The 144,179-nt window shown below is 36.9% G+C and overlaps 5 protein-coding genes and 1 long non-coding RNA gene across 9 annotated transcripts; 2 read left to right on the forward strand and 4 right to left on the reverse strand.

Annotated features, from left to right (window-relative positions):
* Positions 1–36,399: 36,399 nt before the first annotated feature.
* Positions 36,400–58,670, reverse strand: LOC136229187 (phosphoglycolate phosphatase 1A, chloroplastic-like). Of its 4 annotated transcripts, XR_010689002.1 has the most exons (12): positions 58,336–58,669; positions 58,188–58,255; positions 57,607–57,699; positions 56,449–56,520; positions 55,412–55,483; positions 54,417–54,476; positions 53,650–53,702; positions 53,474–53,571; positions 52,707–52,806; positions 51,118–51,221; positions 42,149–42,228; positions 36,400–36,605 (listed from the first exon to the last, which is right to left on the reverse strand). XR_010689002.1 is itself a non-coding variant. In XM_066017787.1 (11 exons), exons 1-11 carry the CDS (start codon positions 58,643–58,645, stop codon positions 36,499–36,501), a joined length of 1,137 nt encoding a protein of 378 aa, XP_065873859.1. In that variant the 5' UTR covers positions 58,646–58,667; the 3' UTR covers positions 36,400–36,498. The 4 variants fall into 4 exon arrangements, 3 of the variants coding, with proteins under 3 accessions (XP_065873859.1, XP_065873862.1, XP_065873861.1); XM_066017787.1 differs by lacking the exon at positions 42,149–42,228 and having other exon boundaries at positions 58,336–58,667; XM_066017789.1 differs by lacking the exons at positions 36,400–36,605; positions 42,149–42,228 and adding an exon at positions 48,012–48,070 and having other exon boundaries at positions 58,336–58,670.
* Positions 58,671–61,048: 2,378 nt separating this feature from the next.
* LOC136230723 (probable ubiquitin-like-specific protease 2A) lies at positions 61,049–71,867 on the reverse strand. Its single transcript, XM_066019889.1, has 7 exons — positions 71,724–71,867; positions 63,220–63,451; positions 62,957–63,124; positions 62,245–62,373; positions 62,089–62,170; positions 61,902–62,012; positions 61,049–61,333 (listed from the first exon to the last, which is right to left on the reverse strand). The coding sequence occupies exons 1-7, from the start codon at positions 71,773–71,775 to the stop codon at positions 61,259–61,261; spliced, it is 849 nt and encodes a 282-aa protein (XP_065875961.1). The 5' UTR covers positions 71,776–71,867; the 3' UTR covers positions 61,049–61,258.
* A 31,740-nt stretch (positions 71,868–103,607) lies between these two features.
* On the forward strand, positions 103,608–110,696 carry LOC136229362 (uncharacterized). Its single transcript, XM_066018091.1, has 3 exons — positions 103,608–104,147; positions 107,476–107,883; positions 110,390–110,696. Exons 1-2 carry the CDS (start codon positions 103,678–103,680, stop codon positions 107,738–107,740), a joined length of 735 nt encoding a protein of 244 aa, XP_065874163.1. The 5' UTR covers positions 103,608–103,677; the 3' UTR covers positions 107,741–107,883; positions 110,390–110,696.
* Positions 110,697–112,846: 2,150 nt separating this feature from the next.
* Positions 112,847–115,159, reverse strand: LOC136229160 (stearoyl-[acyl-carrier-protein] 9-desaturase 5, chloroplastic-like). Its single transcript, XM_066017747.1, has 3 exons — positions 115,113–115,159; positions 114,983–115,013; positions 112,847–113,516 (listed from the first exon to the last, which is right to left on the reverse strand). Exons 1-3 carry the CDS (start codon positions 115,157–115,159, stop codon positions 112,950–112,952), a joined length of 645 nt encoding a protein of 214 aa, XP_065873819.1. The 3' UTR covers positions 112,847–112,949.
* LOC136229361 (protein MAINTENANCE OF MERISTEMS-like) lies at positions 114,893–116,072 on the reverse strand. Its single transcript, XM_066018090.1, has 3 exons — positions 115,601–116,072; positions 115,113–115,520; positions 114,893–115,013 (listed from the first exon to the last, which is right to left on the reverse strand). Exons 1-2 carry the CDS (start codon positions 116,021–116,023, stop codon positions 115,206–115,208), a joined length of 738 nt encoding a protein of 245 aa, XP_065874162.1. The 5' UTR covers positions 116,024–116,072; the 3' UTR covers positions 114,893–115,013; positions 115,113–115,205.
* Positions 116,073–134,469: 18,397 nt separating this feature from the next.
* Positions 134,470–135,344, forward strand: LOC136228665 (uncharacterized). The gene is made up of 2 exons (XR_010688803.1): positions 134,470–134,526; positions 135,129–135,344. It is a non-coding gene; the product is annotated as an uncharacterized lncRNA (long non-coding RNA).
* Positions 135,345–144,179: the final 8,835 nt, after the last annotated feature.

A 144,179-nucleotide genomic window follows, 5' to 3' on the forward strand; every position in this document is an offset into this window, starting at 1 on the left:
TATCTTTTGCTGTACACGCTGACTACTTCTAGTTTATAATACTTGCATCCTTTATCCAAATCTGAGTTATTTAATTTGATGTTGTGTATTATGTTATTATATGCTAAGCTGTTTAAATGTTTGACTTTAACTTGCATACTTATTAAACACTGTCTTAAGACCCATTGAACAAAAAAAAAAAGATTACTCAGCGCCCTCTGAATGATAATACCTTCCGCTTAATACTGAGTAAAGTAGAATATATTTCATGAAGCTGACCTATGTTTGAAAACTGACCTTAGACTCACTCAATTAAATCAAAGTCAGTAACTCAACCTTTACGGGGGAGTTTGCTAAGTTATATTAGGTCAACTATCATGGGGGAGCTCAATACTGAGTTATTCGCTGAATGGTTTTGCCAACATCAAAATGGGGGAGTTTGTTGAAACACCTTTCCACATGATTTTGATTTGACAAAATTGTTTAAGTAAAATTAAATATATTCTAAACACACTAAGTTTAAATGCTTTGATTTATTCTACTAATGTGTTTGTTTAATGTTGAGTTAAATTGTTTATAAGACACAAAGATTAAAAGGCCTAATACGAAAGTGAAAAGCCCAAGTCAAACAGTTCAAAGATCACTCGGCCCGCGTATGTCAAAACGCTGTCGTTCTGTACAAAACACAGCTCAACGAAAGAAGGATCTAGAAGACCTTCGTGGAACAACTTCGGGACGAAGCTGCTGAGTTGATTCGACAAAGAGTACAAGACAGCAACTGAGCAAGAACAACTTCCAGACAAAGTGTTTCCACTTTGGGTAAAGTTCAGAAGACACAGAATGCTGTCTAGTTGACCTTACCATAAATGGAGAGACATTCTGCCGAGCTGACCAAAAGCTGACCGAGGACAGAAGATACTCAAATCTGATTGGCCGAGAGCTCTGAGCAAGACAGGATGACAACGATAGGAAGCCGTTTCCCTCCAACGGTTATTTTGAAATTCGAAATGACCGATGCCTCAGACGTCTCTATAAATAGAGCCCTTTAGTTACTTCATTCAATAACAGAACTTGATCAAGCCATTACGATGACCAAAATTCTACGCAAAGTTCTGCAAGAAACGCAAAGCAAATTCTTACACTAAATTTCATATCTTTTGTGTAAAAGTCTAGAGTGATTATTCAATCGTCTAAAGTGTCTTAGCAATTATTGTTTAGGACAAACACTTATCATTTCTAGAGATTAGAAAGGAGAGGCTGAGTACTCGGTTATAGTACTCAGCGTGAGATTAGGATTGAGTAGAGGTATAGAGGAAGGTACTCTTGTCATACTCAGTTTCTAAGTTGTAAAAGGTTTGAGGCTCTACCTTTAAAGAGCTCAGTAGAGGATTCGAAAGCTCGGAACGTGTTCCGGGGACAGGACGTAGGCTTAGAGGCTGAACCTGGATAAATCTGTTGAGTAACATCTTTCTAACCTTAAACTCCTTAATATATAAATTGCTTGCTTAAAACAAAACTGATCTAGTAAAGAGGTCACGCTGAGTTGTGCATACTGAGTATCTGAGTTCAGGAATAGACTCTAAGTGCTATCTCCGGACTCAACTAAAGAAGCTGACTTAGTCACCAGTTGACTAAGCTAGTGTCTTAATTCACTCAGCGTGCTGTCCAAATCCTTTCATACAAAAAGAAGTCAGACTTAACGGCAAAAAGTTTAAATAGTTCCTAACCCCCCCTTGGAACTATACTTGTAACGTTATAAGGGACCAACAGACTGGACGTAGGCGGTGAGGCCGAACCAGGATAAATATGTTGAGTAATTTCTAACCCTTTCTCTCAATATATATGTATGTACCGTTTGCTTAAATTACTCAGGATATAAATTGTATAAGCTGACACTGAGTAATCAGAGTGCTGAGTTGGAAGATGACCTTAAGTATTAATTCCCAACTCATAAGTAAAACAGATCTAGTCAGTCTTTGACTAAAGCTGTCTTACATTTCTCGACCGTGCTGACCAAAACTAAGTTAAATAATTCAAAGAATTGATTAAGTCAGCATCATTAAACAAAAAAGTTATATTAGTTCCTAACCCCCCCCCCCCCCTTGGAACTAATCACACGGGACCAACAAGTGGTATCAGAGCTAGTAGCTCACTACTCAAAGATATAACTATCTTGACCTGATCCCTATACATGGCTGAGAACAGCACTCGTTTCCTTCCTGGAAATCAAACAACACAGATTATCCCTGAGGGATTATCAATTAGTCGGTCTCCCTTGTTTTTCGGATCAAACTATACATTTTGAAAAAACAGGATGGAAAACTTTATTCAAGCTACAAACATGAGTGCGTGGCTTGCAATAGTTCAAGGCCCATATGTGCCTTACAAAATTGTAGACAACGAAAAAGTTGTTAAGAGTGAAACTGAGTGGTCAGAGGATGACCTTAGAAAATTGCAAAATAATGCTTCGGCTATCAATATTCTTCACTGTGCGTTAGATGCTGCAGAGTACAACAAAATTTCAGGTTGTGAGTCAGCACAGGAAATATGGAAGAAGCTGGAAGTGACCTATGGAGGTACCAGCAAGGTCAAGGAGTCAAAAGTGAACCAACACATGCGATTATACGAGCTGTTCGAGATGAATGAGAATGAAGACATCTCGGAGATGAACTCAAGGTTCACAAATATCATAAATGAGCTTAAACGACTCGGCAAGATCTTCACAGAAGAAGAGCAGGTGAAGAGAATCTTGAGAAGTCTACCCAAGAGCTGGCAAGCTAAAAAGACAGCTGTGGAAGAAGCTCGAGACTTGACCACATACAAATATGATGAGCTGATCGGATCTCTGCTGACCCATGAGATCTCCATGAAAAACTTTGAAGCTAAAGAGAAGTCAGAAGACAAGAAACAAAAATCACTTGTCATGAAAGCTGACTCAACAGAAGCTGACTCATCAGATGATGAGGAGATGGCCATGTTCACAAGAAAGATGAATAAGTTGTTCAGAAAGAACGACAAGAACAGCAAGAGGTCTTTCAGAAGAAACGATAAATACAAAGTTGAGCCCAACGACAGCAAATACAAGAAGGACAGCGCAAAGCCTGTCACATGCTTTGAATGTCATCAAACTAGGCATATTAAATCAAGCTGCCCCACACTGAAGAAAGATAAGAAAGGTAGCAGAAAAGCTATGGTGGCAACGTGGAGCGATAGTGATGAGTCAACCTCATCAGAAGCTGATGCCACTGAGTCGGCGAACATATGTTTCATGGCTGACGAAGCTGCTGACCTATGCCAATCTGAGCAAGCTGACCTCTCAGATGACACTGACCAATAGGACCACTCCAATGAGGTAACATCTCTTCTTTTGCTTAGAAATGAAATGGTCAACGCCCTGAGTGATTTATATACACTAACCAAAAAGTGTAATAAGAAAATAAAGGCACTCAGCAGGCAATGTGATGAGATTGAGGAGGTCAAACTGAGTGATCTTCGACATCTACTTCAGGACAACACTAGACAGGATGAAAATTTGAAAATAATGCATAAATTTGTCTCTGAAGTCCAATCAGACTCTAAGAATCTGAGAAAGGACATCACAACCATACAGAACCAGCTGAGTACATCGGCTAAGAAAAGGTTCTATCCCAATGCTGAGTTTCAAGGTACTGGTCAGCATAGACAGTACACTCAGCAGAACAGTCAGTGTGACTGTTGTGGGAAAAGAGGGCACACCATTGATGTGTGTTGGTATACTCGGTAGAATGTCCAATGCGACTTTTGAGGAAAGAAAGGCCATACTACTAAGGTATGTTGGCATGCTCAGCACAATCGTGCTGACCAGAAACAAAATTACCCTCAAAGGGTAACCTATTGTGACTTATGTGGTAAAGCTGGCCACACCATAAACATATGTCGTCACACATTAAAATATGATGCTTCACCTGTTTATGCTAACAAACGAGGACCCAAAAAGAATTGGGTAGCTAAAGATGAATAGTTCAAAATGCAGGTGAGCCTGAGGTGCGTGGAGAAGTCAAAGCTTTGATATATTGACAGCGCATGCTCGAGGCATATGACCGGTGATGAAACTCAATTCATCACACTTGAGCGTAAACGAGGTGGAAGTGTAAGCTTTGGAGACAATAAGAAGGGTAAGATAGTAGGTTCAGGTACTATCGGAGGTAACCCTACTATTGAGTCAGTCTCCTTAGTTAGCGGCCTCAAATATAACCTATTGAGCGTGGCTCCGCTGTGTGACAGTGGTAGAAAGGTTGTATTTGATGCCACTGAGTGTCGGATACTCGAGGGAAAAACAAACGATTTGATTTTAACTGCCCCTCATGTTGACAACGTTTACATGTTGAGTTTAGAAAAGAATTTTTCGAAAAACATATGCTTAGTGTCAAATGAGGATAACTCCTGGCTATGGCATAGGAGACTTGGTCATGTAAGCATGGACCTCCTTGCCAAATTAGCAAGAAAGCAATTAGTTGATGGATTGCCCAAACTTAGATTTGAGAAAGATCAATTATGTAATGCTTGTCAGCAAGGTAAACAAACCAAAAAGTCTTTTCAAAGTAAAAATATTGTCTCAACCAAGCATCCATTGGAATTACTACATTTGGATCTTTTCGGACCTATCCAGCCACACAGCTTGGGTGGTAAGAAATTTTCCTTAGTCATTGTAGATGATTTCTCTCGGTATACACGGGTTCTTTTACTGAGTATCAAGGATGAAGCCTTTGAGATGTTTTCAACATTGATAAGAAAACTTGAAAATGACAGAGATTTAAAACTAGCTCACATCCGCAGTGATAATGGCGGAGAATTCAAAAACCAACAGTTTGATGAATTATGTGAAGTCAGCGGCATTGACCATAATTTTTCTGCTCCTAGAACTCCTCAACAAAATGGGGTTGTTGAAAGGAAGAACAGAACTCTAATTGAAATAGCTATGACAATGCTGAGCGAGAATAAGCTTCCAAAGTATTTCTAGGGTGAAGCTATCAACACAGCATGCTATATACTTAATAGAGCTTTAGTTAGACCTATTCTTAAGAAAAACCCCTACGAACTTTGGAAAGGACGAAAGCCCAATATTGGATACTTTCGTGCTTTTGGTTGTAAATGTTTTATACTCAATACGAAAGACAACCTAGCCAAATTTGATTCTAAAGCTGACGAAGCGATCTTTCTATGGTACTCAACTAACAGTAAAGCATATAGGGTGTTCAATAAACGAACTCAAGTTGTAGAAGAGTCTGTCCATATAGAGTTCGATGAAACTGACCCTGCAGGAAAATCAAGTTAGTCTGCCGAAGATGACCCAAGCTCAGCTTTCGCTGACCAAAATAGAGCCACTGAGTCATTACCGCACGGGCTGACTAAAGGTAAAAGTGAACCCGAAATTACCTTTGCTGACCAATCTAAAACTGCAGAGATTGTTGAAACACCAGCTGCTGACAACTCAACATTACCCAAAGAAATCAAAATTCCAAGAGGACATTCAGAGAAGTCCATTCTTGATGCTGCTGAGAACAACCTGATGACAAGAAATCAACTCAGGAGATATCTTAGCAATGTTGCGTTCGTCTCAGTTCATGAACCGAAGAATTTCACCGATGTTGAGCATGACGAATTCTGGATCAATGCTATGCAAGAAGAGCTTGATCAATTCAAGAGAAATGAGGTATGGGATTTAGTACCAAAACCCAGGAATAAAAAGACCATAGGAACTAAGTGGGTCTTTAGAAATAAACTAGATGAGCAAGGCAATGTAGTTAGGAACAAAGCCCGACTTGTAGCTCAAGGCTATAGTCAGCAAGAAGGCATTGACTATGGTGAGACCTTTGCTCCCGTTGCTAGGTTAGAGGCTATACGAATATTATGTGCATATGCTAGTTTCATGAATTTCAAACTATATCAAATGGATGTTAAAAGTGCATTTCTTAATGGATTTATAAACGAAGAGGTATATGTTAGTCAGCCTCCAGGGTTTGAAGATCCAAAATTTGCAAACCATGTTTACAAACTCAAGAAGGCCCTGTACGGCCTGAAACAAGCACCACGTGCTTAGTACGAGAGGTTGACCAGTTTCATGCTGACCAGGAACTATGTCAGAGGCAAAGCTGACACAACCTTATTCATTAAGAAAAAGGGTAAAGATACCCTGCTGACACAAATATACGTAGATGATATTATCTTTGGTGCTACTAATGAATCTATATGCAAGGAATTTAGTAAACAGATGCAAACTGAGTTCGAGATGTCTATGATGGGCGAACTCAACTTCTTCCTTGGATTACAAATTAAGTAAGGGAAGAACGACATCTTCATTAGTCAGTCTAAGTATGCCAAAGAAATGTTAAAGAAATTCGATATGGAAGAATGTAAGCCCATATCTACCCCAATGGGTACTGACATTGTCCTTTGTGCTGACGAGAAAGGTAGGTCTGTAGACAATAAGTTATATCGAGGTATGATTGGCTCTCTACTTTATCTTACTGCTAGTAGGCCTGACATTCAGTACTCAGTATGTTATTGCGCAAGATATCAAGCTGACCCAAGGAAATCTCACCTTATAGCTGTAAAAAGAATTTTCAGATATTTGCAGAGCTCAATTAATGCAGCTTTATGGTATCCAAATACAAATGACTTCACACTCATTGGATATACTGACGCTGACTATGGACGAGATAAGCTAGAGCGTAAGAGTACTTCAGGAGGATATCAATTCCTTAGAAGCTGTCTAGTATCTTGGTTCAGTAAGAAGCAATCGTCAATGGCCCTGTCAACAACTGAAGCTGAGTACAGTGCTGTTGGAAGCTGTGTGGCCCAGGTCCTATGGATTAAGCAATAGCTGGAGGATTATGGAGTACAAACTGATACAATTGAAGTCAAATGCGACAATAAGAGTGCCATTGACTTATCCAATAATCCAATCCAACACAGCAGGATGAAGCATGTCAGCATTCGGCATCACTTCATTAGAGATCATGTACTCAAAGGGGAGATCAAGCTGACCTACGTACCAACAGATGAACAGCTTGTGGATATCTTTACGAAGCCTTTGGCTCGTGAGCAATTTAACATACTAAGGGAAGCTATCGGTATGTCCAATCCTCTTTAATAAAATTCTATGCTTAAATTGAATGTTGAGTGATTACCATGCTGAGTGAGTTGTGCTAAATTAGTAACCATTGCATGCTGAGCTAAATATGAATTATATCACCCTATGCTGAGTAGACATACATATTGAGTGATTATCTTAAGCTGAGTTACTAAGCACACAAATATTTCTTCTACGTAAAACTGGGCACTCAGAATGACAAAAACGTTTAGTATTCTAGATACTGAGTAAAGCCAATAAAACCAATAAATGCTAGCACGCGCATTGAATAAGCCACCTAGGATGATGTAAGCGCAATAATGAGAAAACACATGCGCCGAATGTGTCATAAATGCCAGGATTCCTGTCGATTGATCATCTCGATGCCAAACCGCCATTCCGACCTATCAGATCAACTCGGCATTCCTATAAATAGTGGACGAATTCCCACTCATACCTCTTTACATTCGAAATTTCTGGCATTCAATCTCTCTCTCTCTCTCTTAAATCCCAAAACCTCTCGAAATTTCTCAAGGAATCATGTCTGACGATTCACAAAATATCTCTGGTGCCGATTACGATAACAATCGCTCCGATGAAAATCCTCCTTCTCCTGCTCAGCAAGACTACGAAGAGACATCAAATGAGTCTCAAGGACATGGTCAGCATGACCAAACTAAGGGTTCCACTCTAAGCAAAAACCCTAATGCTGACCAAGCAACTCCTTCGAAAAGGAAGAAGGAAAAGACGAACAAGCCACCCAAGGAGAACGTATTCCTTCCGGTATACAACAGCATTAAGGGTTGTGAGGTACTCCGCTGTAGGTGGTTCTCTAAGGGGTTTGTAGAAGCTGAACAACCCTTCTGTGAGTGGATCTCCAAAAACGGCTGGACCCAACTCTTTTCTCTCCCCGGTAACACCTATCCATGAAGGAAATTAAGGCTAAGGTATAGCAACGGAAATATAAAATTTTAGCCTACTTCCTTTTAACCATAGGATCCGTTAATCGTTATTTCATATAAAGAGAGATAAGAAGAAATACCTTTCGATGATCAATCTACCGTTGCAAACGAAGTGCCCACAACTTCAACGGAGATGTAAACTATTTATCAATCTGCCCCTATCCGAAACAGACCTTCCAGACCTCCTAACGACAATCCCTTCGGTGGAAACGTGGAAGAATATGTCTAGAAGCTACCGTCCAAAAATCGCGACGATCCGACGGTTCAATCTCCGGAAATCCTTGAAATAGTGAACTGACCTGATGTAGGCGAAGAAAAACGAATTTCTCCCTTTTGATTGTTTTTCCTTCTTTCGTGAACACGGTGAGATTAAGTTAGAATCAACCCTTATGAGATGCAACCAAAATAGATTGCCTCTAATAAACCAACACAAGATCAAAGAGAAAGAGGGATGAATAAGATTAATCAATCGATGGAATGCCGAATTAATTCTTGTCCACGAACTTGGGGAATAGAATTCTTTTCTCTCTCTCTCTAAAGGAGTATTTCGAAAATCACCAAGAGGGGAGGGTATAGGCTTAGTCGAAATTCATTAAGGGAAGGGGTATATATATTAGCTTGTATCTAAACCCTAGTTAGATATGAATAGGTTACTTAATAGGAATTCCATTCGGAATAGGATTCCTAATTATTATCTTATAATATATCAAATACATTTAGGATAATAATAAATAACCTAATTGGATAATAATAGGAGTATATTAATCTAATTAAAACTCCTAACTTAATTATCTCTTAATTAATTTAATTCATAATCCTAATCTAATTAGGATTAATGGAATAAAATTAATTCCTTACTAACATATATAAATTTCGGCCCCCTCCTAGTATTTGGGCCTTACTGGGCTTAATTGGGCTTCCATCTATTAATCATATCCATCTCTCTTTTGGTTCCAAGTCTTATGTGTGATCCATTAGGTCCTTACTACTTCTGGCCGTATGCAACCTATTAAATTAATTTCTTCAAGAATTATATTTAATCCCTTGCATAACGGAATGATGTACAGAGTATGTTATTGGCAAGTCCGTAATCATTCCCCCAGAGTCCGTTAAGAAGACAGGTTGATTCTGTCGTTAACCCTTCCGTATTAGTTACGGTATAATACGATCCTTTATCAACTACATCCTTGAACTGAATCTTATGACTATGGGTAATGTCAAGTCACATATAGCGAGACGTTCGTTTTACTTGTTATTGGCCGAGTCAACTCAAAAAGATAGGTTAAGTGAAATCCGAATTTCTACTCTTAAGCTATCACCTTGCAAGGGTTTAGAGTCGAGTCTTCCACAAGCGATCCTTGGATGTATCTCCCATTAATCGGGAGTGATAAATGCTCAATCTAATGTATAACTACCCTAAAATTACTTCCTGTGACACCTAACCTTTGCAGTTCACACCCCAGAGTCATCTCTGTTAAGGATCGTGGGACCACAGGATCAAAGTCTCACATTCAGTAATTCAGGATGACCAATTAACATTCCTTTGAGTCTGAGGATTAGTTATACCTATTAATACCAATGAGATGAACAGTTGACAAGGATGAATCTACCCATCCTGTTATCTCAAGTCGGATCCCCAATCCTAATGAACAACGTTTCACAGGATCTATGTAACTGTCCAGATATCTATATATGTGAAGCTTGTGAGATCAGCTTTCTGTCGAACAGAAGACATTGTTACATACAAGTCTCAACTGTGATATATCAATCCTAAATATATCACTTGACTTGGGGTGGTTTTAAGTTTATTAGTTTATTATAAAGTTTTGTCTCACTTCATGCTTGTATGAACACTTTATAATCACTTTAAACAAACTTACGGATTTCCTTTTATTAGACTTTATTTAGTGCTTAAAAGGGATTGCCTTTATATAGTTATAAAACATATATCTCATTAAAACAAATGATATAAAGAACAATTCATTTACAATAAGTTTGTATCCTGCAACAATTGACTATAGGACACAAAACCCCAACATACTCCCACTTGGACTAAAGCCAATTGTTTCTAAAACTTATCCCAGTAGAAGTTAAATGACGATCATGTACTTTCTGGGCTAAAGGATTTGTCAACGGATCTACAACGTTGTCCTCTGTAGGTACTCTTTCTATTCTCACATCTCCTCTAGCCACAATCTCTCTAAAGATGTGGTATCGCTTTAGGTAGTGCTTGGATGCATTATGAGACCGTGGTTCCTTTGCTTGCGCAATGGCTCCATTGTTATCACAGTACAGAGTAATGGGATTGACAATGTCAGGCACCACACCTAGTTCTGTAATGAACTTTCTAATCCAAACTACTTCCTTTGCTGCTTCCGCAGCAGCGATGTACTCTGACTCGGTCGTAGAGAAAGCTACGCTTCCCTGCTTGGAACTTTTCCAACTGACCGCGCCCCCATTTAGGATAAACAGGTATCCTGATTGGGATTTAAAATCATTCTCATCTGTGAGATGACTAGCGTCTGAAAATCCTTGTATTTTCAGATCTCCTTCTCCGTACACTAGAAACATATCTTTAGTTCTTCTCAAGTACTTAAGAATGTTCTTGACGGCAATCCAGTGCTCGTCTCCCGGATTCCCTTGGTAACGACTCGTTACAGATAACGCGAACGCTACGTCAGGTCTAGTGCATAGCATAACATACATAATCGAACCGATCGCGCTGCCGTACGGGACTACAGCCATGCGTCGTTTGTCATCATCAGTTTTAGGACATTGATGATTGTTTAACTTTACTCCATGTAGCATGGGTAAGTTACCTCGTTTCGATTCAAGCATGCTAAACCGATTTAGCACCTTTTCAATGTATGTAGCCTGTGAAAGACCAAGCAGTCTACGCGATCTATCCCTGTAGATCTTTATACCAAGTATATAGGCTGCTTCACCAAGGTCTTTCATTGAGAAGTTACCGGATAACCATACTTTCACCGATTGTAATAGAGCAATGTCATTTCCCATTAACAGTATATCGTCCACATATAGTATGAGAAATGCTATAGAGCTCCCACTTGCTTTCTTGTAAATGCAAGCTTCTTCGCAATTTTGTTCGAAACCAAATTGTTTTATGGTTTCGTCAAAACGCTTGTTCCAGCTTCTAGATGCTTGCTTGAGTCCATAAATGGATCTCTGAAGTTTGAAAACTTTATTTGCATCCTTTGATATGAAACCTTCAGGCTGCATCATGTATACATCCTCAAGCAGGTTTCCATTTAGGAAAGTTGTTTTCATATCCATTTGTCAAATCTCATAATCAAAATGAGCGGCAATTGCAAGCATGATTCTGATTGATTTGGACATAGCCACAGGAGAGGAAGTTTCGTCATAATCAATTCCTTGCTTCTGACGATATCCTTTCGCTACTAACCTAGCTTTGTAGGTGTTAACCTTTCCATCCATGTCAGTCTTCTTTTTGAAGATCCACCTGCACCCAATGGGAATTATCCCTTCGGGTGGATCAACCAAAGTCCACACTTGGTTAGTATACATGGAATCCATTTCAGAATCCATGGCCTCAAGCCATGCTTTAGAATCTGGACTAGTAAGAGCCTCTTCGTAGTTTTCGGGTTCGTCGTCTAACACGGGAACCTCGATATCATCTCCCACTAGAAAACCATATCTAACTGGGAGTTCACGAACTCTTCGTGATCTACGAATAGGTGCCACTGGAGTCTCATCTAATGGGACTTCTTCGGGTACCTCAACCGCTTCTGTTGTTTCAGTCATTGTTTCTTCCTCTTGAACTTCGTCGAGTTCAATCACGCTTCCCTTTTGTGTTTCTTCGAGAAACTCTTTCTCTAAGAAGGTTGCGTGTTTGGATACTATTACTTTCTGATCATCTGGATGATAGAAGTAATACCCTATGGTTTCCCTGGGATATCCAATGAAGAAACATTTATCAGATTTAGAATCTAATTTGTCGGATGCAACGCGTTTGACATATGCTGAACAACCCCATACTCTCATGAACGAGAACACAAGTTTCTTACCAACGAACAATTCATATGGTGTGGAACTAGCGGATTTAGTTGGTACTCGATTCAGGGTGAAGAGGGCAGTTTCTAAGGCATAGCCCCAGAACGACTTTGGAAGTAAGGCCATGCTCATCATGGATCGTACCATATCTAATAGGGTACGGTTTCTCCTCTCGAATACACCATTGTGTTGTGGTGTATAGGGAGGTGTCCATTGTGAGCATATCCCACATTCAGTTAGATAATTCAGAAAATCATCAGAAAGATATTCGCCACCTCGATCAGATCGAAGCGTCTTTATTTTCTTTCCTAATTGTTTTTCCACTTCATTCTTGAAGCATTTGAACTTGTCAAAGGCTTCTGATTTGTGCCTCATCAAGTAGATATAACCATATCGAGTATGGTCATCTATGAAGCTTATGAAGTATCTGAATCCTCCTCTTGCTTGGACTGACATAGGACCGCATACATCTGAATGAATGAGTCCTAGAGTGTCTGATACATGCTCACCTTTATTGCTAAAGGATGTCTTTGTCATTTTACCTTTTAAACATGATTCGCATGTTTCCAATGATTCAGGATCAATTGGATCTATAAGCCCATCTAAATGTAGCTTTAGCATGCGTCTCTTGTTTATATGATAATGCCACAAGTAAGTTGAATTATCTAGCTTATGTCTTTTGGTATCAATTGCGAAAACAGAAATCAACAAATAAATCCCATTTTGTGATATTCCTGAGAAATAGAAAATCGAATCTCTATAAAAATTGCAATGTTTGTTCTTTATAGAACATACCAGACGTTGGAGTACCGGCTTTTCCCTTCTGGAGGGTAGCTCGGTACAAAGAACAATTTCTCTTCTAATGCCCCACGTCACCACACTAGTGGCACTTTCTTTTAGGCTTCTTCACTTCCTTTCCCTTAACTTTAGTGGGCATGGCTTTCTTACCTTTCTTAGGATGTTTAGGATTGGGAGAATTCCCTTTCCACTTCTTTGATCCCTCTATGACAATAGCCGGTATTGCCTTGTCTTTCTTCATATTGGGCTCAACTGACTTGAGCATATTTGCAAGCTCTTCAAAAGAGGTTTGCAAGTCATTCATCTGATAGTTCATGATGAACTATGAATAACTCTTTGGGAGGGATTGAAGAATTAAGTCTACGCTTAGTTCGTTATCCATCGCGAATCCAATACTAGAAAGTTTGGTAATGTAGCCAATCATCTTGACACAATGTGTCATTACAGATGTGCCCTCTTGCATCTTGCAACGATATAGCAACTTGGATATCTCGTAGCATTCGCACCTGGTCTGTTTCCCAAACAGTTCCTTTAGGTGCATGATGATGGAACAGGCATAGTTGCCTTTGTAATTCCGATGTCATCGATGCAGGTATGATGCATCCGGCATGATCGTCATCAGCCTTGTGCTTCTGATAAGCATTGATTGGGAGCATCATCCTCAGGGATAGGGGGTATCGATGTATCAAATACATACCCTATTTTATAAAACAATTTTGAGGTTGCGATACCAGTCGGTGAAGTTTGAACTGTTCAACTTGTTATCGGTAAATGTATTTTGCAGATTGGTGTTAGTCATGATTTTAAGAGTGTTTAATTAAACTTGAGAGTGAGAAAGAGTAGGCGTATGTTATTCATTTGCTTTAAAGTATAACAATCTAAAATTATAGGCCTTTTAATTTATTTCAGATTGCTCCCACTGTTTTGCCAAATTAATATCCCTCCATATTAATTCGAAGAATTTCACAAATCCTTTAGTGAGCTAGGATCCTAACTCCTGAGATTTCACCTTGAGTTTGCTCAACAAGCTAGTCCCATTTGTTAGGTAGATTCATGTAATCAATCACATCTTGAATGTGACTCCTAGGTTATTGGGTTACTAACCACATTAGTAACTAATATGTTACTCATATTAATCCCAACCATATTGCCCATTAGTTTATGACAACATGAGTTTGCTCATCCAATTATCATAATCTAATTTAAGTATTACCCCATATTCATGAAAGAATAACTTTCGATATTTCAGGTGTTACCATAAGACCCCGAGCTTGACTTTAGCCAACAACCCAAAGGCCCCTAGTACTGCCGGCTGAATTATAATATTAGGGAGGGGCAACCGATTTTAATAACTTACTTATTTACTTAACTTTCAATGAGAGATTTTATTTAAGTCTCATAATCTAACTTAGTCTTGATTTGCTTTAGCATACATCAGACATACATACATTCACATACATTGGCGTTATGGACATATCATCTAAATTATTCCGTTGAGCCAGAGACGGAATAAAAGGCCAAACCTAAGGAAATACTAGCTATTACATATTTCTCTTTAGGTCCTCCGTCTTCTCCTTGGCGCCTTGAAATTACATATTAATTTCTATACTACTATAAGAAAACTTCAATTGAATTGAAGAGAATCAGATGAGAGGAGAAATTACAATAGATAGTAGAAAGGCAGGACGCGCAGGCCCTATTTCAAAAATACCAAAAGACTAAAAGAGGGTCCAAATATGTCCATAACTCCAAACATGCATAGACTCAATTAAATAAATTTAATTGGTTGATTACATAACCGGCTTATGTAATATTTAGGTTAATCACATTAACTCGTCAAATTAACTTTCATCCAATTTTACTTCTAATCGTTTTGTATCTTTATATTAATCCTTAGATTAATATAACCATATAAAACGTTGATTATGCTCGTCCCATTTATTTTGATTTTAATTCATTTAACACTTTGATTTACATATTGGTAAAAACAAACATTTAAACGAATTATTCATTCGATAATCAAAACAGAAAACTATTAATTTCTGAAAACATTCTAAAACAATTTTAAAACGGTTTTCAGAAATAGGATAATCTACAATAGATTTCCGTTTTATCATTTAGAATTAATAAAACTAATTTTATCAACCTAACTATAAAACTAATAGATTTTGTTATAATGATTATCAACCGAAATAATTAGGAACATAAGCATAATCAGTTTTAATTAACAATTAATCAAAACTTTATTTATCTTTAGAATTAATCAATCAATACTATTTGTCAATTAATCCTAACCATAAATATTCATTCAATCCTATTGAAAACTTTTATATTTTCATATATGAAATAACGGATTTAACGATGGCTCTGATACCACTGAAGGAAATTAAGGCTATGGTATAGCAGCAGAAATATAAAATTTTAGCCTACTTCCTTTTAACCATAGGATCCATTAATCGTTATTTCATATAAAGAGGGATAAGAAGAAATACATTTCGATGATCAAGCTACCGTTGCAAACGAAGTGCCCACAACTTCAAAGGAGATGTAAACTGTTTACTAATCTGCCCCTATCCGAAACAGACCTTCCAGACCTCCGAACGACAATCCCTTCGGTGGAAACGTGGAAGAATATGTCTAGAAGCTACCGTCCAAAAATCGCGACGATCCGACGGTTCAATCTCCGGGAATCCTTGAAATAGTGAACTGACCTGATGTAGGCGAAGAAAAACGAATTTCTCCCTTTTGATTGTTTTTCCTTCTTTCGTGAACACGGTGAGATTAAGTTAGAATCAACCCTTATGAGATGCAACCAAAATAGATTGCCTCTAATAAACCAACACAAGATCAAAAAGAAAGAGGGATGAATAAGATTAATCAATCGATGGAATGCCGAATTAATTCTTGTCCACGAACTTGGGGAATAGAATTCTTTTCTCTCTCTCTCTCTCTAAAGGAGTATTTCGAAAATCACCAAGAGGGGAGGGTATAGGCTTAGTCGAAATTCATTAAGGGAAGGGGTATATATATTAGCTTGTATCTAAACCCTAGTTAGATATGAATAGGTTACTTAATAGGAATTCCATTCGGAATAGGATTCCTAATTATTATCTTATAATATATCAAATACATTTAGGATAATAATAAATAACCTAATTGGATAATAATAGGAGTATATTAATCTAATTAAAACTCCTAACTTAATTATCTCTTAATTAATTTAATTCATAATCCTAATCTAATTAGGATTAATGGAATAAAATTAATTCCTTACTAACATATATAAATTTCGGCCCCCTCCTAGTATTTGGGCCTTACTGGGCTTAATTGGGCTTCCATCTATTAATCATATCCATCTCTCTTTTGGTTCCAAGTCTTATGTGTGATCCATTAGGTCCTTACTACTTCTGGCCGTATGCAACCTATTAAATTAATTTCTTCAAGAATTATATTTAATCCCTTGCATAACGGAATGATGTACAGAGTATGTTATTGGCAAGTCCGTATTCATTCCCCCAGAGTCCGTTAAGAAGACAGGTTGATTCTGTCGTTAACCCTTCCGTATTAGTTACGGTATAATACGATCCTTTATCAACTACATCCTTGAACTGAATCTTATGACTATGGGTAATGTCAAGTCACATATAGCGAGACGTTCGTTTTACTTGTTATTGGCCGAGTCAACTCAAAAAGATAGGTTAAGTGAAATCCGAATTTCTACTCTTAAGCTATCACCTTGCAAGGGTTTAGAGTCGAGTCTTCCATAAGCGATCCTTGGATGTATCTCCCATTAATCGGGAGTGATAAATGCTCAATCCAATGTATAACTACCCTGAAATTACTTCCTGTGACACCCAACCTTTGCAGTTCACACCCCAGAGTCATCTCTGTTAAGGATCGTGGGACCACAGGATCAAAGTCTCACATTCAGTAATTCAGGATGACCAATTAACATTCCTTTGAGTCTGAGGATTAGTTATACCTATTAATACCAATGAGATGAACAGTTGACAAGGATGAATCTACCCATCCTGTTATCTCAAGTCGGATCCTCAATCCTAATGAACAACGTTTCACCGGATCTATGTAACTGTCCAGATATCTATATATGTGAAGCTTGTGAGATCAGCTTTCTGTCGGACAGAAGACATTGTTACATACAAGTCTCAACTGTGATATATCAATCCTAAATATATCACTTGACTTGGGGTGGTTTTAAGTTTATTAGTTTATTATAAAGTTTTGTCTCACTTCATGCTTGTATGAACACTTTATAATCACTTTAAACAAACTTACGGATTTCCTTTTATTAGACTTTATTTAGTGCTTAAAAGGGATTGCCTTTATATAGTTATAAAACATATATCTCATTAAAACAAATGATATAAAGAACAATTCATTTACAATAAGTTTGTATCCTGCAACAATTGACTATAGGACACAAAACCCCAACAATCCACACCTGGTAAGGGAATTTTACACAAACCTCAGAGTTAACAGGGACAATATTGACCACTTAGTGACCAGGGTCAAAGGCAAGAACATTACAATCACTCCATCCTATCTAGCAACCCTGCTAAAGCTGCCGGCTAAAGGTACAGAATTCAGGACCACGAACGACCACGCCAAACTTGACTACCCTGTTGAGTTCTGTAAGCCGAAGGACCAAAAAGGAGAAATAGCCAGCACGTGTATGGGTCAGCCTCAGAAAATGGCTCACTACATCCTGACCAACTTCTTATTCCCAAAGGTCAACTCCTCCTCATCGGCCTCAAACTTTGAGTAATGCTTCATTTGGCATATGCTGACCTACCAACCACTCAATATGCCCGTCTTTCTTGTCGGCGCATTCCAACGGAGTACTGGGACACTCAGGATGGGCTCCCTAATCACGAAAATTCTTAAGGACCACCAAGTAAGCACGGTCCAAGAAGTTGAGACTTGGGGTACTGAAATCACAACGGCACTGTTGTTTGGGCTAGCTTATAACCAGCCGATTAAGTCCAAGAAAGGAAAGGGGGCTGTGGTTGAAGAGGAACCCGAAGAAGGGGATAATATGGTTGAAGCGGCACAGGATGCGCTGACCACAAAGGGGAAGAAAGTTGCTAAAGAGCCCGCTGACCGAACAAGACAAGGTAAGAAGCGGAAAGCTGACCAATCCGCAAGGGATGTCAACACAGCTCCGAGGAAGCTGATAATAATATCCAGTGTGAAGAAAGCTGATGCTGAGCAAGAAAAAGGGGAACCCAAGTCAGCGGAGAAAAGGCAAGTTGAGCCTGAGGAAGAAAGTGAGGAAACCCCTGAGCTACCTTTGAAAAAGAAGAAGAAGATTTCTGGGTTAAAGCCAATTGATACACCTCCTCTTGACTTCGTAATCTCTGAAGACTCACACTTTATGAGAAGTCAAGAAATTGATCTTGAGAAAACTCCTACTGACCAAGAAGAAGAACTGGGTGATATTAGAGGTCAGTTTCATGCTGATCAGACAGGCTCTGCTGAGCGAAGTGAGACAGTTGCTGTTAAGCAACATAAAACAGTTGATGCTGAGCAGACTGAGAATCACACTGAGCAACAAGTACAGGACAAGGTTGTAGAAGGCCTTGATGCTGACCTTGGTCCTATCTCTGCCTTTGAGTCACCTGACTCCATTGCTGCTGATCCCCCTTCTCAAAACAAAAAGGACAGCACAGGCAAACGACTTAAACGAAAGGCTCAGAAATCTCCAGTCATCGACCTTCTAGACGACTCTCCACTACGGGAACCAATAACTGACCTCACCAAACTCCAGTTTCAATTCTTCTCCACCGTCATTGAGCCAACCCCAGATCAACTTAAGGAAAAGCAAGCCTCTGTTTCTCAAGCTGAGGAACAAGCCGACCCCAAAGCTCCTCAAGGTCCTGTTTCTGCCGAGCAAGTGCTTGAAGTTCCTGCTACTCAAGACAAAGAGTTAGCAAAGGAAAATCCTGCTCAGGTCAGCACTGAACTACCGCAACCTTCTAAAACTAATCAGCTTCAGACTGACTCCGAGCAGGTCAATATCTCTACCGATCCACCTCTTCCTACTCCTTTATCACAGAATGATAACCAGTCAGTTCCTTCTGGTGATCTGAATAAAAGCCCAGCTACTGACCAAGCTGGCACATCTGCTTCTGGACAACACCAAACTCCTCCTCCATTCGGTGCTATTCCAATTCCGGCCTCTGAACCATAAAATGATGAATCCTATGCTTACTTGCATGCTACTGAGTCTGGACGACGAATCATTGACTCAGCTCAAGCCTTACTTCAGGATATTTATCAAACCAATGTCGATGCTGCTGGGTCTGCCCATGTTGAGCCAACACAACTTTCCTCTGTCACTCAACTTTTAACTGAAGTCAAGGGTCTCAAGGACTTGATGAGTGTCATGACATCCTTCGTATCTCAACAACCCAAGCAAGAATCAATAGTGAACCTGGCTGAACTCCAGTTGACAATGGTCAATCATATGAACTCCATCCAGGGCCAACTCAATACTTTGTCAGTTGCGAACTCAATCTATGCAACCTCTGCTGAGGTCAATCAACTTTTTACCCAGCTAACCTCTGAGCTGACCGGGGCTCGAGAACTAATCTCCTCCTTCCCCCAGTGTTCCATTGAGCAAATTAGTGAAGCCGTTCGCCTACTCAACCTAAGTAAAGAGGAAATGGACACTGACCAAGTGAAGACTAATGAGATTCTGAAGTACAGTCAGTCTACATTTGCGCAAGTTCGACATACCAATGCTCAACATCAGTTCTATGATGTTGCATTGCTCAAAATGTACCATCAATCTTATGCTAAGCTGGCAGACTCTATCACTTGGATCAGGAAATCACAGGAGTATCTCTTAAGTATACTCAGTGCCACCATTAGGATCCCCGCTTCCATTCTGGACGATGGCATGGCAGTCTTCGATGGTCTTCGGGAGAGTACGAGTCAACTCCAAATGTACTCATCAAAACTGACTCGTGCTGTTCTTCACGGGACATTTACTCCTCCTTCATCGGATGCTGGCAAAACGGGGGAGAAAGAACGCACTGATGGAACTCAGCAGAAGCATGGTTCATCTTCTGCCGACCCAAGAAATCCAAGTCAGCAACCAAGTACTGCCAAAGGCAAAGGCAAACTTCAAGTCAACATACGAAGATAGATTAGGAATAGTCCTAGACTTGTAACCTTTGACATGTTCTATTTTTGTTGTTGCTGACTATCTATATAAGCATTGTTTCTTTTCCAAACTAACTTATCTATATGCAATGCTTACCTATTATAATTCTATGCTGATCTGTCATACTTAAACATTGAACAAAGTAAAAATCTTGTGAACATAAGGAAAGTATGAGTAAAATATACTCAGCACATATCAATCTAATACCCATACAATAACTCTGATACCTATGTGCCACACTGAGTAACGACAATATGTTCCAAGCATTAAACGCTTCTGAAAACTGACCTAGGCTCATCTGAATCAGATCTTGGAAGGTCTAGAATTGAACTAAGTCAGTATAAGCATGTCTTATACTCGATTAAATCTTAGAAGGTTTAGAGTTAATTTAAGTCAACAGATGCAACCCTAACGGGGGAGAAATTTCAGAAGTATGAAAGGTGATTCAATCATGGGGAATCTCGATGCTGAGTTCCATAATTAAATATTTTTGCCAACATTAAAATGGGGGAGTTTGTTGAAACACCTTTCCACATGATTTTGATTTGACAAAATTATTTAAAGTTAATCCATGATTAAGGGGCAATTAAATTCAAGTGCTTTAATTTAATTGTACTAATGTGTTTGTTCAATGTTGAGTATAATTTTAAGTGAATAGAAATAAAAAGTACGACAGAATGAAGTCAGCATGAGCCACAGAAGCTGAGTATAACTCGACTCAGTATAATAGAAGAAAAGTCCTCTTCAGAACAAATGATTAAAGATGAAGCTGGCCAAGGAAGCTGAGTAGAACACAACTCAGTATCAAAGAAGAGAAGTCTTCCTCTAAACTAAAGCTTGCAGACGAAGCTGACCACGGAAGTTGAGTAGAATGCAAGTCAGTGTCGTCAGAAACTAAGTTCAAAGACAACGGCTATTAAAGTCAAGCTGAGTGTTCTTCAGGACAACGTGAATGATCCGTTTGCTAAAAGACAAGATCCGACAACTGTCTGCACCAATAACAGAAGCTTTGGAATTACGCACAGAGTCAATTTCGAGACGCATGGGTCAACTGGCATTTGGCTAAAAGACGAAACTGGCACTAGAAGACAAACCTATAGGAAGAAGACAAGCCTGGCGCCTACTAATTTCAGACGATAGGATTGGCCTGCGCATTCTGAATGCTGACCAAGCGTGTGATGCAAGAGAGCCGTTTGAATCCAACGGATACTTCCAGATTCAAATGATTAGAGCTTCAGAATCAACTATAAAAGGACAAGACCATCTCTTGGATCTTTTACCGAAATACAAAGAGAAAAAGACCATACATACAAAGCACATTCAAACAAGAAAGAAGATCTTACACCAAATTTCTATCTCTGTGTAAAAGCTAGATTGAATTTGTATTCGTCTAAAGTGTTCTTCATCTAGAAAGAACAGATTTGTATCAATTGTAAAAGATTGAGAGAGTGGTGTTGAGTACTCGGTTTTAGTACTCAGCGGTAGAGAAAAATCTGAGTGTTTGGTTATAGCGCTCAGTAGGAGTTGAGTAGACGAATAGAGGAAGGTACTCTTACATATTCAACTGCCTTGTAAACGGTTTGTGCTCTACCTTTAAAGAGCTCAGTATTGGATTGAAAAAGCCCCGAAGGACTCTGGGGACTGGACGTAGGCGGTGAGGCCGAACCAGGATAAATCTGCTGAGTAATTTCTGACCCTTTCTCTCAATATATATGTATGTGCTGTTTGCTTAAATTACTCAGGATATAAATTGTATAAGCTAACACTGAGTAATCAGAGTACTGAGTTGGAAGCTGACCTTAAGTGTTAATTCTCAACTCACAAGTAAAACAGTTCTAGTTAGTCTCTGACTAAAGCTGTCTTACATTTCTCGGCCGTGCTGACCAAAACTAAGTTAAATAATTCAAAGAATTGATTAAGTCAGCATCATTAAACGAAAAAGTTATATTAGTTCCTAACCCCCCCTTGGAACTAATCACACGGGACCAACACTGCCCACACGCACGGCGCGTGTGGCATCTCCCGACATCTTCTTAGCATCGAATTTTTACACTCTGCTCGTATTAATTTTAGGGATTTTTCTGTAATTTTTAATTTATTTTTTGGTGTACAGAATAATTGATATTGAATTAATTAGGATTATGTAATTATTTTTAATATGTGAAAACTATTTATAAATGCCAAGAAAATTATTTAAGTTAAAATTAAATTACAATAATAGAAAACTTTTTTAGAGACCCGGTTCTGATTAAAAGTATTTTTAATAAAAGATAATTATATTTTCTTAATTTTTAGATATTCAAAATGTGTTTTTACTATATTTTGAATGTGCGTGTGACTGAAAATAATTATTAGTGATATGGAACTTCTTGTAAACTCCACTTCCGACTGCACTTCAGTGACCTGAGATCACAAAGAACGTCAGAAAAGGGGGGCGGAGTTCCGGCGAACCCTCTCCGATGCTAAAATCAAAAGATATCAAAGAGAATATCAAGCAAACTTAGAACAAGGAAAGGAGTCATGAAAATAGTTGAAGTAAGGTACCTCTGAACGTGGGCTTCCAAGCTATTTATAAGTAAAAATGAAGTGTACTTGGACACGTGACAGTACTTGATTGGTCTTCAGACCCTATCTTTCTGTGTTGTGATATATATGAGTTTGGGGAGCGTGTTGTTGGAATCCAGCGTGTTCATTGGTCCACATGTCTCTGATAGGGATAAAATATACCTATTTTATCAAGCAGTAAATGTTCCGAAGAACAATATCGATCGCACAGAGACTAGTATCTAATGCCCTATTCGTACTCGAATTCTATATTATCTAAGGATTGATTTAAACATAAAAAGTCTGTAACCTTAACTACTAATAAAGCAATTAAATCAGCAAAGCGATTGAACAATTAATATATTTAAATGAATGAATGGAAGACTAGGATTTAGGATCCCTGTGCTAACTCCTATGAATCAAAGTGTATTGTGTGAATTCAAAGGCTAACCCGATACGATGATTTTCCATTAGAAAATAGTAATTCTGGTTAAGAACTTACTAAATCTACTTCAAACATTGTTAGGTCGATGTTTGATTAGGAAAAAATCCTAGTAGTGCTTGAAGGCATTAGACGATATGAAAGTCAATGCTAAGCCATAACCTAGACCACGAAGTCGTACTATCCGATTAAGGTATAAGATTAACTAATATTCTAAATTGACTCGTTTACTTGATTAGGTTTCACAATTCAACTTCTCTATCCAATTACTTGGTTAGGTTTCTTAGGTAGAGGTAAGCACTACTTCTAGTTAATTCTATATTAATCCTACAACGGTTCATTGCCATCCTAGCATATAGTGTTTTAGCTCATGTCTGGGCTAAGACACGGAGGCATGATAAGATGGGTAGAATATGAACTCTTATTCATCAAGTTGAGTTTATTAACTCAAGAATAAAAGGCGAAGGAAGATGAAACTTGAAATTAGATAAACTGAACTCGAGAATAAAATGTGAGAAATAATTGATTGTCAAAGCTTGCTTAACTATAATAATTGAATGAAAAACAATACTAAATTGAAATATAAAGACGGAAAGTAAAACTAAATTATGACTAAGATAAACTAAAGATAAGTCGCTAATGACTCAATCGTGACTGAATAATAATATACATAACTTGAGCCTCTTATTTATAATTATTGAGGTCGCCTTTCCTAGTCTATTTGGGTCTTTTTGCCTTTTTAAAGTCGGGTCATGAAGTCTGAGGTTGATTCCAAACATATCTCTCGAAATAAAAGCCTTGTAGGAAACTGATTTGCATAATCAATTCGTTGCTCGTTGAGCATCTTTGCTTCTGCTCGTCGAGCAACAACGTCTTTCGTGTGTGACTTTTTGTGGATGTGGTTACTTCGACGAGTAGATGGCAGCTCATCGAGCACTCTCTGTGCTACTCGCCAAGCAGTGCTGCCATTTTGGCCTCTTTGCTTTGTTTTTCTCCGTTTCACGCATGTTTGTTCCTGAAACAACTCAAAACACTCATTAGACGAATAGTAGGCAGAAGACACTGCAAACTAAGGTATTAAGGCTAGAAAACCATATAAAACGGGGCCTAAACTATACTCTAGACTCTATATAATATGGCGATAACAATCTCCTCACACTTTGAACCTTGCTTATCCTCAAGCAAGTCTCTGGATCAAGACAAAATCAAATCTCATACATTTAAGCTACTGCAATTAGATAACATGACCGATTTCACTCGACATTCTACCATCCTTACTCATGCAAAGCAAAAAATGATAAAAGACTTAGGACATGGTTGAACTTGATCTAAAGGTTTTGATTTTCTCAAAAGCATTACACTATACAATAAATCCCAATATTGAAAGCGCAAACCACTATAGAACCTCACAAAGTGATCTTTCAAGGCTGAGTATTTTTTGTTTTTGCACAGCCTTTATCTTTTTCACCCAGGGTTGAAGTGTTTGCACACAATTTCAATACAAACATTGCAATAAAGTGACAACGTCTTTTAGTTCCTTAATCTCCACCACTTGCTAATCTAATTGAGGACATAATAAAAAAGGTATTTTACAAGGGTTGTAATGTGGGTTTAGGTAAGGTATGGATGAGGGAATAATGAAGTAAAATGGAATTAACTAAAATCATATGCGCAATTTAAAGCAAAATAGTGTGTTTTGAGAATATGGAATGAAGAGTTTGATTTTTGAGGTTTTTCTTTGGATTTTTCTATCTCTTATGCCCTTTTAGCAACATCTTTTTGATTTTCTATTTCATCTATTAGCTCGTCAAGCTTAGATGGGTTTCTCGGCGAGCTGTATAAAGTTAAGGCATGATTTCTGTGAATGAATGATGGTGCTCGGGGAGTTTGGATGGGTTGCTCACCGAGCTGCTGTAAAACATAAGTTTTGTTGTCATTTTTTACAGTTTGAAGCTATTTATTTTTGGTATTTCGATTACACACTAAAATAAATTTATGCACATAAGATAAAGTAATTCCATGGGTGTCAAGGGTATTTACGAAGGTTTGGGGTTTGTAAATGATATATATGAAAGAAATGGATGAACGATTGGTTTTAAAGGGGCTACACTAAACATAATGTAAAAGGGTTTTTGGCCGACAAAGAAATGGTTACTGTAACATAAGGGGCTAAACCTAGATGCCTTTTATCATTTTATCTCCTAATTAGACGCATGTGGTTTTGATCCAAGTGTGGAATGAGACATTAATATCGTAATGCAAGTATGACTCTCAGAAATAGCATTTTTGAGCAAATATTTTCAATTTTATTGTTCTTGTGAAAAGCTCAAAATCTATCAGAATGTGGCTTTTTGTTCAATGAATGGTTTTCAACAATCAAATTGATCAATATTGACAATGCAGACAATTATACTTCTCAAAGCCCAAAAGTCCCTATTCAAAGTTCCTAAGCATTCGACCTTTTATTCGCTAAGCACTTGTTCGAATAATAGACTGTTGATGCGTATAAAATGTATACGTGCTTTTTAGAGCAAGTGCACTTTATTGTACCAAGTAATACAATATACTTATGTATAAAGATCGATCCCACAGGGATTCTACACAATCATTAACTATCCATAGGTTTTTTAAGTCTAAACGATTGGATTAAAGAGGTTTTGATTGTTTATATTGATGAAAACTTTCGTTGTTAAAACAATGGAGTAAAACACTAGGGAGTCGGGTTCACTTCCTAAGTTTGAGTCACTGAAATCTATTGAAATGAGAAACCGAAGAGAAATTCGTGATTTTAAAGGTGGTGATTTCTAAAAGAAACTCGGTGCTAAGACCTTAGACCACCTCATTCTTATTCTTCACTCTTATTTACTTAATCGGGCCAATGGTTACTTAAATACAACAAGAAAGCTTTAAGCTCAATGAGAAATCCTTGCAATGTAGTGCTAGAAACCACATCAATTTGCTATCGATCTAAGAATGTAGTTTTCCGTTAACCTCTTGTTACTATGGTGAGTAAAAAGCGATTAACTAAAATATGGATTAAGCTTACGTTCTTAGTTCTTTTAAATCGAATTCCTTCCGGGTGTTTATCTAATAGACTTCTAACTTGACTCAAAACATTAGTAAGATTCCCCTCATCCCTAGTAGGGAAGAATTAGTCCATGGTCATTAAGGAAATAAAACTTGAAATAAAATGAAATAAAGTGAAACTCATTGAAAGTAGAAGATGAAGAAATGAAAGATGAACAAACTTTTGATTAAATATGAAATCAACTTACAAAACTAAAAGGAACTGACTTTGAAACAAGAAATTGTACTTAAGAACTACAAAAATCAACTAAAACAAGAGTTTAGACAATTGCCCAAAGCTTGACTACAACAACAATGGAGATTCTATGTAAAAAGATGTAAAAGGTGTATATTCTCTTCCAAAATATCATCTATTTATAGGCTAAATCTTGCTCCAATCAAGATGATAATCTGAAATTGATGATTAGTAGCCTCCAAAATACTGAATTTGTGCATTAAATGTCCTTGAGAAGTTCAATTGAAAAGAGGCATGGGCTTGTATAGAGAAGAGGAGCCGCCCGGTGCAAGTTGTTGGAGACAGCAGGTCTCGTTGAGACCTATATAGGTCTCACCGAGACCTGCCCCTGAAATTGGCCTTTTTGGGCCAATTTTGGGAGGTCTCGTCGAGACCTGCTCCCGGAACAATCCCAGCTCTACTTCCAGCCTATTGCAACGCTTTTGTACGAATCTGTTGCAATAGGCTTAGCCACTTACAACACTTTGTGCGAATCTGTTGCAATTGGCTCAAATTGTCCAAGAATTGCCGTTTTGCCGTCTTTTCACGGAATGCATCCTCGTTCTTGCCCTGTAACTCACTCGGATAAATTGTCAATCTTGTGAGGGTGTGTGAGAGTATAAAAATAAACTAAAATCTTGTGAATTAAATTAAAATTATGTGACGGTGTGTGAAATTGTGAATTGAAGTGAACTTTAACAAAAATTAATACTAAAGTAATAAAAAGACACATAAATAGAAGAAATTATGACTCGATTTTACTGTGAAATTGTGAATTGAAGTGAACTTTAACAAATATTAATACTAAAGTAATAAAAAGACACATAAATATACGAAATTATGACTCAATTTTACTGTGGAAATGGATGGCAACAATTGTCAATTGATGAAATTTCATCCTATTAACTATTACATGCAACTCAAAGCATCGATTCAAAGTCAATTAAATCTTTTGACAATTTTAAAGACGAAAACAAAAGTTCGAAAGCATGGGCATTTTATCACGACTTGACAACTAAGCTAAATAAAGAAAACAGTAAATAAATTAAACTAGAAAGCATAAAACTAAACTAGAAAATAGTAAAAGATCCTAAGTTAGAAAGCGATAAATAAAAGCAGGATTAAAAAGATAGCTTCTATCTGCACCACTCCTCACACTTTAAGCATGTATTTACTCCCCAAAATGCATGAAAGTGAAAAGAGATAAGGATAGAAGTACTCCCTCACTCATGTCAATCCCACCCGTAGTGTTGGACCGAATAGTCGATGAAACGGTCCAATCTTTGTCTCTGCTGAAGTGCCTCCATCTGCATACCTTGCAAGTCATGGGAAAGACTTACAATCCGATCACTATTGCGCTGGTGGAGGGAGGTGGAATGGGTGAGACCAATCTCGATCCTAGTGTTTTGTTCCGTTAGCCGTGCATTCTGCTTTTCAATCCGGGCTTTTAATGCCTCAATTCAGGCATTAGAAGCCTCTAACCCCTCAAAGCGAGCCATGAATTTATCCATCTTGGGGAATCCCTGGGGCATAACTGAGGTTGAGGGATCGGCAAATGATTCTCCTCCTCTTTCTGCGGATCTTTGATGGCTCATTTTCGGAGGATCATTCTTTCAATGTATAACACCCACTGCTTGATCAGAATGTTAACTTTCTGCATAAAATCAAAATCCATTGTTATAGACTCAATACGTACAAGGATGTTTAGTCTATCTTTGTAGCCAAAATGTTGGGCAAATCGAGTCACAAAGTGACGAATCCCAATCCGGATCGTTGTTTTACCATCACCTCATTCATAGTGGAAAACACCAATGTTATCAGAACCAGACCAAACATCAAACCAGATTGATAACTGGGTCATGAGTCACTTGGTCGGATCGGATGGCTCGGATTGATCGGACCGGATAACGTAATAAATAAATATTATTTATATATATATATATATAACTAATTTAAAATTATTTTTATAAAGTATATATAACCCAATTATATATAAACCCAATATATTAACATGGCATTGACATAATATAATATAAAATTATAGAGAAGTGTATATACTTATATACATATAATAAGTAATAATAATATAATAATAATAATAATATAATATACTTATATAATATAATATACTTATATAAATATAATAATAATAATATAATTATAATAAGTAATATAAGATTTTATCATAACTAAGTATATAAGTATAAGTATAATAATAATATTTTGGAGAATGGTTAAAAAAACCATATATAAACAATATATTAGAGAAAAGTGTATGCAATAGTGTATGCAGTATTTTTTTTTTAAGAGGAAAGTGTATGCACTGTTGATTTGTAATAAAAAAACAATATATTAGAGAAAAGTGTATGTAGTGTCGATTGGTCCCATTTTTATCTGCGTCATTGTTAGGATTTCTCAAATGAGACCTTGTCCCACATCGAAAATAAAGAAGTACCTCACAACAAAGTGGGTATTATAAATGAAGTTTCAACACAAGGGAAAAATTGTATTTAACCAGTAAAAAAAACCATGTGAGTGGAGGAAGCTCTTTTGTACAAAAAGATCTTCAACAGTTAATTTTTTTTAAATGGTCAGAGACTCGGGGTCACACCGATTCCTGGTCGGACCGTCGGATTTCGGTTCAACCCCGGGTCTCTTCGAGTTTTTAAGCAGTTATATAATCGGATAGGTTCAAACCGGTTGTCTGGCCGGTTTACAGTTCAACCGGTTGGACCGATCGGTCCAGTCCGAGTCTAATAACATTAGAAAACACGATTCTAGGCAAATTTACTATTTGTCATGCTTGTAAACAATAAAGCAATAAAAGCTCAGTATTTGCTATTTTGACATTTCATACCAAAAGGATTTCTCATAAATTCATTTTAACCAGTCAATAAGTCCATCAGTGGGAAGACTAAACAACTCACATAATATTTCTTCAGTAACAGTGTGTGAGTTGTTGAAGATACAAAACTTAATAGAGCTAACCCCTCTCTCAACAATGTAAGTAAAAGTGGTGAAGAGCTCTAAAACTAGATACATGTAAGTTTCTAGTTCTAAATTCAGTAAATCAAACCACCCAACATCATAAGCAATTTGTTGAATTGAAAATACCTGGTAGTAGATATCGTCTTAGTATTGAGTAATTGGAACCTCTTACCTTCTTCCGTCGACTCCAAAAGAAAGGGGCAGTGATGCTCAACCGATAAGGCACACACATGTGTGGTCTGGAACACGTGTTGGGGGAGGGAAAAAATGCCATCTTCCCCATCCCAACACCTGAAAGGGCATTTTCGTCCTTTCTGGTTGCAAAGGGTGTGAAAGGGTGGCTAAGTATAACATCACCCTTTTTTATATTTAGGATAGTTCGACTATATTGTCTAATATATGTTGATGGCTTATTACTCACTGGAAATACTCCATCTTGATAGTAATGTTAAATCCCTATTATTTCATACGTGTTCTTTTTGGGTATTTTAGCTTACTTTAAACTATTTTTCTTATTAATTTTGAGTCAAATGCATGTGAAGAATTTGCATAAACGGATTCAATCACAAATATAACAGATTCGAGTTACTAGTTACCTCTTGAAGTGCAGATATCCGTTGATGTGATTGAGCAACAGAAGACAGGATCACCATAATCTTGTATTAATGGTGACGTTCAACTATATTGATGAATGGGAGAAGAAACGATTGATCCATGAGCTAGATGCATCGAACAAAGGGAGAAGGGGGCGATAGAACGATGAGAGGGAGAGGGAGGCTAGGTTAATTCCTTAACCGCTCATCATAAGCTCTTAAGCTTATCCTTATATATATGTGGTAATTAGGGTGAAACCCTAATCACTTCTTATAAGGAGCTAACCTAGTCCATTAACGGGAAAACCTTAATATTTGGCCCATTATCGAATATAATTCTAACATCTCACACTCGCATGCAATGAAACTCATTCCTTGTTTGCCAATGGAGCTCACTACTATCCCCTTTCGACTCTCATTCCCATTCTCTTTCTCGATCCTTTTCATACTCGCAAATAGCTCGTGTGACCGGCATACACTTGAGAGGTCTAGTGTTATATATTCATTGGAGATATATAACAACTTGACAAACATGTGTCAAACTCTCAATTATACACTCGTTGGAGATATATAGCGTTCATGTTTGAACATGTGCAGCTTCAGATGTGATGTCTTATCCTAGAATCCATCTCACATCCACATGTATTTATAATGATCTCATTTACCATTTTCTATTTTAATAAATATGCACACATGCATAAGTGTCCTGATAATGACAAATAGAAACTCTTAGATGTTATCAAATGGAGTTCTTTCCCTCATACTCAGATCTTTCCATCATAATCTAATTCACTTAAATGGTCGGGGTCTTTTTACAGTCTGAATTATCTAATGGCCTTCAGGTGTTTCCTTCCAAGATAAGCAAGACCATATCATACTTTTAGAACGAGTTCCGGGTCCTAAGGATAAATAAAAAGCAAGAACCATGGTCTCACGCCCTGAGTCTCACACTAGGAAAAGTCGAGATCCACAATGTATAATATGTTTCCATCTCTTGGTTCCTAAGCACACATGGTATGAAATTCATGTGTCATGGTGTTCAATCCTTTTGTTGCAAAAGGACATAATGTATTTATGAAAAACACCATGCAAAAGTTTCAGTTCAGATGTGCATAAACATCTAACCTCAGTCTACACCGCATATAAATTACTTTTTACTCCAAGGACATAATATTTCAAATTACTTCTAACTTGTTATGATATATTGGCCTGAGATAGTACGATTTAAAGTACATACATAATCAACCCGCCCTTTAAATGAAACACATGACATCCTTTATGTAGGGCGACTATGGTTTATTAAGCTAGCTCTTAAATCATTCAATAATCAGCCCTCATCCTTACTCATATTATCACTAAATGACAAGATAAGGGTAAACACTCATGTGACTGAGCCAGTTCTTGATGCGCCTCGAGCTACACTCAAAAGACTCACTAAGGGATAATTGTACCTCATTGTTATCAAGTAATAATCTGGAAATTCCAGGTATCGAATCATAAGGATTTATACTGCAAGTACCGATTTATTCAATTCCTAATTGTTATTTAAGCAGTGAGAAATTGGATTTGGGTTGTTTATAATTCTATGACCTAACTGTTAATTCTAGCATCTCCTTCATCAATACGAAGAACTTGGCTTTCTGCAATGCCAAAGTAGTGGTTGTTTCGACAAAAAGTCATCAGTTATGGGCTATGTGCTTTTCGATGCCGTTGTTAATGCATCTGCCTCCCTATTTTTATCGAGGTACCAAAATGATGGAGTATTAGATTTCCTTACCTTACAGTTGCCGGAGAAAAAGTCTTGACTTTTCCTATGTATTTGGTCATCACATCATCCTTAGCTTGGTAGGACCCATCGATAAGGCTGACTACCAGTTTGGTGGTGACCTTTCTAGAGGCCAACATGTTTGTTAATTGTAGCCTACGATTAGAGTCTCGTACTCCGATTGGTTATTAGTGGTTGTGAATGTTAGTCAGATGGCGTAGTTGATATGGAGCTGATTTAGGCCTTGGATGGATATGCCGACGCCTGTCCAATTGTTCCTATAATAACCATCTACATTGATGCACCATTCAGGTTCTTGCTTTAGTTGAAAGATGGGGAAGTCCGAGTTTCCTTTGCGTGGGCCTGTGAATTTAATGAGGAAATCAGATAGAACATGTGCATTGATGGAGGTGTATGGATTGAAGAGGATGTCAAATTGAGAGAGGTAGACCGACCAGTTTATGACCTAATACTTCTAGGCGTTGGATTATCTTTTTGATGGGAAAGTTGGTTTTTACTATTACAATGTGGGCTTGGAAGTACGATCAAAGTCAGCCTGTTGCATGTACGATGGAAAACAGAGCTTTTTCAACTGTGGAGTACTTTAGCTTTGCACCTTTGATGACTTTACTTAGGCACTACACTAGTAGGATTTTTGTACCTTTGATCCGAGTTATTATGATGGCCATAAATTCCTCTATAATTATGAAATAAAGATCGAGTTTTCTCCTCCCTTGGGGGTTGATAATAGGGGAGGGGAAGTCAATAAGGTCTTGGTAGCAAAGAAAACGTCCTGGCAGTTTGTGTCCCATTTGAAGGGGTGGTCTTTCTTGAGGAGTTTGTAGAAGGATAAGCATCGTTGCACAAAGCAAGAAATGAACTGTCCCAGGGTGATAAGCTTCTTGTTTAATCTTTGAACCCCTTATAAGTTCTAGGGTGGTACTATATTGAGCATCGTATTAAGTTTATCTGGGTCGAGTTCAATGCCTTTTTCTGACGTGACGTGCCCTAAAAACTTGCCTGATCTATTGTCAAAAATGCACTTCTCAAGGTTCAACTTTAGCTCGTACTACTCAAATATTTTGAAGGCATCAAAGAGGTCATTGGAGTGGTTCTCTTCCCTTTTGTTGATAATGATCATATCATCTACATAGACCTGCATGGTATAGTCTATATATCCAACGAACATTTTGTTAATCAGACGTTGATATGTGGCTCATGTATTCTTTAGCATGAAAGTCGTGATAGTGTAACAAAATATGCCCTCATGGATGGTGAAACTTATTTTTCCAGTGTCTTTCAGATTCATAGAAATCTATTAGTAGCCTGTGATTTCATTGAAGATAGATAAGATTTTGCGACCATCTATCTAGTCGACTTGTTGCGAGAGTGGAGGCATTTTTGGGCACAATTTATTCACGTCGATGAAATCTACACACATGTGGTACTTCCTACTAACTTTCTTTACAATGACTATATTAGAAATCCAGAGGAGGTAGTAAACCGGCTTAATGAAGCCTACTACTTTTAGTTTGTCTATCTCGGTACTGATGGCTTCCTATTTGTTGCGAGAGTGGAGGCATTTTTTTCTTACGAGATAGGTGTTATGTCCGGGTCAGTGTTGAGGAAGTGGGCATCGTGATGTTAGACGTGGTCCATAAGAACACTCTAACATGCTCTGTTAGCGTGTTTTTAAAGTTGTAGGCTTAATGTTGTGAATATATGGGTGCCTAGCTTCAGAGTGTGGTCTGCCCCCATGTTGAAATCTTCTAAAAGTTTTAAGGGCTATGGGGTATATCTTCTCATGTCATCCGGTTTTCCTAGGGTGTCGATGACCGGTGCGGTCTTGGTGGACTAAGTCGACAACCGGTGTATTTCCTTGGCCAAATGCATATTTCCCTTTATAGTTAAATGTCCCAAGGTGTTGGAGATGATGAATGTTAGGTCACATATGTTGATGGTAGCATTGATACTCGAAAGCTTAGGTCGACTGATGATGGCATTGTACGTTAATGGAATGTCTACCACGATCCAGTTGGCTAATTTCTCCTCCTTCTTGAAGATGACTAGGAGCGAGATCGTACCTAGTACTGGCACCTCTATGTCTGACAGTCCCACGAGTGGGAAAGTCCATTCTCGCAGTCTCTTCTTATTTACGACCATTTTCATGAGTGATGTCCAAGAGGTTCACCGAGCTTTCGATGTTTACTAGGATGCGGTGCACCTTGAAAGTGTTAATTAGGAGGGAAACCACGAGAGGTTCATTATGGGATGTTCACAACAGGGGGTTTACTAAGAAGGATTCCCCTGCCACACCCTTTAACCTCTTTCTAGCTATTGAGCTTTCACTATGAGCTGAAGCCCCTTCTCGTATCTCTATAGGGGCTCATTTAGTCGCTGTTTCGCATCATTCAGGTCTGAACTTATTCTTTTGGCCTTTACTGCCCCTATGAACCGGGCAACGAACAAGTCTTTTAACAGGTCAAACTAGTCCACAGACCCATGTACCATTCTTGAGCTACTTCAACTAGGGTTATGGGGAAGACCTTACACATGACATGATCCTCCCTATAGTAGAGATGACCATGCTCATGAAAGTGGCATAATGTTCATTTGGGTCCTCAATGCCCGTATAAGCTGGTAGCCATGAAGTTCTTCATTTTTTTGGGAAAACTAGCAACGATAATGTGCTGGACCAAAGGGGTTCTGTTGGATGTGACATTTCCTCCGATGGCTCCTCTTAGTGCTTTTTTTGTCTAGGAACCTCTGAAATTTGGCTTCCAATCTTCCATTTGCTCAGTTGGGGCCTTCTTTATTGTCCTGGACACCGTAAAGTGTCTGTTCTGCCATTCTCGGTTGAGAGTTATCCTCCCGTAAAGGGCACATCGCTACCTTTAGATGTTCTGCCCATTTCGCGGGGCAGCCTCATGTATAAGAGGGTTTTTAGCTCGTAAGAGTTTCTATAGTTTTCTATTGTCCTCTTGCATGGCTTTTTGAGTTTCCACATTTGTCATTGTGTTTCCGCATGTCAAGTTTGAGCGACTTGAAAATCCAAGAGGGTTTTCATCAACCTTGTGGTAGAGTCCAAAGGCTCATCCTCAGAATTCGTTTCTACTGTTACTCTGTCCTCAAAGTTGATGTTGACAACCGTTGCGTCAATCACTTTCAGCTTGGCATGTTGGGTATTTTCGTCGACTTCTTTTGTTGGGGTAGGGCCCGCTGGCAGAAAGGTTTCTACCATTTTGGATATTGCTTCAGATGAAATGGAGGACTTGTAGTGTCAGTCGTTCCATGCTCACCGCACCAAATAATGAGGTATAAATGTTGAACAATGATGAATCCACCAGAGTCCAATGTCCTGTGTCGGAAACTGTCCATGTGTAATTTCCGACGATCAAGTTAGTGGTGATAATCAAAGAAAGATAATGTGTATATATATAGAGAGAGAATGATCCCTTTCACCAGTTACCTATTGCCTTTATATAGGTTTTAGTCCTTTTGCCTAAAGTCTATAATTCCCTTGGGTTTTGATTAGCCTATCAATCGAGTCCCAAAGGACGACCCGACTTGGTCTCGTGGGTTGGATCTTACCTGATTCTTAGCCCTGGATAGCTTAATCTTACGGAGTGAGACCCAAAGCCCAAATATCTTATCGCCTATTATTTGGTTGCATTTGCCACTTGACCTATTCAAAATTGGCGAATTCTCAATCATCTATGCTAGTTGAGCTTTCACAAATTTTAGATAAATCAGAGAGCAAATATTACCAAATAATAGGTTAGAGATGAAAATAAATATTTTGAATAGGTCAGCGGAGAATGTTATCAAATAACAAATTAGGAGACAAAAATAAACATTTTGAATAGATGAAGTCAAATAATGTTTTAAGCCAATAAACTTACAAAAAAAAAAAAACCAAGACATGTATAAAGAAAGAAAACAGTAAATGTTAAAATATACATATTGAGAAAATAATTTTTCCCATTTGCTTAATACTATTAATTATTACAAAATTATATACTTAGGACCCGTTTGGTACGTTGTAATGGGTGTTGTAATGGAATGCCCATTACAATGGAGGCTTATTATCATGTTTGGTTAGTTCTATCATTTTTATCGTAATGGAATCACTTAATTTTTCTTTGCAAATTTATGTAATGAGCATTACAAACAAAATAGACATGAACCCTCGTTACGATTAACCCTTGTATTTTTATTACTAATGGCGAAATAAAAAAAACATGAAAATAGAAAAAATGCGAAAAAGAGAAAAACGTGAAAACCCCAAAAATGAGAAAAAAATGCAAAAAAAAAAAAAAAGAAAACGAGAAAAACATAAAAACGAGAAAAAACACGAAAAATGAACAAAAACGGAAAAGGGCAAAAACGAAAAAAACAACAGGAAAAAAACAAAAAACGAAAAATGAAAAAAAATGGAAAAATGAAAAAAAGAGAGAAAAACGCAAAAAAAAAAAAGAAAAAAAAAAGAAAAATACATTTAACTTATAGAACATACGTATTGCAATGATAATTGCACTTTATCAATTTTATTAAATTTATCAACTAAACATGATAATGGAATTATTATTCCATTCCATTACACATTTGATTACATTACCATTTTTATTACATTACACGTACTAAATGGAACCTTAATTTTTTAAATATATTTTAAATTATGATCAATTTGGTTGATTTGAAAATAGAATTTAGCAATTTATTTTCCTTTTATCTACCAAAAATAGCATCAAATTTCTTGGAATAGAACAATTATACAAAAATGAGAAATCTTTCTCATACATTTGCAGCTTTGAGAGAAAGAAAATCAGAGATTTTGTTTGTATAGTAATCTGGTTGAATAGAGTTCTTGGGGCTCTCAAGCATTGACAATGAAGTCACACCTATATATACATTCACAATAAAATTCCAAGTTAGATTTACAAAAGAAAAAAAAAATCTTATTTTTTTTATAGGTCTCGAGCTTCAAAACCGAACATAAAAGTACTTAAATTCTTTACTTATATTAACTTAAAAGCTATGTTGCACGGAAACGAAAACGTACATCAGGAAACATTATTTCTAAGAAAATGGTAATGGAAACGGAAAAGAAATAGAAACGAACATGAAACGCGAAAATGCTAATGAAGAAGAGTTTCCGTGCAACATAGCTTAAAAATCTTTTAACCTTTGACCGTTTCAGTAACGGTAACCCTCCATTTTAAAGCTAATGAAATGATATTCTAAGAAACTTAATACATCATATGCCCCTAAACTTGTTCAAAAAGTTTGATTGTTACCCTGAACTTTTAAAGTGTCCTAATAGCACCCAACTTGCTGAAAATGTAGCATCTTAATCACTCGGTTGCAAAAAAAGTAATCTGCATCTGAAAAGTGTGTTGTACGCGCCTTGAAAAGGTCAAACAACCAAGATCGGGGTATATATGTTTCTAATATCAGAGAGGACGTGTTTTACAATTGAGCAAGTAAGAACTTCTTTTTTAATATATTTTAATTTATTATGTGAATTAAGTAACAATATTTCAAGGCACGTGCAACACATCTTCCGCATGCAGTTTACTTCTTTACAACCGAGTGATCAATTGACTACATTTTAAGCAATTTGAGATGTTACTGAAACACTTTAAAAATCAAGAGGGCCAATCAAGTTTTTCTCGAACATAAAAGTCCTTGAACTTTGACTTGTCCTTTAGTAGGTAACCCTCCATTTTAAAGTTGGTGCAACTTAATTCATGAAGTTTTTGGTTTTGAGTTTATTTAAGTGTTGTTTAGTTAGGGGAGAAATTACTCTAAAAATAGTAATTTAGAAAACAAAAGACGTAGTTCCAAAGGAAACGTGGTTTTAAACAACTCTAATTCTTGAACTTTTCCATTTTGAGATCGTCAATGGTCATTTACTTTCATAAGGGATTTTTATGTGTAGAAAATAATAATAATAAATAGGGTTAATTTCAAATAAATGACTTGTGGTTTCACGTTTTTGCAGATCGGTTCTTATGGGTCTTTGTTACAAACCGAACCCTATGGTTTGTAAATTTTTTATTGACTTTGCCAAATTTGTCCAATAACGATCTCAAAACGAAAATTTTCAAGAATTAAAGTTGTTTAATATCATATTTACTATGGAACCACAGTTTTTATCTTTTAAAATCATTATTTTTGGAGTTTTTTCTCTCTAAACATTAATTTTCTCTCTCATAAAAAAATATCTAAATAACCTCAAATCTGAAAAGTTGAAGAATTAAAATTATTTAAAATATTATTTAATTATTAAAAAAGTTCATCTTGAGATCGTTAACGGCCAAATTTGACAAAGTCAAATAAAAATTGTGCAAACCACATGGTTCGGTTTGTAACAAAGAAAAAACCACAGGTACCGATTGGTTCGTTAAAAAGACTGTAAAAACCACAGGGCATTTATTTGAAATTAACCCTAAAAAATATTCTTAGACTTTAACTATCAGCTTAAAACTTTTGGCTCAATTGATTCGTTAAAAAGACTTTATAATGGGGGTTAATTGCACCAATGATCACTGAAGTTAGTTTAATAAAAATCATCTGGATAGCAACATGACAGCCTTATTGAAAATTATTAATATTTAGGCTTAATACCCTCCCAGCCCCCTCAAGTTGGCTCAATACTACAACTGACTCCCGTACTTACACTTTTAACAAGTAACCCCCTCAACTTGCTTATTTGGAACAAATAACCCCTCCAATTGCTCAATTGGAATAAATAACTCCTCAAGTTAGCTTATTTAGAACAAATAACCCCTAAACCCAAAAAAACATTCAACATAATATTACATCAGAAATAAAAGATTTCAAATCATCGTTTGCTACATCTAACTAATCTAGTGATACATTAAGTAAAAGGCAAAAAAAAAACTCCTGAAATAACCTATTTGAGTGATATCACTAGAATTTCTGATAATAAGAATCTAAGAAAGAAGAGAAGATTTCTGGTATTTTCATTCATGAAATCACAAATGACGATTACAACCTAGATATAGAAAAAGCAAAACAGCAAGGATGGTGCTGCCTAACACGTGGCAACAGGAACTCTCTCTATAACTAACTTTTTAACAGCTAGGAAAGCAAAACGCAAACAAGGAACCCAAAACGACAATGAACTAAATTTTACTCATAACAATTTCTCCCGCTTAAGAACCTTGACCTCAAGGTTCAAAATTCATTGTTGGAAAGCGTTTCTGGATGTCAAAGGCAAACTCCCATATGGTATCCTCAGGAGCTCTATCAGACCACTGCACCAAAAGCTTTGTAGCTGCCTGATTTCCTCTTTTCACCATTTTCCTTCCCAGTATAGCAATTGGAATCGCTGCTTGAGCTTGACTTCCTGGCAACTGAGTTGAAATTGTAGCCTGGTCTGTTACTTTCTTTTTAAGCTGTGAGACATGGAAAACAGGATGGACAGTTGAGCTAGGGGGTAAGATTAATTTGTAAGCAACCTTGCCAATTCGGTCTTCCACTTGGTAAGGTCCATAATAGATAGGAGAAAGCTTGTAGTTCGAACGTCGCACTACACTCTGTTGCCTGTAAGGTTGGAGCTTCACATACACCCAGTCACCAATTAAAAACTCCCTATCTGTCCTGTGAGCGTCAGAATGTTGTTTCATCCTGTGTTGTGCACGTTGCAGGTGATATTTCATAACCTGGAGTGCCAATTCTCGATCCTTCAGTAATTGATCCACCGATTCAATTTGAGAATCCCCTGGGAAATAAGGGATGTGCAGTGGTGGAGGAAATCCATACACAGCTTCAAAAGGAGTTAATTGCAAAGCAGTATGAAAGTTTGTATTATACCACCACTCTGCCATTGGAAGCCACTTTTCCCATTCCCGAGGCTGCCCATTAGTCATGCATCTCAAATATGTTTCCAAGCACCTATTCACCACCTCAGTCTGTCCATCAGTTTGAGGGTGATAAGCAGAAGATTTCAGCAAAGCTACTCCCTGCAGCTTAAAGACTTCTGTCGAAAAGGAGCTGATAAAGATGGGGTCTCTATCACTGACTATAGAAGCTGGCATACCATGTAATTTAACAATGTTGTTGAAAAAGAGAGAAGCTACGGTTGTGGCAGTGTAAGGATGGTTTAAACTCAGGAAATGAGCATATTTGCTCAGTCTATCAACAACTACCAATATGACCTCCTTACCATTGGATTTTGGCAAGCCCTCAATAAAGTCCATGCTCACTTCAGCCCATATATTCTCTGGTAGTGGCAAAGGTTGCAACAGTCCTGGTGTGCCAGTAGTATCATACTTGCAGACTTGGCAGATAGGGCAGTTTCTTACATAATTGCGAACATCTCTCTCTAACCCCTTCCAATAAAACAGGAGTTGCATTCTCCTTGAGGTAGCCTGTATACCAGAGTGTCCACCTAGCGCTGAGTCATGAAATAATTGCAAAAGTTTCAGCCTGGTAGCTTCATTGTCTCCCACTACCAGTTTTCCTTTTCTCCTTAACAGCCCACCTTGCCATGTATAAGGGCTATTCAACAAGGTATCATCTTGCAACCCCTTGATAATTCCTTGCAAATGAGCATCTCCACCCCAACTGGCTTCAATCTCAGAAAGTAAGCTGCTCTCAGGTGTGGAAATTGTTAATGCTACAAGTTCAGCAACAGGTAACCTCGATAATGCATCCGCAACCGTGTTTTCTTTACCCTTCTTATAGGTAATTTCAAAGTCATAACCAAATAACTTGGCTATGTATTTCTGTTGATGAGATGTAGTGATCCGTTGCTCCAACAGGAATTTCAAGCTTTTATGATCAGTTTTTATGAGAAACTTCCTGTGGCCCACATAATGATCCCATTTCCTAACTGTATATACCACAGCAAGGAGTTCCTTCTCGTAGACAGAGAGGGCTTGATGTCTTTGGGCTAGTGCTTTGCTGATGTATGCAATGGGATGAGATTCCTGCATCAAAACTGCTCCTATCCCTGTGTCACAAGCATCGGTTTCTATGACGAATTGCTTATCGGGAGATGGCAATGCAAGCACTGGGGCAGTAGTGAGTGCTAACTTGAGCTTCTGAAAAGCATCAGTGGCTTTGCTGGTCCATAGAAACCCATCTTTCCTCAGGAGATCAGTAAGAGCCTTGCTGATAGCTCCACATCCCTGAATGAACCTCCTATAGTAGCCTGCCAGACCAAGGAACCCTCTGAGCTGTCTGATATTAGTAGGAACTGGCCAGGTAGCCACTGCATCAATTTTCTTTGGATCAGTAGACACTCCTCCTCGGTGAATGATATGGCCCAAGTACTCCACAGAGTCACTTCCAAAAGTGCATTTGCTTCTCTTAGCTAAGAGTTGGTTCTCCTGTAATTTCTGGAAAACAAGCTCCAAGTGCTGCAAGTGAGAATTCATGTCCTGGCTGTACACAAGAATGTCATCAAAAAAGACAAGTACAAATTTGCGCAAGTAAGGTTTGAAGACCTCATTCATCAAACTCTGGAATGTAGAAGGGGCATTGGTAAGGCCAAATGGCATTACAACAAATTCATAATGCCCTTCATGTGTCCTGGAAGCAGTTTTATGCACATCTGCAGGGGACATTCTAATTTGATAATAACCAGAGGTAAGATCTATCTTACTGAAAATAGTAGCAGCATGTAATTCATCAAGGAGTTCTTCAATTACTGGTATAGGAAACCTATCTTTCACAGTCTTGTTGTTGAGCTCCCTATAGTCAATGCACATCCTCCACGAGTTGTCTTTCTTTTTTACTAGGACCACTGGTGAAGAGTAAGGACTGACACTGTGTTGTATAGTGCCCCCATCCAATAGCTCTTGAACCATTTTTTCGATTATATCCTTCTGCATAGGAGAATGTCTATAGGGTCGAATATTAACTGGCGAGGATCCCTCAATTAAAGGAATGTGGTGGTCGTGTGACCTATGTGGGGGAAGTGAGGTGATTTTGTTAAAGAGGAAATGGTATTGTTCAAGTAGAGGTTGTAGTTCTGCAGGAGGTACATCTGCTTCAGTTACAGAAGGTGGGACTTGTTGAATTTGAGCTAGGAAGATTGGATAGCCATGGTGAATCATTCTGAGCATATTTCCTTCAGTAATGACTTTCACCAAAGTGTTTGATAGTCCCTGTAATTTGTAATGAACCCCTCCTAACTGGAATGACATACTAAGTGAATTGAAATTCCATTTTATATCTCCCAATGTTGCCAGCCATTGTATTCCTAACACCATTTCGCATCCTCCCAAAGATATAACTAAGAAATCTGCTACAAACTTCTGGCCCTGCACCTCCCATTCAAACAGCTCACAAACATAGGTACAAGTAATCTCCTGACCATTAGCTACAATTATCTTAATTGGTTCAACCAATTTCAATACACATCCCAGTCCTTTAGCTATAGTTAAGTCAAGGACATTAAAGGTACTACCTGAATCCACTAGGATGTGGAGTGCCTTTCTCTTATGACTTCCAACTAGCCTCATAGTCTGTGGTGATTGCTCCAGAATGCTGCCCAATGCACAAAGAGATATGGTAGGAATAGTGATGTGATATCAAAAGCACAAGAGCATGGAACAAAGGAGCTTGGAGTTAAGGAGCCTAGTAGAAGCATGAGGGATCCATTGGAGCTGTCAATTGGACCTATGACGAAGAATCGTGCAAAGAAAGACCAACAAATGCTTAATGGACTCATCTTGAGCTTCTTTAAACAAGGAATGAATTCTAGCGAAGTCATTAAAGATGGTGTGTTTTTGTGTTGTATCCAAGCCCAAGCCCATAATAGTGATATGTAAAAAGGTTGATCATATTTTAAGAGAAGTTTTGGACTTGCATGTGTTTGGCATGTGCAAAACCCATTGGGACTCATTAAAATTAATGCTATAACCTTATAGGTTTGATTGGGCTTATTTCTAGCTAATTAAAAGGCCCAAATAATGTTAATTAATGGGCTGAAATTGGGCTCTAAAGGACAAAAACGAATTTAATGTTTTTCCTTGTCTAATTAGGATTTCTTTTACCTTGATGCACTAGGATTCAACTTTCTTTTTAGTTTAGGTTTAGGTTTATTTTGTAGCCTATATAAAGGCTTGTATTCTTCATTATTTTCATCAATCAGAATCAATATTTTTATGAACAAAAGTTCTTCTTTTCCTTTGGGAATTATTTTCAATCCGGGATTGAATTCTTTATTGTGAGCTTGAGAGACCGGGTCATCATTCTTGCAATATTATCTTGATCGTGAACAAGTATTTTGGTAAGGTACTTGTGAATCGCCAAACACTCAGGTTCCAATTTAATTATTCGAAGGTGTAAGGTCAGATCTCCTTTCATTGTCTTTAATTCTTTGGGATTGGTTTGTTATCACCAATTTATGTTTGTTATTTGATTCTATTAATTCCTTAAGATAGATCGGGAAAACTTGTTGATTTGGTTATTATCTCTTTTTCATAACCAATATCACATCAATTGGTATCAGAGCTTTGGCTCTTAAGGAATTTGTTGTTTTTGTTTTGTTTGTCGAAATTAAAAAAAAAAAAAAAAAAATTACCCCAATCTAGAGTCTTTAATTATTGATCGAGTTCCTCATATCTTTGCATCTAGTTATTTAGGTTCTTAGTTGTAGCGAACTGATTATTTTTGGATTCTATTCTTACTAGCCAAACCCATTTATGTGTGTGAATTTCTTCAATTTTTTTTTGCATGCTAAATCATTAGTGCAAGTTTAATTTGTTAATCAATTCCAATCTAGTTTAAAAAAAAAAGGGAAAAAAAAAAGAAAAAAAAAGGAAAAAAAAAGGAAAAAAAAAAGGAAAAAAAAAAAAAAAAAATCGGCTCATTGTTTGTACTAAAGTTACAAGTTTTCTAGAATTTGCATGCTAAACACACATTCTTAAAATTTCTTTCAAACATTTGTCTCTTCTTCGAAAATCGTCTTTTATTCTATTCTTAGTGTGCTAAACTTTGGTTATCGTTACAATATTAGTCTTCTTTGCTTCTAGTTTCTGCTCTACTTTATTTTGTCATTCTTTTGCTTCATTGGCATTTATATTACCCGAGATAATCCTTGTGATCTATCAAGATAATATAAAAGAGTGATTGAACCGGTTGTGAGGTACTTCTTTTACTTTCTTTTTCTTCTTTTCTTGCTTTAGACTAGATTTCACTTTTCTTTCATTCTTTATATATTTTGTCATGTCTAACGAACCTAAAAAGGACAACGTTAACGATGTTGATTCTAAAGAATGGCAACAAGCTATTGTAGGTGAGATGAAGAGGTTAGGGGCTATTGTGGCTGATTTGGTTTCAAACCAAAAGAAATCAAGCCAAAAGAAAGGAGGACGCGGGAGATTGAATTTTGATGATGAACTATCCGAGTCTGAAGAGGAGGAGCAGTTTGGATACCGAAAAAGGGGTAACGATCGAAAAGATAGTAATCTTAATGCTATCAAACTTAAAATGCCTACTTTTCGAGGAGCTAGTGACCCAGAGGCGTATCTTGATTGGGTACGAAAGGTTGAAACAATCTTTGACATACATGAGTATTCCGAGGAGAAGAAGGTGAAACTTGTAGTATCCGAACTAACTGAATATGCGGCTGTTTGGTGGGACCAATTAAAGCGCACAAGAAAAAGAGATGGTGATGAACCCATAAGAACATGGGGTGAATTGAAGAAGGTCATGAAAAAGAGATTTGTGCCGGCTCACTATTATAAGGAGTTGTTGAAAGAACTCCAATCCATGTCTCAAGGTAACCAATCTGTTGAAGATTATCACAAACAATTGGAGATGGCACTAATCCGAGCTGATATACAAGAAGATGAGGAAGCTACCATGGTTAGATTTCTCATGGGAATGAAGAGGGAGATTCGCAACCCTCTTGAGCTACAAACTTATTTCCACATGGACGAGATGCTCCATAAAGCGATAAAAATTGAGAGACAACTTCAAGAGGTTGAGAAAGGGAGATCAAAGTTCAAAGGCACTACTTCCACTCCATGGAAGTCAGATCCAAGAGGTAATTTCAAAACTAAATCTGAATTTAGCTCTAAAAGTGACCAAACGCCTCAGGTTGATTCAAAAGCATTTGGGAAGTTGCAAATTGGTGGAACTACTCCAAAATACAAAACTACTGAAAAACCCACAAGAACTCGTGAAATTGTGTGTTTTAAGTGCCAAGGGAGAGGGCACTATGCAAGAGAGTGTTCGAATCAAAAGGCGATGGTTATGAAGCATGGTGAGTTAATATCCGAAAGTGAGTCCGAACATGAATCAGATGATATGCCCACCTTAGAAGATTGTAGTGATATAGAAGAGGTGGATAGTAAAGGAGGACATGGAGTTAACTTAGTCACTCGTAGAACATTGAAGATGGGAGTGAGTGGTGACATTGAGCAACGAGAGCACATCTTTCATGCTCATTGCAACATACTTGGAAAAACATGCTTACTAATTATTGATGGAGGAAGTTGTTGCAACGTGGTAAGCAATGTGTTAGCAAGCCGATTAGGGATATCAACAATTCCACATCCCAATCCTTATCGGTTACAATGGTTGAATGATAGTAACGAACTCAAAGTTACTAAACAGGTGCTTCTGAACTTTTCTATTGGTTCTTTTTCTGATGAGGTATTATGTGATGTAGTACCTATGCAAGCATGTCATGTGTTATTGGGGAGGCCTTGGCAATTCGATCGATCAGCACTACATCATGGTCGAACAAATAAATTTACTATTGCTAAGGATGGGAAGAAGTATATTTTGCCACCTTTATCACCTGCTGAAGTGTTTGAAGATCAGCTCTACATGCAAAGAATGTTACAAGAACAATCTGTGAGAAGGGAAAAGGTTAAGGCGAGAGAAAATAAGAGTGATAAAATCAGTGAGGGTGTGAAGAGAGAAGAGGTGAGTGAAAAGGCATTAGTGAGGTCGAGAAATGAGGGTGAGAGGAGAGAAAAAGAGAGGAGCATTAACAAAAGCCAAAATCTATCTTTATATGCTAAATTGAGGGATGTAAAGCAAGCTGATTTTGAAAACAAAAATTTATTATTATTTTATTGTAAGAGTTTTTGTTTATCTTCTGTAAGTCAGTCTAACCTTCCTTCTAGTATTTCCCCTCTTTTGCAGGAATTCAAGGATTTATTCCCCGAAGAGATGCCTAATAAGTTACCCCCGATTCGAGGAATTGAGCATCAAATTGACTTTGTTCCCGGAGCACAAATTCCAAATCGACCAGCCTATAGAAGTAACCCTGAGGAGACAAAAGAACTACAAAGGCAAGTCGAGGAACTAATGGCAAAAGGGTTGATTCGTGAATCTATGAGTCCGTGTGCTGTACCAGTCATCCTAGTACCAAAGAAAGATGGAACTTGGCGGATGTGCATCGATTGTAGAGCCGTCAATAAAATCACGGTAAAGTATCGTCATCCTATCCCTAGGTTAGATGATATGTTGGATGAATTAAATGGGGCTGTTATTTTCACTAAAATAGATCTTAAGAGTGGGTACCATCAGATTCGCATGTCATTAGGAGATGAATGGAAAACGGCTTTTAAGACTAAGCATGGTTTATATGAGTGGTTAGTTATGCCTTTCGGTTTAACAAATGCACCTAGTACTTTCATGAGATTAATGAATCATGTTTTGAGAGAGTTTATAGGTAAATTTGTTGTTGTTTATTTTGATGACATTCTTATCTATTCTAAATCTGAGGCAGAACACATAGAACATGTTAAGGTTGTATTAGATGTTTTGAGAGAACAGAAATTATACGCTAACCTTTCTAAGTGCTCATTTTGCATGGAGAAAGTTGTGTTTTTGGGTTTTATTGTTTCAGCACAAGGAGTTTCTGTTGATATTGAAAAGGTGAAAGCCATTCAAGAGTGGCCAACGCCAAATTCAGTTACCGAGGTGAGGAGCTTTCATGGCTTGGCGAGTTTCTATAGGAGGTTTGTGAAGAACTTCAGTACCATTGCCGCACCACTAACCGAGGTAATAAAAAAGAATGTTGGCTTTAAGTGGGGCAAAGCACAAGAGGATGCTTTTGAGATGCTTAAGGCAAGACTAACTTCTGCCCCCGTTTTAGCACTTCCAAACTTTGATAAATCGTTTGAAATTGAGTGTGATGCGTCGGGAGTAGGGATTGGTGCTGTTTTAATGCAAGAGGGTCGACCTATAGCCTTCTTTAGTGAAAAACTTAGTGGTGCAACCTTAAACTATCCCACTTATGATAAAGAACTCTATGCATTAGTTAGGGCTTTGCAAATGTGGCAACATTATTTATGGCCTAAAGAGTTTGTGATCCACACCGATCATGAATCCTTGAAACATCTTAAGGGTCAACAAAAATTGAACCGAAGACATGCCAAGTGGGTGGAATTTATAGAGACGTTTCCTTATGTGATTAAGTATAAGCAAGGGAAGGAAAACGTAGTTGCTGATGCATTAAGTAGGAGAGTTAGCTTATTGAATGTGATGCATGCTAAGTGTTTAGGATTTGAGTATATCAAAGAATTATATGTTGATGATCTAGACTTTGCATCTATTTATAAAGCTTGTGAACTTACTGCTTTTGGAAAATTTTATAGACATGAGGGCTACTTATTTAGAGATAATCGATTATGCATGCCTAAATGTTCACATAGAGAATTTCTTGTGAGGGAAGCCCACGGTGGAGGCTTGATGGGGCATTTTGGGGTTGCTAAGACTTTGGACATGATTTCTGAACATTTCTTTTGGCCTCATATGAAACGTGATGTGGAAAGAATATGTGCTAGTTGTATTAATTGTAAGAAAGCTAAGTCTAGAGTTATGCCTCATGGTTTATACACTCCATTACCTGTGCCGAATGAACCTTGGACTGCTATATCCATGGATTTTGTGATGGCTTTACCTAGGTCTAAGAGAGGTAATGATTCCATATTTGTGGTTGTAGATCGCTTTTCTAAGATGGCACATTTCATACCATGCCATAAAACTGATGATGCTATTAATATTGCTAACTTGTTCTTTAGAGAGGTTGTTCGTCTGCATGGGATGCCAAAGAGTATAGTTAGTGATAGAGATCCTAAGTTTTTAAGCTATTTTTGGAAGACTTTGTGGAATAAATTGGGGACTAAACTGTTGTTTTCTACTTCTTGTCACCCTCAAACTGATGGTCAAACCGAAGTAGTAAATAGAACTTTAGGACAACTTCTTAGGGCAGTTATTCAAAAGAATCTTAAGTCATGGGAAGAATGCCTACCATTTATTGAGTTCGCTTATAATAGGGCTATACATTCATCTACTAACTTCTCACCATTTGAAATTGTTTATGGTTTTAATCCTTTGACACCATTAGACTTGATCCCTTTGCCTGTTGATGAAAGGAAAAGTTTAGATGGAAAGAAAAAGGCAGAAATGGTGCTTAAGTTACATGAACAAGTGAAACAACAACTGGAGAAGAAGAATGAGCATTATGCAAAGCAAGCTAACAAGGGTCGACAATGTGTTCTATTTGAACCCGGTGATTGGGTGTGGTTGCATATGCGCAAGGAAAGGTTCCCCGCTCAGAGAAAATCAAAGCTACATCCTAGAGGCGATGGTCCATTTCAAGTAGTCGCACGAATTGGGGATAATGCCTACAAGCTCGACTTGCCAGGTGAGTATAGTGTGCATGCAACTTTTAATGTGGCTGATTTATCTTTGTTTGATGTAGGAGATGAAGATTTGAGGACAAATCCTTTTCAAGAGAGAGGGAATGATGTGATATCAAAAGCACAAGAGCATGGAACAAAGGAGCTTGGAGTTAAGGAGCCTAGTAGAAGCATGAGGGATCCATTGGAGCTGTCAATTGGACCTATGACGAAGAATCGTGCAAAGAAAGACCAACAAATGCTTAATGGACTCATCTTGAGCTTCTTTAAACAAGGAATGAATTCTAGCGAAGTCATTAAAGATGGTGTGTTTTTGTGTTGTATCCAAGCCCAAGCCCATAATAGTGATATGTAAAAAGGTTGATCATATTTTAAGAGAAGTTTTGGACTTGCATGTGTTTGGCATGTGCAAAACCCATTGGGACTCATTAAAATTAATGCTATAACCTTATAGGTTTGATTGGGCTTATTTCTAGCTAATTAAAAGGCCCAAATAATGTTAATTAATGGGCTGAAATTGGGCTCTAAAGGACAAAAACGAATTTAATGTTTTTCCTTGTCTAATTAGGATTTCTTTTACCTTGATGCACTAGGATTCAACTTTCTTTTTAGTTTAGGTTTAGGTTTATTTTGTAGCCTATATAAAGGCTTGTATTCTTCATTATTTTCATCAATCAGAAATCAATATTTTTATGAACAAAAGTTCTTCTTTTCCTTTGGGAATTATTTTCAATCCGGGATTGAATTCTTTATTGTGAGCTTGAGAGACCGGGTCATCATTCTTGCAATATTATCTTGATCGTGAACAAGTATTTTGGTAAGGTACTTGTGAATCGCCAAACACTCAGGTTCCAATTTAATTATTCGAAGGTGTAAGGTCAGATCTCCTTTCATTGTCTTTAATTCTTTGGGATTGGTTTGTTATCACCAATTTATGTTTGTTATTTGATTCTATTAATTCCTTAAGATAGATCGGGAAAACTTGTTGATTTGGTTATTATCTCTTTTTCATAACCAATATCACATCAGTGGACTGCTCTGCTTCAATATCTTGGATCTCTTCCCCCTCCTCTCCTTCAGGACATTCCTGCACCATGATCATGTGCAGGTACTTCTTCTTGCATTGATGTCCTGGGGTGAATCTCTCATCACACCAAAAACAAAGGTTTTTGGCTCTTTTCTCTGCCAATTCTGCTTCTGTCAATCTTCTGGTCTTAGGTTGAACATTTGGTTTATTATTTGGGAATAAGGGAGCCTTGGTAACTGGTTGGGTAGGATTTGTAAGTAATTTTGGGACATTTGGTGTGGGAAGCAATGGTGGTTTATAGGTATTGGATGTGGATGCTGGCTGTGAGTAAGGGGTCAGGGCCTTGCTGGTGCTCATAGCTCTGCCTGGTCTAGTGGCATTGAGTGAAGCATCCTGCAATCGAGCTAATGCATAGGCTTGCTGTAACGATTTGATGCTAAACATTTGTAAGGGATAACTCAGTTCATCCTTGAGTCCACTAAGGAAGCAGCTCAACACATTCTCCTCAGAGAGGGTGACTTTATGTGCACAAATATCAAAAGCTTCAATGTATTCTATTAAGCTTCCTGTTTGTATGAGTCGTTTAAGATCAGCCATGGGATCTTCATACACTCTTTCCCCAAATCTTCCCCTAATGGCTATTAGGTACTCCTCCCAAGGTGGATCACCAGCGCTTCCTCTATGCTTAAGGTAAGATTGATGCCATTCCAGTGCTTTACCCAATAGATGCAGAGATGCGAGTTTTACCTTGGAGTTGGGAGGGGTCGCATCAATTTGAAAGAATCGCTCACAGCGAAAAAGCCATCCATCCAGTTCAGTTCCTTCAAATCTGGGAAACTCTACCTTGGTGAATCGAGTCGATAACTGATAAGAAGGTTGCTCCAAATCATTTGTGTTGAGATTGACAGAAGAATGAGGATTATTTGGTGACTGATTGATGTGCAAAGCAGCGATGAGAGCCTTGAGTTCTGTCATGGAGTTCTGCTGTTTGTCCACAAATTCAGTGATGAACTGCTCCTGTTTCTTGTTATTCTCGTTGATCATTCCCTTCATCATCGATTTCAGGTTGTCCTCCATTCTCTTCAGTTCCTGTGCTCTAGTTTCAGTCATCGTAGAGTTTGGATTTGACGGGAATCGGAGTTACAACGGAAGACGGCGATCCGATGAGAATCGAATGCTCTGATACCAAATGATATCACTAGAATTTCTGATAATAAGAATCTAAGAGAGAAGAGAAGATTTCTGGTATTTTCATTCATGAAATCACAAATGACGATTACAACCTAGATATAGAAAAAGCAAAACAGCAAGGATGGTGCTGCCTAACACGTGGCAACAGGAACTCTCTCTCTATAACTAACTTTTTAACAGCTAGGAAAGCAAAACGCAAACAAGAAACCCAAAACGACAATGAACTAAATTTTACTCATAACATTGAGGGGTTATTTGTTCGAAATAAGCAAGTTGGGGGGGTTACTCGTTAAAGGTGTAAGTACGGGCTCAGTTGCAGTATTAGGCCAACTTGAGGGGGCTGGAAGGGTATTAAGCCTAATGTTTACGTATGACATGACAATCAATAATAGTAAAAAAATAAAAAGTTCAGTAACATTATTGAACAAAATAAAATTTATGACCTTTTTAAAGAAAACCTCAAACTTTAATGAACATTGATGCAATTAACCCATTATTTTAGTCACTAATCTAGTTTAAGAAGTAGGGAGTGAGTGAGTGAGTAATTACCTGAAAGAACAAGAAGAGTTTTACATCCACCATTTTGTCCAAACAAAATATCAGTATCTAATCTATCTCCAACCATACAAATCTGTGACTTGAGAATTCCAAATCTGTAATCAATCAAAAACATCAAAATGTTAAAGAGATGCTTAATATATTTGTTGCCTTTTACTTGGTTTTTCTTGGCTTATTATGGCGTGTCGTGATTTATATGACAGAGATTGAGAGGTGCGGCTCGTTCATATCCTACGGGAAGGGAACAGGGCAGCTGATTGGATGACAAACTACGCAGGGAGTTTGAGTTACCTCCTGCAGGCATTCAGGACATTCTTTTTTCTGATTTTTATGGGTCTGGGAATCCCAGAATGACCCGTCTTTAAGGGTCGGTCTGTTTTTTGTGTTTCCTCGGGGTTAGTCCCTCCATTGTAACCCAAAAAAAAAAACACTTCAACTGGCACTGAATTTTCAAAAATTTCAAATGATCCTCTATTCTTGTTCAATTGCAATCAATAACCCCCTATTCTTGTCCAATGACATTTAATAATCCCGTATTTATGTCCAATTGCATTCAATAACGCTCTATTCTTGTCCAATTGCATTTAATAACCCCAAAACTTCAACTCTCTCGTGAACTTTCAAAAGTTTCTAATTATTTATCTATTTGATATTTTTTTTACACGTAGCAAGGACTTTGACACGTGATGAAGCGTGTCTCCTAATTTATACATCCAACAAATTCTATTGAGAAATGGAGGGCAATTGAATGCAATTAGACGAGAATAGACGGTCATTTGAACTTCTAAAAGTTAAGAGGGGCATTGAAGTTCTGGGCCAAGTAGAGACGGCAAAAATGTATTAGAGCATCTCCAACAGACTCTTAGTTTGGCTCTTAAGATAAATTGAGGAGGGAGAGTTAAAAATCAACTCCAACAGCCTCTTAGTGGCTCCTCAAATCACTAAAAGCCTCTCCATACTCTCTATTAATAGAGAGCCTCTCTCCACCTCTTAGTGTCTCCTTAATTCATTTTTTATTAACAATTTATTATTGAGGAGTCTCTCTCCTCTCACTATTGGTAAATATAACAATAATTAATAATTTTAATAATAAATAATGAGCTAATATGAGGAGTATTGTTGGAGATGATATATTTTAGTCACTCTTAAATCACTAGGAGTCAATTATTTATATTATTTCCAGAGAGTCCACTAAGAGTCTCTTGGAGATGCTTAGCATCCGGAACTTGTCCTTGAACTTGCTTACACTAATCTATTAGCTCCTTAAATTTGCTTTGCTTGATATACATTTCAATTTGTTCAACTCTCTAAAAAAATCAAAATTTTAAAAAACAAGATCTAGTTCGTCATTCTAATTCTCTAACAAATTAACTTTTTTTTTTTTAAGATTTTTAGGGTAATTTTATAGACGTAGAGAGTTAATCATGTGACTTTAAGCAGGTTCAGGGTAACGAGACATTGTGTAAGTTGAGGAAACTAATTAGATTTTTAGATTAAGTTCACAAGGCTAGTGATTAAGTTTAGGGGCTCATGATGTATTAAGCCTATAAAAAAAATGTTAAGAGTTTTGATAATCATACTCATTTGCTAAGTAATCCATCATAAAAGTTGAGGGCTTGCCGACGACCAAAGGTTCACGTTGGGTTGATCCGGCAATGGCACCAACCATTGAACCACCACCTGAAATTCACCAAAACATGAACACCTTTCAAATACATTGAAAAAGAAGCAATGTATCACGGGTTAAATACATTATTGATCACTGAACTTTCATAATTGTCTCAAAATGACCACTCAACCTCATTTTATTTCAATAAAATCGTTGAACTTTGAATTTTATTTCATTAAAAGTCACTTTGACGACTTCAAAAGCAAAATGGTGCCGAAAATATGACTGTCACTGCCACATCAGCAGTAGTCAACTTTCATTGTTGATGGAAAGAACACATGACTGCCACCTAGATGACATGTGACTGCCACCTAACTGGCTGAAATGACACGTGTCAGCTAACATGTAAACCAACAGCAGGGAAAACAACAAATGGTAACAACAAACAACAACAGCTAACATGTAAACCAAACAGACCCTAAGGGTCATTTTGACCCCTGAAGTTGACCGGCAGGGTTAATTTAGCCCAAATCGAAGTTTAGTTATCGACTCAGCCCTCAAGTTGACAAATTAGCACAAATGCAATAAGTTTTAATACCTAAATATTTGTCAAATTTGGACTAATTTGTTAGCTACCTTTTACCAACTTCGAAACTAAATTGATGCTTAAACTTCGATTTTGACGGTCATTTTGACACTTAATTCAAAAACAAAGTGTAGGGATAGATGAGAACAAACCTGCCCATTCTTGAGCATCTGTGAGATGTGTGACAGCATCACGATTTGTAGCAATGAAGAGACACCCTGGATTTTCCCTTACACAAAGTGTTCCATATCTTCCACAGGCACAGAATTGCATAAATCAAAATCCAACCACAAAGAAGAAAAAACCCCCCTAAAATCAGTGAACTTACTGAACTTTGTAGTAATTGAAATAACGATCAAATCCAACCACGACTGCCCCTACCTGTATATCAATTGAGAAAACCTTTGGTTAAGATTAAGAAACTGCTGCTGCCTATGAAGCACCAACTCGGGTGCGGACACGGATGCGGACACGGCAAACCGCATTTTTAGAAAATATGAGACACGGGTGCGGCGGGACACGGCAAATTCTATATAATTAATTATATATATATATATGAGATATAAAATATATAAAAAACTTGCTAAATCATAAAACAAATCGAAGAAGCAAGAGAAAGAAGCCCTAAGCGTTTATAATCGCGATACACAAGTGAGAATTAGATGTAGTTTAGGTTTTTTTTGTCAAATTTTGTAATTGAACCATAGGTTTTAAAAGATTTAAAAAAAACCCTAAACTTTTACATATTTTCACTATTAGCCGAGTCCCCGCCGTGTCCCGCCGAGTCCCATCCGTGTCCCATGTCACTGCCGTGTCCCACCGAGTCCGGCGAGTCCGACACGGCCACGGCAACCCCGGGGAAGAGTATGTGCTTCATAGGCTGCTGCTGATAGCTATTTTGGAAAGAAAATCAACTAACATCTACCGGCTAGTAACAACAGGAAACAACAAACAACAACTGGCGAACCAAACAAGTCTTAAATGTTGGTCCCTTCAACAGTTACTAAGTTGCAGAGAAAATTGAAGAAACTGATAAGAAAGTGTTTTTCAAGATGAAAATGCTGCAATGTAAGGCAAGGAAGAAAAGAAGTTTACATCTTTATCATGCTCCATTAGAAAACCAGGCTTCAGCTCTATCTTTTTCTCACCATCTCCCTGCATAAAAATGTAACAAACAGCACAAAGGGATGAGTTGTGCATCCTATGCACACTCCCATGAAGTGAATTTCATTTAACCTGTGTATGGAGTTTTAATTTTTTTAGCGTAAAATCACCCAAAAAATTCAATTAAGCATCTATATACATTGAAACACCCCTGTCAGTGAGTCATAGTTGTTAAAGGCGAGCCTAAGGCTCTAGACGCACAAGGCACAAGGCCGGGCGCCTTAGGGTGGCAGGCACTGTTATGTAGGAGACTGCCAAGAGGTGCCTAGTTGTGGTTATAAGATGTGTACCTATTCGTCACATGGGTTTCTTTCAGGGTTTTGTGAGAGTTTATAATAAAATCTAAGGACAAGGGTTAATTTTAACCTTAACGTTTTAAGAAAGTGCAGATTTAGCCTTAATGTACGAAATGGTACAAATTTAACCCCAACCTTTCCAAGCAATAACAATTTTAGCCCTAACATACCGAAATTTTGAAAATACTGGTTTGACTGTTATTGAACCATCAAATTGTACCTTCGAAACAAGTTTGTCGATAAACTGAAACAGTTTCGTACATTTTGGATTGGTTATTTGTAACTATATTAGTAAGAGGGTAAATATTTTAGACAGTTTGACCAAAAATGCTAACTAAGTCCCTTGCATATAAGTTAATCATAAACGTTAGGGTTATATTTGTATAATTCCGTACTTTAGGGTCAAAACCTGCACTTTCTCTAAAACGTTAGGGTTGAATTTGACCCTTATCCCTATTTGAATTTGGTTCAAATAGTTCAATGACACGGTATCAGAGTTTTTTAGACTAAATAGTTGAGAGTTCGAATCCCGACAACTCCTATTTATTAAAAGAATATCAACACTTTGTGAGCAACTCATTTATAAATCGAGCTGAACATAATCAATTGCAAAATGGAAGTGATACATACTGGGCCACCAAGGTATTGGAAACCAGCAAGCTCAAGCTCCTTCAAAATGCCCTCTTCACCAATCACATAAACCTAAAATCATCAACAATTAGCACTCTTTTTTCATCAGCTGCTTCATACGGAAACGGAAACTGAAACTGAAATTCGGGAACATTAATTCTAAATATAGCCTTCAAACGAAAATAAAAACGGAAACTAAAACGAATACGGACATGAAATGTAGAAACACTAAAAGGCGGCCCGGTCGCACTACGCGTCCCCGCTGAGCGAGGGTCCGGGGAGGGGTCCCACCACAAGGGTGTACTGGGGGCAAGCCTTCCCCTGCCAATGTATTTGGCAAGAGGCCGCTCCTAAGACTCGAACCCGTGACCTCTTGGTCAAACGACAACAACGTTTACCGTTGCGCCAAGGCTCTACTAAAGAAAAATGTTCGTGCAACATAGAGCTGATTCTACCATGTAATTACAAACGCTGTTATTAGAATCTTACGATTCGGTTCAATTCGGCTCTATTTTGAGCCGGATCTATAAGGCGGATCTAAATTATAACAGAATCTTACGATTCGCAAGTTGAATCATATGATTCAATTCGATTCAGCTCTATTTCAAGCCGGATCTAGTCCGATTGTTATTTATCAAGTTATCAATTCAAACTAGTTTAATTCCATCGTTATCAAGTTGACAACAAGGCAATTAAATAGAACCGGAAACTCAAACTCTCCCTATCCACTAAGTTATTAAACAAAGAGTCCGATTTGTGAATTAGTTTTATTAAGATTGCATTTGTATTAAATTTGAATTTTAAATACTTGTTTGATATGATTTTTTTTTAACATTAAAATTGCATTTCCAGACTGATATTTGATAATACTGTATTTTGAGTTCAACATACTAAATATTTTATTTATAACATTATGAATTTTAACGGGATTTTACAATTCAATTTGATTCACGAGTCACAAAATGAGAATTTTGATTCATGAGTCGAATCTCGATTTGACAACTATGATTACAAATGCTAGGGGCAGATTACGTTACCTTCTTCTCTTTTGGGAAATTAATAGACTTCAAGTATGCAGCTGCTGCAAAAGAGGATGCAAAAATTTCCTCCTAAAAACAGTTCCAATACATCATAAGAGTAAAAAGACACCGGAAATATCCATTTTCAACGCTGGCCGAAACGACACATGGCTGCCACCTAGCTAACACATATCGTCTGGGTTAGCTAGGTGGCAGCTACGTTTCATTTCGGTGGTAGTCATGTGTCGTGAAAGTTGACTACTGATGAAGTGACAGCCACAACACTTTTTTGGTGTCTTTTTGCTCTAAAAGTCGCCGACAAAATTCAAAGTTTATTGAGACAAATTAAGATTGAGTAACCATTTTGAAACAACCTCAATGACCAATGGTGTATTTAACTCGCCATTAAAGCTCACAAACTTAAGCTCATAAAAGATGGTTAAATGCATTGTTGAGTATTGAACTTTCGTGGTTTTCTCAAAATAGTCACTCAACTTCAATTTGTCGCAATAAAATCATTCAACTTTGAATTTTATCTTAATAAAGTCACTCCGATGATTTCAACTTCCACCGCTAACTGAAACAACATGTGGCCAACACCTAACTGACCAAAATGACACGTGGCTGCGAACTAGCTGAATGTGTCATTTAGGTGGTAGCCATGTATCGTTTCAGTCATTAGTGAAAGTTGACTCCTACTGGCAATAGTGAGCTCGGCTGTTCCCACCGCCTAACTAGCTACAACGGGGATAAGGGACGGATGCTACTAAAGAACATGAACTATTAGCCGATTCAACTGCTTTCTTCCTTCAGCTTTTACTTATCGAAATCACTATTTCACTTTCTGAAACTTATCGATAGAAGAAAAACCTTGCCTTCGAGAACTTCCTTGCCTTGAAGATGTCCATCAATGTCATTTTCTTACTAATGAAACGGAATGCAATTGAGCCCTACCGTGATGTGGCAACCACGACACTTTTCAATTGTCTTTTTGCTCTAAAAATCTCGGGAGTGATTTTATTAAAACAAAATTCAAAATTGTATGCTTTTATTGATACGAATTGAATTGAAGTTGATTGACTATTTTAAAATAAATTCACTTACCAACCGTGCATTTAACCCGCTATTAAAGCTCACAAACTTAAGCTCATAAAAGAGGCATTCAGAAGAACCAACCTCATTGACATTCAAACCAAGTGTCTCAAACTTCTTCCCATATTGTTTCCTAGATTTCGTCGAGTTATTAGTGACAAAAACCAACCTTTTTCCCTACACAATATGTTAGGTTTCTGAAAATTAGGGATTTCATAAAACAAAGGCATGACACTCATTTTAACCCCTAAACTAAAACTTTAAAGTTAATTAGAACCTTAAACTATCAACATCATCTATTAAGTCCCTCAATTAAGCAAAAATCATCAATTGAGTCTTTATACTATACTATAAAATCAGAAACTATGACTATTTGATAAAATGGATTTGGGGAAGAGAATATGAAACTAACTGTTCAACAGTATGATTTTCGTTGAGGACTCAATTGGTAATTTTTGCTTAGGATGGAGACTAATTGATGATTTTTACTTAGTTAAGGGACATGATTGATGATTTTAAAAGTTTAAGGTCCTAATTGACTTTCAAGCTTTAGTTTGGGGGATAGAAATGGATATTATGCCTAAAACAAATTAGGAAACTACAAATTCATGTTTCAGAATTAGGGATTTCACAAAACAAATTCATGTTTCAGAGACAAAACAAACCCTAGAACGAAGCATATCAAGAGTTGCAGGAACTCCCTCAATCAATTTATCCCCTTTCCAAATAACTCCTACAAAAACACCATCAATAACCCATTAAACATTAAACAATAGAAAGATTGAAAAATTAGGATAAAAAATGAAACCTTACCATCACAATCGAAGATAAAAGTCTCAACAGAATCAATAAGTTCATCGGCATTCTTCAAAGGTTGAGCTGCTGCTGATGCTCTGGTCTCCATTCTAAAACCAGCACTACTTTTTCTGCTGTTTAGCTTAAAACCCTGATTCCATTTGATGTTTGAAATTGAAAAAGAAGCAAAAGAGAGCCGTTTAAGACCTAAAGGGATTGTTGGGGAAATAATAGGTAGTGTAAGAGAGGAAGAAGAAGAAGAAGAGACTACAGCTGTTCTGATTTGCATAATTGTGAATTTTCTCCAATTTTTTATTTTTATTATCATTTTCTGCAATTTATATGTGGTTTTTGAGGTGGTGGTTAAGCTGAGATATGTCTGTTTGTGTGGATAAAAAGATCCTTATCATCCAATTTTCATGGAATTAAAATGGGTTTTTCTCTCAACTTCAATTTTGCTTGCAAGTTTGAATCTTTTCACTAGGGTTAAATGCAAATTTAGACTTTCGTTTCAAAAGGGTCACCCAACTTTAATTTTTTTTAATAAAATCACTATCTTTGAGTTTAATCTCAAGTATGTCACCTCGACAATTTCAGTGATTAAAATAATCGAAATGATAATATGACATTCATATATGCGTCACCTGGCAGCCATGTTTCAGTTATTTTTATATAAAAAAACAAAATTTAGTTTTTTCATAAAAATAACCGACATAAATAACCGATATGTGGCTGTCACGTGTCATTTCAGTTAGAAATATAAAACTCATGCTCACGTATCAGTCATGACATTATTCCGATGCATTTTAACCACTAAAATTGTATGAGTGATCTAATTGAAACAAAACTCAAAGTTGAGTGATTTTATTGAAACAAATTGAAATTGAGTAGCCATTTCGAGACAATCATGTAAGTTCAGCAACCAACGGTGCCCCTTTTCACTATGGGTAGATTTGTAATTGAGCTGAAATTTGGCTTGCACATGCTCGATTCTTTGGAAAATTAACAATATCGAACTCAAAATGTTGTTCGTAAGCTGCTCAAGAGCATCTCTTTAATTTGGTTCATGAACTTCGCTTACAAAACAACTTTTTTTGAATGAACTTTGGGACGCAAAGGCGGACCGGGCATCCCAACTAGGTTGGCACCCCCGGCTAAGCCGACAATCCGAATATTATTAAATAAAATAAAATGAATAGAGAGTACACGAGGAAAACAAAAGGAGAAAAGTAAAGAAAAGAATTAAAGAATTACAAAAAACGAACATGAGCTACGTTGCAGAGATCTTCAAACAAGAATGCCTGACAGAAGTGCGGGGCAGAGCTCCACCAACAATTATCGGTTGCCGCTTGCCCATAACTAGCTAGCCGATCAGCCGCCTGATTACCCTCACGATAATTAATTATGTTTGTTTGAAATTTCTTTAACATAAAACTGCATATTTTTAAAACTTCTAAAACTAAAATTTACGCAAAGCTACGTTGTTTTACATTTCCACTTTATAAAAAAATGTTATTATTAAAAAAATAATCGAACAAAGTTTGCTTATTCGCGTGTTCATGATCGAACTTGTTCTTATTCTTAAATCTATAACCGAGCTTTCGAATCGAGTTTCGTTGTACTCAAATTAGGCTTGTTTATAAATTGAATCAAATCGAGCTTTTATCAAACCGACTTGTTGATTGAAATTGAGAAACAAATGCGTATCGCCATTTTGGAAGAAATCAACTAACATAAAATATCGATAACAATAAACATATATAGTAGATAACAATAAGGGAACCAAATACACCATTTGCACACAAAATAATAGATTTATCAAATATCAGCAAATAAAGGTATTAGAGCTCAAATGTCAAAGTTTAGCGTTGAACTAAACCGCACATCAGAACACACGCACTTAACACATTGAAAATTAACGTATATTTTCAATACATGTAAACGCGTTTCAAGCTATGACGCCTAAGGAAAGAGCCGAACAATATTACATAATATATGATATTAGACCAAGCTGTTACAACTCCACAGCATACTGTGAACAATGACAGACCAGAGGAACAAGAGGACTTAAGTAAGCATCCATTGGTTGCTAAAAATAGCGAAAAACTCCATGAAAACTGTTTAAGCAACGTTAATATTTTCTAAGAAAACACCAAAAAAATATCAATCGAATATCCATAGATCAACAGAAAGCACTCCAAGTCCCTGAAACGTGTACATGACACTGACCGTGAACCATAAGATTAGGGCTATAATCAAGCCGAGCATTGACCTACTCATACTCAGTTTGGTAAATAATGAACGAGCTCAAGCTCCACATTTCGTTTGAGGTCGGCTCATTAAAAAATTATATACTCCTAAGTTTCTCACCAGCAGCTAGTTTATTTGTTCACAAACTCTTCTTGCAAATAACTCGTTTATTCAGTTCACGAGCTTTGCTTGCAAACAGCTCATTATTTATGATCACAATTCACAAAACTACGTAGTTTTACATTTGAACCAGTAAAAAAATACCATTATTAAAAAAAAAATCACACTGGCCTTGCTCACGAACTTGTTCATAAACATTATAATCGAGATTGTTCGTGAACCTATAATCGAGCCTGCTCGCGATCTTTCGAGCCGGCTTTCGCCGTGCTCAAGCTTGGCTCGCTTATAAATCGAGCAAAACTCGGTCAAAATTTTATCGAGCCGAACACCGCTATGTTCATTTACAGCCCAAGATGGGATGTACAAAATTCTGCTTTTCCACTATTTATGATCAGAAAATGTCAAGTCTTACAAGTAGCAGAATCAAAGCAATACATCTCCACTTTTGTCTATTTGATCTTCACAATAATTTCATATATATTAACCATAATTAAGTTAGTAATTTCACCTATTTACCCCCAAAATGTAAACATAGCTACAAATACTACCGAATCCGCCCTCCAGCCAGACATCATTGTTCGTCGAGGGGTACGAGTTTCTTGCAGAAGTCCTTGAAGCCGTCTAACTCGAACCATTGTTCTGTCATCTGCAGTTTTTCGAAAAAAAAATAAATAACACTCAATACTTGAATATTCGATCAATCCATCACTGGATAAACATAACAGCAAGACGAGAAAAACGGGTTAATTGCACCATTGGTCACCGAACTTACATGGTTATCTCAAAATAAAATCACTCAACTTTGAGTTTTGTCTCAATTAGGTCATTCAGACGATTTTAGTGGTTAAAAAGGATAAGAATGGTGATATGGGCGACACATCAGCATAAGTCAACTCAGATCTCTCGCCAAAGATGACATATGGAATCCACATATGTGCTACATGGCAACCACGTCGGTTAATTTTATGAAAAACAAACAAAGCTCAATTATTTTCATAAAAATAACCGACACATGGCTGCTTCGTGTCGTTTCGGTCAGAAATCTGAGTTGACTCATGCTGTCGTGTCAGCCATGGCATCATTCTGATGCTTTTTTAGTCACTAAAATCGCCTAAGTGACCTAATTGAAACAAAACTCAAAGTTGAGTGACCATTTTGAGACAACCATGTAAGTTCAGTGACCAACAGTGCATTTAACCAGACGAAAAACCTACAAAGTAAGGGTATTCGTTCATCATAAACTCCGCAGGTGCATTGCGCACGAACAAATCGATGAAGTAGAGAACAAAGTTACCGCAATCTTCGTCATTTGTCTGCTGCGGCACCTGAAATGGTTTCGAAACACATAAACATCGAAGAGTTCAGGTCAAGAAGGCATCAAAGAGCGGAAATTGTAGTTACCTTCGGGACCAATAACGGAATTTCAGAAATGGACTTCTTGCTTTTAGGCCTGCCCTCAAATTTGAAAATGTCCGAGACAAACCTGGATGGAGAAAGGGGAAGCTTTAAGTTCTCAATTTGAGAGGGAAACCGAAACTGAAAGCGATTTGTGCGTACTTTCTTATGTCGGGTTCAAATCGCTTAGGACCTGCCATCTGAAGCGAATCAAGCAACAGCATACATGGAACATTATCCAGCTGCGAACTCTCACCGAAGTTGCAAAAGATCAAGAGATTCCAGTGGCTCCTAAACGCATTCGAAACATCGAAACATCAAAATCTCACACTACAACACGAAAATGGGTGAAAAGAGTGTACATATGTATATGTGGGTTGCTAAATACTGCCCCCATTTGGACTTTTTTGCCCATCTCATAATTTTGATCAAAAACTGAAAATTCTCTCTCCAAAGTCATAAACCCGAACAACAATAATTGAAATTATGAAAATAATTGATGTGTGACAACCCAAACCCCAGAAATGGATGATTACAAGTCAAAAAACATTAAAATTTACGTTTTTTATCAAAGAACTCATGAAAATAATATATTTTTTTATGACGATTTTGCATTTTTCGTCACAAAAAACTGGAGAATTTTGCATTTTTCGTCACAAAAAATTGAACGATTTAGTATTTTTCGTCACTAACAATTTTACGGGCCAAAATTTGGCCTAAACGATGCCTTAGGCCAAATTTTGGCCGATTCTCTCAAAAAAAAATCAGTTTTGAAAAAAATTTATGAAAAGGGCACAATTGTCCAAATGGAGGCGGTGATAAATAATTTGGGGGGTGGTAAATAGCAAAACCCGTGGTATATATAACGGCATACCAGTAAACGATAGGAAGAAGAACATATTTCTTTGTAAAAATGGGCTTATCCTTGATCCAAGACTGCATACATTCTTTCTCGGGGGATTGCATATAAGCGGAAAACCATAGGCAGTCAAAGTACGTAAAAGGCATCCGCTTATCTTCGGGGAGGTTTTTCCACAAATTTCTACACATTTCAAACAAACATTCGAAAACTTGTCAGCAATTTATTCTAAAACTACATTAGCCCTACTCGATAAATTACCGAAGATAATGCCTCACCCGAAATGGATGTCAAATTCTTTAGTACTCAGCAGTGTTCCGGACGTAGCCTTACCCTTTACTCTCATCCTTGACTTACGACGGTAAGGAACAGGTCGCGAGGACCGTGAAGATGATATCTCCAGGCATTCTATCTCGTCATCCGGTTGTGGTGATGATATTTTCAAGCATTCTATCTCTTCTTCTGGTTGTTTTCTAGTCTTCTTCCTCCGAACGTAGCGTATGCAAGGCTCTGCAGAGTTCGTAAAAGCATAAAAACGATCATCCCATCAACGTCTTTATTCGCAATCCGGGATGAAGTTAACATAATTTAACCAATTTCTTAATAAAAAAGGAAAAAACGTAATAATCATTGTCATGAATGAGCATACAAAGATCTCTACACAGAATCATCATTATCACTTCAAACACGATAAATTTCCCCAAAATAACGGAAAAAACAGCATAATTCGCAATCCACGATGACGTTTACAGAATTTAACGAATAATCATTGTCGTGAATGAGCATACAAAGATCTCTACACAGAATCATCATTATCACTTCAAAGCATGAGACGTTTCCTCAAAATAACGAAAAAAACATCATAATTCACAATCCACGATGAAGTTTACCGAATGTAACCAATTTCACTATGTTGCACGGAAGCTCTGCTTTATTAGAGTTTCCGCGTTTTATGTTCGTTTCGGTTTCCATTACCGTTTCCTAGCTAAATTTTCTTAAAAATAACATTTCCTAGTGTCCGTTTCCGTTTCAGTTTCCGTTTCAATTTCCGTGCAACATAGCAATTTCATAGTAAAAAAGGAAAATACGTAATAATCATTGTCATGAATGAGTGTACAAAGATCTCTACACAGAATCATCATTATCACTTCAAAGCACGAGACGTTTCCCCAAAAATACGAAAAAAAGTCGTAATTGGCAATCCATGATGAGGTTTACAGAATTTAACCAATTTCATAATAAAAAAGGAAAACATAATAATAATTGTCATGAATGATCATACAAAGATCTCTACACAGAATCATCATTATCACTTCAAAGCACAAGACGTTTCCCCAAAATAACGAAAAAAACATCGTAATTCACAATCCATGATGAAGTTTACAGAATTTAACCAATTTCATAATAAAAAAGGAAAAACTCGTTCTCATGAATGAGCATACAAAGATCTCTACGCAGAATCATCATTATCACTTCAAACACGAGACATTTCCCCAAAATAACGGGGAAAAACATCGTAATTCGCAATCCATGATGAGGTTTACAGAATTTAACCAATTTCATAATAAAAAAGGAAACATAATAATAATTGTCATAGAGCATACAAACTATTATTTTTTTAAAATGCTGTTTGCCTCACCCGCAACCGTACGAGTACCCATATCGGTGCTTCCTAGCCCCAAACTAATGAAAAATCGTTATAATAGTATTAAAGCCATAAACACTTAGATCGCAATTTTCCCATCGAAAGATCTTGAATCAAAGATGCAAACTTTATCAGCAACCAGTATTGAAGAATGCTTCAACATTAGACTAAATGATTACCTATTTTGAGCTGCAGTGCTTTAACTAAACCCTATGTTATGTGGAAATGAATACGGAAACTGAAACATAAACGCACACCAAGAAACAATATTCGTAAAAAGTATAGGCAACAGAGACAACATACACTTCTAGGAGGTTAAGGTACAGAGTGTTGGACACTCCGGACAGTCCGGGGACACTCAGGACGCGCATCCTACACTCCAACATAAGAGTCCCCTATTTCAGGGACACAACTTCTAAGTTAATTAAGTAGAATATAGGGCTTTTTTTCAATAATTTTACAAAAAAAGAGGGGTTGATAAGGGTGGCCCTGCGCACTCCGCGTCCCCGCTAAGCGAGGGTCCGGGGAGGGGGCAAGCCTTCCCCTGCCAAATTTTTTTTTTTTTTTGGCAAGAGGCCGCTCCTAAGACTCAAACCCGTGACCTCTCGGTCACACAACAACAACGTTTACCATTGCGCCAAGGCTCAGGGGTTGATATAAAAACTAATAGTAAAAGAAAATCTAAATCTAAATAAAAAAATATAGCAGCTGCCCATTTTTCGGTAGTTTAAATAGTTTGAAGTATTAAATGTTTCTTTTTGATGAATTAGTGACTTATTATAGATGTTATTTATAATGACTTATGAATGTTATTTATGATCTCTCTCTATATATATTGGCGTGTCCCCACTGCACCCGTGCCTCGTATTTTTAAAAAATGTCGTTTGCCGCACCTGCACCCGTATGAGTGCCCATGTAGGTGCCTCCTAGTATTCAAAGCTGCCTCTACCTAATTTCTATTTCTAATTTCAAAATAAACATTTTCCAAACATGCAGTGACTGATCTAGGGGGAGCTAGAGGAGCTTGAGCACCCACTAGTCGCCGAAAATTCCATGCAAACTGTGCACGGACCTTTAACTTTTGTTTTACGTAAAAACACCCAAAAAATATCAATTTAGCACCCATAAATCACGAGAGACCAACACAAGATATTTTGACTTAAATATTCAATATTTCTCAGAAATGGTGCAGAATGCTGCAACATAACATAGAAAAAACAGTATCTATTCAAAGCTGCATCAACCTAATTTCTAGTGTCAAAAAAACGTTTTCCAAACATGCAGGGACGGATCCAGGGAGAGCTAAGGGCGGCTTGAGCACCCATGGTAGTCGAAAAACGCCGAGAATTCCATGGGAACTGTGCACAGGACTTTTTTTATGTAAAAACACCAAAAAAATATCAATTTAGCACATATAAATCAAGAGAGACTGCCGCGTAGAGAAGAGAAAGTGGGAGTGATCCCGTATGGGTACGCCTACAACGCCACCCGGATGGTTCTTATCTTACAAGCACCCACTGGACACAGGAAAACACCGAAAATTACATGAAAACTGTGCACGGAGCTTTAATTCTTTTATGTAAAAACACCCAAAAGATATCAATTTAGCACCCATAGATCACGAGAGACCATAGTTGTGAAAGGCGTTCGCCTGGGTCGCCTGAGGCGAGAGGCGACCCAGGCGATCCTTCCAGCGCCTCTGGTGCTGGAAGGCGGGCGATATACAAGAGGCGACCGCCTCTCCAACTCAGGCGAGGGGCGGTCGGAGGCGAGAGGCGGTCGCCTCTTGTAGTTAAGGCGGTAGGTCCTCTTTTATCTCTGTTCGGTGGAAAAAAAAAAATAGAAAAGAAATGTTGTTTTAGGTCAGATATGTAAGTTAAAGATAGAAAGAAAAGAAAAAGAAGGAAAGGAACTTCTCCTCGACAGAAACTCTCACTCATCACAACCACCGCCAATCTTCTTCAACCGGCCAACCATCAGCACCGATCTACTTCTTTGCACTCTAAGGTACTGTTCTTTTTTACTATTCTCTACTCTTCTTTCTACTCTTCTCCTATGTTTTTTGTTTTTATTTTCTTCATCCCACTGATGCTACCGTTATGCTGCCCAAATTTCTACTCTTCTACTTTCTTCTTTATTTTTCTGTTATTTTTGGGATTTTTATGAAAGTTATGTTGATTATGCTACTGTTAGTGATGAAACTGTTTATGAAAGTTATGTGGATGATTTATGGAGGTTATAAGTTTATGCATGTTTATGAAAGTGTGTGAAATAGTATGAAAGTTTGTGAAATAGTGGCTTACTAGTGTCTAATTTTCCAAATTTTGCAGGCTTTTGGACATGAGTATTAGTAATACTAATTCTAATACATCGAAAGCGACAAGAAGAACGAATCCTTGTTGGATGTATGTGCAAGAGGTCAAGGCAGGGAAGTATTAGTAATTCTGATGATGATTTTTGATATGTTATTAGGAATTAGGATCTTATTAGTAGACTAGAAGTTTTATTTTGTTTCATAGCTTTACAAGTTAAACTAGTCAATTTGAGTTATGGTTTTATTTTCTATGTTTTTCTAAGTTGTGTGTCGCGAGGCGATATTTTGCCCTTATCGCCTCGGCTCGCCTTTCGCCTTTCACAACTATGCGAGAGACCACCACAAAAACCCCTTGTCAGTGAATCATGGATCCGTCATTGCAAAAACGGGTTTGCCATTCTCCACTAATCTCAGTTTCTAGTCAAAATTTCACTACCATATACAATCAAGAACAGGAAAATAACAAATTAGCACAAATCCAACACATTCAAGTTCAAGAAAAACAAATTAAAGATTTGCATTAGAGTTTCAAAATAAACGTTTTCCAAACATGCAGGAACGGGTCCAGCGAGGCTTGAGCATCCACTAGTCGCCGAAAATTCCATGGAAAATGTGCCTGGAGTTTTCAAATTTTTTTATGTCAAACACCAAAAAAAATCAATTGGCGCCAATAAATCACGATAGACCCTTATCAGTGAATCTTGGATCCGTCACTGCAAGGGGGCGCTTGAGCACCCACTGGCGATAGAACACTACAATCACCCTTATCAGTGAATCCTGGACCCGTCACTGCAAGGGGCGCTCGAGCACCCACTGGTAGCCAAAAGAGGCAAAAAAAAAATCCATAAACTATGCACGTGCTTTAATTTTTTAAGTAAAAATACCCAAAAAATATCAATTTAGCATCCATAAATCACTATAGACCACCACAAGCACCCCAGTTAATGAATCATGGATTGCGGGGACGTATCCAGGGGAGCTTGAGCACCCATTGGTCCCCGAAAAACGCCGAAAATTCCATGGATACTGTGTTTATGTAAAAACACCAAAAAAAAAAAAAAATCAATTTAGGGCCCATAAAATCACTATAGACCACCACAAGCAATCCTGTCAGTGAATCATGGATTGGGGGGACGTATCCAAGGGGAGCTTGAGCACCCATTGGTCCCTGAAAAACGCCCAAAATTCCATGGATACTGTGTTTATGTAAAAACACCGAAAAAAATCAATTTAGGGCCCATAAAATCACTATAGACCACCACAAAAAAACTCTGCAAGTGAATCCTGCAAACATGGGTGTGCCATTCTCGACTAATCTCAGTTTCCATACAAAATTTCACTACCATATACAATCAAGAACAGGAAAATAACAAATAATAGCACAAATCCAACACATTCGAGTTCAAAAAATTAAAATTAAAGCTTTGCCTTAGAGTTTCAAAATAAACGTTTTTCAAAGATGCACCGACGGATCCAGGGAGGCTTGAGCATCCACTGGTTGCCGAAAATTCCATGGAAACTGTGCACGGAGTTTTCAATTTTTTTTATGTAAAACACCAAAAAAAAATCAATTGGCACGCCCATAAATCACGATAGACCACCACAATCATCCTTATCAGTGAATCTTGTATCCGTCAGGGGGCGCTTGAGCACCAACCAGTAGCCAAAAAAGGCCAAAAATTCCGTGGAAACTGTGCACGGGCTTTAGTTTTTTCAAAGTAAAAATACCAAAAAAAAAAAAAAAAAAATCAATTTAGCATCCATAAATCAGAGGGACCACCACAAGCACCCCAGTTATTGCGGGGACATATCAGGGGAGCTTGAGCATCCCCTGGTCGCTGAAAATTCCATGGAAACTGTGCACTGAGTTTTCAACTTTTTTTTTTACACAAAAACACCAAAAATTATCAATTTAGCGGCCATAAATCACCATCGACCACCACAATCACACTTATCAGTAAATCCTGGATCCGTCACTGCAAGGGGGCGCTCGAGCACCCACTCATAGCCAAAAAAGGCAAAAAAATTCCATGGAAACTGTGCATGGGCTTTAATTTTTTTAAGTAAAAATACCCAAAAAATATCAATTTAGCATCCATGACACAAGGGGCCACCACAAACTTATCCACAAGTCCCCGAAAAACGCCCTCAAAAAACGCCGAAAATTCCATGGATACTGTGCACGGGGTTTTAGTTTTTTCTAATGTAAAAACACCCCAAATAATATCAATTTAGGACCCATAAAATCACAATAGACCACCACAAGCACCCCTGGGTTCCTAACTGCAAACATGGGTGTGTCATTCTCCACTAATCTCAGTTTCCATACAAAATTTTCACTACCATATACAATCAAGAACAGGAAAACAACAAATAATAGCACAAATCCAACACATTTGAGTTCAAAAAAATAAAAATTAAAGCTCTGCCTTAGAGTTTCGAAATAAACGTTTTCCAAACATGCACGGACGGATCCAGGGAGGCTTGAGCATCCACTGGTCACCGAAAATTCCATGGACGGAGTTTTCAATTTTTTATGTAAAAACACAAAAAAAAAAACAAAATCAACTGGCGCCCATAAATCATGATAGACCACCACAATGAATCCTGGATCCGTGACTGCAAGGGGGCGCTCGAGCACCCACTTGTAGCCAAAAAAGGCAAAAAATTCCATGGAAACTGTCTAAAAATACCCAAAAAAATATCAATTTAGCATCCATAAATCATTAGGGACCACTACAAGCACCCCAATTAATGAATCATGAATTCCGGGGACGTATCAGGGGGAACTTGAGCATCCATTGGTCCCCAAAAAACGCCGAAAAGTCCATGGATACTGTGTTTATGTAAAAACACCAAAAAAAAATCAATTTAGGGCCCATAAAATCACTATAAACCACCACAAAAACCCCTGTAAGTGAATCCTGAATCCCTAACTGCAAACAGGGGTTTGCCATTCTCGACTAATCTCAGTTTCCATACAAAATTTTCACTACCATATACAATCAAGAACAGGAAAATAACAAATAATAGCACAAATCCAACACATTCAAGTTCAAAAAATAAAAATTAAAGCTTTGCCTTAGAGTTTCCAAATAAACGTTTTCCAAACATGCACGGACGGATCCAGGGAGGCTTGAGCATCCACTGGTCACCGAAAATTCCATGGACGGAGTTTTCAATTTTTTATGTAAAAACACAAAAAAAAAAACCAAAATCAACTGGCGCCCATAAATCACGATAGACCACCACAATGAATCCTGGATCCGTGACTGCAAGGGGGCGCTCGAGCACCCACTTGTAGCCAAAAAAGGCAAAAAAAAAATTCCATGGAAACTGTATAAAAATACCCAAAAAATATCAATTTAGCATCCATAAATCATTAGGGACCACTACAAGCACCCCAATTAATGAATCATGAATTCCGGGGACGTATCAGGGGGAACTTGAGCATCCATTGGTCCCCAAAAAACGCCGAAAAGTCCATGGATACTGTGTTTATGTAAAAACACCAAAAAAAAATCAATTTAGGGCCCATAAAATCACTATAAACCACCACAAAAACCCCTGTAAGTGAATCCTGAATCCCTAACTGCAAACAGGGGTTTGCCATTCTCGACTAATCTCAGTTTCCATACAAAATTTTCACTACCATATACAATCAAGAACAGGAAAATAACAAATAATCTCGAGCACCCACTTGTAGCAAAAAAAGGCAAAAAATTCCATGGAAACTGTCTAAAAATACCCAAAAAATATCAATTTAGCATCCATAAATCATTAGGGACCACTACAAGCACCCCAATTAATGAATCATGAATTCCGGGGACGTATCAGGGGGAACTTGAGCGTCCATTGGTCCCCAAAAAACGCCGAAAAGTCCATGGATACTGTGTTTATGTAAAAACACCAAAAAAAAAATCAATTTAGGGCCCATAAAATCACTATAAACCACCACAAAAACCCCTGTAAGTGAATCCTGAATCCCTAACTGCAAACAGGGGTTTGCCATTCTCGACTAATCTCAGTTTCCATACAAAATTTTCACTACCATATACAATCAAGAACAGGAAAATAACAAATAATAGCACAAATCCAACACATTCAAGTTCAAAAAATAAAAATTAAAGCTTTGCCTTAGAGTTTCCAAATAAACGTTTTCCAAACATGCACGGACGGATCCAGGGAGGCTTGAGCATCCACTGGTCACCGAAAATTCCATGGACGGAGTTTTCAATTTTTTATGTAAAAACACAAAAAAAAAAAAAAAAAAATCAACTGGCGCCCATAAATCACGATAGACCACCACAATGAATCCTGGATCCGTGACTGCAAGGGGGCGCTCGAGCACCCACTTGTAGCCAAAAAAGGCAAAAAAAAATTCCATGGAAACTGTATAAAAATACCCAAAAAATATCAATTTAGCATCCATAAATCATTAGGGACCACTACAAGCACCCCAATTAATGAATCATGAATTCCGGGGACGTATCAGGGGGAACTTGAGCACCCATTGGTCCCCAAAAAACGCCGAAAATTCCATGTATACTGTGTTTATGTAAAAACACCAAAAAAAATCAATTTAGGGCCCATAAAATCACTATAAACCACCACAAGCACTCATTTCAGTAAATCCTGAATCCGTAACTGCAAAAATAGGTTTTCCATTCTCCACTAATCTAACTTTCCATACAAAATTCCATACCATATACAATCAAGAACAGGAAAGAAACAAATTCAACACATGCGAGTTCAAAAAATGAAAATTAAAGCTTGAAACCCCAAATTGGAAAGAAGAAAATTGAAGGGGAAGAAAGAGTTACCAGAAGCTTGAGAGTTCAGAGAAGTAGCAGTGTTTTCATCAGAAGGGTCCATGGCTACGATACGACGAAGAGAAAAGGCTTCCTTTTTGGGTCCGAAAGGCAAACTTTTGTCTGCTTTAACCGCTCACTCAGTCGCTTGTCTTTCTTGTTTTATACACTCCACTCTTCCCAATTTACCCTTTTCCTTATAAATTGGGATAAAGCCCAAAAATATCTCTAACATTGCCGAGAGCAATTTTAATGGCATTGTATCCATTTGGGTCCTTAAACTAAAGCTTTAAAATCAATTAGAACGCAAACTATCAAAATCATTAATTAGATCCCTGAACTAAGTAAAAATCATCAATTAAATTCCTAACCTATCTTAAAATCGGAAACTGTAACTATTTGATATAGGCTACTAATAATCTTTGTATTGGTTCAAAATGAGTTTGGGGAAGAAGGTCTGAAACTGTTCAACAGAATGATTATCCATGAGTCCTTAATTAAAGATTTTTGTTTATAATGAGGATTCGATTGATGATTTTTAGCTAGTTCAGGGACTTGATTGATGATTTTGATAGTTTAGAGTCATAATTGATCTTGAAGCTTTAGTTTGATGATCTAAATGAGTGTTATGCCCAATTTTAATCCTAAAGTTAGGTAAATTTCAGACATTATTATAAAATATAGGTATTTTGTTTTTTATTCTGCACCAATCGTTTAAAAAAATATTATATTTTTTTTTATTTAATAATAGAATTGGAATTTAATATTTATTATTTTGGTGAAATATTTAGAATTTTTTATCCAACTCTTACCATAGACAGTATTGATTTTTTTTTTTAAAAATCACGTCTAATTATATGTTTGTGATCTGTTACTAGTTAGTGATAAAATGATGCAAATGTGAAGTGTAGATAACAAGATTTATGGCCGAGAAGATAATTTAATTAATTATTTCAAAAATTGACCAACTTGACAACGTTATGAGTAAAATTGTTCTTAGCTGCCAACGTTATGGGTAAAATTACACTATTTTAGACGTTAGAGGTAAAATTTCTCCCAACTGTAAATGTTAGAGGTATTTTTACACCTTATCCTTATAAATAAACTGGGATAAGGTATAAAAATATCACTAATGTTTACCGTAATGAGTAATTTTATCCCTAAATTTTAATATTGTGCAACCACTAACATTGACAAGTTGAGTCAATTTGAAAAATAATTCATTAAACTGCATTTTTGACTATGAATCTTGTTCACATGTGCGTCATTTTATCATTAATTAGTGAGAGATTATAATCATATGATTAGATGTGAAAAAAATTAAAAATATATATATTGTATTTCTCACGAGTCGGACAAAAAATATTTTACCGAATTTAAAAATGTTAATCTCTAATTTTATTATTAAATCATAAAAAATATAAAAACTTTTTTTAGAACCAACTGATATGTAATCGGTGCAGAATAAATAATAAAATATATGTATTTCGTAATTATATCTAAAATTCATTTCATATTAACAGAGTCAGTATTAATTCTCCTTTATTAAAAATCTTTTTTTATCAATTTAATATCTTATTTTTTTGGTAGGAAGGAAAAGAAAACAAACAAACAAAAAACCTAACCCGGGATCAGTCTAGGACGGCTGACTCCAACCCTATCCTCGAGAAGGATGGGTAACAGAAAGGAGGGGGGAACAGAAAGGGTATAAACACCTAAAATCCCCTCATGCCCAGCAACTGCCAAGCGATCCGCCACTCGGTTTTGCTCCCTAAAGATATGGGAGAAGCTAAGAACCTCAAAGGCAGGACGAAGCCTCAAAATAGCTTTGATAAGATTATGGTTCTTCAGACCAACAGCCTGGCAATCAGAAATCCTATTGATCGCCTCCAAATTATCAGAATCCACCAAAAGCCTTTTAACACCCATGCGAATGGCCAATTTAACTCCCGACAGGATACCCCAGAGCTCCGCAGAAAAGGAAGAGCCCGTCCCCAAGTTATGGATGAACCCAGCCAGCCAAGCGCCACCAGCATCCCGAAGAACTCCCCCAGCAGCAATTCTTCCATTGCTAAGGCAAAAGCCATCCGAGTTCAACTTTACAAACCCTTCTCTAGGCTTAATCCAACCAACTAACTGGACCACTTTATCCGGGACCGGTCTAACCAGGGGCTCCCCTTCAAAGCTCTTAGTAATAACAGAGAGCTTTTCCGAGAAGTAACCAAGTAAATCAGGAATAAGGACAGTCTTCTCAGAAAATAACTCTTCGTTCCTCCATTTCTAGATTTGGTGACAGATAATGGCGAAGAAAATGTCACTGTGCTCCATATTAGCCAACAACTTCCCATTGGCTCCATCAGAGAACCAGTCAGCATCCGCATGAGCCATAAAAGAGGGCAGGGTGTGGCGAGGGAGAATACCCTCCCAAATCTTCTTACTCTTAGGACAATCCCTCAAAGCATGGCACAAGGTTTCCACATGACCACTGCATCTACTACAGGCTCCAGACTCAGCCAAATGCCTTCTGTGTCTATCCGCATTAGTAAGCAGTCTGTCCTTAACTCCCAGCCACAGAAAACTTCTGATACGATAAGGGATTTTGAGGGCCCAAATGGACTTCCAAATCTCCACCGGGGGGTCATCCCTATAAGAGGAAAGAGCTTCATAGGCTGATTTACAAGAGAAAATGCCATTATTCGTTAAGACCCAGCAATGTCTGTCTTTGTCCTCTTCTTGGTTGCTAACCTTCACTCCCCTAATGTTCAGAAGGGTCTCCAGGTCGAAGAAAGAGGCGAACTTAGACCAGATCCAGTCACCCTCCGAGTCCACCACATCAGCAATCTTCCAGGGACGGATATCATAAGGCGGAGGGGTTCTGCAAACTTCAATCAGAGGTTTGTCACCAACCCAGGTATCATACCAAAAACTGGTGGATCTACCATTACCTACCTCCAGACCAACCCCCGAACAGAACTCATCAAACACCGCGCTAATCCCTTTCCAGAGGAAGAAACAGTTGACAACCCTCTCCTTCGGACCTCCGAAAATTCTATCCTTCCGATATTTGCCACAAAGGAGACGAACCCAAAGAGAGGAGGGATTTTGCCACATTCTCCAAAGAAGCTTCATCAAAAGGACTTTATTATTGTCCTTAGCTTGCCTGATTCCAAGACCCCCCCTGCATTTAGGCTGACAGGTCTCCTTCCAAGGAACCAGGTGAACCTTCCTTCCAGTTCCAGACTCGACGATTAATCTTATCAAGGTCATTAAGAACAGGTTCAGGAAGCTTACAGACCTGCATAATATGGTTCGGAGCAGCACAATTGACAGATTGGATTAAAGTAAGGCGACCTGCAAGGGAAAAAGAATTAGCTTTCCAGCTAGCACACAAACCGTTAGTTTTATCCAAAATGTCTTTAAAAGAAGCTTTGGAAACCCTATCACTGTGAAGAGGGACCCCAAGATACTTCCCCAATGAGTGAGTCAGGGGGATGCCAGAGAGCTCACTCAGTCTTCTACACAAGCTATTGTTCATATTCTTAGAGCAAAGCATGCGGGATTTTTGGATGTTAATCTTCTGACCAGAAGCCTCACAAAAGCCATTAAGGATATCCATCACCACCTGAACTTACTCCTCATTACCCTCCATGAAAAGCATTACGTCGTCAGCAAAGAACAGGTGGGTAATAGACGGACAATGTTTGTTGATGGAAACAGGATGGAAAGTCCCCTTATTTACCGCCTCCTGGATCATGTGAGACAGTCTTTCCATGGCAATCACAAACAGGAATGGGCTCATAGGATCCCCTTAACGAATACCCCTAGAGGGAGAGAACTCATCAGACATATCCCCATTTATCATCACCTGGAAGACCGGAGAGGAAATGCACCTTTCTATCAAATTCCTCCAGTTATCTGGGATACCCGCTTTACCTAAGCTATCCAAAAGAAAGCTCCAGTTCAGTCTATCATAGGCTTTCTCCAGGTCTAGTTTAAGAGCCACGATCCCTTTTCTTGCCCTTCTTAATCTTCATAGAATGGACAACCTCCTGGGCAATAACAATGTTATCCATCATTTGTCTACCAGGAACAAAGCTCCCTTGGTTTTGGCTGATAATATCAGGAAGGATCTTCCGGATTCTATTAGCCACAATCTTAGTAATAGCTTTATACAACACATTACAAAGACTGATTGGCCTCATCTGAAGGAAGGAGGAAGGCTTCTCGACCTTAGGAATCAGAACAATGAGAGTTTTATTAATCAAACTGATATCTTTAGAACCACCAAAAACACCTAACACAAAGTCATAAATGCCCTCTTTCACAGTGTCCCAGTGTTTATGATAGAAACTAGCAGGAATACCATCAATCCCAGGAGCCTTAGTGGAACCAATGCTAGAGAAAGCCAGATCAATTTCCTTAGGGTCCACAGGATGGAAAGCATCTCTAATAGCACCCTCCCCTAAACGAGGATAGGAGGTACTAGAATGGGCACTCTCCAAGTCCACCACTTCCTCTCTGAAAAGATCTTGGTAGAACTCAAGGGCAAGGCGCCGAATGTTTTCTTCCTCAAAAATCCACTCCCCATTGGTATCCTCGATAGCATCGATCCTGTTCCTCTGCCTCCTGATGATTGTTGAGAGGTGGAAGAACCTGGTATTCCGGTCTCCGTCTTGAATCCAAGCCTTCCTTGATTTCTGGAACCAAATAAGCTCTTCCTGTCTAAGGACAGCTTCTAATTCGTTCTGGAGGGATCTAAGATGACCATTCAGGCTGTGGTCAAAGCGAGTCTCCAAACAACGTTGAACGCCTTCCATCCTTCTCAAAAGCTTGTTTTTCCTCATGATAATATGGCCAAAAACATTTTTATTCCAGCCAACCACATTCCTTCTGAATTCCTCCGCTGCAAGAAGGACATCAGACTGAGGATGCCAATTGTCTTTAACGAAACTCTTAAAATCTGGGTGGGAATCCCAAGCTACCAGATACCTAAAAGGTCTACTACTTCTCAGCCGGTTCCCTTTGACCATTTTGATGAGGATGGGGCAGTGATCAGAATGACGGAAAGGGAGGTTGAGCACATTGACCTCAGGAAACCTACAAATAGCAGCAACATTAGCATAAACCTTATCCAACCGGACAAACACACTATTCATTTTCCAGGTAAACTTGTGGCCAGCAGCACCCAGGTCCGAAAGGCCGCAGATATCCATACTATGCTTATGGTTAAGGCACCGGTTAACATAATGATTACCCCCTCCTCGCTGATCACTCAACAGGGCAATATCATTAAAATCCCCGGCCACCAACCAAGCCTCGGTCATATTTAAACTAATATAATGAAGAATCTCCCACAACCTTCTTCGATTAGTCAAAACAGGATCGGCATACACAAAAGAAACAAAGAAAGGTTTATTACCAGGGTAACACACCTTACTATGAATGAATTGACTGTCCATACTTATTATATCAATATTGATTTGATTTGGCTTCCAAAAGAGCCAAATCCCCCCTGCTCGGCCAGTAGCCTCCGATCTAACACACTTCCAGTTCTTAAATTTCTTAACTACCTCATCAGCTTTGGGCCCACTAACCTTGGTTTCCAAAAGAACAAAGCAAGACGGGTTAAACTGTTTAATGAGATCATTAACATGAATGCGGGTAGCCTTGCTCGCCGCACCTCTAACATTCCAAACAAAGAAGTCCATAAGAAAGGAGAGCAACTGACACAAGCCCAAACCTTAGATCAGGTACTTATTCGGGGCTCCGGAGAGCCTAGAGGAGGAACCAGAAGGCCCCCTTTTATCCCAAGAATCCAACCTACCAGGGTTCTTTTTAGGCTTTGCTTTGGGTTTCTTTATATTTGACTTCATCACTCCTAAAGTTTTTCCAATAGGAACATCAGGAAGAGGATTCAGATTACCAATCTCAATACTCAAGTCATTCCTTGCAGGGAGAAGGGACTGTGAACTCCCTTTGGACTCAACATTAGCAACAAAGAGAGGGTTAATAGAGTTATCCAGATTTGAACCCGGCTCAGAAGAAACCAGACCTGGCCTGCTCAATTCAAACTGCTCCTCAGGAGGATTCGAGATCTGTCCTTCCTCCATAGGCAGAATCTCAAATCTTGACCCAGAGCCAGAAGCTACATCCACACCCGCTTTTCTGCCCTTCTTGGTATCCGGAGGTTTGACCCTGATCTCGGGGGCAATCTGGAGAGAAGTCATCCTGCTATTGATATCCGGAGAGTGACTAGTATTAGCTTTAGCACGTGGCTTCCTCCTTGTTGTCCTTTTGGCAAGCATCCAAGGACCAAAGCTCTTATCCTCCCCCTGACCTTTCACACCTCCTCCTATAATAGGTTGGACCACCTCCTCCACTACCTTTCTTTTCCCTGGGCATCCCTCAACGGTATGGCCAAACATCCCACATTCATAGCATATGTTGTGTAAACCTTCGTATTCAATATGAAAGACTTTATTCTGAACACAGAATTGAGAAAGAAGGGGTTTATCGAGGTCAATATCAATACACACCCTGGAAAACTTGCCCCTTACAGCCCCAACGGTGGTTTTATCAATATGGTGTACCTTCCCAACAAGGCTGCCTATCTTATTCAAGAATCTCTCACTATAGTATTCAAGAGGGAGGCCAGGGAATCTGACCCAAGTCAGGATCCTGTTAACAGAGCAATCATGGGGATCAAAATTAGGGACCCAGGGTCTCAGTGCCAAGACATGGTTGGAGATAATGTATGGTCCACCATTAACAACAGCCTCGTAATCCTTCACACTGGTAAATTTGATGACATAATAGTCATTCTCAAGGTCTGTGATAGTGACCTTCCCTATCTTTGCCCATTGGGCATGGATCCTATGGGCAAAGTAATTGAAACCAATTCTTTTCCCTAGTACAGTGACAATAAGCGCCAATTTCCATTTGGATCTTATAACCCGTTTGTCTTCCGAGGAAAGACAGATTCTGGGACAAAGCGGATTTTCTGGCTCTCCATCCTCAATATCAGAGTCGGAAAAGAACTCTTCAGAATCATCCTCAATCGAGTCTTCCTCCATCATGGGTTCCTCCTCAACCACCCCTAATACCTTATCCCTCCAAGAAGGGCTTCCCTTGTCTTTTTGAAAACTCTGGTTATGCTGGCTCTGAGCCTCATGAGGGCATGGGGACAAAGCCTGATCCCTACTAGGCCCAGGAGACAAAATACTCAAATCCCCTACCACCGGACCCAAGGTAGGGTTTAGAATGGATAAACATGTCTGTGTTGATTGCACTGTCTGTAATGCAGACTTGTTCTGAGCATCCTGCAGGGACAGATTGGCCTGGCCAACCATCAAGGAGGGGGCAGCCGTCTGAACTGACGAAACCCTAGCCGCCAGCTCCAGGACGCGAGCCGTAACCTCGCCCTCGCCAACACGGATAGCATCGGATCCAGCCATCCGAATCTGCTCCCCCGCGGGCCGCGCGGAGTCAAGAGACCCAACATTCCCCTCTCCCGCCGAATTCCTAACCCTAGGCAGACCCGACTCCCTCTCGCCAACCACCCCATCGCTCAGCCCCACCACCGGCCTCACCCCATCCTTACCACCCGGCCGACTCAGATCTTTAGATCGATCACCACCCCTCTCCCCCGCTCCTCCGCCTGTAGCGGGCAAAAGCCACCCCCTCACCATCCTCAACAGACCCGCCCAGCCCCTGAACAACAGATCCGTCAATCCCCGCCGCCCGGCCTCCCATCGGCAACGACGGCCCGCCCTCCGCGCCTCCCAAAGCCCTTGCCGCACCCCTCGCCGCCTCGCTAGAAACCCCCATCGCCCCAACCCTAGTTCGCTCTTTCTCTCGCTCTTTCTCTCGTCCTTTCATTGTATCATATATTCATTGTATCATTTAATATCTTATAATATTATAAATTAAATTTTTCGAAAAAATAATAATATTATCCCTTCTAAAAAAAATAATATTATAAATTGGGGTTAAGAATATTATTGTTTTTTCGATAAAAAAAAGAATATTATTGTTTTTTAGAAAGAATATTATTCTTAGTTGTATCATTTTTATTAATACTATAAATTCATTATTATTATATTAATATTTTAATTTAGTATATTGAAAATTTGTTATTTTAATAAATTATATATGGTTTGGTTCGTGAAATAGAATAAAAAAATAGTTATTCCATATGAACAGAATATATATTAATACAAACTAACACAACAAGAATAAATAGGTTTATTCCGAATCGTTAAATTGCTCACAATTTTCAATTAAAATCTTCAAAATTCAACGACTTTGAAAAAATGAAATAAATTCTTATTCATTCAGTAATAAACTGTATAATACAATGAGAACAAGCCTTTAAATAATGCAAAGTAAATCCTAAAGCCAACTAAATTGGACATAAAAAGAAGGCAAAAAGCATCTTGATGCCCCTGATCTTTCATTGTTTGGTGTATTAAGCCCTCAATCTTTTATTTAGACACATTAAGCCCCTGATCTTTCATCATTTGATGCATTAAGCCCTTGATCTTTCATTTAGACACATTGAGCCCTTGATCTTTTATATATGGGTGTATTAGGCCCTTCCGTAAATCAATTAATATATAGGTTTATTAAGGGCATGTTTGGTTAGGTTTATATAACTGCAGCGTTTCGCATTTTCTCTGGACACTGCAATATTTTGGAGCTTTTCACGAAAAGCTATTTTCATGAACAGTTGTTTGTAGTTACTTGTTATTGATAAAATTACCCTTCTTATTTCCACAAAATGTGCTTCAATTTTAACATTATTTTTATTTTTAGAATATAATTATGGAAAAACAAGGTTTTATTGTGTTCAATAAATTTTTTATTTTTTATTTAAATTATTTTTATTAATTTCTATAATATATTTTTTATTTTAGAATTTGTTATTTTTAGAACATCATTTGTTGTCACACCAAACATGCCCTTAATAAACCTACATATTAATTGATTTATGGAAGGGCCTAATACACCCATATATAAAAGATCAAGGGCTCAATGTGTCTAAATGAAAGATCGAGGGCTTAATGCACCAAATGGTGAAAGATCGGGGGCTCAATGTGTCTAAATAAAAGATCGAGGCCTTAATGCACCAAATAATGAAAGATCAGGGGCCTCAGGATGCTTTTTGCCTAAAAAGAAAAAGGAAAGTCCTAAAAATACATAAGACAAAAGGAAAGTTCTAAAAAAAATATAAACCAGTTTCAAAAAAAAATATAAATTACAATTAATACTAAATTAATTGTAAATTTCCAAATTTGATCGAAACGTCTAAAACTCCACAACTTATCGAAATTACAAAATAAGTTTGTAGTTCAAATGACAACATTATCCTCAAATGTAATTTCTTATTTATTTTTAAAAATTTAATTATTACCATTGACTATTCAAATATTTAACATATAATAAAAGTAAAAACCGGAAAAACACAGAAAATATGAGAAACGCAGAAAATGCGAAAATGTAAAGTACGGGAAAATGAGGAAAACGTAAAAAACCTTGAAAATGCAAAATACGGAAAAACACAAAAAGACATGAAAAATGTGAAAAACACAAAACACAGAAAAAATGCGGAACAAGGGAAAACGCATAAAACGAGAAAAATGCAGAATACGCAAAAAAGCGTGGAAAATGAAAAAAAAATAGTAAAGCGATAATAGGGGAAAACGCAACAAACGGTAGTATTATGCATTTTTTCTTGTATTTTCTTGTATTTTGCATTTTCCGCATTTTTCTCTATAATCCGTTTTCCATATATTTTACATTTTTTCTATATTTTATATTTTTTATATATTCTGTATTTTTCTATATTCTTTATTTTTCACGTTTTTTCGCATTTTGTAAGTCTATCACGTTTTCTCTTATTTCTCATTTCGCATTTTTTCCAGTTTTTGTGTTTCCCGTTTTCTACGTTTTTCCTGCATTTTGTGTTTTTTACATTTTTATACGTTTTCCCGTATTCTGCGTTTTCTCTATTTTTTCCGTTTTTCACATTTTTCTATGTTTTTTTTCGTATTTTATGTTTTCTCTATTTTTTATGTTTTTCATGTTTTCTTTTCTATATTTTTGTTATATTCTTCGTTTTTGGCGTTTTTCGCCTTTTTCATGTCTTCCCGTTTTTCGCATGTTTCTTTATTATTTCTCTTGTTGTTTTGATCGATGGATTAAAGTGGTATTTTTGGAATGCAATAAAATATAACTTAAGAAACGTGTATTCCTGGGTTTACTTAAGGAATATGTATTCCTCCACTTTTGGAATAGTTATTCCATGGCAAAAAAATCAACAAAATATAAGAATAGCGAAGACTTTCTTTAACCTCTAAGGGACGGATAATGAACTCGGATCTATCAATAAATATACAATGGATTTAGACTTGTCTCCTATAGTGTAGATCCGTTGATTTGCAGCAATAGAAACAAACTGTGGCTCCTTGTCACCGACTTATATGAAGGCTACAACAAAGGAGCAACCACCGTAGGTTCACGAACTAAAAACGCACATTGAGATGTAGGGGGCAACTTGGTAGGGAAAGGAGGAGAGCAATTGCCTTTTCTAGGTTATTCATAGTATATGCATGTGTTAGGTTTAGCCTCCCTTAGCTATCTATTTATAGCTAGGCTAAACCCTAATCCGTAACTTATAAGGTTACGGGCGGGCTTAATGGATTAGTGTTGGGCCAATGCCCATTTTATCCATTAATTCTTATATCTCCCACTCACGCATAATGAAAACATACTCCATTACTTCGTCTTGTTCATACTCGCAAATAGTTCGTGCGACCAATGTACAATCGAGAACTCAAACGTTGTATACTCATTGGAGATATACAACCTCTCGTATTACATTTGTAAATAAGAAAAAAAAGAGTATGCTTTATTCTAGACTTCATATCACATCCAATATAACCATTTTCATTTCGTCAGTTATCTATTTTCACAAATGTGCACAAACGCACAACTATCTGGATTCATGAAACATAGAACCTCAAGGTGTGAACTTAATGGAGTATTTCCCTCTTACTATGTTCTTTCCATAATAATTCAATTTTCTTACCGAGTTGGCCCCTTTCAAGCTGAATTAGCACATAGCTCTTGAGAGCATCCTTCTAAGGTAACCAAAGTGAATCACACTTCTTGAACTAGTTAAGGGTATCAAGGATAACGTTTCGAGGAAAACATGATTTCACAAAGTGAGTCCCACACTAGGAATAATGTGAGACTGTCTCTTTTTCCATCTTTTGATCGCTAAGCACACGTAGTATTAAAATCATGTGCTATGGTGTTCAATTCCCTCCATATGAAGGAAGTGCATGCATGTGCTCAAAGCAACATCATATGAAGGTTTCAGTTTCGATGTGCCAACCTTTGATAGTTCCATTTTGTATAAATAGAACTCGAAAGAAAATGTATGTTCATGAACGAACACGACTGTCACGGATAGACAGGACTATTCATGAACGGATATGGTTGTTTACGAACGGACACAACTGTTCATGAATAAGCATGACTATTCATGAAGAGATATGTTTGTTGGTATTTAAATTAATTTCATAATTTTATTCATTTTCTTCATTAGTATGTGTATTTTAAGTTGTTCATGAGGAGTGATAAAATACGACACGAGTAAAATAGAATAAGAATTTTTTTTATGACTAAGGATAAATCCAATAATAAATCCCAAAATCGTCAAACTTGTAAAAATTAGATCTTTAATTGTACCGTTTATAAAGTTAGGGATAAATTTGGTACTAGATAATAACAACAAGAATATTTTTTGTACCGTTATAAAAACTAGACTTGGAACATTATTTGACTCGTGACTAATTGAAAATGTTGGTATTTGCACTTTGATATATAATTTAATATAATTTACTTTATAATCTATTAAAATTAATAAAATGTGAATCAATTTAGATGTAACTATCATAAATAAAGATTTTTTTTTTTTGATAAAAATGCATACATCATTTTATAGATACGAAAACATCAAGTACAATAAGAAAAGTAAGGAATAAAACCTTACATAAGTACAGACTATGCTGTTAGACATGAAAATGACTACAATTAAACATACTATTCGTGATAAATTAGGGGTGTTTTAGGCGTAATATTACTTAAAAGAAGGACTAATAAGTGTTTTATGCAGATTTGAAAAGCTTAAGTCAAAAAGGTTGTTATGCAGCCTGTTTTGCAGCAGCCATGAGGAGACGTGCACCCTTTGATCCAACGGTTAAACGCTGTGTACCTGATGATGGATAGCGACTTGACAAGCAGGCAAGAGCGGGCAGGAATGGGCGGCGAAAGCAACATGATGACAAGATTGATCGACCCTTGAGTGTTCAAGGGTCAAACCATTTTTAACCACTTTTAGAAGTCTCGGATACTTTGAACAATCTTTCTGCTTTGTAATATTTTGTTGATATTTTGTGTACCTGTTCCCTTCTTTCCTCCTATATATAGAGGTAGTGGAGGAAAAGGAGAGGGACGTTTTTTGGAGCAGAAGATAGATAAGTGTTGAACAAATTTAGAGAGAGAAACTCTCTAGGATCTTTATAGCTCCTTCCATGGAGTCCTGTAAATGCAATTCAGGTTGTTCACTCCTTAGCATGAGTGAGTAGTCGTTTTGAACGGGTTCGGCCAGTTAGGCCTGTTATGTAAGTCTTCTATTTTCTTATTTATGAATGAATGATGATATATTATGTCGTGTTTGATAAAGCTTTCACTCCATTGCTATATGCATGTATGTTAGTGTTAGATGAATGATAGGAAACTGCTTTCATCTTCACGGATCTATTTTTCAAACATCCAAACCCCGAAGCAGGAATGTTAGGGGGTTGTATCACGAGTTTTCTTAATAGAAATGTTGTTTCGATCGTAATGCAAGAAAGAACCAACTTTAGGGACGCTTAAGGTTGTAGTATATCTTAGAATCTTAAGAACACACGAGAGTTGACTTAAGTGAGCATTAAAGCAGAGACCTTGACTTCACTTTACGTCATTCATGAATAAATAGGATGTTTAGAGACTGAAAGTAACATGTTCCGCTGTGGCCTAGTCTGTTCTACCTTTTATCATTATCAAAAACTCCTTTTCATAAGTTGAATCAGTTACTTAGTTACCAATTCATAATATCTCTCAACATAAAGAATTCACACATCACGAACACTCTGTTTTGTAAGGTTTTTCTAGTAAAATTTGGTCATCAATCTCTGTGGATACGATACTCTATTTATCACTTTATTACTTGTATCTAGTGCACTTGCTAGAGTCTGTTTAGAGGACAACATATGCCTATTACAAAATCCATAAAGGGAAAAAACGACTACAACGAGCAAAATAAACCATTAAAGGTACAGATAAAACAAACAATAGATGAAATATATACTTCTTCAAATACCAAATTTGTAGAAAAACATTTGTAATCCCATCTTCAACATTTAAACTCTTCTGAATCTTCGGATCAAAGTCATTTCTTTTGCAATCACGTAGATGTAGTGATCTACGTATAAGATCTACCATTTCTGCTCTTGCTAAAACAGAAAAAAGTTACCAATGAAAAGATAATCAACAACAGATGCAATTCAAGCGGAATAAGAGATTTGGTGAAATATATGCAATTCAACTATAATTTATTGAACAAAGAGAAGAAAAATAAAATGAAAGAATGGTGCAAGGAGGAAAAAATAAGACAATCTTCCTTCTTCCTCCTCAAATAGAAGACTACAACTATCATAAATAAAAATTGACTGGAAAATGAAGCTTTTGATTGTACATGATGAAATCGAAAACTACAAAACAAGTGGGTAAACAAATGTATTACGTGTGTAAATTATTACACGTTTGGATTTTATTTTTCATGTATTTTATAAATTATTACATATTTAAATTTTATTTGCCACGTGCTTTGTAATTTTTGGGTGCATCGTATCGTATATAGTTAAACAGGAATTTTCAAATGCACCTTAATAAGCAAGTGAATTTGCACATTCACCGTTAGATATAGGCTTATTAAATCAAAGCCCCAGGATGCTTTGAATCTCCATCTTAGGATTCTAAAGTTCAATTTCGTTCTTTGTGATAATTTTATTTAAATTGGTTCACATATTATCAATTTTGATAAGTAAGAAGATAAATGTTAATAAATTATGGATAAATAATTTATTAGTCTCCTATTTTTTACTTAACACACTGTTCAGTCCCTCTATTTTAAAAAACACATTATAAGGTCCATATCTTTTGTCACAGTTAACTCTTTGGTCCTTCTGTCTATTTTTTTTTAGATTTTTAACCGTTATATTTGACATAAACAGATAGAAGAAAAATAACAAAGTAACATTATCATTTTATACTTTACTATAGATGTTTTGAAAGCTAAGATAAGTTCGGTCAAAAATCTAAAAAAAATAGACAAAAATGACCAAAATATTAATATTAACAAAAGTTAGAGACCTTATAATGTGTTTTTCAAAATAGAAAGACTAAATAATGTGTTACGTTAAAAGGTGAGGACTAATAAATTATAGATGATAGCTAAATAATGCTTTGTCTGCTAATAAAAATACACGGGTTAATATATCACGAGTTCTCTAAACTTATCTTAAAATTTTGATTGACCCTATAAATTTACAAAGTATTTAGTTAGCTCTTCAACTTGTTTAAAATAACATATTGGCCAACTGAATTTGTTTAAAGTGATATATTGACCTCTTGAACTTGCTTACAATAATCTAACTCTCCGAACTTGTTTAAAGTGATATACATTTTTAAATTGTTTAAATCTATAAAAAAAATTCAAACTTAAAAAGTAAAAAGGCTAGTTCATGATTCTAAATTTTTAAAACAAATAACTTTATATTTTTTATATTTTTATGGTGTTTTTATAAATTTAAAGACTTAATAATTACACTTTAAATAAGTTTAGAGAGCTAATAAGAGACTATGTTAGTCTAGGAGACTAATAAAAAAGGGAAAATTACAAAACTGGGTCAAATGGGAGGCTCATTTACATATTTAACCCATTTACTCAACCTACTACATATTTAGACTGATTTTGTGTGAATTTCCCATAATAGCTCTAACCTTCCCACTTCCCACACATCGCGAACGGCCGCTCCCTCCCCCTATCTCATTGGTTACGCGAAAAGTTGCTCCTGCATTAATGATTTGAAGACTTTTGATCTTCCTTTCTTCCTTTAAATTGCACGAAATCTGCACCATTTCATCAAAATCACAATAAATTTCTCTTTTTCCTCTCTTCATCTCTTGATTCTGCAACTTCCTAACCCTAGAAAATGAAGCCATGGTTTTTCATCTTCATGTTCGTTGCTTAGTTTCTTTCTTCTTGTTACCATCAAAGAAATGGTTTTTCTACGTTATTTCCTTCGTTCTTCCCATGTTATCATATTGTTATTGTCGATTTTGGGGGTGAAAGGGACGAAAAATGTAAGTATCTGTTGTTTTTTCTGCGTTTTTTCATGAATACACTTCGTGAATCGATGGTTTCGCGAAGCTTTGCGAAGAGAAAGAGCCTGGAAAGTGGCGATCTACTTCGTGAATCGCTGATTTCATGAAGATCTGCGAAGAGAAAGAGTCTGAAACGTATGGATCTACCTCGCGAATCGATTAGTTCGCGAAGTTTGTGAATAGATTCTCGCGTTTCAGACCTCGCAGACTTCGCGAAAGCATCGATATGCGACGTAGATAGTCACGTTTCAAACCTCACAGACTTCGCGAAAAAATCGATTAGCGAAGTAAAATCACCTCTTTCCCTGCACATTTACATTCGCATGCTTCGCTAATCTTCATTTCGCGAAGCCAAAATCGTCTTTTTCCCTGCCTAACACGATTAATTTTTTCTAAAGGTGGTTGAATACGTAACATCCCTTTCTGGAAGGCGACGTACTGGGCTGCAGGGGAGATGATTTTCCTTCCTGTATAGGGATTAACTTCCCTCAAGATTGACACATTCACTCCTAAAATGGTTGGTTAGAAGAGATTGTACCAATCTTGGGGTGCACCATGGGACACGTCCATCCCATGGTGCCAATCTTCAAAGTGAACCTTGTAAGAAAAAAATAGGGAATCGAAATAACTTATCGGGATTAAAAGTTGTGTCGTGGGCAGAACCACTGTGTTGAAAACGATTACGGCAGACTCTGGTGCAATCTGGAAGTCCGATCGTCAACCAAGGTTTACACAGCGAGCGTCGCACTAGTGCACTCTAGGGCGAAGCTTTGGAACAACAAAATAATTAGTTGCCCAGAGAAGAAATCGTAATTGAGATGAAAATTGTAATTGGAAAGTTTTAGGAGAGAAAAACGTAATGGTTGAGTAAAATCAGGGATAGTGGAGATAGGATTTTAACTTGTTGAGAAATAGTCAAAAAAGATTTAAAATATTTAAGGGCCAAATAAAAATCGGGTCCAGTCCAATCGGGACGGGCGGGCGTCGCGCGAACGAACGAGCGAGCGTGCGCGTGTGGTTTATTTTGTAAAACCTACTAAACACAATTTAATAACTCCTTAGGCCCAACCCAATATAAACTCTTCAACTATCTCAAAAGTTTCCCATGTGGGATACTTAAAGTCACAAAAGACAAACAAAGGCTAAAGAGCCATTTTACCAAAATCTCCAACAAACCTAACTAATCCGGTACCAATTTTAAATCAGATGAGTAATCTTGGTGTGCACCGTGGGACACGTCCATCCCAAAAGGTCTGGAAGTCTAGACCTTTTGGGATGAGAAATGGAAGTCCAGACCTTTTGGGATGGATGTGTCTCATGGTGCACACCAAGATTACTCATCCGCTTCAAAATTGGTACCGGATTAGTTAGGTTCACTTTGAAGTAATTTGTTAGGAGTTTATTGTGGCAATCTTGTTGTAAATTTTGATAATGTTATGATTTGAATGTTGTTATTGTGGCAATCTTGTTGTAAATTTTGATAATGTTATGATTTTAATGTTAGAATCCGTTGTTGTTTGCCATTTTTTGTTATATACCACTTCGCGAATTAGCTTCAAAACATATCCAGCCTTCGCATATGCGAACTAAATTCATCAAGCAAAACAAACTTCAGCTTCGCATATGCGAACTAAATTTATTAAGTAAATCCAAACATTAGCTTCGCATATGGTCGAATATGCGAAGTCAGACGGAAGGGAGACAGACGCGCGTAAATATTGAGGGTATTATGGGAAAGTTACACAAAATCAGTCTAGATATGTAGTAGGTTGAGTAAATGGGTTAAATATGTAAATGGGCCTCCAATTTGACCCAGTTTTGTAATTTTTCCATAAAAAAATTTCGACAAATTCATGGGACAACTGATGTATTAAACCAAAATATATTTATAATCAACTAAGATTGTTTTGAGTAGTACCTGAATATATTTATATTTTAATATTATATAGTTTAAGCGGAGATAGTATAGTAAAATATATTATTTTAGGCTTAATACTCCTCCAACCCTTTAACTTGTCCAAATTGATCATTTTACCCTTCCAACTCATCAAATGTCCTATTTATCCCCTTAACTCCATAAAAATGGTATTTTTCACCCATTGACTTATCCAAATTGGTCATTTTACCCCTCCTCAACTCATCGAATGTCCTATTTACCCTCCTAACTCCATAAAAGTGATATTTCTCATCCATTATGATCCTATTTACCTCATTAACTCCATAAAAGTGGTATTTCTTACCCCTTTATAGTGCAAAATCAATAAGACTTATTCAAATGAGTTTGAAAATATATTTTTTTAATATCAACTTTTTATTTTGTTTTAATTTGATAATTATATCGATCATTCATGTGTTTATTACAATAATATTGTATTACAATAATTAGATAATCAAAATTTAACTAGCAAAAAAAATTGAAAGAAAAAGAATAAATAAAAGATACAAATAACAAAAACATTAATATAAACAAATTAAAGACATTATATGTAGGGATAAGCTATCAAAATAGGTTTATGGTTTTTGAGGAAGTATCAATTTAGGTTCCATGTACAAAATAGCACAAATATAGGTTTAACGTTTAAAAAAAGTATCAATTTAGACCTCGATAACGGATTGTGAGGGGTGAAAAATACCATTTTTATGGAGTTAAGGGGGTAAATAGGATATTCTATGAGTTGGAGGGGTAAATGGACAAGTTGAGAGAGTGAGAAATACCACTTTTATGAAGTTAAGAGGGGTAAATAGAACATTCGATGAGTTGGAAGGGTCAAATTTAGACAAGTTAAAGAGGCTGAGGAAGCATTAGGCCTATTATTTTATCTCTCTTTATTCCACAAAAACAAAACATAGAATGATAATTCTAAACTATTTTATTTTTATTTTATCTCCATCTTTTATCTTTATATCTATCTTAATATTTATCTTTATCCGTATCCCATCAAATATAAAAGGCTTCTAAGAGCCAAACTAATAGGGTGTTTGGTTGCTCATTTTCATGCTCCTATTTGTATTTCTACTTCAAAATGGAGAGTTTTAGGTGTTTGGTTAGTGACCTCCCGTTTTTCTTTTACGCCTGAAAATTAGCATTTTACAAAAGCAGTGAATCCCTGCTTTTTGAAAAAACAGTTTTTTCCAACAGCAAACAACAAATCATAACAGCGTAGATAAAATAAATGGACCCTAACAGACTATTGTTATATGGGTAAATCCAAAACTTAAAATGAGTAAAAAAATAATTGTATTAATAAAATAAACACTAATGGTCAAATTGGCCCTTCAAGTCGTCATGAGTGGTCAATTTAGTCCAAATCAATATTTGAGTATCAACCCAATGCTTAAAATTGGCGTAAAATGTTAAATTCACCCATGATCAAATCAACCATGTAATATAATATTTTTTTTATACCTGAACTTTATCATGTTTATATTTTGATACTTGAAATCTATTTTTATATTTAAAAATTATTATATTCTGCATAGCCATAGAACGCTTTAGTATAAATAAATTTCAGATATATTTTATTTATATAGATCCAATTTAAAAAAAAGTTATTTGAATGTAGAATTTTAATTTTACTAATTTATTTTTTTATTTTTTTTACCAATGAATTAATTAGATTAAGTGATAAAATGTGAGAAAAATAAATAGAAGCCAACTCACTAATAGAGAAAATCTCTAAAAATCTCTCGAAATAAAAATATGGATCACGAACAATTAATTTTGATAAAAACTCCTCGAAACAAAGGCAAAAAACCTCACTGAACTCCTCAAAATAGTACTAGTGCATTGATATTCTGTACAAACGAAGAAAGTAATGCGATGATTGCAAAACATTCTGCGGTTGCACAGAATATAATAGTAATAAATATAAAAATCGATTTCATGTATTAAAATGTAAAAATGACATGGTTTGGATATCAAAAATATATTATACTTTTATAACTGATTTGACCATTAGTTAATTTCACCATTCGTGCTAATTTTAAGAGTTGAATGACTTAATATATTATTTACCTACTGAACTTGTCCAAAAAGCTTAATTGATCCCTGAACTTTTAAAGCATCCCAATAGTTTCCTCAACTTGCATAAAATGTTCAATTAGCCATCTGAACTTGCGCAAAATGTAATCAATTGATCACCCGATTGCAAAAAAATAAGTTAAATGTAGAAGATGTATTGCACGAGTCTTTAAAAAAGTAAAACGACAAACAAGTTTTATAGTTGAGTAAGTAATAACTTATTTTTAATCTATTTTGAATTATGTAATAACATTCTAAGATGCATGTAATATGTTATTCCGTATTTAACTTACTTTTTTTTACAATAAAGTGATCAATTCATTACATTTTACGCAAGTTCAAGGAACTAACTGGACATTTTATGCAAGTTGAGGGAGCTATTAGAACACTTTAAAAGTTCAGAGAGCTAATCAAACTTTTTGAATAAGTTTAGGAGACAAATAATATATTAAACCGGACTAAATTGATAGGATAATTTCTCAAAAAAATGTTTGTTTCAAAAATAATTTCAATAAAAGAGTTGGGATTAAAATTTTTCTAACCGTAATGCTCTAAACAATCTAACATGGTTAAACAAAACAGCGGCTTCATTAATTTTTGAAAGGGTTTTGCTATTCGTCGCCCCCATTTCGCTTATTGTCGCACCCTGTTGGACAATATCGCCCTTCTCATTTTTCATTGGAAAATCTCATATTCTCTCTATCTCGTGGCTAGTCGTTGATTTGCGAAAAAATGGATTCGAAAACTCCAGAGAAGGACGATTTCGAAGACGAGGTAAGCAAGTAATCCTAAAACAATTGAAATTTAACGAATTGAAATCAAAACGATTTTTTTTTGGTTGAATTTTGCTTAAACGGGTGGTGGACCCGTTTTTCCCTAGAAAAAATGGGTGTCAGACCCATTTTACTCTAGGGAAAAACGGGTACAGGAGCCGTTTTTCCCTAGGGAAAACGGGTTCCTCACTCATTTTCCCTAGGGGAAAACTTGTGGCCTACCCGTTTTCCTCTAGGGAAAACGGGTCTGGTTTTCTCCCAGGGGAAACCAGGGTCCGAACCCGTTTTCCCTTGGGGAAAACGGGTTGGCCACTCGTTTTCCTCTAGGGAAAACAGGTGAGGAACCTGTTTCCCCTAGAGAAAATGGGTTTTAGACCCGTTTTCCCTAGAGTAAATCGGGTCCACCACCCGTTTTTCCTAGGGAGAAACGGGTCCACCACCCGTTTTTCTTTAGGGAAAAACGGGTTTAATTAATGTTTTTTTTATTTTGATAAATAAATATTAATAAAAATTATGCTTAAATTATGAATTTAAGATATACTTTTTAATTTTTTGAACTGTCAATTTCAGACTATATACGAGACAATATTTAATGTTTTGATACATTATAATTTATTAATTTGAATAGCTTAGTATGTAAATCATAATTATTATAAATGATACGTTAATAATTATCATTTACGTAAATTTATCTAGTTTTATTCATAAATTAATATAGGTATGGCTGGAGTTTACGTTAACATTTAATGAATTTTTATCCGCAATGTATATATTTATTGAAGTGTTAACAATGTTTAAGATTATTATAAATTAGAAATATTACGTTTACGTGTTTTGTATCATAACAACTGATTTTTAGAATGCTAATATTAATTGTATTTCACCTGGAATTTACGTGCTTTGTACGTGTTAAAATATTTACAGCTAATATAATATGCATTTAATTTCAGGTGCCATTAGAAAATGAATATGGCGACGGGATTGATTACAGTGTCCATTTCCAAACGGATACTGTGTTTCCTACAAGCTCTGACACTATTGTATGGGCTAAAAGCATTGCAATTGCGAATGGATTCGAGCTAGTAATTTCATCCTTCAAACATGGAGGAAAGCAGAAGCTCTTGAAATGTTCACGAGGTCAACGTTATAGAGGAGTTATGCAGATTGCTGAAGATTGTTTAAAAAGGAGAACTAAAACTAAAGCGTGTCGATGCAGATGTCAGATTAAAGCCATACAATACTCAGACGGTTCTGGTTGGAGGATATCGGCTAAGACTGGGCTAACAGGTATGCACAATCATGGAATGATTGTTTATCCAAAGGGACACAGACAAACAAGCGGACTCAGCCCCGCCTCAAAAAAATTGTTCGTGATATGAGTTCGGCTCAAGCAAAGCCGTGTGCTATATTGGCATTAATACAGGAAAAGAATCCAGGGGACCATCCAACAATTAAACATGTATACAATTACAGGGAAAGATTGAGGAATGAAGGGTTTCAGGGCAGAGACGTGGCTAGTCAATTCTTTCATCTAGCATATGAAAATGGGTACGTTCATTCGACATTATCTGATCCCGATTCTGGTGTGTTGACGCATTTGTTTATGGCACATCCAGAATCAGTATCATTATTTCGGACGTATTACTGGTACGTTGGCATTGATTCAACCTATAAAACTAACAAGTATAAAATGCCATTTGTTGAGATTGTTGGGATGAGTCCATGTAACACCAACTTTAAGATAGCTTATGCGATTATTAAGGATGAGACTGAGTTCAGCTATCATTGGGTCTTGGAGAATCTGAGGTCTTTGATTGGGGTTGATGTTAACCCGACTGCTATCGTGACTGATCGGGAGTTGGGGCTGATGAGTCCGATCAGAGAGGTTTTCCCACAAACAGCACACTTGCTGTGTACGTGGCATATTAACAATGATGTAGAAGATAAAGTTTACAGATTACTAAATAAAAATAAGCAATATGCCAGTACATTCAAGAACGGAAAATGGAGAAGGATATTGCAATCCCAAACTGTAGATGAATATGAGAAGAATGTGAGATTGATGACGGATACGATGTCGAGGCAATACCCACGTGTTGTCTCCTACGTTCAGGATACGTGGCTAGTGCACAAGGAGAAGTTCGTGGTTGCATGGACGAAGAATGTACTACATTTTGGAAACACGACATCTTGTAGGGTGGAGAGTGAACATGCAGGTTTGAAGCAATGGCTAAATTCATCTACTGGCGCCCTCGACACGATCTGGATGAAAGTGCACAAGGAAATTGAATCGCAAGTGACTAATATCAAGTATAGTACAATCAATCTTTAAAATGTTTTAATTTAATTTGCATTCACTAATACATCTTTTATTGATAGTATGTTTTATTTCTTATCAGGTTCGGTCTTGAGCAGTCAAGAGAGCGTTCAAGCGTCGTGTTTTCAGGATATCCGATGAACTACCTGTCGTGCATAGTATCCTACCACTATTTGCAGCTGATTAGTGATGAGTACGGACGTATGTGTGGTTTGAGTGATGAAGTGAACGAGCGCTGCGGTTGTATGGTGAGAACATCCCATCAAATCCCATGTGCATGTGAGATTAGGAAATGTATGGATTCTGGTAACGCCATCAGTGTTGACAGTGTCCACGTCTTCTGGAAGACACTTGTATACGGTTGTGGTAATTCTGATGCCAACGTCCAATCAGACCAATTGATAGAGGAACGATGATACTTTCACTCACTGGTCGAGGAAGTCGGAAAATGCGATCCAAGCTTTTATGCGGAACATGTCTATCATCATTCACAATCAACTACACCCAGAGCAAGCCAAATACAGTGAACCGGAGGTCAAAATAAACGTTCGAGGATGACCTAAGAGTAGTTCATCAACGAAACGGATGCCGAGTGCCTGGGAGTATCGTGACAGGGGTCGCGGACGTGGTCGGTCTTCTAGTTCATCTCGGAGTCGTGGGAGAAGCACATCATCATCCCTATATAATGCTGGAACCACTGGTATGTTTCATACACTTACTTATCTTTACTGTTATTATTTATGCAATTATATGTTTAATAATCTTGTAATATACAATAACAACAATGCAGATGGCAGTCAAGCTAATATTAGTGATTATGCACATTCAGATAAAATACCCGGAATAGTTAAACCATATGTGGAATCATATCTAGATGTTATGGCTGATGGAAATTGTGGCTTCCGTGTTGTTTCGTCGTTTATTTTTGGAACTGAACACAGTTGGCGAGTAGTTAGACATTGCCTAAGAAATGAACTAATTGCTAATCATGATTTTTACAGTCCATTATGCCTTGACGGGGTTGTTAGTGCAATCAATCGGATTAGGTGGGATGGTTCTAATTGTACGGACGCACATTGGATGCATGTTTGGGATGACTTGTACCTGATTGCAATGTTATATAATGCTGATGTCTTTTACTTCGGGTACGGGATTGGGCAAAGCTTAATGGAGTGTTGTACCGTTTTACCGTTGTATGCACCCTCTACTGCTATGCGACCAGATCAGGAGATTGTTATAACACATTTAGGGACTCACTTCCGACACTTTATCCGCTTAGATTTGACGCCTGGTTTTCCGGCACCCCCTATACTACAATACTGGTTTAGGTATCGTCTGCGTAGTGTAGAAGGTTGGGAAAACTTGTATACTGAACGGAGAGCACATTGGGATATATTGGTTAACCTTAGAGGAAGTTAGTGATTTTTGGGACGTTGTTATTTTTGCTTTGTAACATTAACTTATGTGTAGTGATATCATAAAACAGTAACATGACTGAAATGATATTATGATCTTACATGTGAAGGAAGTCTAGACATTGCGTGGCTATAACTGAGATATCACAGTGAAATCTCAGTTACAATACAAGATGGCTATATCTGTGATATCACAGTCATATCTCAGTTAAAGTCATGCAATGTGTATACTTCCTTCACCTTTAAGATCATATTATCGTTTCAGTCATGTTACCGTTTAGTGACATCACTAAACTGTAACATGATTGAAACGATATTAGGATCTCAAATGTGAAGAGGTTTACACATTGTATAGATTTAATTGAGGTATCATAATCATATCTCAGTTACAACTTAGGATGACCATAACTGAGATATCAAGATGATATCCAGTTACAGTCATCCAATGGGTAAACCTCTTTCACATTTGAGATCCTACTATCATTTCAACCATGTTTCGGTTTAGTGAGATCGCTGAACAGTAACATGATTGAAACGCTATTAGGATCTCATACGTGGAGGAGGTTTACACATCGGATGGCTTTAGCTGTTATATCATATTGATATCTCTGCGTACAGGCGTAGATGGCCACAGATGAGATATCAACATGATATCTTAATTAAAGCCATCCAATGCGTAGACTTCCTTCACGTTTGAGATCCTATTATCGTTTCAATCATGTTATAGTTTATCGATATCACTATTTTATTGATGTACAGTTTCCCATTTGTTACAAGTCAGTTAGATGTTACATATTGTATGATATCAGTTCAGAAATGAGATGGTGTTACTGTTACAGGTTGAATGATATCAGTTCAGAAATGAGATGATGTTACTGTTACAGGTTGAATGATATCAATCCAGTTTAGTTACTGTTACAGGTTGAATGATATCAATTTAGAAAAATGTTACTGTTACAGGTTGAATGATGTCAATCCAGTTAAAAAAATGTTACTGTTACAGGTTGAATGATATCAGTTCAGTGACGTTACTATTATGAGTTGAATGATATCAATTTAGAAATGTTACTGTTACAGGTTGAATGATATCAAGTTAAAAAAATATTACTGTTAAAGGTTGAATGATATCAGTTCAGTGACGTTACTGTTATGAGTTGAATGATATCAATTTAGAAATGTTACTGTTACAGGTTGAAGGATATCAATTTAGAAAAATGTTACTGTTACATGCTGCATAATGATACCAGGTTGAATGATATAAGTTTAGAAACAAACTTAACATCCTACATTAAAGAAGTGGATATTCTAGTTTAACATAACAATAAAACTAACAAACTTAACATCCTACATAACACGAAATGTATTAAACAACCTCAGCTAATATAAGAAATAAAATACAGTACGATCACAAATCATTTGGCCGCATTCCAGGCACTCATAATAACGACAACTTCATCCGCATGCATATCCGCATCATCCTCGCTATATCCTCGCAACGTGTCTAACATACGATAACACTAGGTAGCCAGACGACTCACCCACTGAAAAAAATAGCAATAATTACAAGGTATTTTTTATTTTTAATTTATCTAATATGGTTAAAATCAATATAACTATTTCATTAAGTGCTAGAGAGTTTTTATATTTCTTAAATAGTATGAATAAAAGCAATAGCACTAACCAGCTCGCTATTCGTACGCGTTTCAACAATCGGTGGGAGTGAACGAGTGTCGTGAATGAGACGAGGATGTGAATGGCAGAGATACCACACCAAGTACTCATCATCACATGCCGAAGGAGTCCGAGCGGGCTCCAAACGAGATACGGTCAGCATGGAACTGAGAGGAAATGCTGACCATGTGTCTACTGCAATCACATCAGGCACCTCAACCTTATACCTCGCACTATTCCAGGGACGAAAGGCCTTCGCCGGCCTGAAAATCGGCTGTGGAAGTTTCTACTGATACCCCAGCTGGCGAACGCATCTATCGGGCATGTAAGGCTCAATCACATCCCGGTATTATATCCATCCAGTGTACAAGGTCCTCGGATTGCGGGATATGGCAGAACGACCGTACGGGAGCCACATCACCTGCGTACGTATACAAATATATTAGCGAGTACAAAAAAGTAATATATTTTAATTGCATAATAGTTAGTAATAAATTTCAAATTGTACCTCATCAGCAGTCATCCTATCAAGCCGGCGTCGAAATGCTATCACCCGATCCTCTGTCTTATCCGTAACATAAGATGGCCACATGGAAGCCCTAGGTACGTCGGGGTCATTTGGTAATCCTTCCCTATGAGGCCCGAAGCACGGGAAGTACTCGTGAATCCATGCCTGAAGAAGAGTCAGACAACCCGTCATCTGGCTGCAGTCTCCTCTACTAACAATACCTAAGTACCGATATAGGTATGCTAGTGCAGCTGAGCCCCATGAGTATCCACTCACTGTATCTACCCCATCCTGCACCTCCAGTAAACATGCGGGCCGGATCCGGTTACCACTCTTATCTACAAACAACGTGGATCCCAACATAAGCCACATCCAACCAATCGCCTCAGTCTCTGGAACCCGTCCTACACTACATAAATCGACGATGGAACTGGCACGTATACCACCAGACTGGTAATGGCTCATCAGCAACTCATCGCCAGACACCCCGAACAAATCGCAAACAGCCTCCTGAAGCTCATCCGTACCCAAGTCAGCAGTCACCATATTGCCCTGCACTGGGATACGCAAAATCTGCCACACATCATGTAGCATAATGGTCATCTCACCAAAAGGCATGTGAAATGATGACGTGTCTGGCTGCCAACGCTCTACAAAAGCAGATATCAGAGCCGCATCGATGTGAGGGTACATGATAGATGGTAGATGTGCCAATGCAGATGCTTGTAGTAGCGTCTGTGTCTACTCAGAAGTTGAATTGAACCATTTCACCAGCATACTGCAGTACCCTGATCTCGTTTGACACCCGAGGACGCTCCTCTCTTGCCCTCTCCAGATACCAACTGCTACATGTCCCAGCAAAAACTGGGAATCACAGAACCATCAACAAGACCCCCGAGGACCTCTTCCTTAACTACCCAATCGTCATCACGAGCATCCCTCGAGCGCTTGGATGTACCCGCTGAAATTATATTAAACATATTACAGTTTAACTATTGAAATATTAATAAAAATTAACTATATAAAATTAATAAAGCAGAATAAATAATTCAAATTATTTACCGGATGACGACGACGACCCAGCAGCAATAAAACGTCCGTCCTGACCCCTCGTGACATACATAGAGGGGGGCCAAATGACCTAGTCGAGGAGGCACTGATCCAACTATGTCCATCTGATCATCAGCAACATCCTGATGCTGAACTCCAAAACTCTCAGCACTCGGCTGCTGAACTGCACCACGCTCAGCATCTTCCTGCGCCCGTAATGCTTCCTCAATCGTCCTCATATGTATCTGAAGCCTCCGAGCGGATGCAGTCACAACACGGCTAGTTGTATGCCGAGGTCCGGACCCACCGTCATCATCCCTTGAAGTCTGAAAAATAACCAGGAAATCAAATTAATTATACGTTTAAATGAATTGATATTATAATTTTTTCTATCTCGGGTTCAATACGTTAATTTATCTAAATGAAATCTACGTTTCCAATAAATTAATACCTAAAATTAAACAACAATAAATTAATTATACGTTTAAATGAATTGATATAATAATTTTTTCTATCTCAGGTTCAATACGGTAGTGTATCTAAATGAAATCTACGTTTCCGAAAAATTAATATCTAAAATTAAACAACAATAAATTAATTATACGTTTAAATGAATTGATATTATAATTTTTTCTATCTCGGGTTCAATACGGTAGTGTATCTAAATAAAATCTACGTTTCCGAAAAATTAATACCTAAAATTAAACAACAATAAATTAATTATACGTTTAAATGAATTGATATAATATTTTTTTTCCTATCTCGGGTTCAATACTGTAATTTATCTAAATGAAATCTACGTTTCCGAAAAATTAATACCTAAAATTAAACAACAATAAATTAATTATACGTTTAAATGAATTGATATAATAATTTTTTCTATCCCGGGTTCAATACGGTAGTGTATCTAAATGAAATCTACGTTTCCGAAAAAATTAATACCTAAAATTAAACAACAATAAATTAATTATACGTTTAAATGAATTGATATTATAATTTTTTCTATCCCGGGTTCAATACGGTAGTGTATCTAAATGAAATCTACGTTTCCGAAAAATTAATACCTAAAATTAAACAACAATAAATTAATTATACGTTTAAATGAAATGATATTATAATTTTTTCTATCTCGGGTTCAATACGGTAGTGTATCTAAATGAAATCTACGTTTCCGAAAAATTAATACCTAAAATTAAACAACAATAAATTAATTATACGTTTAAATGAAATGATATTATAATTTTTTCTATCTCGGGTTCAATACGGTAGTGTATCTAAATGAAATCTACGTTTCCGAAAAATTAATACCTAAAATTAAACAACAATAAATTAATTATACGTTTAAATGAATTGATATAATATTTTTTTTCCTATCTCGGGTTCAATACGGTACTTTATCTAAATGAAATCTACGTTTCCGAAAAATTAATACCTAAAATTAAACAACAATAAATTAATTATACGTTTAAATGAATTGATATAATATTTTTTTTCCTATCTCGGGTTCAATACGGTAATTTATCTAAATGAAATCTACGTTTCCGAAAAATTAATACCTAAAATTAAACATCAAAAAATTAATTATACGTTTAAATGAATTGATATCATATTTTTTTCTATCTCGGGTTGGCCTACGGGAGTCCACGACAGATATTAAAAAAAAATGGCCTAAACGGGTAGGCAACACGGTTCGGCCCTAGGCCAAATCGGGTGGCCTACCAGTTTTTCTCTAGGAGAAACTGGTGGCTGACCCGTTTCTTTCTAGGAGAAACGGGCGGTCCGCCGCTCGTTTCTCCTAGAGAGAAACTTGTGGGCCGCCCGTTTCTCCTAGAGAGAAACGGAGGGCGGACGAGTTTCTCTCTAGGAGAAACTGGTAGGCCACCCGATTAGGCCTAGGGCCGAACCGGGTTGCCTACCCGTTTAGGCAATGTTCAACGAGTTCCGTCTACGATCCGGAGATGGAACTCGTTGAATTCGAAATTATTGAAAAAAAAAACGAAACAAACGAAACTAACCTGTTCATGTGTTTGCCCTTTTCTTTTTTTTTCTTTCAGAAGCATGATTTTGCTTCGTGTTGTTCTTCGGGTTTTTAGAAATCCTTTGATATTTGAGAGAATTTGAGTTTTTTTTGAATGAAAAATGAAAAGGGCATAAATATCCAATAGGATGGAACGATAAGTAAAATAGGAACCACGTATAGCAGTCCAAAAATTGATGCAGCTAAAGCTGCAGCAGCCATCCTTCCCCTATATCCAAATGAAATAATATAAAAATACATACCTTTATTTATTTATTTTTCTATAAAAAAATAATACACTACCTTTATTGATGTCCTCCCATGTATCTATATAAACAATACATTATATACATTATTCGTTTTTTCTAGAAAACCAATATGCACATTAGAAATATAAATGGTTAAATTACACTCATGGCTACTGAACTTTTTCATTTTTAACGTTATGACTATTAAATTTCATTTTTTAACATTGTGACTATTGAGTTTTAAATTTTTTAACACTTGTGGCCACTCAACGACTCAAAACGACAATTAACGGTCTCAAAATAAAAAAAATCAAATAAATTTAATTACGTATTTGATAAATTGGACCTAGAACTTTGATTCCGTATTTGATAAACTGGTGATTTGATCAAAAAATTTGATCGGGTATTTGATCAATTGGGGATTTTATAAATTGGGATTGTCATATGATTAATATAAAATTAACTCACTGAGGTTGTATTTAATTAAGGTTCAGAGTGGTTAATTAACTCATTGAGTTTGTATTTAATTACAAAACTCAACTAGATTAATATATGATAAAGCTATAAATTTCTCAGAGTTTGTTAAATACGATTCAATCTTACTTTTGTAATCCAAATCTAGATTAATTTTGAGAAGTTTTATATTGGTACGTAAAAATCTGTTCTGGACCACTCAGATGATATCACATATATATTCGGAAAAAAATTGAGTAAGTTCAATTTAAAAATTTTTGTTTTTATGCACGTAAGTGTAAAATCGGTCTTCCATCGAACCAGTCACGTATTCGCCATTGCGTATGATAATACTATAAGACGTAAATGTTACCAAATCATCGTAAAAGGCACAAATGACAAAATTTTGGATATTAAAGGGATAAAAAAAAAACTTTTATGCCTTTACTTTTTCATATAGAAAAAAATGCCATTTCTTTTGAGAGAAAAAAAACCTGGCAAATTATAATTTGAAGCATATAAAAAAAAATAAAAAATTTTATAGTATAAAAAATTTAGGTATCAAAGTTGCTGCAGCAGCTTTATTATGAAAACCGGTGATTACCTACTGACACCGGTATATTAGTAACTGGTGTCAGTTAACCATAGTTGGTTAAAAAAAACATTACAGTTGCAAAAATTAGTAACTCAACTTCTTTTTTAAAATTATCTTCAATAATAGCATTTTTTTAGGCTTTGATTGGATGAGGGGTTTGGGAGGGTAAATAAAGGAAGGGAAGGGAAGAGAGGGGAAGGGGAAGGGAAACACTAACTTTACCCTTGTTTGGTTGGATGGCAAAGGTTTATAAAGATTTGTATCTTTCCCTTGATTGGAATGAAGGGTTTGTAAGGTAATGAAATATTATAAAATGACTAACATGTCCCACTAAATTAATTATGTATATTAGGTACTTTTTATGTAATTAAATCATATTACTTACAATTGTTTTTAATAACATATCTAAATCAATTATCCAATTTCATATATTATCATTGGTTTATTACTTTTATTATCTTGAGTTATGGTGATTTTTTAATCCTGTAGCAACTGTAACTCAAATTAATCGAACTTGGAAATCTCAAAGTTGAGAGCTTTATTAGCAAATAAAATATTACCCATGTTCTTTTCGGCAAACAAATTCTGGGATTCCTATAAAATTACACAAGTAATAACACAAGTTTGTGAAAAATTTAAACACTGAATTCATAAAACAGTTTAAAGTAACTTGATTCAAAATGACATGATCCATGGCGAAAAGCACGTCCAATATGATTTGATCCAAAATGACATGATCCATGACAATAAGCACGTCCAATATGATTTGATCACATATCAAGGACCTACAAACAATAGACATTCTAATGACTTAAGTAATAACACAAGTCTGTGAAAAATTTAAACACTGAATTCATAAAACAGTTTAAAATAACTTGTTCCAAAATGACATGATCCATGACAAAAAGCACGTCCAATATGATTTGATCCAAAATGACATGATCTATCAAAAAGCACGTCCAATATGATTTGATGACATATCAAGAACCTACAAACAAAAAATAGAAAGGTTAAATTGAATTTTGATCGCATATTCACATATTAAGAAATTATCCAAATTGATACTCAAAAATTAATTTAGACTAAATTCACTAATTAGACACTTCATTAAAAAAAAAAAAAAATGAAATTTTTTCCTTACCCTTAAAAACAAACAAACACCGCCTAATTATTTTTTAGAAAGAAAGACTACAATTAAGACTATAATTAATAATATTAAATAACTTACCAAAAAAATATATTATAAAGAAAGAAACGAAACAAATAATATTAAACTAAAAGAGTCAACATTTGTACGGCAAGAAAACTCCACCGACTCCTATGGGATATTTTATTTTTGGCCCTTTTACAAATTGAAATTTAAAACCCCAAACCCTCATCTCTCTCCACCAAACTCCTCCATGGCGGATGCTCCACCACCACCTCCTCCGCCCATGACTATTGACGGCGCACACATCGACTCCGTCCTCTCATCTTCATCTCATCTAACTCACCAGGAACTCATGGCTCGCCGATCTCGCCGACTTAAACAACTATCCACGATTTACAGGGGTCACTACTGGGCTCTAATGGAAGAGCTTAAATCCAAATATAAGGAGTATTATTGGAAGTACGGGAAGAGCCCTTTCAAACAAGACGATAAGAAGAGAAAACGAAGCAATGATGAAGAAAATTCTGGTAATGGAATTGGAGAAGGGAATGGAAAGTTAGGGTTGGGGGAAGAAGAGAAGGAGGAAGATTATGGGCTTCGGAAGTGCGCGGTGGGTGGGTGTAAGGGGACGGCGATGGTGTTAACGAAGTTTTGTCATCAGCATATCCTCCTTGATTCCAAACAGAAATTGTATAAAAGCTGTAGTTTCGTCGTCAAAAGGTTTGTTTTCTTCTTAATTTCCATATTTGGTGTAAGTTATCCAATTCAGTTTAGAGCACTCGAGTATTTCTTCAATTTAGTGATAGCTTGATAGGCTGAGTTAATTAGTTTAAGGATATAAGGATTTGTTTTTTTTTTTTTTTAATCTATAGCGATAAAAAAATCTCAGGTTTTCATCGTTGATGATGTTCTTTTATGTGTATCAATATTTGGTTGTGCTAGACCTATGTTTCATGAAATATAGCTAGATAACCGTAATGGAAAGCGAAAAGAAACAGAAACAGGACACCAAACGTCTAAACCCTAGTGACAAAGAGTTTCCGTGCAACATAGTGCTAGACTATTTGTATGTGGAATGTGTGTTTACCTATGTAGCACAGAAACAAAAAGAAACAGACACCGGCACAAAATGCCGGAATGCTATTGAAGAAGAGTTTCGTTGGTTACAGTGTAAATAGTGTGTAAAAGTTTTTTCTGTGTTTCCTCTAATGTTATCTAGTTTGAGAATTGAGACTGAATCTTTTTAATATTGGACTTTCAAGCGGTTTGGATGAATGCAATTGTTTCCTACATAGTTGTCAAAGGCACGACTCAGGCGCGCCTGACTCAAGGCTCAGAGGTTAGCGCCCCTGTAGGTGTAAGGCAGGTGATGTCAGCGCGTGCCTTTAGCCTCACACCTTGACTCAAGGCGAGCCCCTCTTGTAGGGGGTTTTAGGGGTTTTGAGGGTTTTTTCAGCTTCTAATGGCATCCATGGAAAATCTTTAGGATTAGGGCTCAGATTAAATTAGAAAAAGAAAGAAAAAGATGATGATGATGAGATTGAGAACCTTGAAGAAGAATATGATGATGGAGGAGATGATAGTGATGATGGAGATGATGATGGTGACTTTGATGATGAATAAGGACTACAAAGACTAAAGAGTTTACTAGTCTTGCTTGAGGAAAAATAGTTATTATCAAACTATTAGTTAGTAAGTTAGTGTTTAGTTGAAGTTGAACTTTGGTCTTTAATTTAGATTTAAGTTTTATTTTGAATTATAATTCTATCTTAGTGGTTAGTTAGAATTTATCTCATGCATTTTATGTTTAAAATTGTTGTTATTTGACTATTTGTGTCATTTTAGAAATGTTAAGAGTTGTTATTTATAATTTTATATGTTACTTTGTTTTGGTGCACCTTGTGTCGCTCGGGCGTGTGTCTGAGCTTTGCGTCTGCGCTGTGTGCCTTGCCTTTCACAACTATGGTTTCCTAGCTTAATACATAGAGGGTCTGCATGGATGGAGTTTATGGGAGAATTTTAATGGAAGGGCAGGGAGGGTTGATGTGGATTAAAGTTATTGAAGGAGAAATTACCAATCTTGTTTGAATGGAGGTTGAGGATGTGTAAATAGTTGTTGAAGGCGCACTAAGGCGCTAAGGGTTCCTGGAGCCTAGGCTGAAGGCGCAACGCAAGGCGCGTGCATAGTTATTAAAGGCGCAAGGCGCACTAAGGCGCAAGGGGGGTCCTGGAGCCTTGGCGCAAGGCGCAACTTAAGGCGTGCGCCCGAGCGACTCGAGGCGCACATAAAAAAATATCATAAATTCATAATACTAGTCACAAATAATCACAAATAGTCAAATAACAACAATAAACCCATAAAATGCATGAGTTAAGTTCTAGTTAACTACTAAGGCATGAGTTAACTGTTGCGATATGTGGAGTAAAAACTGTCGATCTTTGTCTATCCCTGCTTTTCTTTTATTTTCTAAACTTTAAAAACCCTAAAATACCCTCAAAACCCTAAATACCCTCACCCTAAAATACCCTAAATTACCCTAAGGTAGCTGAGGTGCGCCATGGCGCACGCCTTGCTCCTGGCTTAAGGCTCACCAAGGCGCACTAAGGCGCGCGCCTGACTGACCGCGTCCGCCTTTGGGCTCCAGAGGCGCTAAGGCTGGAGCCTTAGCCGAGGCGCGTTTTTAATAACTATGGGCGCGTGCCTGAGGAACACGAGGTGCAGAAAATAAAAAAAAAATATATTCATTCACTAGTTAAGCATAAACCAAAAGAACACTCTTATGACCACACAAACAAAACAAAACCACATAAAAACATAATACTAAATCATAAATGTCAAAAACACCAAGTTATGTTCATACTTCATAGAGACATTAACATATACTTAATGTCTTAATCTGAGTACCTAACTAGTGCTACTAAACTAAAAGCCATTCATTGTCACTTGATATCATTCTGTGTGTCTGTCTCAGTTTCAGTTTCTGTTTTAGTGGAGTGGAGGAGACTCTTCTTTACGTGACTGCGCTTAATCCCTCTCTAGTCTTTCTATATTTAGTTATGTGTCTTGATATTCTTATTTAGATCAAGGGTTAAGATTAATCTTATTTAAATTAGATTAGTGGTTGAGATTAGTCAAACATTTGTTTTACACAAAACAGTAAAAAAAACACTAGTGAAAACACAGAGGCGCCCCTTGATTCAGGCTCCGAGGCCCAGGCGAGCGCACAAGGCGCGAGCCTTTTAAACAGGGTCTCACTTTTTGCAATCAAGGCTCACTACCTTGAGCCTTGAGTGAGGCGCGCCTTTAACAACTATGGATGTGTAAGGTTGAATAAGTTTATTTTGAAGGTTTTATAAAGGAGAACCTTTAGATCCCACTTATTTGGGTGCAGGGACAGATCTAGGTGGGGGTTTGGAGGGGCTTGAGTACCCACTAATCGCCGGAAAACTCCATTGAATATGTGGGGAAAGGCCCCAATAATTGTAATTAATCACCCGTAGGCATTGGAACAATTATGTCAGTGAATTTTAGATCCGTCATTGATTTGGTGGATTGAAATTGGAGGTTTTTTTAACATTAAATTTCCTCCCCTCCTAATAAACTCCTTTCTAGACAAGGTTAGTTATCTAATCTTCCATTTTTTAACCTCTCTTAACCTCACTCTAGGAAGACCTTTAGTTATCACGGAAGATTTTTCATCTATTTTTAAATTCTAATCACTGAAGAGAGAAATATAACAAAACATCTCTTTCACGCCCTTTTTCTCTCATTCCATGCTGATGTTTACTTGCTCTCCATTTCTTATTTTCTACCTTCAAGTAAAATATGGGGTAAAGGCCAGGATCTTAAAAAGTTGGTGGGTTTTAGTGAGCTCAGTGCATGCAACAGCTTGTTTACATCTGAGAAAACAGATGTTGATTAGATTGTAGCTTAATTGATTGTTAAGTAGATTACTATCATGTGGAAGTAACTTTTCTTTTTCTTTTCTTCCTTATTGAAAACTTATACAGGAAAGTTGTTTGTCTAACTACGGCCTTGAATTTTCAGTACGCAGGGAAGGCCTATTCTTTGTGGGAAGCCCGTTCTGAGATCAACTGTTCCTGCTCTTTGTCCTCCTCATTTTCAGAAGGCTGAATTATATGTGGCACGGGACTTACGAAAGGCAGGGCTTAACAATGTCTCTTCTTCAAATAAAGTTGCACCCAAATTTCATGTCGTAGTCAGCGAATTTGTCCACCAAATCCAGAGCAAAAGAAGAACTGCACGGAAAGAAAATGTTCCTAAAGAGAATAAGGAAAATAAAAGTTCCTAGTTCTCTTGATTGCTCTATCTGATCTTGATGTGTGATTCTGTCAAATGTTGATGGGGGTAAGGAATTCTAGTGGAAGCCGCTGATGAGAAGAGCTTTGGACGTTGGAACCGTGCCTCAGAATTGAATAATTGTGCATATGCAAGGTACTTCATTTATACATTTTTCTGTCTACACCCATACTCGTATGATGATGAATATCTAGATTGAGTTGCATATAGTTCTGTTGAAAAAAAGAATGGTCTATCAGTCTATGATATGTGCTTTTCATTGGTTGGTTGGTTATGCTGCTAACTGTTCTAGAGTCACTTGGATTTTGTTCCCTGCTTTCCAAGAATCCTAAATAATTGGAATATGTTGAACTTATATCTAAATAATAGTAGTCTCATAGTTGTTAAAGGCGCGCCTGACCCTAGGCTCAGGGCTTAGCGCCTCTACAGCAGAGAGGCGGGCGATGTTCATCGGGTGCGCCTCGTGGAGCCCTTTGCCTTATCTGAGGCGTGCCTAGGTGCAGGTATAGGATTTTTTAGGGGTTTGAAGTAGAATAAGTTGTTCTAATCTCCGTTATATGATGTCTATATGATCAAGGGCTGAGATTAAATTAGAAAGAGAAAAAAAAGAGAGAAAGAAGATGAAGATATGAAGGCAGATATTAGAATAATAAAGAAAGAAATAGAAAAAGGAAAGAACATTAATTAGAATAATAAAGAAAGGAATAGAAAAAGGAAACAAGACAGACTAGAATAAGAAAGAAATAGGTACTCCCTCCGTTTTTTATTATATGACGTTTTAGACTTATTAATTTATTCATTTTTATAGAAGAGAGAATTTTTACCTAGAAAGTAAGATTTAGGAGAGAAGTATTAAGGGTAAATTAGTCATTGTAATAGTCTCATTAATATTGCATTGGTTTTGATGAAAAACCTTAAATGACATATAAAAAGGAATGGAGGGAGTAGTAAACAAAGAAATAGCAAATGCAGAAGAAAGAAGATTAAGATCTATAGTATTGAATATTCCACACTTCCACTTTGTTTGTATTTTGTGAACTGTGAGGAAGCTCTGCTGCAAAACAGAGTTAGATTTAAAATTTATTATGAATTGTAATTATGGAAGAGTTAATAGTTGATTTGAAATTTATTTCAAGCATTTTATGATTAAGATTGGTGTCATTTGACTATTTGTTCTAATTTAGAAATGTGAGTTGTTGTCATTTGTATTTGGCTTAATACATCAAGAGCCTTCTGAACTTGTCCCAAAAGCTTGATTTGCTCCCTAAACTTACAAGTGTCTCGTTAGCCCCCTCAACTTGCTTAAAATAACCTATTGGGCACTTGGATTTGTTTAAAGTGACCTACAGCCTACATGCCTCTGAACTTGCTTACAGTGTTCCATTTTCCTCCCGAACTTGTTCAAAGTGATTTAAATTTCAATTTGTCCAAATATGTAAAAAACTTCAAAAATAAAGGTATAATTCGTGATTCTAAGTCCTTAAAACAAATTAATTTACTGTTTAATTAGGGGGCTAATATGACACCATGTAAGTTGAGGGGGCCAATCAAGCTTTTTGGACAAGTTCGGGGTGCAACTGACGCGCCTGTGCCTGGAGCAAATACACCCCCACAAATCAATTGATGTCACTTGAATTGTTAGTGTAGTAGAAAATTCTCCAAGTTTCTGACTTGAAAAAGGAAGGGCTAATACCCCGGCCCCAACAAAAAACTTGTCGACCCCTCCAACCTTGAAAACAGACTGATTGACATTGCTCCTAGAGTACAGTAGAAATTCTCCTAAGTTTGTGACTTGAAAAAAGATAGGGCTAACACCCACCCCCCGCCCCAACAAAAAACTTGTCTAGAAAAGTCTAATGAACCCTCCAACTTTGAAAATGGACTGATTGGTCTTTTGAAGTTGTTTAAAGTGGCATGACTACCCCTCCTAAGTCGTACATGACAAAGCAAGTGGAGATTTAGACAAGTTGAGAGATGTACATCACTTCGAGCAAGTTCAAGGTGATGATAGGCCACTTTAACAAATTTTAGGAGCCAATAAGCCGCACTTAGCAAGTTTAAGGAGTTAATTGGCCTTGTACCATGATTTAAATGAGTTTAAGGAGTTAATCGACCGTGTACCATGATTTAAATAAGGGATAAGTTTGACCCTAACGTTTTTGAAGAAGTATAGATTTTGCCATAACGTATGAAATTATGCAAATTTAACTTTAATATTTCCAATATCAATTTATCTTTATGTTACTGAAAGTTTGATTTTATTTAACTGTCACATCAGTCTTTCCAAACGAGTTTGTTGATAAATTGAAACAGTTTCGTACATGTTCGGTTGGTTATTTTAAACTATATTAGTAACACATTAAACATTTTAGACACATTGATAAAAAAAATTTGTGATTAACTTGTATGTGTCAGACCTAGTTAACAGTCGAACTAGCCTCTTCTCAAATTTTCGGCAACGTAGTGCTAAAATTGATCTTATTTTGTTATGATGGTTAAATTTGAACCATTTTCTATGTTAGGATCAAATCTTGCATTTCACCGAAAATGTTAGGGTCAAATTTGGTGTGTATCCCTTTAAATAATAGTCAATTCTTGGTTTTGTTTCCCACTTACCAAAGTTTATTTTTCCTTTTTCCAGGTTTAGTAGATGTAAATAATACAGAATCTGCAATTTTAGCTTCTGGTCATGCATGGAAGTGGTGGATGCTGCAACCTTTATGATGGAAGAAGTAATTCTAGCATAAAATGAAATTTTCAAAGAATTCAGTTCATTAGCATGTCTATAATTGTTATTAGGGAGAATAATCAAATAGATTTTGATGGTCTTTTATGGGGTAAATACAGACAGGGTATTGAAGTTTGGAAATTTCACATTTAATTTCAATAGAAATTCACTCGAATATTAACGTGGCACATAAAGTAGTTAATTATATGTCAATTAAGGTCTTGTTTGTTTGCTGGAAAATATTGGGTAAAATAAAAAAAATTCGTTGGAAAATAAAATATTTTCAGTGCTCCCCTACATCGAAAAATGGAAAGAAGTGATGTTTGAAAAGGGTAGGAAGAAATGGAAGATCCGGTTTCAACATATTTTGAAAAATGTTTTACTCTTTTCAAAATTGTAAAATAATTTTCTCAATTTTTTTTCATATATTTTTGTCAGGGATTAGACCAATGACAGCTACAATTTTAGAGAATACAAACAAAATGATAATTATAAGGCTACCTATCTAGATAGACAATAATAAAAATGGATATACATAGAAGTAGCTAATTACTTATCTGCCTTCTACATTTATAGGTAACAATATTTGTTCTTTTTGCCCATAAAAATGGAAGAATTTTGGAAATTGAGTGGCAATCATGGATGTCTTCTCAAGTGGCATGAATGGAAGGAAGAACAAGCCAATGGATAAACAATTGAGGAGTGATCTGACTGCCATTGAGGAGTGATCTGACTGTCAATAATGGCGTTGCGAGTGTTGAGCACCTTGAGAGGTTGAATGATAAGTCTCTTCGCGAAGAGGGGGAAGGGTGGTCAAAATGGGAGTTGAAGGGGAAGGTTTCTTCTTATGAAGGGAAATATGGAAAATCGGATGCGCTCTGCTAAAAGGTGGAAGCTGGAGCTCATATGCTACTTTTCCAATCCGTTTCAAAACCTAAGGCCTATAGAACTTGGGTGAAAGCTTCAAAGAACTTCTTAGAGCCATTGTAGACTGTTTGCAAGGCTGTAGTTTGAGATAAACCCAATCTCTAATGCTAATGTCAGTCATTTTTTTGTCTGCGATCTTCATCTGATTCTAAGGAGTTGTGAGGCATTCCTTTAGCAGGGGGTTCATCTTGTCTTTGGCAAGGTAGTTCTCTAGGCACTGGTTCAACCTTTCAGACTGCCATTTGTTTAGGGTGATAAGCACTGCTATAGAGCAACTGTGTGCCTAAGAGCTGCATAAATTCCTTCCAAAAGAGACATGTGAAGATCTTGTCTCTATCAGATACAATTGTGCTGGGCATCCCATGTAATTGAATATGTTGTCTAGGAATGCCTTGGCTACAGAGGCAACATTAAATGGGTGAGCCAAGGGTATGAAATGCACTGCCTTTGTAAATCTATCGACCACTACAATTGTGTCAAAACCACCAGACTTAGGCAACTTTTCTACGAAGTCCATTGTTATGTCATGCTAAGCTTCTTTAGGAATGGGAGAGGTTGAAGCAAGTCTGGGTAAGCAGAATGATATGCCTTACATGTGAGGCAAGTGTCGTAAGAAGCAATACATTGAGAGATATGGGGCAACACTTCAGGCCAATAAAAAGCCTATTGAAGCCTGGAGAGAGTGCCTCTGATTCCTGAGTGCCCCCAACTGGAGAATTATGGCAAGTTGCTATTAGTTGAGACCTTAGACTAGTTGCCGAATCAATGTAGAGTCTAACTTTGTACTTAAGCACCAATATAGTTGGTCCCTTATAGAGGTTGCACAGTTGCTTGTTGTATCAAGCTTCTCTACGAAGTCCATTGCTATGTCATGCCAAGCTTCTTTAGGAATGGGGAGAGGTTGAAGCAAACCTGGGTAAGAAGAATGCCAAGTCTCTCAGGAAGCAATCCATTGAGTGACTTGGGGCAACACTTTAGGCCAATAAAAAGCCTATTGAAGCCTGTAGAGAGTGCCTCTGATTTCCGAGTGCCCCCAACTGGAGAATTATGGCAAGCTGCTATTAGTTGAGACCTCAGACTAGTTGTTGAACCAATGTAGAGTCTAACTTTGTACTTAAACACCCATTGTTGATAAGTATAGTTGGTCCTTTGAAGAGGTTGCACAGTTGCTGCACAGTTGCTTGTTGTATTAACTGTAAGGCTTCTTGATCCCCTTCATAAGAAAAATGCACTTCTTCCAACCATGTAGGAACTGCCATTATATGTGACCAAAAATACGACACGAAATTGACACAAACCCAATTAGGTTAATACGATTATGACACAGAAGTTTTTTATGTTGGGCAAGATTAACTCATTTTGACATGAACCCGATAATTGCTACTTGATCAACATTATGAGTATTTTGGGAGTTTATCCGTATTAAAATTAGAAAACTATATATATATAAAACAAAGTAACCATAGCTTGCACTTTAGTTGTAATAAAACAACAATAATAAAAACATTATACAACATATATATTTTAAAAAAAAAGGCAGAAATATTCAAACCCTAACTTCTCTACCGAAAACCCAACTGAACGGAGCAAAATTGGGCGAAGTTTTCTTCGCCTTATCTTCGGCTCTCTCCGCCAATTTATTAAACCTCGCCGCCAATCCACACACAAACTCTTGAGCTCTTCTTCCCTCACCGGAAAGCCCCGTTAACTTCTCCACCTCCCATCTTTCCACCAGAAATTCGACGATTTCTGCATAATCCTTCGCCGTATAAACTCCAATTCTCTGAGCAACGACTGAGAAATGCTCGAAAAGATTATTATCTTCGCCGTCGTAGATCAATTTCGCCGGCATTTGAACTGTTTTCCTCATCATATCACCGAATGCTAACATAGTTGTGTTCGGATCGATATCAAATAGCTTGTCTACGATCTTCACATAGGCTGTTTCATGGCGTTTTTCGTCGGCGGCGATTGTTCCGCAGATCTGAGCTAGTTTTGTATCGCCTTCTTGTTTGGCTAATCTCGCTGTGTTTCCATGGCTTATGAATGTTGCTCTCTCTTGGAAGGAGGTGTATATGAATCCTAGATATGGATTGTTTTCCCATTTGAAATCCTACAAAATTATACACAATCATTAATATAGTGGGCTGCTATTTACCGCAATATGTTTTTCCAACCACCGCACTAGTTTGACAATTATGCCCTCCTCATAATTTAGACTCAAAAAACAAAACTTTTTTTCCTCTCTCTCTCCCAAGCCTAAAAACTCTAATTGGACGAAAATGGACCCGAGCATTCCCGAAGACCATGATTTCGTACACGAGGTAATCCTACTATATAAATTTTAATTAAAATTTCTGTTTATTAATTTTTTTTTAAATTCGATTTAGCCTAAACGGGCGGCCGATGCTTCTCGACCGCACGGCAGAACGGACGAACTGGCCGTTCGTCCGTGCGGACGAGCAGCACGCGCCTCTCGTTCGGCCTACGGAACGAGTGGCATGCGCCGCTTGTTCCACCAGCCGGACGAGCAGAGCGCGCTACCCGTTCGGCCTGCGGGACGAGCGGCGCATGCCACTCGTTCTGCCGTCGGACGAGCGGCGTGACCTGCCCGTTCCCACCTACGGTGGAACGGGCAGGCTGCCCATTTAGGCATAATTTGCCCAATTTTTTGCGTTTCAACGGGGCAGCCGGTCCGTTTAGCCTATACGAGGCCCGAACAAGCTCGGAATTGTAATTTTTAACCCGACTAAGTCCTAAATTTATATTTTTAAATTTTTACATGTATTGTTAATACCTATTATGCAACCGAATGCCATATTTTAACATTTTTGTGTGTATTGTTAATACATATTATGCATTTTTTTTATATTTTCAGGAACCGTTAGAAGATTGGCAACCGGACGGCATTGATTACAGTTCTCGTTTTATAACGGACACCGTTTTCCCTTCGTGTGAAGATGCTGTTACTTGGGCAAAACAGGTAGCTATTCGAATTGGGTTTGAGATCACATTTATGCATCTAGGACAGCACAATGGACAAGACTGGTTCAACTTAGATCTGGATAGCTATATATGCGTTACATGTTGTGTCTGTAATATGTCTGTATTGATCTGTAATGATTCTGGATAGCTTTATATGCGTTATAGGTTGATTCTGGTTGATTCTGGATAACAAACAGTTGCTGTTTTGGTTAAGTTTTGTTCATGCCAGTTACATGTTGTGTCTGTAATATGTCTGTAATGATTCTGGATTGATCTGTAATGATTCTGGATAGCTTTATATGCGTTATAGGTTGATTCTGGATAACAAACAGTTGCTGTTTTGGTTAAGTTTTGTTCTGGATAACAAACTGTACTAAAATATCAAGTACTAAAACATCAAGTACATAATAAAAGATATTAGCTGAATGCCAAAAAGTACTAAAATGCCAACGTCCATATACTTATAATAAAAAAGTACTAAAAACATAACAACAAATCACTTGGCCGAATTCCAATCATCCAAAATCTGGTCGTACGACTGTCTCCACTTAGCCGCAACATCCTCATCAAGAAGGTTCAACGCGTCCAATGCACCTTCTCCCCAGTTAACCCAACGGCTAACCCACTAGCAAAAGAAATAACCCAAAATGAATAAATATAACTTCATTTAATTTCATTCTGATAATTGTAAATAAATAAATTTATTAAAAATTAAATGACTTACCACTTCGCTGTTCGAGCGAGTATGAATAACTGGTCCGGGTGCAGCATCTGGTAGTAGCTGAGGGTGTGAATGCAGACAGTACCACAATATGTACTACTCCTCACAGTCCGAAGGAGTCCATGCAAGAGTGAACCGAGACAATATAAGCATGCAAGCCTCAGGAAACGAGGTCCAAAGATCCTCCGCCATATCGGCGGGCACTTCTACCCGATACTTCAAGCTGCACCAAGGACGTACGGACTTCAACGGCCTCAAGATCGGTCGGGGTATGATCTGCACGTAACCTAGCTGGCGAAGGCATCTCCCCGGCATATACGGCTCGATCACATCCCTGTAACATATCCATCCGGCGTATATCGTCCTAGGGGTATGCGTAATGACATCAGGACCATACGACATCCACATCACCTACAGACGTATACAACACATTAACATACAAATAATACAAGTAAATGAATTTGGATTTTTTAATTAAATTGAAATTGCACCTCATCGGCAGTCAATCTATCAAGCCGGACACGATATGATTTCAGTCGATCACCACTCTTCTCCAACGGTATAGATGGCCACATGCAAGCCCTCAACATCGCTGGATCCAGTGTGACTCCCTCCCGCTGAGGCCTGAAGCATGAGAAGTACTCATAAATCCATGCCTGAAGCAGTGTCAGACAACCCGTGATCTGCCCGCAGTCTCCTCTGCTAGCAATACCTAGATGACGGTATAGATATGCTACTGCAGCTGAGCCCCATGAGAGTCCAATGGCTCCAGATACAGAGTCCTGTACCTCCAACAGACAAGAAGGTCGAATGCGGTCTCCACTCTTGTCCACGAACAATGTGCAACCGAGCATCAGAAACGTCCAAGCAGTAGCCTGTGCATCAGCAATCCGATCTCCTTGACAATATTCCATGACGGAAGCCGCTCGTATACCACCATTAGAGTAGTGACCCTGCAGCAACTCCTCCCGAGTCATACCAAACAACTCCATCACACAAGACTGAAGCTCCTCAACACTCGCATCAGCAGTCACCATAGCTCCATCGATGGGGATGCGCAAAATCTGCCACACATCATGCAACATAATGCTCATCTCACGAATAAATCACATAATAATAAGTAAATTTAAATTTCTCACCCGAAGACGACCCTGCTGTAGAAGCAAAACGTCCGTCACGACCCCTCGGTATGGTCTTAGTAGGTACTGGCACAGAGGACGAACTCTGAGGAGGCATAGAGTCAGGTCCGTCCATCTCTACAGCATCCGCTATCTCCTCAGGCTGTGCCCTCTGGGCATCCCCCATCAATATCTGGTCATCCCGTTCCCTCCGGGCAGAGGCAGTCACAACACGTGACCTTGTATGTCTATTTCCAGAACGGGCCTCAGCAATATCAGCCTGTACATACCAAAAACATTTTACATATGTATATGCAAATAACGCATTTTTATTTAAATATGCTAAATTTCTCGTTTTTCGGTTTTTTTAATACTTGGGGTATTGCCATAGGCCGGGTCGAACGAAGTAATTTAAAAAAAACTAAATTTCGGGCCGAAAATTGCCTAAACAGATCGCCGCAACCGTCCGACCGCTGGGCCGAACGGTTGCGACGCTTGTGTCGGCCACAGGGCCGACCTAGGCGCCGTTATCGTTCCGCCTTAAGGCGGAACGGGCAGCGCGCACCGTTCCACCGTACGGTGGAACGCATGCGCAGCTCGTTTCGCCTTAGGGTGGAACGAGCATGGCTAACGTTCCACCTTACGGTGGAACGATTGCGCCGTTCGTTCCACCTTACGGTGGAACGAACGGCGGTGCCGTTTCCACCAAGGGTGGAATGGGCAGTTCGTCCGTTCCACCCATGGTGGAGACGGCACCGCGAATCCGTTTAGTGTAAAATCATACGGGTTCCGCCTCTGATTCGGAGGCAGAACCCGTTATTTCTGAGTAATTTAAAAAAAAAAACTTACCGGAGATTTCATGAAGCCTTTACCCGCTCCTGGCTTTGGCGGCATGTTGTTTTAGCTCGGATTTTTGAAAAACCAAAAAGCTAGAGAGGATTTGAGATTTTTGATTTTTTGAGTTTAAATTATGAGGGGGGCAAAATTGTCAAACTAGTGCGGTAGTTGGAAAAAATATTGCGGTATATAGCATTACCCTTAATATAAACATCGGAAAAATTGAGACTAGATGTTTTTTTCGAGTCCGTTTGGGACCATCAATGATAGATTTAGGATTCACATGTGCTTGTAGCGGTGTTTCGTGATTTTGGTGTTTTTATATAAAGATTAAAAATTCATACACCATTTCTATTAGAATTTTTAGTGTTTTTCGACGACCAATGACAAAGTGTCTGTAAGTTGTTTGTTAGAGGGGATAAAGACACGAGGATAGAGATAAAAATTGTTAGAGGGGATAAAGACACGAGAATAGAGATAAAAAAAAACTGAAATGAGTTATCTCATGTTTGTTTTAGAAATAAGTTAGAGAGATAAGAGAGGAATATGAGTCTTATCCCTCAAATCCTATACCCAAGGGGTATAAGGAGGTGGAATAAGCTCATCCGATTTTAATAGGATGGAAAAGTCAATCTTATCCCAAGTCCATCTTATTCCTCAAATTAACCTTATGTAGTTTAAATAAGGTTGAAATAGTAAAATGTGTTATTTTATCTATATCCCTATCCCACATACCAAACATTGAATAATAATTCTCGACTATAATATTTTTATCCTTATCCCAACCATTTATCCTTATCTCTATCTCAACCTTTATCCTTATCTCTATTCCAATAGAATACCAAACGTCCCATGAGTGCTCAAACCCTCCGAACCCCCCATTGAATCCGTCCCTAGGCTGATGACGTGTAAGCAGTGATGTTGTCGTCATCATTATTAATCAATTAAAAAATAATGTATGTACATATGATTGATTGATGTAGACATGTATCGTCAAGGATGGATCCAAGAGAGTTTGGGGGATTTGAGCACCCACAAATGACTGAAAAATGTTGAAAATTTTATGAAAACAGTGAATGAGACTATAAGTTTTTATATAAAACTACTTAAAAAATAGGGATAAGGTACTAAAATAGGCCTAAGGTTTTTGGGAAAATACTAATTTAGGCTCAATGTTCAAAATAGCACCAATATAGGCTTAACGTTTACAATATAATATCAATTTAGGCTTAACGTTTACAATATAGCATCAATTTAGGCATCGCGTATAAAATAGCACCAATATAGGCTTCACGTTTACAAAATAATACGAATTTAAGCTTAAGGTTTACAAAATATATCCAATTTAAGCTAAACGTCACAATTAAATTAAGGGATAAAGTACTAAAATAGGCCTAAGGTTTTTGGGAAAGTACTAATTTAGGCTCAACGTTCAAAATAGCACCAATATAGGCTTACCGTTTACAACATAATATCAATTTAGGCTTAACGTTTACAATATAGCATCAATTTAGGCATCGCGTACAAAGTAACACCAATATAGGCTTCACGTTTACAAAATAATACGAATTTAAGCTTAACGTTTATAAAATATATCCAATTTAAGCTAAACGTCACAATTAAATTAACCATATTATAATAAATAAGAATATAGAACTAAATAAAAAGATAACATATAAAGTTAATAGGGAAAGAATATAATAAGATTAATTTAATTATGACGTTTAACTTAAATTGTTTATATTTTTGTAAAACGTTAAGCTTAAATTCATATTATTTTGTAAACGTTAAGCCTATATTGGTGCTATTTTGTACGTGAGGCCTAAATTGATGCTATATTGTAAACGTTAAGCCTAAATTGATATTATGTTGTAAACGTTAAGCATTTTTTAGTGCTATTTTGAACGTTGAGCCTAAATTGGTACTTCCCCAAAAACCTTAGGCCTATTTTGGTACCTTATCCCTAAAAAATATCAATATAGCACCATAAATCAAGATAATCACCCCCTAGTGAATCCTCTATTACTAAGTATTGTTGAGGACTAAGTTCACCATTTGATAAGTGCAATGACTAAATTTGTAAGTAAAATTCACTTTGCGCTAGCTTGGAAGAAAGAGTACTTGAATCAATAAAACGGGCCTAATACACCTGTTGCTCTATACTTCTCTTTTGAACTCTTCCAAGTTTCAAATGTTCTCATATTCATGTTCAATTGCATGTTCAATTGCATCTAGTAACTCTCTATTTCTCAATAGAATTTGTTGGATGCAAAAAATGAGAGACACGATCCGTCATATATCAAAAAATATCAAATCGACAAATAATTAGGAGTTTTTGAAAGTCTACGAGGCAGTTGAAGTTTTGGGATTATTGAATGCAATTGTATAAGAATATGAAATTGTTGAATGTAATTGGACAGAAATATGGAGTTATTCGAAACTTTTAAGACTTCACATGAGCAATTGAAATTTTGAACCAATTACACGAGGCAACCTGATGTATTAAGTAAATTATCAAACATGTTGTGGATAAAAAAAAAAGCTCAATTTGGCTTCTAAACTTACTCAATTTGTTCTAAAATGAAAGTATATATTGATTTTGACATTTTTCTATCAAATTAGTCCAAAAATGACAGATTTGTGTTAATTTTAGATTAATTTAACTAAAAACATCAGGTTGAATTCACTATATATGAACAAACCGGTTTTAAAAACCAAGTTATAGAGCCAAAACGACCTTTTTGGTCTTTTGGGTATCATCTAAAACCTTGCTATTACGTATCAAATAGAAATATCAAACATGTTAACAAGGAGATTTTTTAAAGTGGGACGGAATCAGTACGGGTCTCCTACTTAAATGTCGCCACATCAGTTTCGTGGTATTATCTGAATGAAAAGACCAGTATTAATCCCAGTCTACCTTAAAAAGTCTTGTGAATAAGTTAAAAAAAATTGAATAAAAAATCAATTTAGCTACTAAATTCGACTCATTTCGGCTTAAAAATGAATTTAAATATATATCAAATTAGAAGTTAAGTTTTTTTTAATCAAATTAGTCCAAAAACGACATATATATATATGTCCATTTTAGACTAATTCAACCAAAAAGCTTAAGTTGAATTCACTATAGACAAACTGGCACTGCGTAACCATATCGACTTAGTTTGACTCCTATACTGGCTCATTTTGGTCTAAAATGACTGTAAGTATACATCGTTTTAATTCAAATTGTTTTTCTTTTATCAAATTAGTCCAAAAATGACAGGTACTCTTAGACAAATTCAACTAAAAGGTTGAATTCACTTTCGCTCGACAAACCGACCCTACAAACCTAGTTGTAAAATCAAATCGATCCGAAAAAATACTCATCGACCTCTTGGTCTAAAAATTAGTCCAAAAATTACTAACGTGTGCCAACTTTAGACTAATTTAATTAAAAACGTCAAGTTGAATTCACTATGGACAAATTGACCTTACGAAACAAGTTACGAAACCAAAATGACCCGTATCATTTAACACTGTAAACAGAGATAATTTCAAATAAAACCCATGTGATTTCACATTTTTGCATATCAATACATATGATTTTTTTTGTTACAAAACAAATTGTCAAATTTTGCCGATAACGACCTCAAATGAAAATTTTCAACAATTAAATGATATTTTAAGCAATTTTAATTCTTCAACTTTTCAGATTTGATGTCATTTAGACATTGTTTTTTAGAAGAGAGAAAGTTAATGTCTAGAGAGAGAGAAAACTCCAAAAATGATGATTTTGAAAAATAAAAAATGTGATTTCATATTAAATATGATACTAACCAATTTTAACTCTTGAAAAAATTTCATTTTGAGGTCGTTATCAGCCAAATTTTTAACGGTATATTATAAACTCAAAATGGACAAATGATGAATGAGAAATTGACGCTTAAAGTGAACCACTTGAAATAGTTAAGAAGAAGCTAAAAATAAACTAAGCATTGTTATCTCACATAAGAAAGAAATAAGAATGTTAACTAGTTTATAAGTAAATGACATTCACAAGCCTTTAACTAATTACTAGAGGAAAGACTCAGAATGTATTTCGGTTCGATTGGTTTTTGCACACCCTTAATCTAGACTATATATTTATGACTTTCCCAAAATACCTCAAACCTTTCATCTCCCCCCTTCTTTTCTATCGGTTTCATTGTTTCATCTCCTCCTTCCTATCCACCGTTTCATCTTCTCCCTTTCTTTATATTGTGCAAATCACCTCCATTTTTTCATCATCATGTCTCTTCTTCCTCTCTTTGTCTCTTTGTTTTTGTGAAGGCATGGTTCTTCATCTTCATGTTTCTCTTCGTCAAAGTGTTTCTTTCTTCTTTTGCGAATCGAAGGTATCATTATTCGACATTCTTCTGCGTTTATCATATGTTTATTGTCGATTTCAATGGCAAAAGACAGAAATAAGGTAAGTATTTACTATATTTCTCATGTTTCATCTTCCTCTCTTTCCAGCAAAGGCTTCGTAGAATGAGTTTGCGTCACATTTTGCAAAGCCTGCGAAGCAAAATTATCATTTTTAAGCTTGTTTTTCTCTTCGCAGATTCGCTTTCTGTGAAGCAAAAATCATAATTTTCAAGTGTATTTCTCTTCGCAGAGTTCGCTCTCTGTGAAGCGTTTTTTTTCATTATTTCCCTAAAATGACTTAATTTTTTATGAAGGTTGAATACAAAGGAATCAATCATAGTAATCCGTTTATCTTGAATACAAAGGTATCAGTGAAGGGTGATTGAAATGTGATGAAGATGATGAATGCCAAATGTTCTAGTTCTTTTGCTTTTGAACTTCGCAGGCTTCACAGTTTGCAAAAAATACGGAAGTTTTATATTGAAAAAAAACGTACAAAATAATAAAAAACAGAGTGACAAGATCGCAAGAAGAAAGATTTTACGTGTATATAAGTTGATAATTACATATTGTTGTCCATGATCAATTAAAACAAGAATGCTCAACAAACAGCAACGAAATAACTACAAATTACATTCACATGAACTCAAATAGATTTCAAACCGCCCCATTGAACCTTGGAAGTGGATATACCAATCCCAAACCAACAGGAAACGCATTTACCTTAGTACGAAAAACCGTAAGCGGCGCCGGCAGCATAATTACAAATTACAATCACCATCAAAGATCGGTCGTCCATGATAAATTAAAACACGAATGCTCAACAAACAGAAATGAAATAGCATCAATACAAGAAATCAAAAGAACAGTATAAGATCATTTGCTAGCGCGGGCGCGCACACACAACAACAACAACAAATTTGATCAGATAAATGAAAAACCCAAACTGATACTCACTTGGTTGAAGCGGAGCCTATAGTAGCAGCAATGGAAACTCGATTGGGAGATCTGCGGAATCGAGATTGAGAAGGAAGCTGATGAGTTGATGAAGGGAAAGTAATTCGATTGAGTTTCAGAGCCATTATTTCGCGCAAAAAGCAAGAAATGCTCTCTAGATTTTAGCAGCGAAGGTTTAAGGTTTATCGAGAGATTTTCAGAGGAATCGGAGAGAGAGCTGATAAAAAGACGGAGAAAGCACCAAATGGAGAAAGAGAACGGCAATGGTTGCCTACAATGGTGGTGCCAGAAAGACACGGAGCGAACACTCGCATTATAAGAATTTCTCCTGCATAAATGCCCCTGGGTTGTTCATTTTATTACACTTTTGCCATTTCCTTTTCTTTTTTCTACATCGAGATTTTTTCAAAGGGTAAATTATACTCATGCATATTGAACTTGAAATTTTAACAGTATGACAACTGAAATTTATATTTTTTAACATCAGTGGCCACTGAATGTCTTAAAATAATCATTGACGGCCTCAAAATAAAAAATTCGAAAAGTTAATAATTTTCTAAGGAACGTTAATTCTTTTGAGGTTATTTAAGTGTTGTTTGGTTAGGAGAGAGTGTGAGTTTTTAGAGAAAGAAAACTGCAAAAAAAAAATATGATTTTGGAAAATAAAAATATAGTTTCATGGTAAATGTTATTCTGAACAACTTTAATTCTTGAATATTTTTATTTTGGGACCGTTAACGGTCATTTTGAGAAGTTAGTTAAAGTTGAGTAACCACTAATGTTAAAAAGTGTAAATTTAGTGACCATACCATTAAAAATTAAAGTTCAGTAGTCATAATATTAAAATAGGTAAAGTTCAGAGGCTATTGGTGTAATTTACCCATTTCTAGAAGGTGGAAGTACACAAATAATATGGGGCAAATTATATTGATGGCCACTATTCATTTTCACATTCAAAACTTAACTTTATACTTTCTAATTAGGTATCGGACTACAGTGCTTCTGTAGTGGGTCCTGGCTCAGCGAGAGGCTCCACTGCGAGGTGCTCAGGTCTCCTGGTTGCCGTCTCTGTGGGGGGATCGGTCCCTGTAGATACTCCGAAGCTTAAGATAGTTAATGGTTCTAAGCGGGGTGCATTAAGTATATATTCGAGATGCTATTCTGTTGTTGAGCGTTTCCGCAAGTGTACGGTATACGCTTGTAGTAATAAAAGATATTGAACCCACAGGGAACGTGTCAAACCCGACCCAAAATAAGATCAGATAAGACGGTGAGACATTACCACTGACTTATTATATAAACCAGTAGCAATATCTCTCAATTAAGGAGAAAAATCAAATCAAAAACCAAATTCTGGTTTAAAGCTAAAATGAATAACATATATCGTTTCCAGCTTAACTTTTTCATACGGAGTCCGATTAAGGCGATTCAAAAACCCCTGGAAACGTAAGATAATAATAAAGAACTTTCATTTAGGACTCCATGACAGATTCAGCCTATATCTGGTCGAAAAATGCAAGCATTTGAGAACAGTTTTGCAGATTCTAAGGGAGAAACAATTATATGCAAAATTTAGCAAATGTAAATTTTGGCTTGATGAAATGATGTTTTTAGGTCATGTGGTCTCAGCTAGGGGAATTTTAGTTGATCCTAAGAAAGTTGAAGCTGTAGCTAATTGGGAAGCACCGTCGAATGTACATGAAGTACGTAGTTTCCTAGGATTAGCGGGTTATTACAGAAGATTTGTGAAAGGATTCTCGCTTATAGCTTGTCCGATGACACGATTACTGCGGAACGGTGTTAAATTTGAATGGACACTTGAATGTCAAGAAAGTTTTGATATATTAAAGTCCAGACTTATCAGTGCTCCTGTGTTAGCACTACCTATAGTGGGTGAAGGTTATACAGTGTACAGTGATGCATCAGGGCAAGGTCTCGGAATTGTATTGATGCAGAATGATAAAGTTATTGCTTATGCGTCACGACAATTAAGGCCACACGAATTGAATTACCCGACATATGATCTTGAATTAGCTGCCGTGGTGTTTGCTTTAAAGATTTGGAGACATTATCTTTATGGTGAAAAGTGTCTAATATTCACTGATCATAAAAGTCTGAAATATATAATGACACAGAAGGAATTGAATTTGAGGCAAAGGAGATGGATTGAGTTATTGAAAGACTATGACCTGACTATTGAATATCATCCTGGTAAAGCTAATGTTGTAGCTGATGCCTTGAGTCGCAAGAACGTTGGAAGTTTGAGTTATATACAATCAGTGAGAATGTCTTTATTGCTTGATATGAGAGCTTTGAATGTTGAACTGGTTTGTGGAGATGAGGCAGTATTATGTGCAATGCTGAAGGTGAGACCGATTCTTCGAGACAGAATTAAAGAAGCTCAAAATCAAGATGAATTTTTAGAACAAATCAGAAAAGACGTTAGCGAGGGGAAGAATATTGAATATAAGGTAACAGGAGATGGCATGTTAATGTTTGGAGACAGAATGTGTGTTCCAAATGTTAATGATATACCCCATAATTATAATATATATTAATATCTAGATATAAATTCTAGAAATTTAGACACGGACGTGACAGAACGCTTTTTAACTAAAACTTATTTTAATTCAGTTTTATTCACGTCTTTAGGTTTAACTAAATAAAATCGTTTAATTAATTGTATTGGTTCGGATTAATTAGGATCAGATGAGAATGTTATATTAACTTAGAGTACAATTCTGTCTTGAGAATTAATCACAAGCCAGTAGCTTTCGTGAAAAAGAAATATGTATAAAACTTGTTCGCATTAAGGAAAGAAAGCAACTATAATTTTGGTAAGATTATGAACATGTAAATTCAAGAATTTATGCAATTAAATGGCTTCGAACTGTAGAAATCTCTCTAGATCGGAGCAGATTTCTACCTTAATCAAATTAGTATTTTATATCCGATAAGCTGCGCTAACGATCATATCATCCGTAAAAACTAATTCTTTCAAGTGTTCAACAAAGTTTCTTTGTAAATATAATTGTATAAAACGTTTTAATAAAAACACCAGTTTATCATTTTGAAATCCATTTTGTCAGAACAACATCAAAATAACAACAGGAAGAGTATATTGAATAAGATAAATGTATTATTGACGAATTGTTAATCTACATAAGTTAACAGAGAGGAAGAAACATGGATAGCATTTTGACGAAAACTTTGAGATCCGGGTTGTCAATCTTTCCCTCAAACTCCGTAGGTTTGTCAGACCCTTTTGCGCTTCAGCCGTTAGTTCTTCTCGCTGAATCTTCGGAATAGAGACCGCTAGGTTCACTACCAGAATGAAAACTTGTCTCTGAATAATCTTTGAAACTAAACTAATCACTACTGTGTTTATAACTAATCTAAGAACAACTTGTGTACATCAAGTTTGTTTTTACAGAAATGTATCTAAACTTCTAACTCTTTTCTAAATCAGAACATAATAACAACTCTCTAAACTATAATTTCTCCAACTTTTCTAACTCTGAATTCTAAAATGAATCACTTATTTATAGTTGGTGAATGATTGTAATTGAAGGGTCGTGTCCGCTGGTGAAGGGTCGCTTTTATCCAAACGAACAGACATGTTTTTTGGATTTCTGACATGTGAAAGCTGTGCAGAATTCTTCGCTGTCTCAACTGAGATTCCGAGAATCTCAGTCGCGACAGGGGATACGGAAGAAGGCTGAAAAACTTCGAATTTTTGGTGACTGGCATTAGCGTGTCGCGACTGAGATTTTGAGAATCTCAGTCGCGACAGGGGTATTTTCCCCGTCTCTCGGCTGCTTCTTGTCTCCTTGAGTTGGTCTTCTGATTAATACGTATTTTTGGCACGTAACTTAGGTTTTTCCCTCGTTTTAGCTCCGTTTTAGCTCCTATTTGGATTTAATCAAATAATTAAGTACCTTGCATTAAAGAAGTATATAAAGACGTAAAAGTATTCTAAATGAATATAATTAGCACAATTTCAATGTAGATTTAACGTATTTATATATGATATTTAAGGTATATTTTGGGCTTAACAAACTCCCACACTTAAGCTTTTGTTAGTCCCGAGCAAAATTTCACTGAATTTATTCTTTAATCAATCTCTTTATAAATAGAACATATATCCATATATTCCTCTTTAAATTAGTTAAACCGAAATAAAAACTTTTCATGGTAAATTTATATGCGAAGTATCAAACTAGCTAGTGTAAAAGAGATATATCATTCGTCTTGTATCTCAATTTTTATATTGAAGTATTCAGGACGGTGTAAGCACGCATGTTCTTGAATCTTTCGTCTCAAGGCATTTCAAAGCACAAAATTTCCTTTCCCAAACCTAAACTATTACAAATATAGATTTATTAAGGACTTAGGTTTAATATATTTACTTAGTCACGCCCGTGATAAGGGTGGTCTCGTCCGTGACTTTATATGAATTAATTTGCTTTTGTGTTCGTTTAAGAGGTACCGACCATGCCATGGGTGGACGCAATCGTTACTTAAAACTTTAAACACGTTTAATTTTGCTTTAATTTCTAACGTTCCTTTCATACCTCGATCGTGATAAGGGTGGTCGCAATCGTGGCCAAAAGTACCGTTTGTTTACTTTTTCTTTCCTTTCATACCTCGATTGTGATAAGGTTGGTCGCAATCATGGCCAAAAGTTTAGAATACGACTACTTGATTTAATTAACATGTAAATAAAATTGGGAAAGAAAAATAACATATTCATCTTATATTGACTTGAAATTCAACATGTATTATGGCTAAAGTTTCCTTAAAAACTTCAATTGGTTTTTAATGTAAGACGAAAATCATACCGAGCTATAAAGCTAAAGTTGTTAGTTCGATTTATGCCTATAAACCTAATTGAAAATTGAAAATAAGATTTATATCTATCATGTACTCATGATATAAAATAGAGATTTGAAACTAAAGAAATTTACTTATATATATTTACTCGAGACATTTTTGATAAAATCGTTTCGGAGATTTGTAAAAAAAATATTTGTGAAAATATTGCCCGTATAGAAATATTATTTCTAACGATAATGATAACCTTAAAATATGTTAAACATTATTTTGAAAGTTGAATTATTTGAAACATATGAAATATATACTTAACAAAAAGTTATGTTTATGAAAAATTGCCATTGTTTTTGAAAAATGTTGTACTTTATATTAAAATGTTGCATTTCTTTTTTGAAAATATTGCATTATATACTTTGCTTAAACATTAATAACAACATGCATTTATACTTAAATAAATAGCATTCATTCTCATTCGTTGCATTCATTCGTACTTAAAATAAATAGCATATGAAATATCTCCTCCCACACTTAATTTGGACCATGTCCTCATTGGTGCAAAAATTGATAAAACACGAAAAATAGTACGAAATTAAATCATACGAATGGGAATTAAAAATATGGTACGATAACATTCAAACATAATAATAAATATAATTGTACCAAACATAATTAGAAATATTGTACCAAACTTAACACAACATATTACAAATAACGAAAATGAGTTAAAGATAGAAAGGATAAAACCTATCAAGGTGAACTCGGTGGTGAAGGCGTAGTCTCAACTCCTTGGCGTCGGAAGAAAGATAGCAACCGGCGACGAGTAGATTTATGCTCACATCTCAAAGTAGTGATATTGGCATCCACCGTGTTTATCCTCGAACTCATTTCAGTATTGTTGGCAACGACTTCATCTAACCGCAAATTCATTTGACGGTTATGCTCGTTCATTTGTGTCAAAACACGTTGCCATCCAACTTGTTCGTCCATATTTGGTTCCTCATTTGCTTGCTCTTGGGCATTTGCATCAACATTCTCCTCCTCCTCCTCTTCATCAAAATCCTCATCATGATCCTCATCATCTTCTTGGGCACCTAAACCTTGGCAACTTGAAGCTTCACCACCCAAAGTAGAAAAAATATGTCTTGTACGATCCTCGTATGATATAAATGCGGGTGGTCCCAATTTTTTCAACAAATTGGCTCGTTGAAGTGCCGTGATATCCAAGGAAGGCAAACCAACATGAGGCAAATTTTGATAATCTGCTAATTCACCCCGAGCACCCAAAACAATGCCGGTAATTAAATTACCCATTGGCACTTGCTTATTACGGGAAGCGGAAGCTCGGACCAAATTAGTAAATATCATTCCAATACTATCAATGGTCAAATTCTTAAAAATACAATCTAACACAAACAAGTCATGGATTTGCACCTTTGAACTTTCAACCCGACCAAATAAAGAAAATGATAAAATTTTGTGAAAGAAAAAGACACAATTATCCTTAATTAATTTACTAGACGTGTTCTTTGGATGAAAAACATCTAAGCCGGTTAAAGATTGCCAAACCGTGTGTGCATCAAAAGTCTTGGGTTTTGAATAAAAATCTTGAGTAGGAAAACCAAACCATCGGCTCATCGCCGCATACCCGACCTCAAAACGAATACCATTATTTCGAAAATAAATAATACCACGGGTTTTGTCATAATTGAGAGTGACTAAAAACTCCATAATATGCGATTTACTACTAGGAAAACGCATACTAGCAAATTTTGTCCAACCAAGAACGGTTAAAAATTCATCAATACGTTCGGTAAAAGAAAATACGTTTACCGTGTCAGTATCGATAAAAGGCATGTCGATGAACTCTATCTTAGTATTAGAAAAGTGGCGAAATTTTCGGCCCTCTACCTCCGTCGCAATATCGAACGGTGCTCCATATTGAACTCGTAATCTATTGACTTCAGTGGCTTTGGTTTTGTTAGCAACTCTTTTTTCTCTAGACATTTTTGTGGGATTTGGTGAAAGAGATGAAGAGAGTTGAAAGAGATAAATGGTAGAGTAAAGATAATGGTTGTGGTTTAAGGAAGAAGAAGATGAATAGGGTAAAGATATATTGGGAAGATGAGTGAATCTTGGTTTTGGGAAGAGTAAAAGTTGATTGATTGGTGTAAATAGAGGTGATTTATATAGGTGTAAGTTATAGGTATTGATTAGGATAGATTAATAGGTAAGTAATTAGAGTAGGAATAGGAATTAATGCAAAAATCACCCCAAATCCCGTCATACATGTCGCGTGTCACGACTGAGATTTTCAAAATCTCAGTCGCGACAGTAAGCATTCCAGGGGAGGTAATTTGCCTAAACCTTGGTTCTTTCGCTGTTTCAACTGAGATTTCAGAATCTCAACCGAGATTCCAGAACTGCTGGCTAAAATTGGATATTTTTGACAATATCAACATGATTAATTCATCTCCTCTTGGGATTAAGTAACATTAATGCTAAGTTTAATTCCTGAAAACAAAAACTGAAACATTAAATTGAAGGAAAACCAAAGGTTTTGCCTTAATTAAAAGATACATTAATTATGAAAAAATGAAAATTTATTAATCATAATGAAGAGAAATACAACGAATACCTTATTACATATATACATAAAAACATCTAAGTACACAAACATCAAACATATGTACACTATTTACAAACAAACAATAGAAAATTTAAACAGTATCCCTATGAATTGGAATACGGCGTGCAGTGGCCCTATCAATCTTCGCTTGAATGAAGATTTGTCTTTCTCCAGGAGAAAGAAATTTTGGACCAGAACGAAACTCTCTCTTTACAAGTCCCTCATTTTCCAGAAACTCGTAATTAAGAATAGGAAATGGTTCCTTATCAGTCCAAGGAACAGAAACTGATCCCTTGGTTCCTAGAATTATTCCACATATAATATTCCCAAACCCTATTGTCCGATTCTTTGAACGGGAAGCGGCAACTAATCCCTCCATCAAAATCTTTGAGGAATTAACTGTGTTACCTTGGAAAATATCACCTAGCACATACAAATCTGTATCCTGCACGACACTGCTTCTAACTCGACCAAACAGGCTATGACAGAGAAATTTGTGAAGATATAGCATGGAGTTAGAATTTATTGATTCGTTGAAGGCAAGACGTGGATTGAATCTCCAAAATCCCGTCAACATTCTCCATATATATGTAGAAGTCATATCTCTACCGGGATGGTGCGGAGTGGTGTCCCGTGGTGGAAAACCAAACCAAGAATGAAGTTCAGGATATCCAAAAGTGAATATCTTACCCTCACAGTGAAAACTAAGACGAACACGCCTCTTATTGACGAAACGAACAATAGATAGAAACTCTAGAACCCAGTTTCCAATAATAGGAAACTTCATAGAAGCAAACTTGGTCCATCCCAAATTTTTCAGATAGCGATTCATGTCATCGCTTATCCCGAGTTCTTCGTTCAGGAACTCGTCCATATATAGCATTCCACAAAACTGTGCATATCTAAACTGCAAATATCGTCTCCCCTCATCATGATTGTAGATGGAAAACCATGCTCCATAGCGTGAAGAGATATCGACACGCTTGCTTCGAGCAGAAGTGATCTTCCTAGCATTTTTCAGAGATTTGGTCATGTTTGTGAATAAGATTGTGTCTGTAGCCTTTAGAAATGAAGAGAGAAACTCAGAATTCTGAAAGAGATGAAATGTAATGAAAGAATTCTGAATCTACAGGAATATATAGGTTACATAAGTGAAAGGTTGTGTTTGTTGAGAATGAAAAGGTGTCAAACTGATACCTTTTGGATAAAACTGACTGAAAATCTCAACTGAGATTTCTGTAATCTCTTACAGTTATTTTGAAATGTTAAAATACTGAAAATCTCAATTAAGATTTCCGGAATCTCTACTGAGAATTCCCTAATTCTAAAACATGGAGAATCTCAACTGAGATTTCTAGAATCTCCACAGAGATTTCTAAATATATATTTTTCTCAAAAACACTTATTACTTTATGAAATATTTCAAAACACGACGGAATTTTATTTTACAACAACTTATTTGTACACAAAAAAAATAAAAATAAAAATAAAAATAAAAATAAATTAACCTAAAAATTAAAATAAAAATAGATTAAATTAAAAAGAAAGAAAAATAAAAATTATGAACAAATAATAAGAAAAACTAAAAATTAAAAATATGAAAACCAAATAAATTAATTTTCAAAGAATTCGTCCACGAATTCAATTGCTTGAATTGGAGCTCCTTCGTAATAAATTTTGCATCGATTACCGTTGACCTTAAATCAATCGCCTTTGAAATTTTCTAGCTCTAAAGCTCTATAATCAAATGTTTTAACAACCACAAACGGTCCATTCCATCTAGACCTGAGCTTACCTGAAAATAACTTTAATCTGGAATTAAAAAGTAAAACTTTATCCCCAACATTAAAGCTTTTAACTTTAATTCTGGCATCATGCCATTTTTTAACTTTTTCCTTATAAACCCTTGCATTTTCGTAGGATAAATAGCGTAATTCATCCAACTCGTTTAAGTTGAACAAACGTTTTTTTTCCTGCGCTTTGCAAATCATAATTAAGGGTTTTTATAGCCCAATATGCTTTATGTTCTAACTCTACTGGTAAATGACAAGCTTTACCATAGACTAGTCTATAAGGTGTCATTCCTATAGGTGTTTTAAATGCAGTACGGTATGCCCATAGCACATCGTTAGGTTTATGTGCCCATTCTCTTCTAGAAGACGAAACTGTTTTCTCAAGTATCCATTTGAGTTCTCTATTTGATATTTCCGCCTGACCATTCGTTTGAGGATGGTATGATGTAGATACATGGTGGTGTACTCCGTATTTTCTCATAAGCGACTCAAAGCTTCTATTTATGAAATGGGTTCCTCCATCGCTTACCATAACTCTAGGGACTCCAAATCGGAAAAATATTTCATTTAAAAACTTAACAACTACCTTAGAATCATTTGTCGGGGTTGCAATTGTTGAAACACTTTTCCACATGATTTTGATTTGACAAAATTATTTAAGTTAATCCATGATTAAGGGGCAATTAAATTTAAGTGCTTTGGTTTAATTGTACTAATGTATTTGTTCAATGTTGAGTATAATTATAAGTGAACAGAAATAAAAAGTACGACAGAACGAAGTCAGCATGAGGCACAGAAGCTGAGTTAAACACGACTCAGCATATTAGAAGAAAAGTCATCTTCAGAACAAACGCTTGAAGATGAAGCTGACCAAAGGAGCTGAGTGGAACACAACTCAGCACAATAGAAGAAAAGTCTTCCTCAGAACAAAATACTTGAAGACGAAGCTGACCGAAGAAGCTGAGTAGAATATGACTCAGCCTTGACAGAGACAAATATCCCCATGGAAAGGAATAGTTCGTTTTGGTAAAAGAGGGAAGTTGAATCCAAGATACATTGGGCCTTATGAGATCATTGAGAGAGTTAGACCATTGGCTTATAGGTTAGCTTTACCACCAGAATTGTCTTTAATACATGATGTATTTCATGTGTCAGTATTAAGAAGATATAGATCAGACCCAAGTCATATGATTCCTGAACCTGAGATTGCAATAGTGAACACAGACTTGACTATTCGTGAGCAACCTTTAGAGATTTTGGGACGAGAAATGAAACGACTCAGAAACCGTGAAATTCCAATGGTTAAGGTGAGATGGAGTCATAATCAAACACTTGATGAGGCAACTTGGGAGGTAGAAGAAAATATGAGGACACAATATCCTTACCTATTTGAAGCTTCTGGTAAGTGAATTTCGGGGACGAAATTCTTTAAGGGGGGAAGAATTGTAACATCCCTAAACCCTAACATATACATCTTCCCACATTCATATATGTTTTCATGATTGAATACATACATTTTAGATTCATCTCATTGGCATCGGAAGTTTCGTATGCATAATGCGATTATCATGCGATTAGTAGACGATTAGTGTGTCATTAAGATGTAACGATTGGTTAATTGAGTTAGGACTTAAATGAATGAATGAACATGTCCTTAATTGATTAAATTAGACTTTTGGAGGGCTGGAAATGAGTTTTGTGAACAAGCACCTCACTTAAGCATGATGTCACCCAAGATTGAGACAAAATGCACCTCTTCATTTCAAATGGATGTACACAACTCATTCTTTATGCTTTCCAGCCACAATTTCGACCAAAGCTTCAGCAAACTTTCCCTTTTCATACCCTAACATCCTCCAAAGAAAACTCTTCCAATTTCTTCCATTGTCAAGCCAAACAAGTTAAGTTAGGAAGCATACTAGGTGATAGACACAACTTGAAGGTTAGTATGTTGTTTTAGCTTGTTTTCTATGAGTTTGAGATTATGAAATACCTAGGTATGATGATAGGAGTTGTTGTGGATGAGTTATTATTGAGTTTGTTGAGTTTTGGTGTTGTTTGAAGTGGTTATAGGCTGTCCAAATGAAAGATATGTATCAAGTGCCCTAAACAGAAATCTAGGGTACTGCTTTCCGTCATTTTGGAGCATGTTTTTCATATTGATATTGTTAGAATTTGAAGATACATAAAGAATAAACTATGTTCCTATATGTGTTATGAAACCCTCTGTAAAATATGGGACTTTAATTCCATATATAGAGGAAGAAAACCTAGATGTATCATGACTGCCTTGAAATTGAATGTCATGTGAGGCAGCCATGTTGATGTAGCATTTTGAGGATCTTAGATTCCGAATTGGAGAAAGTTTCTTTATACAAAAGTGTTCCTAACTACTTGAAGTATATGTCTGTAAAAGGATTTGGCAATCCATTGTACTTAGTGTGAGCTAGGTTGAGTGCATTATGGTAGAGGCAAAGCTGGGTAGTCTGTTTCTTGGCTGGAAACAGGACAGAATCATTTTGCATGCCATATATTGTGCATAAGTGATATTAATGTGAATTTTGGATATGTTCTACCCATATATGTCTAGTTTCAGTAGGTTCAAGAATCAGGGAATTTGGATTCATATAGAGAAAGTTATGACAGAATGTGTGCAAGTAGGTCATGTGATGATCTAAGACAAAAGGATTAGATTGCATGAACTTTGTGGCATTAGTGTCTTGTAAATCATATAGCATCCTTAGTTTATATTTTCATTAAGTTTATGTTAAGACTAATTGGATCAATGTTATGTGACATTAGGAGGGCAAGGTGCAATTGAACGCACACCCGATCGTGTTGAATAGATCGAACCAAGTGCGACGGTAAGCATATTGCTTATATATGTGTATGAATGTATTGTGCCTTGTGACATGTTGAGTGTGAGATGTGGTTGAATCTTATGTGAATGATGTGAATCATGTTTGAGTGTTTGTGATACGCTATGATTGATAAGAAAGTGATATGATTGAGAGTATGTTGCAGTGTTATGAGTAAATACGGCATGTTGAGCCTTGTGCACATACTGGAACTGGATAATGGTTGGATTATAAATGAATATGAGCTTGCTTAGATGGATATGTGAAATGGTCCAAGTTGAGAGTGCTATCCGAATATTGTGAGCGGGAAGCACATGTGTTGAGATATATGAGTACGTGAGTTGAGTGTAACTCCTCCGTAGCACAGATGATTGTATTCCGAATTTAGTGAGCCGGAATACAGATTGGGCCCAAGGACCATTTTATATATATTGTCTAAGTACAGCAAGGCCTTTCTAAAATAAGTATTACTATAATAAATGAAACAGGTGAATAAATTCTAACTTGGTACTGATGATATATTTTGATTTGTGCTCTTTACATTACTTTTGTATATACATATATGCGTAATATGTTTAATGAGTAGGCAGCTCACCCCTTGCCAACAGATTTTACAGGTTAGGTGGAGTTCTTCTTGCTTAAGGTCGCACCAGCAGTGTCAGTCCATTCTCATCTAGGCATTTTGGAGTCTTGTGATGTACTTTTGTTTTGTAAATCCTCTATGCAGGATAATGACTTAAACGTGTATTGTAAATGCTTTCTCTTATGTATAATCTGTAAAGTTTATATGAGATTGAAGTTTATATGATTGAGTATTGAAAGCATGTCTATAACTGATATTGTGTGAGATATCATGTGATCCAAGTGAGGGGGTTACATTTAGTGGTATCAGAGCGGGTCTACTTTCCTAGGGATTTGGTTGTGTATGACTTGTTTTGGATTCCTAGGTTAAGACCACATAATCATATTTTCTTATGCTAAAGCATGTTGACATGGTCATGTTTCATGTAGGGTTATGGAGTCTGATGGTGAGAATGGAAAATCCGGTAATGTGTCTAGTCATGGTTCGGTTGGTCATGTTCATGAGTCTGGGGGCTCAGAACATATAGGAGCTTCAGGACATGCAGGTTATCCGCAGGGTTACAACCAGTTTGAAGAAATGATGGGAATCTATTTGGCTCAAGGTCAGCCTCAACCACGTGTTCAAGCTCGTCGAGATGCGCCAACCTTTGATAAAATTTTGAAAGGCTTAAAAAGATGGGTGCAACAGAGTTTGAGGGTAGCACAGATCCTGATATAGCTGATAAATGGTGGGCCAAGATTGAAGATGTACTTGAGAACACAGAGTGTCGTCTGGACTCAATGGTCAAATATGTTTCTAATCTTTTCACTGGTGAAGCTTTAGAATGGTGGAGATCTATAAAAAGGACAAGAATTAGAACTGAAATAACATGGGATATTTTCAAGAAGTTGTTCACTAATAAGTACATGTCAATGATATACAAAGATAGGAAACAAACAGAGTTTTTAACCCTTATGCAGGAGGATATGTCTGTGGCTGAATACGAGCTTAATTTTAACACCTTAGCCAAATATGCACCTGCAAATGTGGCTACAGAAGAAGCAAAATGTCGTAGGTTTGAACATGGTCTACACCCAGATGTTAGAATGGGGATTCATGCACATGAAACGAGCTTTAGATTGTTAGTAGAATCTGCACTCAGAGCTGAGGAAATTGTGAAAGATAGAGAACAACTTTTTGTAACCAAAAGGGCTAGATTTGATACAGAGGGTCAGTCTAGCAGGCCAACAAAGAGAGGTGCATTCTCAGTTTCTTCTAGACGCTATTCTCAACAATTTAGAGGTAGTAGTAGTATCCATCATGGTGGGACTAGATCATGGGGCGGATTTGGAGATGTTTTGAGTAGTGCTCCATCCGTGGGTAGTAACAGATTTTCAGGTGGTCGGTTTAATAGTGGATATAGAGGAGGAGCGAGAACAACATCTTTTCCAGCTTGTCAGACATGTGGACGGGTACACAGAGGTGAGTGTTGGGGACCTTCCCTGGTTTGTGGCAGATGTGGCCGATCTCACACAGGAGAGTGTTATGGTTCATTTAAGAAGGGCACATGTTTTGAGTGTGGAGAAACAGGCCATTATCGTAACAATTGCCCCTTATTAGTTGATAGAGGAGAGAGAGTTCAACCTCAGTCTAATATAGGAGGTGGTGTAGCTGGAGTGGATAGAGGCAGAGGCAGAGGTCGAGGAGGAGGTAGAGGGGGTAGACATGATGCTCCTATGGGTGGACAGACACAAAATTTACCACGAAATAGAGCCTTCAATATGACGAGGGGTGAAGCTCAAATAGCACCAGAGGTTATATCCGGTACAATTTCTATCCTTGATACCTTAGCTTTTGTTTTGATTGACCCTGGATCCACTCATTCATACATAACACCTGAGTTTATATTGAAAATAAATGGGAAGGTAGAACCTTTAGGATATGATGTGGGAGTTATCCTACCAGTGGGGAATAATGTTATTATAAATCAGGTTCTGAGAGATTGTCCTATAAAAGTGAGGGGAAGTGAGTTCCCTATAGATTTAGTAGTTATGGGGTTTAGAGAATTTGATATTATTTTGGGGATGGATTGGCTGTGTAAATATGAAGCTAAAGTTGATTGTTGTTCAAAGGAAGTTGTGTTACATTTTACTTCAGAGTCAACTGTGTTATTTGTTGGGGAGAGAAAGGTTGTGCCGTCTTGTTTAATATATGCAATTCAAGCAATCAGATGGATTAGAAGTGGGTGTGAGGCATATTTAGCTCATGTTGTGGATACTAGGGAGGATGGAGGCAAATTGGAGAATATTCCAGTGGTGAGAGATTTTGCAGATGTATTCGTAGATGAACTACCAGGATTACCACCTCATAGGGAGATTGATTTTCCTATTGAGACCATGCCAGGAGTATCTCCTATATCAATTGCTCCATATAGAATGGCTCCAATGGAATTACAAGAATTGAAGAAACAAATAGAAGAACTACTTGAGAAGGGGTTTATACGACCTAGTACTTCACCATGGGGAGCACCTGTATTATTTGTGAAGAAGAAAGATGGTAGTATGCGACTGTGTATCGATTACAGACAATTAAACAGAATGACAGTGAAAAACAAGTATCCATTGCCTCGAATTGATGATTTGCTAGATCAACTTAGAGGAGCTTGTCATTTTTCAAAGATTGATCTAAGATCGGGCTATTGGCAGTTGAGAGTTGCCGAAGCTGACATACCTAAAACTGCTTTTCGTACAAGGTATGGTCATTTTGAGTTTCTTGTGATGCCTTTTGGCTTGACTAATGCTCCTGCAGCTTTCATGGCATTAATGAATAAGACTTTTCAGCCATATCTAGATAAGTTTGTTGTGGTGTTCATTGATGATATCCTAGTGTACTCAAGAACTGTGGGTGAGCATGAACAACATTTGAGAATTGTTTTGAAAATTTTAAGAGATAATCAGATGTATGCAAAGCTGGGCAAATGTGAATTTTGGATGGATGAAGTTGTATTCCTTGGTCATGTGGTGTCAGGTGAAGGGGTTCAACCCGACCCTTCCAAAATTAAAGCTATTGATGAGTGGGAACCGCCAAAGAACGTTACAGAGCTTAGGAGTTTTCTTAGGTTAGCTGGTTATTACAGGAGATTTGTAGAGGGTTTTTATCTAATTGCAGGTCCATTAACTAAATTGCTGAGAAAGGGAGTTGTATTCCAGTGGAATGATAAATGTCACCAAAGCTTTGAGGAACTAAAGAAGAGATTAACTTCCACACCAGTGTTAGTGTTACCTTCTGAAGGTGGTGGCTTTGTTGTTTATACAGATGCCTCGGGACAAGGTTTGGGATGTGTTCTAATGCAAAATGGGAAAGTTATTGCATATGCTTCTAGGCAACTGAGACCTCATGAGATGAATTACCCCACACACGACTTAGAGTTGGCAGCAGTCATCCATGCATTGAAGGTATGGAGACATTACCTATATGGGGAGACATTTCAGATTCTCACTGATCACAAGAGTTTGAAGTACATCTTTACACAAAAGGAGTTGAACCTAAGACAAATGAGATGGATTGAGCTATTAAAAGATTATGATTGTACAATAGATTACCATCCAGGAAAAGCTAATGTGGTTGCAGATGCTTTGAGTAGAAAGAGTGTTGATATTGTGGCTAGTATGAAGAGTCATAGTTTGAATTCACTAGTGGAGATGCGAGCCATGGATGTGCAGTTAGAAGTAAATGAAGTAACAGGTTTGATGGCTACACTACGGGTAAAACCAGATTTGAAAGAAAGGATCCAAGAAGCACAGTGGCATGATCCTTATTTACAGAAAATGAGAGATCGTGTACAACAATGTAAGAGACCTGATATTTCTGTGGAAGATGATGGGACTATGATGTTAGGAAGTCGATTATGTGTTCCAGATGTAGCAGATTTAAGATCAGAAATTTTGCAGGAAGCACATAATTCTCCTTATGCTATGCACCCAGGAATGACAAAGATGTACAGAAATTTGAGACCTTTTTACTGGTGGCCTACAATGAAGAAAGATGTATCTGATTTTGTTTCCAAATGTTTGACATGTCAACAGGTTAAAGCTGAGCATCAAGCTCCCGTGGGAAAACTAAAACCTTTAACCATACCAGAGTGGAAATGGGAGAGGATCACTATGGATTTTGTGATGGGATTACCAAGAACAAGGTGTAGACACGATAGTATATGGGTGATAGTAGATAGACTTACGAAATCTGCTCACTTTCTACCGGTTCAACAGACAGACTCGATGGATAAATTGGCTAGACTTTATGTGGAACAAATTGTGAGATTGCATGGAGTACCTATATCTATTGTTTCAGATCGTGATCCTAGATTCACATCTAGATTTTGGGGCAGTTTGCAACACTCCTTGGGAACAAAATTGCATTTCAGTACAGCTTTTCATCCACAGACAGATGGACAATCAGAAAGAACTATTCAGACCTTAGAGGATATGATGAGAGCTTGTGTTCTTAATTTCCAAGGTGAGTGGGATATACATTTACCTCTTATGGAGTTTGCTTATAATAATGGTTATCATTCGAGTATAGGCATGGCACCTTATGAGGCATTATATGGAAGACCATGTAGAAGCCCTATATGTTGGGATGTTGAAGGAATGAGGCAATTGGAAGGACCTGAGTTAGTCCAGGAAACGGTTGAGAAGATCAATGTCATAAAGAAGTATTTAAAAGCTGCACAAGAACGTCAGAAAGCTTATGTGGATCAGCACCGAAGGGAGATGGAATATAAAGTTGGAGATAAAGTGTTTTTAAAAATATCCCCATGGAAAGGAATAGTTCGTTTTGGTAGAAGAGGGAAGTTGAATCCAAGATACATTGGGCCTTATGAGATCATTGAGAGAGTTGGACCATTGGCTTATAGGTTAGCTTTACCACCAGAATTGTCTTTAATACATGATGTATTTCATGTGTCAGTATTAAGAAGATATAGATCAGACCCAAGTCATATGATTCCTGAACCTGAGATTGCAATAGTGAACACAGACTTGACTATTCGTGAGCAACCTTTAGAGATTTTGGGACGAGAAATGAAACGACTCAGAAACCGTGAAATTCCAATGGTTAAGGTGAGATGGAGTCATAATCAAACACTTGATGAGGCAACTTGGGAGGTAGAAGAAAATATGAGGACACAATATCCTTACCTATTTGAAGCTTCTGGTAAGTGAATTTCGGGGACGAAATTATTTAAGAGGGGAAGAACTGTAACATCCCTAAACCCTAACATATACATCTTCCCACATTCATATATGTTTTCATGATTGAATACATACATTTTAGATTCATCTCATTGGCATCGGAAGTTTCGTATGCATAATGCGATTATCATGCGATTAGTAGACGATTAGTGTGTCATTAAGATGTAACGATTGGTTAATTGAGTTAGGACTTAAATGAATGAATGACCATGTCCTTAATTGATTAAATTAGACTTGTGGAGGGCTGGAAATGAGTTTTGTGAACAAGCACCTCACTTAAGCATGATGTCACCCAAGATTGAGACAAAATGCACCTCTTCATTTCAAATGGATGTACACAACTCATTTTTTATGCTTTCCAGCCACAATTTCGACCAAAGCTTCAGCAAACTTCCCTTTTCATACCCTAACATCCTCCAAATAAAAATCTTCCAATTTCTTCCATTGTCAAGCCAAACAAGTTAAGTTAGGAAGCATACTAGGTGATAGACACAACTTGAAGGTTAGTATGTTGTTTTAGCTTGTTTTCTATGAGTTTGAGATTATGAAATACCTAGGTATGATGATAAGAGTTGTTGTGGATGAGTTATTATTGAGTTTGTTGAGTTTTGGTGTTGTTTGAAGTGGTTATAGGCTGTCCAAATGAAAGATATGTATCAAGTGCCCTAAACAGAAATCTAGGGTACTGCTTTCCGTCATTTTGGAGCATGTTTTTCATATTGATATTGTTCGAATTTGAAGATACATAAAGAATAAACTATGTTCCTATATGTGTTATGAAACCCTCTGTAAAATATGGGACTTTAATTCCATATATAGAGGAAGAAAACCTAGATGGATCATGACTGCCTTGAAATTGAATGTCATGTGAGGCAGCCATGTTGATGTAGCATTTTGAGGATCTTAGAGTCCGAATTGGAGAAAGTTGTTTATACAAAAGTGTTCCTAACTACTTGAAGTATATGTCTGTAAAAGGATTTGGCAATCCATTGTACTTAGTGTGAGCTAGGTTGAGTGCATTATGGTAGAGGCAAAGCTGGGTAGTCTGTTTCTTGGCTGGAAACAGGACAGAATCATTTTGCATGCCATATATTGTGCAGAAGTGATATTAATGTGAATTTTGGATATGTTCTACCCATATATGTCTAGTTTCAGTAGGTTCAAGAATCAGGGAATTTGGATTCATATAGAGAAAGTTATGACAGAATGTGTGCAAGTAGGTCATGTGATGATCTAAGACAAAAGGATTAGATTGCATGAACTTTGTGGCATTAGTGTCTTGTAAATCATATAGCATCCTTAGTTTATATTTTCATTAAGTTTATGTTAAGACTAATTGGATCAATGTTATGTGACATTAGGAGGTCAAGGTGCAATTGAACGCACACCCGATCGTGTTGAATAGATCGAACCAAGTGCGACGGTAAGCATATTGCTTATATATGTGTATGAATGTATTGTGCCTTGTGACTTGTTGAGTGTGAGATGTGGTTGAATCTTATGTGAATGATGTGAATCATGTTTGAGTGTTTGTGATACGCTATGATTGATAAGAAAGTGATATGATTGAGTATGTTGCAGTGTTATGAGTAAATACGGCATGTTGAGCCTTGTGCACATACTGGAACTGGATAATGGTTGGATTATAAATGAATATGAGCTTGCTTAGATGGATATGTGAAATGGTCCAAGTTGAGAGTGCTATCCGAATATTGTGAGCCGGAAGCACATGTGTTGAGATATATGAGTACGTGAGTTGAGTGTAACTCCTCCGTAGCACAGATGATTGTATTCCGAATTTAGTGAGCCGGAATACAGATTGGGCCCAAGGACCATTTTATATATATTGTCTAAGTACAACAAGGCCTTTCTGAAATAAGTATTACTATAATAAATGAAACAGGTGAATAAATTATAACTTGGTACTGATGATATATTTTGATTTGTGCTCTTTACATTACTTTTGTATATACATATATGCGTAATATGTTTAATGAGTAGGCAGCTCACCCCTTGCCAACAGATTTTACAGGTTAGGTGGAGTTCTTCTTGCTTAAGGTCGCACCAGCAGTGTCAGTCCATTCTCATCTAGGCATTTTGGAGTCTTGTGATGTACTTTTGTTTTGTAAATCCTCTATGCAGGATAATGACTTAAACGTGTATTGTAAATGCTTTCTCTTATGTATAATCTGTAAAGTTTATATGAGATTGAAGTTTATATGATTGAGTATTGAAAGCATGTCTATAACTGATATTGTGTGAGATATCATGTGATCCAAGTGAGGGGGTTACACGAATAGAGGAAGGTACTCTTGCATATTCAACTGCCTTGTAAACGGTTTGTGCTCTACCTTTAAAAGAGCTCAGTATTGGATTGAAAAAGCCCGGAAGGATTCTGGGGACTGGACGTAGACGGTGAGGCCGAACCAGGATAAGTCTGCTGAGTAATTTCTAACTCACTCCCTCGATATATATATGTATGTGTTGCTTGCTTAAATTACTCAGGATATAAATTGTATAAGCTGACACTGAGTAAGCAGAGTGCTGAGTTGGAAGCTGACCCAAGTGTTAATTCCAAACTCACAAGTAAAACGGTTCTAGTCAGCCTCTGACTAAAGCTGTTTTACATCTCTCTCGGCCGTGCTGACCAAAACTGAGTTAAGTAACTTAAAGAGTTGATTAAGTCAGCATAATTAAACGAAAAAGTTGCATTAGTTCCTAACCCCCCCTTGGAACTAATCACACGGGACCAACAAGTGGTATCAGAGCTCAGTTGCTCATTACTCAAAGATATAACTATCTTGAGCTGATCCCTGTAAATGGTTGAGAACAACACTCGCTTCCTTCTTGGAAATCAAACAACACAGATACTCCCTGAGGGATTATCTATTAGTCAGCCTCCCTTGTTCTTCGGATCAAATTATACATTTTGGAAGAACATGATGAAAAATTTTATTCAAGCTACAAACATGAGTGCGTGGCTTGCAATAGTTCAAGGCCCATATGTGCCTTACAAAACAGTAGACAACGAGAAAGTTGTTAAGAGTGAAACTGAGTGGTCAGAGGATGACCTTAGAAAACTCCAAAATAATGCTTCGGCTATCAATATGCTTCACTGTGCATTAGATGCTGCAGAGTACAACAAAATTTTAGGTTGTGAGTCAGCACAGGAAATATGGAAGAAACTGGAGGTGACCTATAAAGGTACCAGCAAGGTCAAGGAATCAAAGGTGAATCTACATATGAGATTATACGAGCTGTTCGAGATGAATGACAATGAAGACATCTCGGAAATGAACGCAAGATTTACCAACATCATAAATGAGCTGAAGAGACTCGGTAAGAACTTCACGGAAGAAGAGCAGGTGAAGAAAATCTTGAGAAGTCTACCCAAAAGATGGCAAGCTAAGAAGACAGCTGTGGAAGAGGCTTAGGACTTGACTACATACAAATATGACGAGCTGATCGGATCTCTGCTGACCCACGAGATCTCAATGAAGAACTTTGAAGCTAAAGAAAAGTCAGAGGACAAGAAACAAAAATCACTTGTCATGAAAGCTGACTCAACAGAAGCTGACTCATCAGATGATGAGGAGATGGCCATGTTTACCAGGAAGATGAAGAAGCTATTCAGAAAGAATGATAAGAACAGTAAAAGGCAATTCAGAAGAAGCGATAAGTACAAAGCTGAGCCCGGCGACAACAGATACAAAAAGGACAGCTCGAAGCCTGTCACATGCTTTGAATGTCATCAAACTGGGCATATTAAATCAAGTTATCCCACTTTGAAGAAAGAAAAGAAAAGCAGCAGAAAAGCAATGGTGGCAATATGGAGTGACAGTGAT

This window comes from Euphorbia lathyris, chromosome 5 (genome assembly GCF_963576675.1).
Source record: "Euphorbia lathyris chromosome 5, ddEupLath1.1, whole genome shotgun sequence".
NCBI lineage: Eukaryota > Viridiplantae > Streptophyta > Magnoliopsida > Malpighiales > Euphorbiaceae > Euphorbia > Euphorbia lathyris.

Excerpts from the sequence above, each read along its gene's own strand:
- LOC136229187 (XM_066017787.1), bottom strand. The coding sequence starts at position 58,645 with ATGATAATAAAAATAAAAAATTGGAGAAAATTCACAATTATGCAAATC. Across the intron at positions 51,222-52,706 it reads ATGGATTACTTAGCAAATGA|ATTTGGAATTCTCAAGTCAC; the intron begins GTATGATTATCA and ends GATTGATTACAG. Across the intron at positions 36,606-51,117 it reads AACTCTTCTTGTTCTTTCAG|GTGTGACTTCATTGTCAATG; the intron begins GTAATTACTCAC and ends ATGTATATATAG.
- LOC136230723 (XM_066019889.1), bottom strand. The coding sequence starts at position 71,775 with ATGGACCCTTCTGATGAAAACACTGCTACTTCTCTGAACTCTCAAGCT. Across the intron at positions 62,171-62,244 it reads TTTGAACCCGACATAAGAAA|GTTTGTCTCGGACATTTTCA; the intron begins GTACGCACAAAT and ends TTCTCCATCCAG. Across the intron at positions 61,334-61,901 it reads TGAACGAATACCCTTACTTT|ATGACAGAACAATGGTTCGA; the intron begins GTAGGTTTTTCG and ends GAAAAACTGCAG.
- LOC136229362 (XM_066018091.1), top strand. The coding sequence starts at position 103,678 with ATGGCGGATGCTCCACCACCACCTCCTCCGCCCATGACTATTGACGGC. Across the intron at positions 104,148-107,475 it reads TGTAGTTTCGTCGTCAAAAG|TACGCAGGGAAGGCCTATTC; the intron begins GTTTGTTTTCTT and ends TTGAATTTTCAG.
- LOC136229160 (XM_066017747.1), bottom strand. The coding sequence starts at position 115,159 with ATGCTGCACCCGGACCAGTTATTCATACTCGCTCGAACAGCGAAGTG. Across the intron at positions 115,014-115,112 it reads CTCGCTCGAACAGCGAAGTG|TGGGTTAGCCGTTGGGTTAA; the intron begins GTAAGTCATTTA and ends TTCTTTTGCTAG. Across the intron at positions 113,517-114,982 it reads TTGGGTTAACTGGGGAGAAG|GATTTCAAATGGGAAAACAA; the intron begins GTGCATTGGACG and ends ATAATTTTGTAG.
- LOC136229361 (XM_066018090.1), bottom strand. The coding sequence starts at position 116,023 with ATGGAATATTGTCAAGGAGATCGGATTGCTGATGCACAGGCTACTGCT. Across the intron at positions 115,521-115,600 it reads ATAGATTGACTGCCGATGAG|GTGATGTGGATGTCGTATGG; the intron begins GTGCAATTTCAA and ends ATACGTCTGTAG.